A 144,179-nucleotide genomic window follows, 5' to 3' on the forward strand; every position below is an offset into this window, starting at 1 on the left:
TAGCTTGGAAGGGAGACTAGGCAAATACATCTTCCTACTACAACCATACAGGCCTGGTCTGAGGTAATCCCCTTCCCTAATACACAGATGCCGACTTTCCAATGTGTCGGGGGGACAGAGGGTGCTCAGCCCGCGGCTCTGGCCCAGGCACTGCCCCCATTCCACCCCTTACTCCAAGGCCCTATCTCTGCCCCGCCTCTTCCTGCCCCGCCCCGCCTCTTCCCTCCCCCTGGCGCGCCGCGTCCTCGCTCCTATCCCTCCCTCCCAAAGCTTCCTGCATGCCCCGAAATAGCTGTTTGCAGCGGGAGGGAGGGGGAGGCACTGATCAATGGGGCCCACCGGCAGATGGCAAACATTGGGGGGAAGGAGGGAGCTGATGGGGGTGGGGGAGACTGCACCCACCATTTTTCCCCCGTGGATGCTCCAGCCCCGGAGCACCCATGGAGTTGGCACCTATGTCCTGATACATATGTACACACCTCATTAAGACCAAACTGTTACCTTTTCTCATGTGACAAGTAAGAGGCAAGAAAGACTATAGGCTGGCTGTGCGCCAGCTCAGCCCATCCTGAGGACTGGTGGTCCAGGGATGGAGAGATTTGTACCTTCTCTGATTATCTACTCATCTATTTAGGTGAGGCTCATAAATAAATTTTTTTTTATATAATTTCTTTTTATCCAGCCATTGCTGGCTGTTTGTCAGAGGTCAGTTAAAAAGAACTGGTGTATATAAGGCTAGACCTGTATTATGTGTATGTAATTTTGGCAGCAGTGGGAAAGGGAGCAATAGGAAGGAAAGGATATGAGTTGAGCTCTAAAAATCCCTAAACAAACACTGAACCTAGTCAATATTCATAATAAAGGACTCAAAATTCAGTCACCAGCCTGTAAGAATATGATTATGGCACATTTAGATGAACTGGTAACTTGAAATATCTTATGGATTATGTGTTTATTGAGGAAATGTAATAAATAACATAGACAAAACACTTGTGTATGTCTAAGAATATTTATTTTATCATGGTCCCTAGTTTTCTTTTTTATGATGCTATAAGTGGACAGCTCAATATTTACTGTAAGTGGAAACAAACATTTATTTATGGTAGCACCCGGCGCCCCCATTTGTGATTGGGGACAGTTGTGTTCAATAATGTAAAAACCTAGGTAAAAGGTAGTTTCAGCCCTGAAGGTCTATGGTACAGGCTTAATATTTCAAAGTACAATAGAGCTGGTAAATACACAGGGGCAGAGAAAACAAACTCTAGGTACTTAAGAGTTAACTATGGGGAGGGATAGCTCAGTGGTTTGAGCATTGGCCTGCCAAACCCAGGGTTGCGAGTTCAATCATTGAGGGGGCCATTTAGGGATCTGGGGCAAAAATCTGTCTGGGGATTGGTACTGCTTTGAGCAGAGGGTTGGACTAGATGACCTCCTGAGGTCCCTTCCAACCTTGATATTCTATGAAGAATGAGGATGACATTAGATTTGGAGGGAAACTCTTTTTGACCAAAATAGTATAAGAAAGCTGCCTCTTCACTGCTGCCTAATTCACATCTCACTAAAATGTCAGATCTCCCATATGTTATATAATAAGGATTGCTGTCAAGAGGGAGAAAACAAAGTATAACTTTAATAAAACACCATCCCCCTCATAGTTAAATATAAAATTGGAAACCTACTGCCTGTGAATTGGCAAAATTCACTTATTTGATGGGGGATAAATCCCACTTCTTGTTCTGCTGAGGGCAAATCCTGCTTTCTCCCCTGCTCCCAGTCCTCTGACTGCTCTGACCCTATCCACACCCCTGCCCCTTGACAGGCCCCCTGGGACTCCACATCTAGCCAACCCCCCTGACTCCTATCCACACCCCTACCCCCTGACAGCCCCCCCCAGGACTCCCACGCTTATCCAACTCCTCCCCGTCCCCTGACCGCCCCCCAGAACCTCTGCCCCATCCAACCGCCCCCTGCTCCCTGTCTGCCCCCCCCCCCGGATCCCCTGCCTCTTCTCTAACCCCCCGGCCCCCTTACCGTGCCACTCAGAGCAGCATGTCTGGCAGCCGCGCCGCACAGCCAGAGTCCCGACACACTGCCGCGCTGCTCGGCAGGAGCGTGCAACCCCACCACCCAGAGTGCTGCCTGCGCAGTGGCATGGCTGCGGGGGAGAGGGGACAGCGGGGGAGGGGCCAGGGGCGAGCCTCCCTGGCCGGGAGCTCAGGAGCCAGGCAGGATGGTCCTGCGGGCCAGATGTGGCCCACGGGCCGTAATTTGCCCACCTCTGCCCAAGCATTTGCAGTCTCATGAGAGAATAATCTGTGTTTAACATGAATGTAAGAAACGTGTACAATTGTGGAAGTGTAGGACACACTGTCTTTACTCCTAATATTTTGTTTGCTCCTCATCACAGCTCTCTGTCCCTGTCACTCCAGTATGAAAGGTTTGAAAAATCACATGGTGATTGCAAGCATGAAGCTTTCTAGCATATGGGTCCCATGCAGAATTGAAGGTTTCACTGTGCAACTGTGGGGGGAAGCCTTACAGTGTTCTTCGTGGCAAAGAAAATCTTCCAACCCTGAACCGATGTAATGCTGTCTTCTGAAATCTACAGAGTGAGCTTCTGTACCTCTGCTGCTAATAGTTCAAGCTGCAGCCGACTGAAAGCTGATCAGAATTGTGTTCGTTTTCACTGTAGCTTTTCAAAACCCCGTGGGCAGCAGTAAAACTGAGAAGAATCACGTCTATTTACTCTGCTGTTTGAGAAGAGCTGAGCAGCAGCAGCAGCAAGGGCAGGCATTGGAGCTGTTCACTGAGACCTACTTTTGGGTTTAGGTTGGGGGGGGCAGGAGAGGTAGAGCAGTGAAGAACCACCCACATCTCCCAGCAGCCAGGAGTCTGGGGGTGGGAAGAAGCAAGGGGGGATGGAGAGCAGGAGCATATTGCTTCTCTTGCAGCAACTGAAAAGGGAAGGCGTTACCTTTAAATTTGTCTCGTACTAGCCCAAGGTTAGTACGTAAGACTGTCTCCAGGCAAGGTCCAGATACAGCACCCTGATAGGAACACAATCAAACTCTCACTGTTCCTCACAATTGCAAAGGTAAGAGTGGTTTCTCATTCGGACATTGGATGGTGGGGTCCCCATCCTTCGTATCTCTAGTTAGTTGGGACTTCAAAAATTTTACTAGACACCTATACGTCAGGGGATGGGTGGCTGTATGTAAGACAGTGCAGAGTTTTTCAACCCATGGGGCAAAATGGGGTTGCCAGAATGTGTCAAAGGTTTGCATGGGAAGTGGGGGGGGGAAGGGGTGAGCGTTGCAGAGCCTGCCCCAATCTCACCCGGTAGCAGTGGCTCCTACAGCTGTGGGGCTGGCTGGGCACAGCTCCCTGCTTTGGGCATTGAGACCTGGAGCATGGGTTTGCAGTGCTTCAGCACTGCTCAGGTTCATCCCAGCTGCCTCTCTGTTATGATGGGGGGGCTAGCTGGGCCAAATTTGTGTGACTGGACAGTGACCTCATGTACCAAGTTGCAATGCCACTCTTGGCCTCCCCTATTTTGGAGCTGGGCCACACCTCAGTGGCACTTTGACCTCGGAGGTCTCAAAGCCCAGAACAGGGAGCTAAGCCCTGAGGGACAGGAGCCATAGCAGCCCCACTATGGTACTTGTAGTGTATTTATTCAATAATTATGTTAATGTGTATTGTATATCATGTATAAGAAATATTTAGTAAGTCAGAAGTTTTTTGTGCTAATGCTATTTACTGGGTTGAGACATGCCATCAAGGTTTACAAATGGGTCCTGAATGCCGAGAGGTTGAGAACCACTAAGATAGTGAATAGAAGAGACTGATAAAAATAAGTTAAAGAATGGTAGTACGATGTAAGAAAAGAAAAAGTGGAGCGAAGGGTAAGGTCTAGCAAAAACAAGAGTGGTCTAGTAACTTTTTTTTTTTTTAGGGTGGGTTTTTAAGTTTTTATTTATACACACACATCCTGAAAAAGGAGGATTGTCTATATGTTGCAGTTAAATACAGTTCTGCATAAGCAGTATGTGTGGTTTTCTTTCTTTAAATTGTAGGGCGATGGCCTAAGATGTTGTGGGGGGAAAAGAGTGTAATAGCATAAGTAAATCTTTCAAACCCAGCTAATGTGGGTACTAGTGCTAGAACCATGGTGATGTGGGGAAGGTAATAGGTATTTGAGCATCATGATACCAGTGTTCAGTGGGGGTATTTGCACATAGACCATGAATCCAGCACTGTCACATTGTTTACAGCTGTAGGCAATGAATGACTCTTGGTAAATTGTTCCAAAGGCTAATTACCCTCACTTAAAATGTTACAATTTATTTCCAGTCTGAGTTTGTCTACTTCAGCTTTCAGCCATTGTACCGTGTTATGCCTTTGTCTGCTAGACTGAAGAGTTCATTATCAAATGTTTGTTCTCCTCTATAGAGAAACAAAGACGGTTAAAGGGTGATTTGATTACTTTCTCCTTAAGCTACATAGATTGAGCTCCTTGAGTCTGTCACTATAAGGAATGTTTTCTAATCTTTTAATCATTGTTGTGGCTCTTCTTTGAACCCTCTCCAATTTAATAACATTTTTCTTGAATTGTGGACACCAGAACTGGACACGGTATTCCATCAGCGGTCACACCAGTGCCAAAAAGTGAGGTAAATGACCTCTGTACTCCTACTCAAGCTCCTGTTTATGCATCCGAGGAATGCATTCATCCTTTTGGCCGCAGTGTCGTATTGAGAGTTATGATCTGCTGATTATCCAAACCTCTTTTGGAGTCACTGAATTACAGAATGGAGTCTCCCATCCTGTAAGTGTGACCTATGTTCTTGGAAGTAATAAGGCATCTTCGAGCCCTGGAATGCAGTCAGAACATTCAAAAAGTGAGCAACAACTTGCTACAGTCTTCTAAACTGGACTTTGCTGTAATGCAGCAAGGATGAGTGATACCTAGGGCTATGGGTGTTTTTTGTTTGTTTGTTCTTTTTCTTTTTCTTTTCGGTGAGTACATATAACTCCCATTACCATGATTCAAAGGGAGACTCAACCCCTTTGTTTCATGTTAAATCAGACAAACTTAAACTAACAATTAGATCAAACTCTGACATGTCTGTTTTTTTTAATATAACTTGGTTCTTATTACATCTTACAGTACATGGGGATCTGTCACTGCTGAGCCTTGTAAACATAAAAATCTATCTGCATGAGTCATAGAACAGCATGTGGGTGGGATTTGTTCAACGGCGCTCTGGAAAAAATCTAATATGGATATGTGGGAACACCTCCTTTTGCTTACATAAAAAATAGTGATCACATGTTCAACAGCAGAAATTTGTGCTGTTCCTTATTTGGTAAAGTATTAATAGCATTCACTTTGTTCAATGCAATATATATATATATATATAATATAAAAATTAAAACTATAGCATTTAAACTGTCATCCTAAACAGGTTTAGTTGTGGTTTAATTCTGGAAAATATCCTTTTTCTTAGCAAAGAAAACTGAAAAATAAACGTATTCCCTCTGAAATTTTGCTAATTTTAATTCTGCTGAGAGCAAATGCAGAAAGCATTGACTAGCACCAAATGGAATGTAGATGGGGAATGTGTAAGGATCTTCCCCCACTCCACATAGCACAATGTGTTGCTGATCAGAGTTATGGTGCTGTGTGCTTTTTTTTTTTTTTTTTTTTCCTCTCTCCAGACATTTTCTGTTTACGGATCTGTTTTTAATTAGGCCAAAAACAATTGCACAGATGCCTTACAAAAAGAAACTGTATTTGTGAGTGTGGTATTTAAGGTAAGAAAAATATGAAAAATAACCTCTAATAAAATGAAAAGACAGCTTGTATGCTGATCCTGTGGAATTGTGCTCTAATTTCACAGCTGTTTCACATCCTATTGGTCAATAACATTTCTCAAGTTCATGCTTTTTTAAAAAAAAAAATTGTATGAATTTAGTGTTTGTGAAGGCTTCCAGATTGAGAGCCAGTGGGAGTGAAGTCCTCTCTTTGTGCACAGAACCGATATGTGAGTAGCAGCAGTGCAAGCTTCCCAATGCTGCTTTGCCAATGTGCCTAAACCCTGATCTGCAAAGTCAATCTCTAGCCTCGAGATGCATCAAATTAATAGCCTGCCTCTTTGTTGAGACTTATTGATTTATTGGCATCTTTTCTAATAAAGGAAGAGGGTTAAAAGGTTTAAGAAATGCCCACCTTCATCGCTAGAGCCCTACCAAATTCATGGCCATGAAAAACACGTCTTAGACAATGAAATCTGGTCTCTGCCCGTGAAATCTAGTCTTTTGTGTGCTTTTACCCTATACTGTACAGATTTCTCAAATTGGGGGTCCTGACCCACAAGGGAGTTGCAGGGGGTCCCAAGGTTATTTTAGGGGGTCATAGTATTACCACCCTTCTGTGCTGACTTCAGATCTGGGCGGCATACCATACCATGCTATCCTTACTTCTGCAGCACTGCTGGCGGGGCGCTGCCTTCAGAGCTGGGATCCCAGCCAGCTGCTGAGCTCTGAAGGCAGCCACCAACAGCAGTGCAGAAGTAAGAGTAACAGTACCGCAATCCATCTCCCCCCCCCCCCGCAGTAACCTTGCAACTCCCCCATAACTGTGCCTCAGTGGGTCACAACTGAGAATACCGAATTCGGGGCAAACTACTGAGAAATAGGGCAGATATACCTCAAACCTGGAGGTTATTCTCCCATGAGATATACCAAACCAGCAACAAAAGTACACTTCTGTTTCACCATGCTGGGTAACAAGAAGTTATAAAAGCAGTTTACTTAGATATTCCAGTCCTTGTTTCACCACCAAAAACACTAGACTTAAAGATGAGTGGTTCTTTAAAACCAATCTAATCAAATAAAAGGTTCTTCTGATATCAAAGGACCAGCCATATGTCAATATGTAACTGGTCAATATGTAACTCATCTCTTACCCAAAAATCACGCTGTTGCCAGTCCTTTAGTATCTAAAATCTAAAGGTTTATTTATCAGAAAGAAAGAAAGGTGAGAGTTAAATTTGGTTAAAGGAATCAAATACATACAATAATTGCAAAGTTCTTGTTTCAGGCTTGTAGCAGTGACGGAATAAACTGCTGTCTTAAGTCAAGTCTCTGGTTACTTCCAAATCATTGGAAGGTCATCAGTCCATAGGTTAGACTGCTCCCCTTAGTATAAATTCATAGTCCAGAGGCTTGAGCAGGAAGAGGCTGGAGCAAGAAAGAGACAAAATGGAGGTGTTTTCAGGGCCTTTTATAACTTCTATCATGTGGAGGGAAACCCATTGTTTCAAACAAAGCTCTCAGCACAGTTAGTAGAAAATTACAGGTAAAAGATGGGAGTTTGGAGTCACATGGGCAAGTTACCTGTCCATGTCTGATTTCACTTAGTCATAGCAGGAAGCCATTACCTGTACTTCAGATGGAACATTCACAGGAACGTTCATTCAGTTTAGATGGGCATCTCCCATGGTCTGTTGTGAGTTAAGTGTCCTTTTGATGGGCCACTCAATTTGAATAGTTCCTCCAAGATGTGCAGGCAGAATACCTTGTGGCGTTACTCCAGGAGTAAACCTTTGAAATCCAGGTGTAGAGCCAATAGTCATAACTTCAAATACAAAAATGATACATGCATACAAATAGCATAATCAACCAGCAAATCATAATCTTTCTTACATACCTCATTTTGTACAAGATTGATTGCAAATAGATAACAGTGGTTGCAACAATGATCTATATGGTCATATTTTAATCAGATAATATCACACCCACCACAACTCCTTTTTGGGTCAGGACCCCTACAATTACAATACCGTGAAATTTCAGATTTAAATAGCTGAAAGCATGAATTTTACCATTTTAAAAATCCTATGATTGAAATTGACCAAAATGCACCATGAATTTGATAGGACCCTATTCATCACACTTACTACAGGACTTTTTGAAAAATCAGGAAACAAGGAATCATGGATTCACAGGGTCTGGTCTATGCTCCAGTCTTTAACTAGTCTAATGGAAGTACCTCTTTAGTATGCTGGATCCCTGCTATTCCACAGAGGTGGCCCATGGCCTCCACGACTCCAAAACTGGGCCTTCAGGTTTCAGCAATTCTTGTCTCTCTCCATGGCTCCCTGTTATCGCCTTCTTAACGTATGCACATTGTGCCTCAGGTGGCACGTGACCAGGATTCATCACCAAATTTGGTCTGCTGCTTGGATCATTAGCTTCCCTGGCCCAGGCTGAGTACTGATGGGGAGTGCGACATGAATGCTGATCTATGACCCCCACCTAGGGTGACCAGATGTCCCAGTTTTATAGGGACAGTCCCGATTTTGGGGTCTTTTTCTTATATAGGCTCCTCACCCACTGTCCCGATTTTTCACATTTGCTGTCTGGTCACCCTACCACCACCACACCCTGAAGTGAGTCCAACTGAGCCAGATTCCTGCAAAATCATTTTTCCACCCTTTCAGGGTGCAATGCTCTCAGTAAGTAGTTGCAGCGATACCAGACAGCCTTTTCAAAATAATGTAACAATTTTATTAGCTACCTGACATTAAGGTTGACACAGCCTTGTCGCTAAAAGTCAGCGTGTGTAAACACTCTGTCAGTATTTTGTCGGCACTTTTGCCGACAAAATACTTCCAGTCCTGCAAGCGATGTTAGCTTTGTCGGCAAGAGAGTGCTCCTGCCAAAAAAGCTGCATTCACACTGCCACTTGCGTCGGCAAAACTTTTGTCTTTTGCGGGGGGGCTTTTTTACGTACCCATGAAAGACAAAAGTTTTGTTGACAACGTTGCAATGTAGACAAGCCCACAGAATCTGAAAGCCACCACAATTATTAAATCACTTGTGTGTGTGCACACTTGGTTCCTTGTGTCGGTGATGCGTGTCCTCACCAGGAGCACTTGTATCAACTTGTATTTTTCGGTGTGGGGCATTGTGGGACGGCTCCTGGAGGCCAGTAACACTGGACGCAAAGCTCACAGCAATGTTCAAATTACTCCTTGTCCCAAAGGGTCGGTCACTTAATCCAGGACAATTGTATCTTAGATCTCACACCAAAGACAATGCTTTTGGCCAATCCTATAATAAACTATTTCAAGATTCCTTAACTAGGAAAAGGCCATAAGAGAGTTATTTACAAGGTTTAAAGTAAGTAAACCTATATACACATAAATGGATTCCAGTCTTAAGTTTCAAGAAGTAATAGAAGCTTCTGTAATAAGCGAACTCTATATGTCCTTTAGGGCTAACCCACGGCAAGCACTGGAGATCTTTTGCTTATGCTTAGTCATGGGTGGTGGGTATTGAAGGCCAGGGGAGGCTAAACCTCCCCTAACCCAGGCCGTGGCCCTGCCCACGTCCACCCCGAGGCCATGCCCTCTCGTCCCTTCTCTCCTGAAGCCGGCAGGTGGTCAACTCCAGCCCAGGGCCTGGGGCTTGGGCCAGCATTATCTTCCGGCAATCCTATCCCACCTCCAAAATACAACAGCACCCTTGCCCTAATAATTGAGCCTACAAATTTTTACTCTAAGTGTGACAATTGAGTGAAAGTCCATAAGATGTCATAATAATCTATAATAATAAATGTTTGTTCATGGGAAGAGATGCAAAAGGGAGACTGAAAAACTGAATTAGTCAAAATATAAAGGCCTATTGATATAAGGATTATGGTGAGATCACACATGGTAAACAAGAAGTGTGGGACCAGAAACTAATAGACCAAAATTGGTGTGTCAAAAATTAGGCCTAATTGATTAACAAAATAATGAAGGGAATGGGCTGTTCCACCCATCACTCCCTTTTGGAGTTCTTAAAGAAAAGACTTCTGGGGGGGGGAATTAAGAAATTTTCTGACAACTACTGGCACGGGAGAGGGGGGCAGGTGAAACAGAAGGAGCAAGCTTTACCACTGTGACTGCCACAACCACAGTCTCCCGGGACCCCACGCTGTACCATAGCATCATTGGGCTTTCATCATCCTGATCCTTAGGGAGAGAGAGGAACGCAAATGATATTTCCACCTCCACCAGCTTTGGCTAAATCCTGAATACCACCTGCGATGTGAGACTGTCGTTCCCCTTCGTATGTCCTATTTCTTCTCTTTACTCTCTCTCTCTTTCTCCTTTTGCCTTCTCTCTATCAAGAGTCTGGCTTAGCTATCCAAGACCATATTTTGCAACCTTGCTGTGAATATGTGACCAAACTGGCACCAAAAAGCAATGCCCTAGTCAGTTTGATGCTGGTACAAGTTTGCTAGGACTCAGAGTGTGCTATCCCTGTGCTTCTCCAGCAGTGTGGTAGCAAGTAAGAGTCAACACCAGACACAGAAACTGCATTTTTTCCCTTTGCTGTTCTTTTCCCTCTCCTTTTGGGTATGTTTGTCTTGTTTTGTCTTCTAGGAAATAGGATCAGACTTTAACAACTCCAGCCCATTTCAACTGATTTCATTTCTCCTAAATAGTTATTTATCATCTGAAAGAGTGACTAATGGGGTTTCCTTCTAAAGACTCCAGCTATCCTGGTATCCTGTTAAAACGAAGGCATTACTTGACATTTTACATTTCAAATGCTTTAATTGTTTCTCCTCCTTTTCTATATCTTTGGTAAAGATTAAGAAATTTTTTAGCGGTGTGTTTGCCACTGAGCAGGCAGAAGTCATTGTATTCCAAAAGCCTGAACCTTGTTTAAAACTTTTTAATGTTGAACAGTGACAGGGTCATGTTAACACCTTTGACTCTTTGGGTCCATTTATTCCATTGAAATTAATACAGTGCCCTTCAACACTATGACTACTTTGCTTTCTTCCTCCTCCTTTCCTGATTGCTCAAAAAAAGACACACAATTTTACTATTTATTGAGGAACAGTATGCTTATCCCTTATCGTTGTAAAGATTAATCCAACTTTGTCTTCAGTAATTGGAATCTGTTATCTTGGCTTAAGGCTATCTATATTTCTCCAGCTTCCCATTTAATTTTGCTAATGAACATATTCAATAATTGAGGAATATGGTGCTGTTGCATCTTAATGAGTTAGTCTAATTACATGTAAGGATGTTCTGACAGATGTACAATATTTTAGGGGGGGTATTAGCTTTGTCACAAATAATTTTTTGCTTTATGAAAATCTTAGGGTATTATTTGTATTAGAGATCCATTGAATGACCAGGGGCTCATGTATTTTTGACAGGATACGATCTTCCTTCTTAGCTGCTTCCAATATTGCATTTAGTTTCTAATTATACCAATAAAACCTTTCCCTCAATTGAAAAGTTATTGCATGCATGACAGAGGACAGATATTGAGTTATAAAATTAAGGGCTTGCACAAAGGATTTTGCTGGTTAAGCAAAGTACACTTGATGACCATGAAACTTTCCAAGTTTATGTCTAAATTAAGCTGCTTATTTAAGGCAATTGATTCTTTAGATCTCTGAAAGATGTAGTGTAGGTGCTGTACAGTCTAGATCAGGGGTCGGCAACGTTCGGCACGCGGCTCGCCAGAGTAAGCACCCTAGCGGGCCAGGCCAGTTTATTTACCTGCTGACGTGGCAGGTTCGGCCGATCGCGGCCCCCACTCGCCGCGGTTCGCCGTCCCGGGCCAATGGGGGCAGCGGGAAGCCGCGGCCAGCACATCCCTCGGCCTGCGCCGCTTTCCGCCGCCCCCATTGGCCCGGGACGGCGAACCGCGGCGAGTGGGGGCCGCGATCGGCCGAACCTGCCACGTCAGCAGGTAAATAAACTGGCCCGGCCCGCTAGGGTGTTTACCCTGGCGAGCCACGTGCCGAACGTTGCCGACCCCTGGTCTAGATATATAGATAGGAAAGCCAAAATACTTGCAACAGTTGCCAGATATATTTCTCTCCACTAGTCCAGACTCATTACTCTTGACCACGTTTTACTTGGCAGACAATACACCTATACAATATACATTGGAAGCCAACCATATGCGGCAGCCTGTGTGCCGTGCAGAGTACACTGCAGCCTCTGTTTCTATGCATACCCTTGCATCGTAGACTAGTAATGGTGTATAAAGGAATTGAAAATCCTAAAATAGACAGACGTACAGTCACTGGATAAAATGCTGGCTACTAACCATCTAATAGTCACATGATATATCAAAATCTGAGGACTGCAGTGAAGATATTGTGCCTATGTGATGAAGAAATGGGAAAGAATAGTGACTAATCAGTGGTGCTCTGTTGGATTATAATTATTGTGCATGCTGTCATTATTGGGTTATGTCTACACAGCAATGTAAGCCTGGGCTCCAAACCCTCCTTGTGTCCACATACCAATTGTGCTAACCTCGGGCTCAGACCCAGGATCCTAGGACCCTGCACGGCTGGAGTGTCCAAGCCTGTGTTAAGCTGTGTGCATGCAGTCCCAGCTTGACTCAACTTGACTTGGTCCCAGAAGTCCTCTGGATGTATCCCAGAGTTCCCAGTGGCAAAGGAGGAGCACAGCGACCAGAAGTGCCATTACTGTCTGGCCAAGCGTGCTCTGGTCCTCCTCGCTGCTGCACAGAACTTGCCCAGAGCAATAAGCAAAGCTGACAGGCAGGAGGCAGCTCCTGGCCTCCGGGGTGGTACAGGTCATCCCACCCCCAGCTGTGCTGAGCAGGGAGCTCTGCCACTCCCCCTCCCCGCAGGGCATCCTCTTGGTCTCACTCCACTCTCTGGCCCTTGCTCCCTGATCTCGCTGGGGCTGCGTGCACTGTGAGGGCAGTGATTGGGAACCAGCCCCAAAACTTCCCCACAGTCTCCAGGGGATCCTTTATCCCTGCTTTGCAGGGTGCAGCAGGGGCAGGGGTAAGAGATCTCAGTGGCTGCTGGAGCACACTGCACCCCAAGCCTTGGGGATGCATTTCACTGCTTTGTAGTCGGCAGCAGCAAGGCTGGGGATGTGACCTTCATTTTATGTCAAACTTCAAAACAAACAGACAAAAATAAATTAAAAAAAAAAAAACCCACACCAAAACACCTTCATTGAACATCCCATTTTAAAAATTAAGATTTGCCACGTTCCATTTTAATATGACTGCCCTGGTGACTGATGTCCTAATTATCCTGAGAACAGGTGCACATGGACATTTTCGTGCCAGTGGGACTCATCCTAGAGCTGGAGAGCCCAATTCTCAGATTAGGTGGTAGTTTCAGTATAAAGCCTTCTCAAACAGCAGTCATTCTGTTGAGACAGCCACCAAATGAGCTAATTATGTGGTTTATGTACTTGTGCTCCTTATGGACACCTGAGTTCTATCAATACTGCCACAGTGAGGGAACAGGGAGGGCAGTAGAGTTTTCCCACAGTGCACCACGTTCCTAGGGCTAGTGTGTCGACAGGGGGCGCTAGGCATTTTGGAATACGTTTACTTTCACTCTGGTCTGTGCACTGCAGTGTGGATGCCAGAGCCCTAGGTTCGAGCACAGGTCAGAAAATCCTTAACCTAGGGTTAAAATGCAGTGTACAGGCTCAAGCCCATGATTCCCTGACACAGATCAGCTGACTTGAGTCCCATTAACACTAGCCTTACATTGCTGTGTATATGTAGCCTTGGAGACACCTGCCTGCCTGGCATCTGGGCTACGGGAGCCATGTGGTGCTGCTATCAGCAAGCATTACTTCTATGTATCTGGAAAATACTGCTACTTGAAGCCAGAATCTTATGTAGGGGAACACATGGATACAGATTTTCAGTCTTTGGGTATGTATGTATGTATGTATATTCTCCAGGAATATGACCTCCCCTCTCTGCCCCAAGGGGCTTGACTAAGTTTCAGTGATGCTACTGACTGGTTGGTGTATTGCATGCAGGAGCTATTGAAGCCAGCTTCTCTGCTGCGTAATGGGAGGAAGATGTGACATATGTTTGCCTTTCCTTTCTGTGTAGTTACAACTGCAAAGAGTAAGTCACTAGCTCTCTATGTGCAGCACAAGTTTTAAACCTGTATGACATTGAGTTTGGCAAGTGGTGTTGCCCTCAACAAAATGTTGAGATTTTAATTCTATAGCGTGATATCTTTTCCTCTCTTCCCCCTTCCCCCCCCCCCCCCCAGTATGAGAGAGCTTAGGGGATTTAACAAATTTTTTTAAAAGGCTAGTATATAAAAGGTGTCTTGAACTTGCTCAGCATGAACTCCTTTTATACACACTTGATGTTGGACCGTGTAACCTATTTGGTACAATATTGCCAAAGGACGACTTCGTAGACTTTTTGTTTTTCTTTGTTGGGTTTAGAATGATCATATGCAGCCCATTCCTACCACCTCCATCAACCAGGATGTTCCGAAAAATGTAGACTGCTTAATTTTGGAGGGCTACTTTTCATTAGGCATGAGGCCTCAGATTGTTAGTTTATCCTGTAACTGTTGGTTTTTGCCCTGACAACGTGTGCCTTATATATGCCAATGCAGCAAAACCAAGCTTCATAGGTCTTATTGATAGCATTTGTTGTCATTTGTTCAATGTTTTCTAGACTAACTTTTGTTGCCGGTTTAGTTAGGAATTAGAATAGTGGAAAACAATCACCCTCTGAACCTAAATTATTGTAACATGTTCCTGGATGTAATTAAAACATTACCTAATGTACTGCCCGTGGAAACCTTAATGCAGAAAAAACAACTCTACCTTGCAGTATAGGAAAATTCTATTCTGAATTAATCTAATGATGAAAATTCAGCATTAAAGCTTATAGTTTGGCCTTTGTTGTGCCTACTCTTTACAGCACAGTGCTTTGTTATGAGACCCCCAGCACTACAAAAGTACAAATGTTTTAATTTAGGACCGTATATTCAGCTTAGCATCAATTTGTTTTTTTGTTTTTTTTGTTAGCTTGGAATCCTAGAACATTTCTAAAGATAACTTGACTAAATGGTGCGGGTGAGAGTATTTTTTTATTAATTTAAAACAAACAAAAACGAGTAAGCCATGCAGTGCATCAAATACATTATGTAAATACTGTAGGTAAAATATAATGAAATGTAACCCCTCTCACCCACTCAAGTATCCTGGAACTAGATAGGAATGATACTAATAAAAATGAGCTCTTGTTAAGGCCTGATAGTGTCTGCCAAGTCTCACTTGGAGAAGGACATGGTGGGGAAACAGTGATGGACCATAACTAGTTCTCTGTCTCTCTGTCTGATTGCAATTCCTTTTCTTACAGCCGAGAGGATGACTGATGCTGGCAGTAACTAGGGTGGATTGAGCTGAACATTGTGACTGCTCAATCTAGACTATTGCAGGTTCCAGTGATGCAAGCTAGTCCTGGGGGACAAAGAGGCAGGTGGTTCCCAGTATCCTCGGATGTTCTCAGAACCAGGATCATAAGCAGAGCTGGTCAAAACTTTTTTTTTATTTACCTTTTCCCCCCCCCCCCAAAAATGGAGTTTTGTCAAATGATTTTTATGTTAAAACCAGTTCTAATTTCTTTTACTTTTCCCCCCTCCACGAAAGTTGTTTCAATTCTAATTTTTTATTTCCCTCCCTTCCCCCCCCCCCCGCAAAAAGTCTGAGAATTTGCATGCTGCCTTAGGTTTTTCCTTTTTTTTCCTCGAGAAAAAGGGGGAGCAGACAAAACAAAATCAATGAGAAAGTAACACACAGTCTCACTTTGACTTTCCAAGTTTGAAAAACAGAATGTTGAAGAGTCTGTGTGAGGGTAATATTTTTCATCTTTTCTTTCTGTTTTCCACTGGTAAAAGTTGGAAAACTGTAAAGGTGAGGAAACGTAAAGTTTTCCATATTGTTAATTTTTTTTGTATGTTCCCACAGAAAAAATATTTCTCAACTGGAAACTTTGAATAAGAGCTTCCCCCCCCCCCCCCAAAATTTCCTTTTCTGGCCAACTCTAACCATAACTGATAGGTCTGACTCGTCTGAGAAGATCTGTGGAGGAGATGCAGGTTCTGACGTATACCATCTAAACCTCTGATGTATACCATCTCTAAGTTGAGCACTGGTGCGTGGAAGTTCCCCACAGGTATTGCTGAGGGCACTGTAAAACAGTCCAGTATTGACATTTATAGAATAAGGACATCTGAACATAATAAAGTAGAAAGGGGAACAATTAATAAACACAATACACCTCCTCCCCGATATAACGCAACCCGATATAACACGAATTTGGATATAATGCGGTAAAGCAGCGCTCCAGCGGATCAAAGCAAGTTCAATATAACACGGTTTCACCTATAACACGGTAAGATTTTTTGGCTCCCGAGGACAGCGTTATATTGGGGTAGAGGTGTATATGGAAAGCTATTTGTCCCTCGTGTAATTTTTAGCTATGACAAAACTGGCCTTTCCTTTCACTAGAACAAATATTAAAAAGAAATATTTTCCCTAAAATTATAGTAATCACTCTTAAATCTATAGCCTTTTTGACCAGATGGTTAGAACTTCTTGACCTAATACCCATCTAAGAGCCAAATGAGATCTTGAATATGCTGGCCTGTAGGCTGTAACTTGATACCCACCCTTCTGCAGGGTCTGAGAAAGAGTTGAAAGTTAAAACTTTACATCAGTGATAGTCAGACCTCAGTGGTTCAGGAGCCAAATTTAGTAACCAGCAATACCCAGTAGGTGAAATTGTTTCCTTTACCATAGTACTATACATTCATATTTAAGCAGTATGATGGGAAATATTTAGTTTATATAATTCTCACAGCAAAATGACTGACCAAATATCATCATTTTATCCACTACAATTGGTTAATAACATAGTAAAAGTATCCTGATTGGCTAATAACTCAGACTGGTTAATAATCACACAGTGTTTTAATATCGTGTGCTGCAAAGAGCTGCAGGAGACACCTTAAAGAGCCACTTGCGGATCCAGAGCCTCAGTCTGAGTATCCCTGCTTTACGTAAATCATCATATGAAGTGATTGGGTATCTATCCCAACTTTAACTTGTTTACTTATCAAAAATCAAATGGCTTTGTCTCAGAAGTCTCTATTAATTACTGTATTTAGGCGGGTATCAGCATCTTGTTGAAACCAGTTTCTACTGCTTATATTGTACAGTGTAACATATGGAAAGGAATGTGGCTAGTTTCTGCATGTGATGTTTTAAACTGGTAATGCATCAAGTTATATCATTGTTATACTTTGTTCTGCCTACTACCTAACTGGCAATAAAGTAGTACTCTATCAGATTGACTGGGTCTGGAATCCTGTATATTGGGGGGAAATCGATTAATTTGGGGTTGTAATGAAGTGAAATCAGGCTACTGAAAAGTTTCAGATTTTATTGTGAATTTGAAATGTCCTTTTAATCCCTACACAAAAGGTGCCAGTGTATTCTGGCAGTTTGTCACTTGAACAGCTGTGCATTCTTACATGGCATAAGAACCTACATAGATTAGAATGCACATCAGGAATTGAAATTCCCAACTCATTTTCCATAGGTAGTTTTATAACTGTCAGACAGCTAGGTTTTCAGTGCCTACTGACAAGGTCTGGATTCAGACTAATGACCTACAGCAGTGGTCACCAACCGGTTGCTCGCGATCGACTGGTTGATCCTAGAGGATCTCCCAGTCATAGGGTTACCATATTTCCACAATCAAAAAAGAGGACACGGGGGGGGGAGGAGCCCCGCTCTAGCCCCGCCCCTGCCCTGCCCTGCCCCGCCCCATCCACTCCCTCCCACTTCCCACCCCCTGACTGCCCCCCTCAGAACCTCCACCCCCCCCTGCTCCTTGTCCCCTGACTGCCCCCTCCTGGGACCCCTGCCACTAACTGCCCCTTAGGACTCCACCCCCTATCTAAGCGTCCCTGCTTCTTGTCCCCTGACTGCCCCCTCCTGAGAACCCCCCACCCTAACTGCCCCCCTAGAACCCTACCTGTCCCCTGACTGCCCCGACCCTTATACAGACCCCCCGGGACTCCCATGCCCTATCCAACTGCTCCCCGCTCCCTGACAGGACCCCCAGAACTCCCGACCCATCCAACCCCTCCCCCCCATCCCCTGACCAGGGCCAGCTTTAACAAGAGCCCAGGAATCGGGCTGCGCTCCGGCCGGAGTCGCGGGGCTTGGGGCTGGGCCGGAGGTGCTCGGCCGGAACCGGGGCTGCCGCCCTGGGGCTGGAGCCGCTGGGGCCGGGGCCGGCACGCTCGGCCGGAACCGGGGCCAGCGCCCCGGTGCCCGAGCCGAGCCAGGCCGGAGCCGCTGGGGCTGGGGCTGGAGCCACTGGGGCCAGGGCCAGGGGTGCTTGGCCGGCGCCGGGCTGGCGCGCTCGGCTGGAACTGGGGCCGGAGCTGCTGGGGCCCGAGCTGGGCCGGAGCTGCTGGGGCCGGCCAGGGCTGGAGCCGCTCGGCCGGGGCCAGAGGGAGCCGCTCGGCTGGGGCCGGACTGAGCCGTGCCGCGCCTCCCCGGAGCCCTCCTCCTCGCGTCCCCCCCCCCCCCCCGCCCCAGCTTACCTGCTGCTGCCGGCCTGCCCCTGCTTCTTTTCAGACTTCCCGCGAATATCTGATTTGCGGGAAGCAGGGGAGGGGGAGGAGCAGGGGGGCGGAGCGTTCAGGGGAGGGGAGGAGGGGGAAGACAGCTGCCGGGCCGGATGGTGTGCTAAGGCTGCAGGGGTTGCGGGGAGCTGGGAAAGGGCTTTGGCTGCCCAGCGGTGCTTGGCCGCCGCTTTTCCATCTATAAATAGCCGACCGGGGGGAAATCCCAGACATTTTTAGATTTTTAGAAATCCCCCCCGAATGGCTATTTATAGATCGAAAAGCCAGACATGTCCGGGGAAATCCGGACGTATGGTAGCCCTACTCAGTCAATCGTGATGTCCGGCGGCAGTGCAGTATGGCTGCCGCTAAGGCAGACTCCCTGCCTACCCCGGCCCCACACACGGCTCCTGGAAGTCGCCATTGCAGCCCGGGGGGTGGGGGTGGGGGTCTCCCTCCATGTGCTGCTCCTGCCTACAAGCACCGGCCCCGCAGCTCTCATTGGCTGGGAGAGCTGCGGGGGCGGTGCTTGCAGAGAGGGGCAGCGCCCGAAGCCATGTGCCCCCCACCTCAGGGGCCGTAGGGGCGCATTGGCCCCTTCCGGGAGCGATGTGGGGCCGGGGTAGGCAGGGAGCCTGCCTTAGCCTCGCTGCACCCACCGCCGACCAGGAGCCACCGGAGGTAAGTGCTGCCCAGCGGGAGGCCACACCCCCACCCCCAGCCCTGAGCCCCCTCCCAGAGTCAGCACCCTGAACCCCCTCCTACACCCCAACACTCTGCCCCATCCTGGAGCCCCCTCCTGCACCCAAACTCCCTCCTAGAGCTTGCACCCCTCACCCCCTCCTGCACCCCAACCCCCTGCCCTAGGCTCAGCCCAGAGCCCCTTCTCACACTGTGAACCCCTCGGCCCCAGCCCAGAGCCCGCACCCCCTCCCAAACCCCTGCCCCAGCCCAGTGAAAGTGAGTGAGGGTGGGGCAGAGTGAGCGATGGAGAGAAGGGGGAAGGAATGAGAGGGGCGGGGCCTTGGGAAAGGGGCGGTGTAGACCCTGGGTTGCCCTTGAATTCAAAAAGTGGTCTTGGATGTAAAAAGGTCAGAGACCACTGACCTACAGGTTCCGGGATCTGATAGTAAGATACAGAGCTTATTTATCACTCAAAAGAGAAAAATGGAAATTGAACAGTTAATTGGAAGGCAGAGGAAACAGCTGTGCAGAGAATGTTTTGGCTTTGAGCAGTCTGGGAAATGACGTTCTGTAGCATTTGCTGTTCTAGAAAGAGCGGAGACACGTAGTATAAATGGGAGGGCTCTGGAGAGGGCTGTCTCTCTACCAGTGTGTATATTTATCTATAAATGAGCAACAGGGGAGGGAATCAAATAAGGGTAAGCAGTCTACCCACTGCTCAGAGCACCAACTGCTTTGCTGATTTGTGGTATTTTTTCCCCTCCAGTATCACTGCATTACTCAGACACAGGACACTGGTTTCTTCATATCGAGGAAAACTAAAATTCATCTAACAACACTCAGAATGGGAAAAGATTATTATTCAATTTTGGGAATTGAAAAGGGGGCTTCTGAAGAAGATATCAAAAAGGCTTACAGAAAACAAGCCCTTAAATGGCATCCGGATAAGAACAATTCCCCCCACGCAGAGGAAAAATTCAAAGAGGTTGCAGAAGCCTATGAAGTGCTGAGTGATCCCAAAAAGAGAGACATTTATGATCAGTTTGGGGAGGAAGGTAAGTATTTCTCTTACTCAGTATCTATCTGTGCTATACTCTTAAAGTGGACACTTAGTTGTGTTGAATGCCACAAGACAAGAAGAAAGTTTGTGTTTATCCATGGCATATACTGATTTGGACAGTGATTGTTTTCTTATGGAGACTGATATACGGTAATTACAGAGATTTATTTGTTAACTAATATATATAATCATGTATAGTGTATCCTTCATAGTTTAGAACCATGCTTAATTCAATTTTCTTTATTTAAAAAAAAAAATTAAAAAGATCCCAAATCCATGTTATAGAACTTTTTTAATGAAATTAATATTTGTCTGTGACCCATAAATAGCTGGACGCATTTTATTTATTTTTGCCCCTGTGCTTTTTGAGATAGCCATCAAAATGTTACATAGAGACAGAGCGCCTCTTTGAATAATGTAAAAAAGCAACAAAGAGTCCTGTGGCACCTTATAAGGTGCCACAGGACTCTTTGTTGCTTTTTACAGTTCCAGACTAACATGGCTACCTCTCTGATACTCTTCGAATAATATATCTCTAAAACTTTTCATAAAGGATAGTTTGCTTGTACAAAACAAGACAGGACAGTCCCTCTACTGAGCAGGAGACCAGGTGTCCAGTCCTTAGTTGGCCTTGGCTTCTTGCCCGTAGAGGAAAGTATTTGCCTGATGTCATGAAATACCAGAACAATTTTTTAGTTTAACTGTAAACAGTAATAACGTGCCAAAGGGATGAGGCCTCAGAAATGTTATATATAGCCTAAAATGAAGAAAAGCTCTTTCTTTTTTTAATCATCAATTGCGATGGTTCCTCACCATTTCTAGGATTCAGCAGTTACCTTTTGCATCCTATTTGAGACTCCAAACTGGTTAAGCACTGCCCACAGAAACTAGGTAGGCTCATTTAATGGTTAACATTCATTTGGGGCCAGATTCTGATAATTTGACTCATGCTGAGTTGCACGCTACTCCATCAGTAGTAGGGTGACCAGATGTCCCGATTTTATAGGAACAATCCCGATATTCAGGGCTTTTTCTTATATAGGTGTCTATTACCTCCCCACATCTCCTGTCCTGAATTTTCACACTTGCTATCTGGTCACCCTAATCAGTAGTCTCATTGGCTAGTAGCACTAATTGTGAAGTAAAGTGCTATACAACAGTGGTTCTCAAACTAGGGCCGCCGCTTGTTCAGGAAAAGCCCCTGGTGGGCCAGGCCAGTTTATTTACCTGCCGCATCCTCAGGTTCAGCCGATCGCAGCTCCCCAGTGGCCGCGGTTCGCCGCTCCAGGCCAATGGGGGCTGTGGGAAGCGGCGGCCAGTACATCCCTCGGCCCGCGCCGCTTCCAACAGCTCCCATTGGCCTGGAGCAGCGAACCGCGGCCAGTGGGAGCCGTGATAGGCCGAACCTGCGGACACGGCAGGTAAACAAACCGGCCCGGCCCACCAGGGGCTTTTCCTGAACAAGCGGCGGCCCTAGTTTGAGAACCACTGCTATACAAGATATCTGGCCCTTTATCAACATGAAAACTTGATTTTTGTGGTGCTGTCATTGATCATTGCTTCTTTGTAAACTTCTGTAAATGAGGCAAATTCCATGGTCTCTTGTTCCAGTGTGAAGTGAGAGAATTCTGAAACTACAAGTCTTTGCTGATGTTTCTACGGGTTCTCATGTCATTCCTAAGACTCTGATACCTGACCTGATTCTATTATTTGGGAATACTAAGGGCTCATCCTGCTCCTTTGGTACTAGGCCCAGATTTTTAAAGGTATTCAGTCATTGCTGCACTCAGCATTGTAATGCCTAAGTCTCATTTTCAAAAGGGGTTTAAGCACTTGACTGTCAATAGGTTTTAGGCTCCTAAATTCCCAAACCCCTTTTGGAAATGAGCCTTGGGCTCCTAAATCAATTAGGCATTGCAATGCTAAGTGCAGCAATGCCTAAATAGCTGTAAAAATATTGCCTTTAATCTTTTGCCTTATTGCTTTTTTCCCTTTAGCTCTGTTTGTTGTTCTTTCCTATATGCAAGTACCTAATTAATCTACAGCTTAGGTAATATTCATTCTATTCCAGTGCTGTAGCACTTCCTAACCCCCTCCTAAAAATATTATTAGTCAGATTCTCCTAAGAGTGGAGGGCAAGGCATATAAAGCAGTGTAGCCTTTGGCAGTGTGGCATTGCATACCTGAAGCAGAGGCTCAAAGCATGTACTTCTGTTTATTTTAGGCATAATATTAACAAAAGTATTGACAAGTTCCTGAAGCTATGTGTCTGGAAATATCCCTTGACGCCTGAGTGGCTGCCTAAGCTCTGTCATTGTTGTCCAGAATGTACTCAGTTGTTGTAAAGCTCTGTGATTGTTTTACAACCATGGAACCTGATGTACTTTCAGCAAAAACTATTCAGAATCTATTCTAGGAAGTATCATTCCACTAATGACATGACACAGTTTGTCAAGCATTTGTTTGACAGTACCAGAACCAGTACTTCATTTAAAAACAAATAAACAAACAAAAATTGAAAAATGTTTAGTGTAGCATTTGCCATAGCAAAACTAGAGTTAAGATTGAGATGCCATTTCCATTCTAATTCCCCCTCTGCAGTTGTTCAGAACGTTATCAAAACATTCCTTTAGGACTCAAACTTTTTGTGCTTGGTTTAATCCAAATTTGTTTAACTTTTTTAATTTGAGTAAAATCAGTTTAGTCATCCTGGAATTAAACAAATATGAAAAATCCATTCCTCATATCTGGATTAAATGTATTTGTTAAAACTGGACACTTGTCTTGTTTTAGAGTCCTTTTTAGAGAAAGAAAAGCAATACGTTTTTGTAGAAGATCAGTTTGGGGTTTTTGAATTTGGAAATGGTAAATGCTAAGGCCTATGGGTTGCTGCTTTGTGCTGTGCCATTGGTGGAAAGTGGCCCTAAAGCCAGCATTACATGGGACGATCACCCCAGTATAGCTGTAGCGCCAACTGGGGAACTCCTACGCTGACTCTTTCCCTGATGCCAGTGTAGAGGGGGTGACTGAGCTCCCTTATACTTAACTGATACTTGGCTGCCATATTGACCTCTTGCCAACTGCCAATGGTCCACTAACATCCTTTCAGGCTGGTCTATGTTGTGCCAGGCAACTGACTGGGCCCTAGATCAAGAGGATGCAAAGGCCACTTTTGCCCTCTGCCACAATTTTAGGGTAACTCACCCTTCTTGGTCCTTAAAGGTTTCACTCTCAGCCGTCACCTCTCCTGGGCAGAGACCCATGCCTCAGTCAGAAGGGAGTGGGGGTTTTAAGGACATCTCCCTGATCTACACTGTGATATCCCCAGCAAGCCAGTCTGCCTAGAAGGCCATGGCCTGTGCTTTGCTTTTTCTCTGAGGGCTGTGGCCAGTATTTGGCCTGCAGTTACAAGTTACTACACAGCTTCTTCCAAGCAGGCACATTTATTCTTAAGGTAGAAGTATTACAGAGAAAGCATATAAAAACATAAAAGAACCTACCCATGTGCTAAAAATCTTACCAGAGGTCACCCACCCCCAACTCAGCATAGGGCTCTTCTAGATGTTAGTCCTTCAACCCCCAAAACTGTTTTTTTCCTCTTGTTACAAGGTCAGATCAGTCTTTAGAGCAAGAACAGGAACAATGGCCCTGCATCAATTTAAGATCAGGTTATTTATCCAAAAGTCCTTTCTTTGTCTCTTGATCACTGGAGAATCCAGTTTGAACCAGAATATGTGAGCCTCCACAGGAGGTGGTACTTCTCTGGAGGTGTTAGAACCTGAGTGATTTGCCTTAATTATCCCCTACTGTTTTCACTTCCTGGAGGAATTGTTTGTAATCCTCCCCACTGTGGAATGCATACAGTCCCTGGCCCACAAAGATACATAAACCAGTCATACGCTTTGGTCTCCCAAAGATATGTCAGGAAGTTGCCTTATCTGTCTCTCACTCCTCCATTTGAGCTGCACTATATGCTAATCAGCCTCAGCTGAAGACCTAGCATTAAAATTTATGCATGGTTTATGAATACTTTGAATTCAGCATTAAAATTTATGCATGGTTTATGAATACTTTGAATACTTTGAAAAAGTAGTCAATTAGTTGAGAAAGGAGACTGAACTATAAAGGACTCCTAGAGATGAGGATGGGTTTTTTTGTTTTGTGTTTTTGCAGGGGAGCATAATCTTGGATGGCCTGGGAAGAGGAGTGGAGAGTGGGAATTTTTACTAAGGAAGTGATAGCTTTTTTTTAAAAAAGATCTGTCTCTAATATGGATTAGAAAGTAGGATGCATGCTGAACTGCTTTAGCATAAAACTAAATTCATAACTACTTAAGGGCCTTAGAAGGAAAATGGTTGTGTATAGTGCTGAGCTACCTTAATCCTACGAGGCAGCTTAGTGGTTAAGTGTTGCTGAGATGCTTAAGTATTTAGAACCGAAGACCTCCTTAAGGTCTGAGGAGGCATTCTGGTGTCAGGGCGAGAATGGGGGAGGGAATTAGCCAGTAAGAAGAAGTAGATGGAGGTCATTAGTCAGGAAAGGGAGGTAGAAAATAATTGTTTGTTGAGTGAGGTATGGTCTGGAGCCAGAGTAGAGGTAGAAGGTAACTGAGTGGGTGCTGGGGATTGTGGTGAGTGTAAGCAGGGCATGAGAAAACTGTCACCTGAAGGAAGTGGAAGGAAGATCTCACACTGGGAAGAATAGGGCAGGGCTGGCTCCAGGCACCAGTGTAGGAAGCTGGTGCTTGGGGCGGCCAATTCAAAGGGGCAGCAGTCCGTCCGGTATCGGGGCGGCACATCCGGGTCTTCGGCGGGAATTTGGCGGCAGGTCCCTCATTCCCTCTCTTCCTCTTTGAGCTGCCGCCGAATTGCCGCCGAAGAGGAAGAGAGGGAGGACCCGCCGCCAAATTGTCACCGAAGAAGTGGCGCGATTGAGCTGCCGCCGAAGTGCCGCCGCTTGTCTTTTTATTATTATTATTTTTTTGCCGCTTGGGGTGGCAGAAAAGCTGAAGCCGGCCCTGGAATGGGAACAACAATATGAAGAAGAGAAAGAGAAAAAGTAGTCAATTAGTTGAGAACATAACATAAGAACATAAGAAAGGCCGTACCGGGTCAGACCAAAGGTCCATCTAGCCCAGTATCCTGTCTACCGACAGTGGCCAATGCCAGGTGCCCCAGAGGGAGTGAACCTAACAGGCAATGATCAAGTGATCTCTCTCCTGCCATCCATCTCCACCCTCTGACAGACAGAGGCTAGGGACACCATTCCTTACCCGTCCTGGCTAATAGCCATTAATGGACTTAACCACCATGAATTTATCCAGTTCTCTTTTAAACTCTGTTATAGTCCTAGCCTTCACAACCTCCTCAGGTAAGGAGTTCCACAAGTTGACTGTGCGCTGCGTGAAGAAGAACTTCCTTTTATTTGTTTTAAACCTGCTGCCTATTAATTTCATTTGATGATCCCTAGTTCTTGTATTATGGGAATAAGTAAATAACTTTTTCTTATCCTCTTTCTCCACATCACTCATGATTTTGTATACCTCTATCATATCCCCCCTTAGTCTCCTCTTTTCCAAGCTGAACTGTCCTAGCCTCTTTAATCTCTCCTCATATGGGACCCGTTCCAAACCCTTAATCATTTTAGTTGCCCTTTTCTGAACCTTTTCTAGTGCCAGTATATCTTTTTTGAGATGAGGAGACCACATCTGTACGCAGTATTTGAGATGAGGGCGTACCATCGATTTATATAAGGTCAATAATATATTCTCAGTCTTATTCTCTATCCCCTTTTTAATGATTCCTAACATCCTGTTTGCTTTTTTGACCGCCTCTGCACACTGCGTGGACATTTTCAGAGAACTATCCACGATGATTCCAAGATCTTTTTCCTGACTTGTTGTAGCTAAATTAGCCCCCATCATATTGTATGTATAGTTGGGGTTATTTTTTCCAATGTGCATTACTTTACATTTATCCACATTAAATTTCATTTGCCATTTTGTTGCCCAATCACTTAGTTTTGTGAGATCTTTTTGAAGTTCTTCACAGTCTGCTTTGGACTTAACTATCTTGAGCAGTTTAGTATCATCTGCAAACTTTGCCACCTCACTGTTTACCCCTTTCTCCAGATCATTTATGAATAAGTTGAATAGGATCGGTCCGAGGACTGACCCTTGGGGAACACCACTAGTTTCCCCTCTCCATTCTGAGAATTTACCATTAATTCCTACCCTTTGTTCCCTATCTTTTAACCAGTTCTCAATCCATGAAAGGACCTTCCCTTTTATCCCATGGCAGCTTAATTTACATAAGAGCCTTTGGTGAGGGACCTTGTCAAAGGCTTTCTGGAAATCTAAGTACACTATGTCCACTGGATCCCCCTTGAGAAAGGAGACTGAACTATAAAGGACTCCTAGAGATGAGGATGGGTTTTTTTGTTTTGTGTTTTTGCAGGGGAGCATAATCTTGGATGGCCTGGGAAGAGGAGTGGAGAGTGGGAATTTTTACTAAGGAAGTGATAGGATGAGATTGGTGGTTAGAGATAGCAAAGCTTCTTTACCTCTAAAGTCTCTTTTTAATTCTTATAATGTACCTAGAGCATGGGTTCTCAAACTGGGGATCACAGTCTCCTCCCCCCAAAAAGTTTCAGGGGGTCACAAACACCTCCCTTTCTTCATTGCTAGATGGGAGTGGGGCTGTCCCAAAGCTTTTTCTGTTTGTAACATGTGGATCCAGTCTGGAAAAGGTCAAGAACCACTAGCCTAGAGTATTTGATAAACACAACTTAAAATTTATAACTAATAAAGGAGTGTGCCTTTTAGCTATTTTCCTTTTACTATTGTTTGACTTTGAAAAATTCAAGGAAATTAAATACAAAAACTAGTTAATGCAGCATTAAAGTTGAGAAATCAAGCACCCAAAGAAGTCAGAAATTTTGAAAGTCAAGGTTTCTACACTAGGTTTCTCTGCCACATAGTACAAATGTAACATTTACTGTTTCTGGGAGGTTTTAATGCTGTGTTGATACTGATGGAAAATAGCTTTTAGTAAACAAAAATGTGGCCTCACTTTTCTGGTGTGCTGCACCCCTTTCAACTTTCTCTTTCCTCTCCACTCCCAGATTATGCCCCCCCGCACCCAAAGAAACAAAGCAAAACACAGTGTTTCCATTGTCTCAGACTTGGTGAAGTCCTGTTTCCAAAACAATAGAAGGGATTATACTTTCTGTTATACATTCGTACCAGTGTGCTTTATGGCTAGCTGTTGATTTATGGTAGTTTCCTAAAATAGCACAGAATTTGACCCACTCTGTCTGACTAACACCCTGTGCAATCCCATTGATCTCAAGAGCATGGAAATTGGCCTAGTCTGATTAGAAACGGAGCGTAGTCAAAGCTTTAAATATAATACAACTTTATATATTCCATACCTATAGTGGCCTTGAAGGGCTTAACCCTAGTCCCTTTGAGCAGATCCTTAGTGAAAAAAATTACATGGGAATATGTTCTTTAAGATCATGCAGACAGAGAATACTCATCATTTTCAACCCACTATTAAAACGTTAATTAAAATCCAATCATTCAGATGAGTGACAAATTATTCAATGGATTTGCTGCTGATAGGGCAGCTTTTTTTAGGAAACAATTCTAAATCTACAAAATTACTCCAGGTTGCACGATGATGAGTAGTTGCTACTCTGCACTCACTGGCAAGTAGGGTGAGGTCTCTTTAAAGAGGAGCCCTTCAATCTCTGCTTACTATATTTGTGCAGTTGTTAAACTACTACAAGTTCTTTCAGTATTTGTTTATGACTCAAGACAAAAATGTATTTTACTCTTTATGTTGTTAATAAGTACCAGGATTGAAAACTAGTATGGACTTTCCTAACCTTGTCCATATGTCCCAATTAGGGTTGAAAGGAGGAGCTGGAGGACCCGATGGACAGGGTGGCACCTTTCGATACTCTTTCCATGGTGACCCACATGCCACATTTGCAGCATTTTTTGGTGGCACAAATCCTTTTGAGATCTTCTTTGGGAGAAGAATGCCTGGTGGCAGAGACACTGAAGACATGGAAGTGGATGGAGATCCTTTTGGATCCTTCACTAGTTTTAGCATGAATGGATTTCCAAGAGAGAGGAATACAGTTGGTAGCCAGCCTCGTCGTAAACAAGATCCCCCGATTATCCATGAACTTAAAGTATCATTGGAAGAGATATATCATGGCTGCACAAAAAGGATGAGAATTTCCCGAAAAAGGCTGAACCCAGATGGCAGAAGTGTCCGAACAGAGGACAAAATCCTCACCATTGAGATCAAGAGAGGGTGGAAAGAAGGCACCAAAATCACTTTCCCAAAAGAAGGTGATGAAACACCCAACACTATCCCAGCCGATATTGTTTTTGTCATTAAAGACAAAAGTCACTCGCTCTTCAAGAGAGATGGTTCAAATATTATCTATCCTGTTAAAATCAGTTTGCGGGAGGTAAGTTTCTTGTTAGTTGATAGCGCAACTGAAATATAAAAACAAAGTGTCTTAGCATGGTATTGTGGCTACACTGCAGAAAACAAATCTATAGCAGTTATCATAGTTCCGCACTCCAGTTCTCTAGCTAATACAATTTAATCAAACTAAATATAGTACATGGTTATCTGTACCAGAATCATTGGCTTTTTTACTGGGGTCTGCATCATATATTGTTAAGTTTTGTCTATGGCAGCATACAGGATGATCTGTGGGAAAGGAAAGTAGAACATATTTGCCATTTTTCTAAGTTTTAGTACTAAATACAGTAGCTTTCTATATGTAAATGCAGATTGGGTTGGAGTAATAATGAATGCATCCAATGTAATGGACTCCTTTCTGCTATGATATATCGTCCTTATCATTTCTGGAGTAGAAAGCATCTAGAACTCATGTCTAGAATATTTTCACAGCTCACCAATGGAGCTTAATTTAGCAAACTTGCAAAATATCTTTCATGTCACACATTTCAGTGTACTTTTAGAATACATAGAGATGGATTTCATGAGGATAAATTGTGAGCAGGTGTTGTTATGGAAGTTATATGTGATGATAAAAATGAGTTAATAACATTTTTTTAGATGCACTCCAAAGACCAAGGTAGTTTTGCTTTCAGAAGCAAAAATAAGGGATTGCAGAGTGTTTTCTTTAGTGTTTGAAGACAATTAAAGGAATTGATTCTCTCCAAAATGAATCAAGTCTGTATTTTTAAAAATGTAGCATTAAGGAATGGTGAGAATAAACTAATCTCAAGTGATGTGCAGAGGATATGCAAAGAAAGTATGCCTGTATTCTGAACTTTCAAAAAAACAAACAAACAAAAAATAAACTTTTTAAATGCTTTTTCGTGAGATGAATCACATAATACAAGAGGAAAAGCAGTATGTAATGACAGGATGGGTAATGTGGTTTCTGCACAAATATCATAATTCTGCTACTGAGTCCAAATAACACCGAGTTTTGTCAGCACACATTAAGTACATAGAGTAGGTGGAAAACAAAAGCAATCCTTGCAGGCCAGAAGTCCAGTGATAAATGTATAAATATTTAGATAAAACAGGAGATTAGTGGGAATTATCTCTGTTAAAAAACAAAGTGCTTAGTTTGTTTTGTTTTTGCCAAGAAATTATATCTTGATGATATAGAGAAGGTAAATCCTTGGTTTGTATTTTAGTATTTGCTTTAATTTGAACATCACAAATGTGCATGTAAAAAGACACTTTGAAGATTGATAGCAGACTGAGCAAATAATGGATTTTTTTTTGGTTTGGCGATCAAACCAAAAAATCCAGGAGGGAAGAGAAAATCCCATTTAATTTAAAACCAAAACCTTTTTTTTTTTTTTTTTTCAAAATGTTCATTTTGAATTGACAAAAACGTTCTGATCAATTCAAAACAAAATGTTTTTGAGTCAGCCATTTCAGGTGGTTTTCCAACCCCACCTCCTCTGCTTTTTTTTTTTTAGTTGGCCAAATTTGAATTCAAAATACCATTTCAAAATGAAACATTTCAAATTGTTTGCGGGTTTTTTTCTTGGCCAAAACTATTCATTGAATTCAATCCAAATTTGCAAACTGTTTTGGGACACTGAAAAATGCATTTCTCCCTCCTCTCCACTCCCAAAATCTTAGCCAAATTTTTTTTGCCCAGCTCTATCAAAAAGGTTCAATTTAAATGTCAGATACTACCCCTAAAATAATTTTAAAAAGCAAATTATGAGCAAAACAAGTGTTGCAAGAATCTTTAAATAAATGTATACTCTTTGTAACGCTAAGCCAGGGCCGGCTCCAGGCACCAGCTTAACAAGCAGGTGCTTGGGGCGGCCAAGGGAGAGGGGCGGCACCTGCGGCAATTCGGGGGCGGCAGGTCCCTCGCTCCCTCTAGGAGCGAAGGACCTGCTGCTGAACTGCCGCCACCGATCGCGGCTTTTTTTTTTTTTTTTTTTTTTGCTTGGGGCGGCAGAAATGCTGGAGCCGGCCCTGCGCTAAGCACAGTAGAGCTAGGACTCTGAATTTCTAATGACAGCTGAGATGCTGCTTGTTTGGTACAAATTCGTGAGCAGAAGACAGTGAGAGTACTGAGCGCATTTGTTCTGTTTGTACCAATCACTGCGTTATCTGTTGAAGTTTAGGATGCGGCACCAGGGAGTAAACCCTTTCATGACTGCTTCAGATGTCATTCTAGGGCACTGATAACTGGTTTGATATTGGAGATACATTGGTAATAAAGCAAGCATCCCCTTTTAAAGGGAGCAACATAAGTTATTGTCTTTCGGTTTTGACAGTTCTCTTCAGTTATGCAAAATAATCCATGTATTCACAATATCAGCTTTTTCTAATTCTGTAATCTGAAAATTCAGATTTCAATACAAATAAGCTTTTGATGGTTGCCTCTTTCTCATGATATGAACTATTTGTTTTAGGCTTTATGTGGCAGCTCGGTCACCGTGCCAACAATAGAAGGAAGAACCATACCTATGACAATAAATGAGGTTGTAAAGCCTGGGATGAGGAGAAGAATTATAGGATATGGGTTGCCATTTCCCAAAAATCCCGACCAACGTGGCGACTTAATTATAGAATTTGAAGTAAATTTCCCAGACAATATACCGCCAGCATCAAAAGAAGTACTTAGGAGAAATCTTCCTGTTTCATAAAGGAATGGACTGTGTTGACACTGTTTCAGCAGGACACTGAAAATGCAGAAGACTGGCAAATTCATGCTGTAAAAGTGCAATCTATATCCATTTGTGGAATATTCATTTTCTTTTTGTGGGGTGGAGGGAGAGAATACTGTAATGCTGCATGAGAAGAGAATGGTTAAATACAAGTCACACGGGTGACTCTTGCAGTAAAACATACAGGGAAAACCACTCACTGTATCTTACTTTAGATCTTCCTAATCAGAGAGTTTATTCAGTATTTTGCTTACCTGTAAAATGTAATCATTTTGCAAAAACTCAATGCACATATTTCTAATAAAGTACTTGAGCATCCAAGTACTTTATTTCATGTATCTCTAGATTATCTATGTGATGCTACCCACTAATATCAGAAATCAGAATTCATAGTAGAAATACGCTCATGTAATATCCAGATATTTAAAGAGACTAAAGCATTAACTGACACCATTTAGATATGAAGGCCCACATGCTACCTTCCATTTCACAAAGCAAAGGCTAGCTAAATCTGTAGAGCTTCTGAACCCACAAAAGAGCGTGAGCCTGCTCCCAGCTGCCCCAGATTTTGTGAGGACTGCCCTGAAGCATTAGGGGAGAACACATGGCTCTGGGGAAAGGAGTACAGGTGTAGCCACTCTGTGACATGCTCCCTTCAGAAATCCACCTGGGGAATACTACTAATTGGTGGTAACACCCATTCCCTAGGGATGGATTTCAGGACAACATGGTATTTTGGCTCCAGAAGGAGCCATGCTGTCATGGCTACCCATGGTTGCCCATGGAACGGTGTAAATAAAGGCGCTTGGCTTACTCACACATTTCAAGATCATGCATATCTCAGGACATCTGTAGAGTTCAAGGGCTGAACCATCTACCACTTCCATAAGAGAGAAGGGACAAAGCCCAGCTCCCAGCTAAAGGATTCTGAGGAAACTTTTTGGGCCTGATCCGAAGCTCATTTAAGCCGGTGGAAGTCTTTCCGTCAATTCAGTGAGCTTGGATAAGTTCCTTTGTGAATAGAAACATGAGTTACCTAGCCCTTAAGGTGAAAAAACATATGTAGGGGAAGGGGAGAGCCCTCAGTAATTGAGTCTAGTATTATAACATGCTATAATGAGCTATAGGGCTGGTTCCCTTGGTTGCAGTATGGTTTTGGTCATATAATTGCCTTGCAGACTTACTTTCATAACTTAGGTTTTAAAAACATGCCACAGTGCTTTAATAATGACATTCTTAAGGGAAGATTTATTTTTCTTTATAAGAAGAAAATATTACTCTTATTTGCAGTCATTCTTTTACCTGTGGAAATCTACTAGTTACCTGCTCTGGGTAATTTAGGTTATAACAGGGTGTTTAGCAACGTCAGATAAATGATTTTCTGTAGAAGGGTGGGTTATGAGAATTGGGGTTAATTTAGTTAGCCTTTTTTTAATGAGCCCTAGCACAGAAGAATCCCACTTCAATTTTTCAAAGGAACGCATTCCTAGAAGATACTGTCAATTTTTTAACTACAGTTTCTCTTTCATACAGTTGACACGTATGATAGTGTAAATCATATTCATTTGCAGTCCTGAACAAACAGGGAACCTGAACAGTAGCTGGAGTGATACTACAAAGGGAAAAAAACGTTTTAAAATTAACTACTACCTACTGCTTATGCCTATTGTTATCCTTATATATTGTGTTTATGCATTTAAAAGATTTCCAGTTTCAGTATGTTCTGTATGGCATTTCTCATGTGTTTTTTAATAAACTTGTTTTTAACTTTTTTTATTTTTTGCCATAAACTCTGTGAAGAGCAAATGAGGCTGAGCATTTGAAACCAAGTCTTGGACACCCATAATCTTAGGCTAGGTCTACACTACGGGGGGGGGGGGGGGGGAGGTCGACCTAAGATACGCAACTTCAGCTACGTGAATAGCGTAGCTGAAGTTGCGTATTTTAGGTCGACTTACCTGGCTGTGAGGATGGCGGCGAGTCGACCGCTGCCGTGCCACCATCGACTCCGCTTCCGCCTCTTGCCGCGGTGGATTTCCGGAGTCGACGGCAGAGCCATCGGGGATCAATTTTATCGCGTCTTCACTAGACGCGATAAGTCGATCCCCAATAGATTGATTGCTACCCGCCGATCCGGCGGGTAGTGAAGACGTGTCCTAAGTAGCTACAATACTTAGAATAGCGGCAGATATTTTTCAATATCCAACTTCAGGTAAGAATAGCAGGCCTGAATTAGTAGAATTCCATAGTAGTTGCTAATAGTGTATGTTTACACATACAGAAAACTTAGTTCTTTTATTTCACCATTTCTGAATGTGGTGTAAAACTTAAAAGTACAGAAAAAGCTGCCACATCATTCTGAAACATTTTACAGTTTTCTCTATGGAGGGAATATTTTTTTCACAGAATGCAGTCAGCCTGTGGAACACATTGCCACTACTATTGGTGAGGAGATGAGTTTAGCAGGATTCAAAAAGGAATTAGACACTTTGTATAGATAACAGATAAAACTTTCAAAAGTGCCTAAGGACTAGATATGTTAAGGGATTTAGGTGCCTAAACCAGCAGCCAGGTGCCTAATGGGATTTTCAAAAGCATCTAGATGCCCCACTCCCATTGAAATCAATAGGAGTCAGGCACCTGGGCACTCGTGAAAATTCTTCTCGGAACCTTGCTGCTGGTTTAGGCGCCTAAATCCTTTTTTAAAAATCTGGCCCTGAGTTCCATTTTTTTTTCCAGAAGGGACTAAGGCCTAGTCTACACTAGAAAGTTAGATGGGTTTAACTGTGTCGGTCAGGGGTGTGAAAAGTTAAACCAACCTAAGTCCCTTTGTAGACAACACTAGGTTGACAGAAGAATTCTACCACCTCTTGGGAAGGTGGATTACCTACATAAACCAATGGGAGGATTCTCCCTTTGGCATAGGTAGCATCTATGCTGAAGTGCAATAGTGATGCAGCTATAAGTGTAAAGAAGCCCTTAGGTGCTTATATCTCATTGAAAGTCAATAGGACTTAGGGCCAGATTCCTAAAGGAATTTAGGCACTTAAAGAGACAGATAGGTGCCTAATTCGACCATGTAGGTACCACTGAAGTTTTCAAAGCCAAAGTTCAGGTGACTCCTCAAACACCCTCACCCAACTGCTCAAGTCCTTTAGGTGCCTACATTTCTGCATAAGTGCTGCTGTGACCCTAAAGCTAACATGTTGCTTGGAGCCCTATCTCAAGCCAAAGCTCTGGAGACCCTAAAGCCGATTTTTAAAACTAGGTACAGAAACATCTATCTCGGCAGCAGGGCCTGATCCCATAAGTGCACTTTGAGCACATCTAAGACCTAGTACCAGTCAGACCCTGCAGAAGGAGGGCCAGATGTAGGCTACCAATAGGTGGAGTGACAGCACCTGCACAAAGACAGCCAGGAGTTCAGGGTAATGTAGGGTGAGCGTGAGGGAGATACAGAGCTTGAGCTGGAGGTAGGTAGGTAGCCCATGCCTTAGAAGCTGAAAAAATCTCTAGTAGCTGAGCTGGCTTAGGTACTGAACTCTGGGAGAAGGTTCATGGCTGAAGATCCCTATCTCTAGCCTGTCAGCCACATGTACCAGGTGAGTGACTTAGATGCCTAATCCCCTCTCCTAAGCTAGCCAGGAGTGAAATGGTTAGGTGGCTCCCCACTCCCAGCTGCCTAGCTTCTGACAATCCCTTTCATGGGGCTTGTCTACATGGGGGTTTTAAGCCAGATCAAATCAAGTTAATCCAATTTGACCACATGTCCACACGATACAACCCATTACTTGCACTAACTCCACATTTATTGGGAACTCTGGAATCCTCTTGCAAAGTGGACTAGGTTTGCTTATCAGAGGGTAAGCAGGAGGCTTCCAGAGAAGAGTTGCCCCTGAGCTAGGATCTTTTTGTGACTCAGGAGCCTGATGACAGCCAACTGGAAAGCCAGCCCCAGTTCTGCCCTGATACAACAAACCCTGATTTCTGTTCTGCTTCAGCTGAGCCCGACTCCTAGCAAAAACCTGGGCCAAGGCCAAAGAGTCAAATCTCCTGTAGGGAACTATGGCATGTAAGTATCTATTTTTACAATTTATTATTGTTGCAGATGTGAGCTAGGAGGCCCCGTCTCTCCGGCGCGCCATGTTACTTCAATATGGCGCAGTTGCAGTCTGTACCATTGTTCCTCTTCACCCTGTCCTATGGTAGATTTGAAAACCAAAAGCATTCATTTGTGCAAAATTCAACAGTTTATTGAAACAATGCTTACAGGAAAATAAATTTGGTTAGTTTTCATGAGATATAACTGCCCGTTGCATGCCCAGTCAAGGCACAAACAATACTGCTCCATGCTGAGGTACAAATGGCTGTAACTTTCATAGTATCTGACAATCACTGTAAGTTCCTATCTATTTTTCTTTTCACTTTCCCTGTGTCTGCAGGGGAGATAAAGCAGAACTTAACACTGAAAAACAGCTTGATTTTGTTTCTCATGTTATAGGGATGCTCAGGCGGGCCACCCATCCCCCGTATAGCTTGTAAGTCCCGTCCACTCCTGCAGCGCTTCTCGGGGGACCATCCTGGTGAATAGAATAGCTTCATAACGTATCTCCCTGATCTGCCCTTTGCCTTTTTGAATGAGACCATTTTCTGTCTCCTAGTGACCAGCCTCAGCGAAAGATTATTGAGAGTGAGGACAGTCTAAAGGGAATGTAGAGGGAATTGCTATCCAGCTTGCCCCTTATTATCTCTGCCTTACACCTCTGACACCACAGTAGCACCTCCACCTCACAAACAAAGATGAAAAAAGAAACTGAAACATATAGCTCCAACCACCCCCCATCCCTGACAGCATGAATGCAGATCCTGAAATCAAGGCCAGCTCCAGGGTTTTTGCCGCCCCAAGCGGCGCAAAAAAAAAAAAAAAAAAAAAAAAGCCGCGATTACGATTGCGATCTGTGGCGGCAATTCGGCGGGAGGTCCTTCGTTCCGAGCGGGAGTGAGGGACCGTCCGCCGAATTGCCGCCGAATAGCTGGACCTGTCGCCCCTCTCCGGAGTGGCCGCCCCAAGCACCTGCTTAGCAAGCTGGTGCCTGGAGCCGGCCCTGACTGAAATCCAAATGCACCCAGCACCTTCTATACACACAGACCCCTGACTGTCTCTGAAGTTCCTGCAAGAATGGGAAGAGTTTCAGGGAGGTAAGGTCACATATACATAATACTAAAAGCTATCATGACTGGTCTGGGATGTGAACAATAAACACTTTCTTTTTTTCCCTTAGTCTCACCGCAGCACCAGTAACAGCCAGACCATCAAGGACAGGGCCTCTATCTACTGCTGACAGGCTGGGCAACCTGAGGGGGAGATCAAGGAAGATTTAGGATAAACTGTTTTCAGAACCTATGGCATTCACAGCGAAAAACCTGGCTGGCTCAGAGGAAGACCCAAAGGGAGAAAGAAATGCAGCTCTCCCAGGAGATGGTGGCAGTGACCAAGGACAGCATGGCTGTGGCCAAAGATAGCATCACCATAGTGAAGGAGAGCATGGGAAAAGGCAGATGTAGTGAGAGGGAACTCATGGGGATGGAGAAATGAATGAGGTGCAAGAGATCAGGTTCTGGAGACTGGGAAAAATCTGTAATAAGTGTGTGTGTGTGTGTGTGTGTGTGTGTGTGTGTGTAGAGGGAAGTAGGAAAAGGACAAGGAAAAGCAGAAAAGCACTTAGTTTTCTAAGTTTTTATTGCATGATATATTTTATCCAGGTATAATTCCTCACCCGTACCTCTTGCTAAAGTCTTGCAAGGCAGAGCCCTACTTTCATAGGTCTCACAAGATTTGTCAGAGCAGGGCTCCTCTTTTGTTGACCTATGATTTAAACCAGCGGTCTCAAACTCAGTTTAACTTAGGGCCAGTGCCAGTCCTCGAATCCTCCCAGAGTTCCAATAATGTCACTGAAGATGGTGTTCAGAAAAGAAAATGTTCATATTGTATTTTTTATTTCGAATTTCTTATAAATAATAAAACTGTCATACAACATTATGCAATTCTTCGCCTGCCAGAGAGCTTTTAACAGTTAATTTCCAGACATTGTGATGTTTGGGTTTTTTAATGGGGTGGAATTTTTGTAAAGTAATATTTTATAAGGAATTAGCTGGACTCCATTGGAACTCACTTTTATCCTTACCTCTTACTGACTGAGGTGAGGGGGGAAGTTGTTTGCCAGAACCTGGCAACGCTTCAGTTCTGTCAGTTTGTTGATGTTTGGCCTCAGTGACTGAGCAGTTGAAACCTTCAGGATTGCAGCAAGGTGTGCATCAGTTGTGTTTGGTATTTTGACTTGTTTATATTCATTGTCAGGGCCGCCGCAACCCATTAGGTGACCTAGGCGGTCGCCTAGGGCACTACAATTTGGGGGGCGGCAACCGCGGCGGTATTTCGGCAGCGGGACCTTCCGCCGCCTCTGTGGGGGGCGGCATTTCGGGGTGGGACCTTCCGCCGCCTCGGGCGTCAGAAAAGCTGGCGGCGCTCCTGTTCATTGTGGAAAAAAGTGTTGCTGCCTCCATGGCTGACTCTGCCCAGCAACTAATGATGCTTCCTCCATGGCTGACTCTGCCCGGCCACTAGTGATGGTATCTCTGTCCCTCTCCCCCAGCCAATGGGAGCTGCGGGGGGCGGCGCCTGCACCAGACATTGCCAGCAGCGTGTCTGCCTGTGTCTTTTCTCAGTAGGCCGCAGTCAGGGCCATCCTTACCCATATGCAAAGTACGCAGCTGCGTAGGGCACCAGAAAACTTAGGGTACCAAATTTCCTGGTGCCCTGCGCAACTGCATGCTGCTCCAGCCTCTGCTCCGGCTCTTCCCTATGGCCCCCGCCCCTGCTCCGCCCCAGTCCTGCCTCCTCCTGCCCTTGGTCCACCCCAGCCCCGCCCCCACTCCACCCCTTCCCCAAAGCCCTGCCCCTTCCCTGCCCCAGCCCCACCTCTTCCCACTCCTGTTCCGCCCCAGCCCCGCCGCCGCTCCCCTGAGAAGTGCAGCAGGACCGGACCTGCACTCACCAGTGATGGGAATTGCAGGGACCCGGCCCCAGCCGCGCTGCCGGTAAGTGCTGGGGGGTGTTTCCCCTCTGCCCCCCAAGCCAGCCGCCCCCCTTCAGAGGCCTGGGGGCAGCCCCCCCCAGCCCTGCGGAGGCCTGGGGCCCCACACCCCCATGGGGGGGGGGCTGTGTAGGGCCCCAGAATAGCTAGGGACGGACCTGACCACAGTGGGGAGGTTCTCTGGCCGCAGATGGCCCGCAGGCCGGAACTTTGAGACCCCTGATTTAAACTTTTGGTGCTCATAAAGTACAAACAACTTCCCCCCTCACCTCAGTCAGTAAGAGGTAAGGATAAAAGTGAGTTCCAATGGAGTCCAGCTAATTCCTTATAAAATATTACTTTACAAAAATTCCACCCCATTAAAAAACCCAAACATCACAATGTCTGGAAATTAACTGTTAAAAGATCTAGATTATTCTCCACAGCCATTTAATCCTTCTCCACTTCATCCCACCTGATTTACATCATACCTCACACTTTATAACTTTGCCAATTTAACATTTGCAACAGTGTATGCAAAGATGAAAATAAATCTCCAGGGGCCAGTTTCTGCTAGCTTTTCACATGTATTGAGCAGCACTTTATTTTTCAAGTACAGTAACTCCTCACTTAACGTTGTAGTTATGTTCCTGAAAAATACAACTTTAAGCAAAACGATGTTAAGCAAATCCAATTTCCCCATAAGAATTAAAGTAAATAGGGGGGATTAGGTTCCAGGGAATTTTTTTTTTTTGCCAGATAAAAGACATTATATAAATTTTAAACAATTTTAAACAAGCAATTTAATACAGGTATTAAACAGGCTGGCAGCCCCCCTATCAGCTCCCCTACCCCCCCCCCCCGCGCCTCCCACTCGCCGGCGGACCCCCCCGATCAGCGCCTTCCCCCTGCTCCCCCCGCCTCCTGCCTGCGGCAATCAGCTGTCTTGTGGCGTTCAGGAGGCTGGGGGGAGGAGCGAGGACCTGGCGCGCAGCCTCCCCCCTTCTGCCCCTGCCTCCTGAACGCGGCAAACCAGCTGATTGCCGTGTAGAAGTTCCAGCTCAGACTTCAGCCCAAGCTCTGGGACCCTCCCACCTCGCAGAGTCCTTGAGCCCGGGTACCAGGTCTACACCACAATTAAAGAGCTTTGCAGGCTGGCATGGCCAAGCCGTGTGGTTTTAATTGCAGTGTAGACATACCCTTAGTGTTAGCCAGTTGCATCTATGTTCCAGAGCAGCAACCTGACATCCTTTTGCATGTGTAGAGCACCGTTCCTTTGATACTAGGTGCACTCATTCCCCTCCTATTGGCATTCCTCCTTCTGCCTGTGACAAAGCTCTGATACAAGCACCTCTAGGTCATTGCTTTCTTGCTCCCCCAGAATTTTCAAGGTTTCCCAATAATTGCCTCTCTCTCACCTTTACCACCATATCTCTTTGTGCACACTCATCATGACTGTGATTCATTTACTTTTGTCTTCAGTGCATGTCCTGGTTGCATATTCAAGGCTGCTCCTTTGAAGCCCAGGGCCTCCAAGTTGTAGTATTCCTGAATGGAGCTTGAAGGGTTATAGGGATGGACAGGTGCAAGGGAAAACCTGAAGAAGAGTGGGGGGAAGGCTGGAGTGAGAATGTTTGAATAAGGAGGGAACTCTAGAGAGGAACTGCCAGACACATCTAAGACCACACATGCAAAATTTATCAAATAGCATTGCCAAATCATGAGCAGTGCATGCACATCGCCCAAGTGATTTGGGAATGGTGTAGAGAAGGGCAGAAGGTTCCTATCAATTACAACATTAGAACAGCTAATTATCAGGCTATAACTGGACTCAACTGAATTTTTCCAATTATTTCTCTTTCCAAACTCTTAAATTATAATTTGTTATAGAAAGCATATTTTTATACAGAACAAGGAGGAGAATGTGAAATTATGGAAAGGGAAGGAGGATTAGTGTAATGGAAGGAGGAGAGCAGTGAAAGAGAATTTAGTTAATGTGCTAAATTCTGTGGTAATACAGTGCTTAGACATTCCTTGTATAGGATCTCAAGTATTAAAAAATGGACTAAAGAAAGGAATGTTTAATAATCAATGTAATTTCAAGGTTCCCTAGCTTCAGACTGTCATAGTGGGTCAGATAAAAAAAAAAATCAAAAGGAATCCAAACTATTTTTGTTTTTAAAAATCAGCTTTAATTAGAAAGAAGAAAGGAAAAGAAGTGTCTGCCTCTGCACTTTCTGGTTTCAGTCAGGACTGGAAAGAGAAGTATCAAAATAGGGCTCTTGATTTATCTTATGGTATTTTTGATTACTGGGAAGCACTTGAAAATTAATGAGAGCACTCAGTTTTGAAATCAAAAGTTTCAAGAATATATAGTGTACAGCTTGCTGAATGCTTATTTGAACAGAATCTCCAATGAAATGTATTACATACTAGTCAGGTAGGATCCAAATTGTTTCACTTTTAAAAAATCTGTTAGAGTTGAATCTTTTCATTTTATAGTGTGTCAAAAAATGTAAATTGCTCAGGGACAAATTGGCCCCTACATGGGTTATTCCCCTGCAAGGGAGTGGAAACGCCATGAGGTATGAGTTGTAAAGTGTGATGTTGGCATACCAGGTGCCATCTAATTCTAAAGTACCCATGTCTCATTTGAATACTGACAAATACATAGCTGAAATAAGTCTGGCTCACCTGTGTGTTAGTATTGTTAAAATTGGTACTAGAATTATGTGTTTTAACTTTATGGAATGGTTGTAAGTTGCTACATGCATTAATCTCACAACATCTGTATGCCATATTATAAAGTAATATTTGAGTGTTTTCACTGTAAGCTTCTGTAACTGGATATCATTAGACAGGAGAGAGACATTAACTAGTGTAAAGTGCTGATCTCCAGCATAAGGTGTTGACAGGGAAGGCCCATCGACACCAGACAGACTAGAGTGGAACATTAAAGAGGACAAAAGACTTTGTTGTTTACTCATCTCCGCCCATGAAGATGAGTCTTGCAAGTGATTTTCTCCCATCAGCTGAGTTTGTAGCTCAAAGCAGAATGGGAGAAGGGAATAAAAAACCCCAACAAGGAGGGTTTGTATGTTGCTTCGACTCTGGGGGACAAGGATTACTTGATATAAGAAAAAGATCTCCAGTGCTTAGCCCTAAAGGACATATAGAGCTTGCTTATTATAGAAGCTTCTATTACTTTTTGAAACTTCAAACTGGAACTCATTTATGTGTATATATGTTTACCTGCTTTAAACCTTGTAAATAACTCTTATTTCCTTTTCCTAGTTAATAAATCTTTAGTTAGTTTATTATAGAATTGGTTACAAGTGTTAGATCTCACACAAAAGACAAGTTACAACTGACCTGTGGTAAGTGACCAGTCCTTTGGGACTGGGAGTAACCTGAACATTGCTGTGATCTTTGGTGTAAGGGACCATCTATCACAAATGTAGGCTCACCTGGGTGGCAAGAAAGATCAGGATATTCAAGGGGACTGTTTGTGACTCCATGTTAAGGCTGTTAGTGCTTGAGGAGTTTACACTTAATTGGTTGGTGAAATCTAAGTATATAGAATTCTCAACCAACTTGGGGTTTGTGCCCTGCTTCTTAACAGTCTGCCCTAAGGTTGGTATTCCTGTTCTTGAGCCATTGCAAGACAGCCCAGCACGGAGTTTCTGACTGAGCATGCCATCGGGGATTGTTGTTTGTCCCCATGGAATTGGCAAAGGATTTAGCACCAACAATATGTATCTCTTCTAAGGGTATGTCTACACTGCCGCGCTAGTTCGGCGGCTGGGGATCAAAGTTCCGGGTTCGATTTATCGCGTCTGGTGTGGACGTGATAAATGGAACCAGGAAGTGCTCGCCATCGACTGCGGTACTCCAGGTAGACGAGAGGAGTACCGCGGAGTCGACGGGGGAGCCTGCCTGCCGCGTGTGGACCGCGTCTGAACTGCGGTAAGTTCGAAGTAAGGTATGTCGAATTCAGCTACGTTATTCACGTAGCTGAATTTGCGTACCTTACTTCGACTTGGGGGGTAAGTGTAGACCAAGCCTTAGATCTGCTACATCTGGATGTCATCTGTATAGAGATCCTGTGTAACCACTTCCTTATGTGCACCTGGCTATGGGTGCTGCCACTTCCCAGATATCCTGTTTTCCTTCAGGGGTGGGGAGGCAGGTGGTTACTGAGTGCTGGGGGAACTGGTGTAAGTTAATGCTGCCTCTCCACGTTATCTTACACTGAGAATTCCCATGGAGTGTGGGATGCTGCTGCATGTGTTCCACTGTTGTGCATCCTTGGGACGAGAGTCCCTTACACCAGTGTAAATCAGGAGTAACTCCATTGAAGTTGGAGTTATTCTGGTGTAAATGAAAGAAAAAACACTTTTTATACTGGAGGAATGTATAAAATCAATACTTTCTAGCACATTTATTGCACTCAACAAACCCATTGTATAAATAATGGTTAACTTTTTGTCTTGGTAAAAATATTGGATAATATATTCTTAAATTATGTATAAATTTAAGGTTATAATTTCATTGTTGGTGAGGAACAGGTGCCATTAAGAAGCCTCTAAAGCTTTGCTTAAGAAGTTAGGGTTAGTGACCTTTGAAAGAATTATAGCCACATTACATACAGTTGCGGTTGAATTACTTTATATAAATGAGGGTTGGTAAGAATCCTTTTCTGCGCTATTTTTTGTCTTATGGTATCCTGGATACAGATCTATTTTGATCAATATTTAGTATCTTGCTTTTGAAATGGGAACCACAAGCACTTGGCTAACTGGCTTGATACACTGTACAGTTTGATCGTGGCTTCAGAATGTAGGGATGGAAAAAACCTTCATTATTACAAGCTATGGTCCATCCTTCAGCCACTGCAGAATTGTGATTATATTTTTTTGTACATTGACTATGTTTTAATGATGCAGTCTTGTTTTAAATATCCCAAGCAAAGAAGCTTTACATTGCTTCCTTTTGGAAACTTTAATACTATAACAGATCTTTGACCGGAAGTCTTATTTATGAATGATATCTAGCATTCATGTTCTCTTTCCTGATTTCATCCCCTTATTCTGAGTTCTCCTCATGTCAGCCACCCTCCATTCTTCCTATTTGTATCTGTGCTTTTCCTGCACATCTGTGTCCTCTACTGCAAATGACCTGTTGTAACTTACTCCTCGGTGAAGGGGATACAGCGAGGGAGGGGACAGGTATTCTGGCTCTGTCAGTGACAGATTACCATTGTCCCAAAGGTGGGGCAGATCACTGCGCTGGCCCTTGCTGCACCGACCCCAATGGTTCTTGTACTAGTGCCCGCAAGGCAGCGCATGGCTGGGAGCGGGAGCTGGAGCAGGGCCCTACAGCCCAGCCCTAACAACTTCATTCCCGCACCTGCAACGTCCTTAAAGGCGGGATTCCTTTAAACAGGTGCGGCTGCCCTAGGCAGGAGCAAGGCCCTGGCTGTGTAGCCCGCACTCAGGGGCGCGGTGCGGCGCGGCGCCGGGCACTGGGCCAGGCTGCTCCCGCTGGGCTGGCCCTGTGCCTGAGCAGGGGAGGGGCCGAGGGCGCTGCCCGGGGCAGGGAGCGCGGCTGCCATTGGCCGGCGGCTGCCATCACCTGGCGGCCGGGGATGGGTGTGCCAGCCGGCAGTCTCAGTGCGCGCCCGAGGCAGGGGCAGAGTCCAGCCCGGGGGGAGCAGCAGGTTCCTCAGCCCGGGCAGGCGGCGGCTGCGGGGAGGCGGCTGGGGCGCGCACCATGCCTCTGCGGCTGCGGGGCAAGAAGAAAGGCAAGTCCAAGGAGACCTCCAAGCTGGTGGAGAGCGAGGAGGCGGCTGCGGCCCGCGGGGGAGGCGATGCTGCGGCCGCGCCGCCCCCTCCTGCCCAGCCCGGGGCCCGGCTGCTCTTCCACACGCAGCTAGCGCACGGCAGCCCCACCGGCCGCGTCGGGGGCTTCGCCAGCGTGCGGGAGCTGTACGAGCAGATCGGCCAGGAGTTCCGCATCCCCGCCGCCGAGGTAAGCGCAGGGCGCTGCCCCCCTCCATCCATCCCCTCAGCGCCTGGCTCCGGCACCCAGCTAGTCAGCCACAGCGGGGAAGATCAGGGGGAACCGATACTGTTCCCCGCACGGTCTGGTGAGCGCACCGGCTCCGGGCCGGGGGAAGCTGTCCTGGCAAGGCGACTCCTGTTGGCGGCAGGCGGAAAAGGGCAGCTCCCCGGGGGTGGGGGAGTTATGGGAGTTGGCTTTACAGCTGACTCTTGCTATGCCCTGAGGTAAGGAGCCACTTTCACCGCATCGCCGCGTGCGCTGGGGATAGGCACAGGAAGGCAGGTTGTTCTGATCCCGGCTCCAGGGAGCCCTGGCTTTCACCATGGCAGTGCCGCTTGCAACAAAAGTTTCTGCTGCTCTCCCACGGGAACAACAGGCGCTCTGCGGGACGCTCAGTGCCACACGGAAGCGGAGAGTGCAAACGGCTTGACACATGATATTGTCACAATGGGACACACAAAGCAGCCTTTGCACAATGTCAAGGATCAGAGGGGTAGCCCTGTTAGTCTGGATCTGTAAAAAGCGACAAAGAGTCCTGTGGCACCTTATAGACATGCGTCTGACGAAGTGGGTATTCACCCATGAAAGCTTATGCTCCAATACATCTGTTAGCCTTTGCACAATGGAACCAATGACCACCTTGTTTTACATTGGCTGTTGTCTCTTGTTTAAATATATTTGAATGAAAGGAACATCAGGGACTAGATATCCAGTCAGTTTAAAAATGAGTTCAGAGTAGCTTCAGGTAATACAGCTGCCCCTCCCCTCTCCCCAGCTCCCTGTAAATTGTTGTGGTTTTACAGTCATTTTTCTGTTTTTCAAAACATTTTTCCTTCTCCTGTTGCTGTTTCAAAAGACCCACAGAAACAGAGGAGACAGTGGACTGATTACAGTGCTGTCAAGTACAAATACAATTTGTTCTCTAATCACTTTGGCTGTATCTGCATTGGGGGAAAATGTACCATAGAATCATAGAACTGGAAGGGACCTCGAGAGGTCATCTAGTCCAGTTCCCTGCTCTTATGGCAGGACTAAGTATTATCTAGACCAGGAGTGGGCAAACTTTTTGGCCCGAGGGCCACATCGGGGTTGCAAAACTGTATGGAGGGCTGGGTAGGGAAGTCTGTGCCTCCCCAAACAGCCTGGCCCTCACCCCTATCTGCCCCCTCCCATGTCCTGCCCCCTAACTGCCCCCCTCAGAACACCTGACCCATCCAACCCCCCATGCTCCTTGTCTCCTGACTGCCCCCACCTGGGACCCCCCGCCCCTAACCGCCCCCCAGGGACCCCACCCTCTAGCCAACCCCCCCTTCTCCCTGACTACCCCGACCCCTATCCACACCTCTGCCCCCTGACAAGCCCCCTGGGACTCCCACGCCTCTCCAACCCCTGTCCCCATTCCCCGTCCCCTGACCGACCCCCCCCCCAAGAACCTCTGCCCCATCCAACTGCCCCCTGCTTCCTGTCCCCTGACTGCCCCCCGGGACCCTCCGCTTCCCGCCCCCTTACCATGCCGGAGGCAGCCACCCTGCCGTGCTGCCCGGCAGGAGCGGCAGGCCAGAGCACGGGAGGCATGGCATGCTGAGGCTGCAGGGGAGGGGGATAGTAGGGGAGGGGCTGGGGGCTAGCCTCCCCGGACGGGACTCAGGGGCCAGACAGGACTGTCCCGTGGGCCGAATGTGGCCCGCGGGCCGTAGTTTGCCCACCTCTGATCTAGACCATCCCTAGACCATCCCCTGTTTGTCCAACCTGCTCTTAAAAATCCCCAATGATGGAGATTCCACAACCTCCCTAGGCAATTTATTCCAGCGCTTAACCACTCTGACAGTTAGGAAGTTTTTCCTAATGTCCAATCTAAACCTCCCTTGCTGCAATTGCTTCTTGTCCTATCCTCAGAGGTTAAGAACAACAATTTTTCTCCCTCCTCCTTGTAACAACCTTTTATGTACTTGAACTAACAGAACTAACACATTTTAACTAGCATGGTGTTCAACACAATTTAGCACTTGCAAACCAAGGAAAACGCATTTATTGGTCTCAGTTTTGTTAACTTGTATAGTAGGGAAGAATAATTCCCTTCAGAGCAGGAATTACTGGGCTACATGATCATAGTGGTTCCTTCTGGCTTAAAAATCAATGGATGTAAGTGACTACAAGATGCAAGGCTATGAAAAATTAGACCCACGATTTTTAACCTTAGCATTCCTTTAACTTCAAAATTATGCGATAGTGAGGGAAAATTAAGGGAGCAGTGTAGGATGCTCCCTTCCCAGCCAAATAAATAAATAATTAAAAAGGCCAACTATTAAGGCACGTGAATAAAAGCCGTGGTAGGAAGGTCCACCCTTTCCTTAATAGAAACCCTCTTTGATCCCTTTTTGAGTCAAGTTTTAAAACTGATTTGTTTGGATTATGGTTTACTTGTGTTTGTAAATGCATTGTTTTCATCTTAGCATGACAGTGACCCTATGCAACTGTTCCTTGATGTAGCTGCGTACACTTTACAGTTTTAAATGTCAAACTAAAACAAAGTGCAAATATTTTGAAATACTTAAGTTTAATTTTTACATTTAAAAGTTTGGGTTTTTTGTTTTGTTTTATAAAGTATGATTGTGTCTTGTCACTATTGTCTGGTTCCTTTACTTCTAGTATAGTGGAAAAAAGAGTAGATTTTGATCTAGGAGACAGACCTAGCAGTGTTTCCTTTACTAACATTGTAGTAAATTATCACAAAGAGTGGCCATATTGTTGAAAACATACTCTACCCAGTCATTCAGTTTCATTCGGTAATTAAGAACTAACTACATTTTTCATTTTCCCCATGCACCAGTCCTTGTCCTTCCCCATTTCTCTCTGATCCTCTGTTCCCCTTCCCCATTGATTCTCTATTCCCTTCAGTCTCCTACAAAATCATTAGAGATGCAGGGCTGGAAGGGAGCTCTAGAGGTCATCTTGTCCATTCCCTTGCACTGAGGCAGGACCAAATATACCTAGCTAGACCTCTCCTGACAGGTGTTTGTTTAACCTGTTCTCTAATCCAATGATGGGGATTCCACAGCCTCCCTTGGAAATCTATTCCAGGATTTAACTATCCTTATAGTTAGGTATTAGGAAACACTTTCTAACCTAAATCTCCCTTAATGCAGATTACGCCCATTACTTCTTATCTTACCTGCAGTGGACATGGAGAACAATTGATAACCATCCTCTTTATAACAACCCTTAACATAAGACTGTTATTAGGTCCCCGCCTTGGCCATCTTTTCTCAAGACTAACCATGCCCAGTGGTTTTTTAACTTTTTCTCATAGGTCAGGTTTTCAAAACCTTTTATCATTTTTGTTGCTGTCCTCTGGACTGTCTCCAATTTATCCACATCTTTGTCAAAGTCTGGTGCCCAGAAATGGACACAGTAGTCCAGCTGAGGCCTCAACAGTGCCAACTGCAATGGATCAATTTACCTCCTGTCTCTTACATACAACACTCCTGTAAATACACTCTAGAACGATTTTAACCTTTTTCACAGCTGCATCGTGTTGCTGGCTCATTTTCAGTTTGTGATTTACTGTAGCCCCACATCCTTTTCAGCTGTACTACTCCCTATCTAGTTATTCCCCATATTGTATCTGTGCATTTGATTTTTTCCTTTCTAAGTGTAGTACAGTAGAACCTCAGAGTTATGAACTGACCAGTTCTATACAGCGGTGGGTGACCAAAATTGGACTCCAGCAGAGGCCTAACCAGTGCTGAGTAGAGTGGTACTATCACCTCCTGTGACTTGCATGCTATGCCTCTGTTAATGCAACCCAAATTTATATTTGCTTTTTCTGCAACAGCATTGCAATGTTGACTTGTGTTGAGGTTGTGATCCACCACAACTCCCAGATCCTTCTCAGCTGTGCTGCTGCCAAGCCAATTATCCCCCATTCTGTATTTGTGCATCTGATTTTTCTTCCCTAAGTGTAGCACCTTACCTTTATCTTTGTTGAATTTCATTTTGTTGTCTATAGCCCAGTTCTCCAATTTAGCAAGATCCCTTTTAATTTTAGCTCTATCCCAAAGTGTTTGCAATTCCCTCCCTCAACCCTCCAGCTTTGTGTCTTTGCAAATTTAATTAGTATGCTCTCTATTCCTACATCCAGGTCATTAAAAAAGATATTAAATAATACTGGACCCAGAACACATCCTTGTGTAACCCCACTTGAGACCTCCTTCCAGTCTGACATAATTCCATTAGTAGTTTGTTTGCGGTTGTTTAACCAATTATGTATCCACTTAATGGTAGTTCTACCGAGCCTGCATTTCTCCAGCTTACTTATGAGAATGTCATGTGGGACTGTGTCAAAAGTCTTGCTAAAGTCCAGGTATATTATGTCCACCATATTCCCCCATCCACCAAACCAGTTACCTTGTCAAAGAAGGAAATCAAGCTCGTTTGGCATGATTTGTTCTTAGTAAATCCATGCTGGCTGCTAGTGATCACCCTTGCATCCTCCAGTATTTGCAAATTGAATGTTTTAAGTTTATACATTGCTCTAGTAGCTTCCTAGGTATCAAGGTCAGGCTGACTGGTCAATCGTTCCCTGGCTCCTCCTTTTACCCTTTTAAAAGATGTGTTAGCCCTTCTCCAGGTTTCTGGGACCTCTCCTGTCATCCATGAGTTTGCAAATATTATTGCCAGTGGCTCTGAGATTTCTTCAGATAATTCCTTCATCACCCTTACATGAATAGCATCAGGCCCTGCTACCTTGAATTCATTCAAATTAATTAGAAGATCTCTGATGTGTTCTTTACTTATCTTGTTCTGCATTACTTCCCCTTTATTGTCTATGATAACTTCGCTAGACATCCAGTCACACGTTATTTTTTGTTTGAAGACTGAAGCAAAGTAGGCATTGAGCAGCTCCACCTTCTTATCATCTTCTGTTATCAGCTTACTTTCTCCATTGAGCAGCAGACCACAAATCCCTGATCTTTCTTTTTTGTCTGACATATTTGTCAAATCCTTCTTGTTGTTTCTTGCCAGTTGTAACTCATTCTTTGCCTTGGCTTTCCTGATTTTGTTCCTACACACTTGTGTTATTTCCATGTATATTTCCTTGGTCATGTGCCCCATTTCCTCTATGTATTCCTTTTAGTTTTTAGATAGCTAAAAAGCTCCTTGTGCCACCACATTGGTCTCCTGTGGCTCTTCTTATCTTTCCTCTGCATCAGAATAGCTTGATGTTGAGCCTCTAGTATTACATCTTTTAGGAACTGCCAGCCCCCTTGAACGCCTTTTCTTCCTAATTGGTCTCTTCATGGGTCCATGCCTACTATTTTTCTGAGATGGTTGAAATCTGCCTTTTTGAAGTCCAGTGTTTTGCTGTTCTCATGTCTTTCTTAGGATCTTGAATTCTATCAGATTATGATCACTTCCTCCCAAGTTCCTGACCCACCTTTGCATTTGTAACTAATTCATCCCTGTTGATCAAAATGAGATCCAAAATGGACGATCCCCTAGTTGGTTCCTCAACTTTCTGAATCAGAATGTCCCCTACACAAGCTAGAAACTTGCACAACATATTATGTGTTAGTCTTCCAACAAATATCAGGGAAGTTTAAAATCTCCCATTAATACTAGCTCATGTGTGCTAGCTAATCTTGTTACATGCTTGACGAATGTCACCTACTTCCTCTTCTTGATCTATAGTAGACTCCCACCATAATATCACTACTATTCCTTTCCCTTTTTATCCTCACCCAGATATTCTCAGTAGGTCTGCCGCTCACTTCCTCTAGGACAGGGGTGGGCAAACTTTTTGGCCTGAGGGCTGCATCGGGTTTTGTAAATTGTATGGAGGGCCAGTTAGGGGAGGGGGTCATGGCCCGGCCCCCATCACCTATCTCCCCCCCCCCCCCGGGACCACTGCCCCATTCACACACTGCCACTCCCTGCCCCCTGACCGCCCCCGGACCCCCGCCGCCCCATCCAACCCCTCCTCTCATTCTTGACGGCCCCCCTGGGACCCCTGCCCCATCCAACCACCCCTTCTCCCTGTCCCTTGACTGCCCCTGGGACCCCTGCCCCCATTCAACCTCCTGTTCCCCCCATCCACACCCCCGCCCCCTGGCCACCACCCCAAACTCCCCTGTCCTCTATCCAACCCCCCCTGCTCCGTGCCCCCTTACCGCGCTGCCTGGAGACGGGCCATGCCGCCGCCACGCAGCACAGAGACCGGGTCAGGCCGGGCTCTGCAGCTGCGCTGCACCAGGAGCTCAGAGCCCCACTGCCCAGAGCATTGCGCCAGCGGTGGAGTGAGCGAGCTGAGGCTGCGGGGGAGAGGGAACAGCGGGAGAGGGGCCGGGGCTAGCCTCCCGGGCCAGGAGCTCGGGGGCCGGGCAGGACGGTCCCACGGGCCGGCTGTGGCCTGCAGGCCCTAGTTTGCCCACCTCTGCTCTAGGACCTTAGAGCAAGTGTATACATTCTTGACATACAGCGCAATGCCTTCTCCTTTATTTCCATACCTATCCTTTTGGAGCAAGCCATATCCCTCAATGTTGGTCCTCCAATAATGGAAATTGTCCCACCAAGTCTCTGGAACACCAGTTAAGTCATAATTTTTTTCATATATCATGACTTCCACTTCATCCTGCTTGTTCCTCATACTCCTTGCATAGGTATACAGGCATCAAAGATATTTTGCAGACTTCCTCTGTTGTTTTTCTTCGTGCGTCTTTACTGCAGTTGTGGTTTCTAGTCCCTTCTCCAGAATTTAGCCCTTTCTCCTTGTCTTAATTATTTGAGCCTAGATGCTCATGGGCCAGATTTTTGTCACCATCCCTCATAAGACCTTGTTTAAAACTCTCCTTATTGGGTTAGCCAGACAATGTCCACAGTTGCTCTTACCAGTATTCAATAGGTGGAGTCCATCCCAGCACAGTAATTCTCTTTCTTGGGAAACAATAATTGATAAATGATAGGTTATTGTATTGTAAACAATGAGTCAGTCCCATATCTTGCTAAGTAACCAAAGTTTGCAGGTCTTAGCAAAAGGTTAAACTCTGAAACAAGCTGTATAAAAATATATTGAGTTATAGTTGCTTGTGCTAGTGACAAAAAATAAGGGCTTGTCCATATAAGAAATTTGCACCAATTTAATGTAAATTGGTTTAAAACAGGCGTGGGTAAACTGCTCTAAAACTCTGTATAGAATCTCTTATTTCAGTTTGAAAGTTGCTTATTTCAGTTTAGCTTAAGTTGATCAGGAATTCACCCATGTATTTGTCCAGTTGCTTCAAGGAGATGTTCCCAACCAATGAATAGGATTTCAGTCTATGTTCAACATAAGAAAGTTTTGTACATCCTTTGTGATGGGTGGGTGGAAATACTATTAGAATATAAATAATTGTTTCATGAACACGATTAAACGCTAATAACATTGTTTTTATTTCCTCTGCTTTGAATTTTTGGAAAAGCAAGAATTGTTTACTTTCCTGCATTTCCTGCAGGGCTTTGAAAGTAGTTTTCAGAACTTGAAATTGTCACTTACATGCATATGATTGACTAATGCTGTATTAACTTAAAACAGTGTCTATGTGTAAATAAAAATTCTAGCCAGTAAACTGGAAGAGATCCATGAGTTGGAAAAACAGAAAGAAGCAGCTCCAAGGATTCAGGGATACAGAGCTGAGGGACCCAGCAGTGAAAGGACTGACAAAGTAACTTAGTGTCTGAGAAAGCAGTGGAAATATTAATCTGGGAAGTCAGACAATTTCAGATGGAAAGACAGCAGGTGACTCCATATTAGCAGAAGGTACCAACATTGAGATGTGTTTGGGTTTTTGTTGGAGGAACAAACCAGCACCTGATTGGAGGGCAAAGGGGCACTGGAGTAAATGAGGGAACATTGTGGAGGATTGAGCCTTCTGGAAATGTGGGAAGTTTGGACATTTAAAATGGGATTGTCCATTGATTAAAACTGATATTCACCAGACTGGGTGCAGAGAATAGCGCCACAAGGTGCCCATCTGTAAACTTGAAGCTACAGAGGTATTTGAATCCTCCCATGGAGAGTGTTATCTATCTTCCCCAGAAAGATGGGGGAGTATAATATGAGACCATATTTGATTCTGAGGCACAAATTTCCTTGTCTCTTTAGGCAGGTTTCACCTGTCCCAGTCATCCCTTCTCAGTTTGAGGGGCTCTGCTGGCATCTCTGACCCTCTTTCTGTCAATGTGTGTCTCGGAGTTCACAGGCAGTCTTTTATCCACTTGAAAAGTTCCTTTGTCTAACCTTGCATCCTGAACCTGGTCCAGACTGCTTTTTGATCCCCTCTGGAAAAATCATAGGTAGTCTTTAACAGTGGATTCCTTGTATTGTCCATTTGAGCACCAGGCAAGTAGGGTTGTTTACAGTCATTAACTTGTTTCCTGCAACCCCAAACTATCCAAGACTGACTTAATCCTTAATAAGCAACACAATCCATCAGGGCCGGCTCTGGCTTTTTTGCCGCCCTTGGCAAAAAAGCCCCCCCCCTCCCCCCCGTGCGGCAGGAGAGGGCGCCGAGCCCGGCCGCGGGCCCGCAATCCCTGACCGGCCGGAGCGCCGGGGGGAGGGCGGCGAGCCCGGCCGGGGCTCTCCGCTCTCCCTGGCGGCCAGAGCGCTGGGAGGAGGGCGGCGAGCCCGGTCGGGGCTCTCCGCTCTCCCCGGCGGCCAGAGCGCCGGGAGGAGGGCGGCGAGCCCGGTCGGGGCTCTCCGCTCTCCCCGGCGGCCAGAGCGCCGGGAGGAGGGCGGAGAGCCCCCGGCGGCCAGAGCGCGGGGAGGAGGGCGGAGAGCCCGGCCGGGGCCCTCCGCTCTCCCCGACCGGCCGGAGCGCCGGGGGGAGGGCGGCGAGCCCGCTGCGGCTCCGCTCTCCCCGGCAGCCGGAGCGCCGCGGGGAGGGCGGTGAGTCCAGTCGCGGCCCCGCTCTCGGGCCGGAGCGCTCCGCCACGCCGCCCCCCTCCAGGCGCCGCCCCAAGCACATGCTTGGTGGGCTGGTGCCTGGAGCCGGCCCTGCAATCCATCAACACTGTCCCTATATAGATATATGCAATAATTATCTTTTATATCTCCCACATTCTTTGCATGGGAAATAAAATGTACACTGTAATTGGAAAATGTATTCCTGTATTTTGTTGAATTTATGCCACCAATGTGTGTAGGGGAACTATGGCAGAGGATGTAACAATCCCCTCAAGAGTGGAAGTGTTAATTTGGCACCAGAAACTCAGATATTAAAACTTGGCACTAAACTGGGGACGTTACTTCCTTGTTCTGGATATGAAGGAATAGTAAATGTCAAAAGTGATATTTCCTTTTGTAGGGCAGTGGTCAATATATTGGGCTCCCAGTTTGGCATAAAGATTGTGTTTACATAGTTTTGTTCTTTTGATTATGTTGTTTGCTTTGTAGATGTAAAGGTGTGGAGGGGCACTGCAACAGCTGTACCATCAGGGCCGGCTCTAAGCACCAGCAAAGCAAGCAGTTGCTTGGGGCGGCAAATTTGCAGGGGCGCAAGAATCCAGCATGGGAGCTGAGAACCAACGGGGGGCCCTGGGAGCTGTAGTTCCTTGGTTAGCTCCCTGCCTATAGAGCCAGCCCTGCAGCAGGGAAAGAACTACATTTCCCAGCATTCCCTTGGCCGCAATTAACAGGAAAGGGAGGGGGAAGGAGTGTGGAACTGAAACCTTGCTGTGAATGGTAGGGACAGAGCCAGCTCTAGGTTTTTTGCCGCCCCCACCCCAGCCCTGGGCTCCGCCCACACCCCCTGTTGCCCCAGCTCTGGCCCCCACCTGCACCCCCCTGCTGCCCCAGCCCTGGGCTGTCCCCCCACCCGCATCTCCTGCCACCCCAACTCTGGGCTCTTCTCCCCCCACCACACCCGCACCTCCTGCCGCCCCAGCCCTGGACTCCCCCCCCCCCCCCGCCCCCCGCAACTCCTGCCGCCCCAGCCCTGGGCTCTCCCCCAAAGAAAGAATTGGGTGGACTAAATGGACAGTGCACCTCTCTATCTGAAGCCTAGCAAGGGAGGTACGTGGATCCCACTAGAATTTAAAATGAAAAGTAAGGGAGGGGAGGCTCTACTAGGACCTGGGCAGCTTTAGATACAGTACCAGGCACATAGGAGGATTTACACTTCTGAGCCATGGAAGCAGAAATTGACTTTTCTTTTCCAGATTTAGCTAATATTCAGAAAGGGAATCTAGCACCTGCCTTCCAGATTTGAACACCCTCAAAATTCAGGAGTGCTCAAGCTCAATTTGGGCAGCTGTTACTTCATTTCTCCCAAATCAAATATACTGATCCACTGTAACTTGCTGTAGAAAAAGTAGAATAAATTGAGCAAGAAATGCTTCCCAGGGGTTATTAGGACTGGAATTGCTATTTTCAACAGCCATTGCTTTTTTTTTTTTTTTAGTTTTAGTTTTATTTGTTTAAAAGGAAGACAGTGATATTGCATTGGCAAATTCCCCATAGAAACAAAGAATGGAACAAAAGAATAATAAAGGCACCTCAACTTTTCCTCATTTATGTAGGACAGTCTTATAATATGCATCCAGATATCCTTCAATCACACAAGCTGAAAATTGTTCCACTTTACTGCAGTTCTGTAACCATATGGGAACCAATCCTGTCTGTGTTCTGTGCACATCCAAAATTCCTGCTGAATGACCTGCCCTGGGAGCGAGTTACCAGTGACCCAGGGCTGGGGCGGCAGGAGGGTGCAGTTGGGGGGGCGGAGGGGGAGGGAGAGAGAGAGCCCAGGGGGGGCAGCCAAAAAATTTTTTGCTTGGGGCAGCAAAAAACCTAGAGCCGACCCTGTGTACCATGCTGGCTGGGTGACTGACACACCCACAGTTTCTAAAGGGTGTGGCTCCTCTCACATGTGAAGGACCCTGTTTCTCCATCTCAGGAAGTAACTGTGAGAGGAAATTCCGAGGTGTGAGTGCTTCCTGCCATGGGGAAAAAGGGGAACTACTAGTAACACCATCTGCAGGAGGCAAGCTGCCTCTTTTCTCTCTCTCAGTAATAAATAAATGGGTTTCTGTTGTTTATTGAGTTTGTGCCTGTGTCATTATTCCAGGGCTTCTGCCTGCTTGTGCTAACCCACCAATAAGCAGACTTAGGGCTTGTCTATACTTACCGCGCTGGTTCGGCGGCAGGCAATCGAACTTCTGGGTTCGATTTATCGCGTCTTGTCTGGACGCGATAAATCGAACCCAGAAGTGCTCACCGTCGACTCCGGTAATCCTGCTCAGCGCGAGGAGTACGCGGAGTCGACGGGGGAGCCTGCCTGCCGCGTCTGGACCGCGGTAAGTTCGAACTAAGGTACGTCGACTTCAGCTACGTTCTTCACGTAGCTGAAGTTGCGTACCTTAGTTCGAATTGGGGGGTTAGTGTAGACCAGGCCTGAGTTTGCATAGCAGTAGACTGTACTTCCATCATTAGGCTGTTTGATGTAAAGCTTGTTTGGTATCTGGGCTCTATTCCTGTCTCCATCAATGGCTTGATGGGTGCTCTAAGATCTACTGATGGAAAGTACTTTATGAGAGCTAGGTGTCCATTATTATTATTTAAAATATAAATTTTATATGATTGTGTGATACTTATATGATTATACTTGTATATGATTGTGTCACTTAAGGGCAAATTTTGAAAAGCGTTGACTGATTTTGGTTGCATGTTGATGCATTTGCCTCATTTGGGATGGCCTGAACTTGTGATTAATGCTACACTACACCACCCTTTGCTCCCTATATATAACATAATAGCCTTTTCTTTTTCTTTTTCCCTTAGCAAACACCACCTCTATAGCCTTGGAATTACTGGGGCAGGGGATATTCCACAATAGGAAGACTGTCTATTTAATCTATATTTTATGTGCATCAGCCCACAGAGTTTTCTGGCCAAATAAGATTTCCTTCTGTTACGGGAGCTGTTCAAGATAACACTCTTGGCAAAATAAGGATCCTGGATATCTGCTAATTTCTGTGGCAGTGTTGATTTAAAGTTGGCATGAAAGGCACAGCATAGGTATGCTGGCTTGAAGATCAAATACTTTTTTTGTGAGCAGGAGAGGGGAAGAGCAGAAGTACGATGGGAAGGAGAGATCAGGAGAATAGATTATACATGGAAATACACATTATTATTTTTTTTCATGTACAATATAGGAAAAAACATTTTTGATCTTAAATTAATTTTATGAGGAGTGTATGAAAAGTATACTCTGGTGGCTATTGTTTAAGTACTCATACATTATTTTGATTAGACTTTTATATTAAAAGTATGAAAAACGGTAATGAAGCCTTTAACTTCTGCATTAGCAGTCCTCCAGAATGTAACAAATATAAGTATATTTTTAACTTGTAGATGCTGTAATAGTATAATATGTTGTGTAGATGTATCTTTAATATGTTACTTTGTGTATTTAGTTGCCCTGAATAGAAGCCGTTGTTCTCTAAGAAAGGAGAGAGAATACAGGGTGATTCAGTTTTTATTTTTGACTGGCTGACACTCTTTCAGGCTAGTATAGAACTGACGCATTTGTAGAAAGTTCTGCAGTCTTGTAGGCTGCAGTGAGAATGCCACCCAGCTGAAGGCTAAATAAAGAAACTCTGGATCATGTTTCTAAATATCACATTTCTGCTCTGTTGCCAATTTTATCTGTTCAGAGGTGTGAAACAAGTTACTAGATGAGTGTCCATGTTTGACAAGGTCAAAGCAAGGGCACTATATTTTTCTTAGAAGCAAAAAATTGATGAAATAACATTTATTCTGTTTCATAACGGAAGAGCATTAAATCACAATTAAACTGATTGAGTCATTATCTAAATCGTGATACAAAACTGGGAACTTATCATAAATCTTTGTAAGGGCATTTTGAATTGGGCTCCCTCAGGAGATAACATATTTGATGCTGATGGCTTAAAAAGAATGATTATGTGAAAGTAAAATGTAGGTGATGATGGTGGAGTGATAATTAACCAAAGAACATTTAAGTTACCTAATAGAATAAAACTGAAGTGTGTTGGATGAATTTGTAATACTCAGTGGCCAGCTAATGTGAGACTTTCTGACTGGCTGCTAAAATAAGACATTAGAATGTAATGGTTGTTTGGCTTATGTGAAATGAGTTGGTGGCTGTAAACCAGTTCCTAATGATTGAAAAGTTTCTAGAGCTGTGGAGAGGTGCTTAGGTTATAAATAAAAAAATCAATGAATGATGTGCATACAATGGAATAGACTGCAGTTTGTTCATTCTAAACTGTGAGAGTTCTGCAGCCCTTCTGGGGTAAAAGCAGGAACCCCTCACCCCCTTTTTTTGTCATTAAACCAAGCAGATCGGACTCTAGTACACAAAGACAACGTGTCTGCTGGGTAGGATGGTGCCATTTTTATAAAGGCAGTTTTCAGAGTAAAACAGCATGTTAAGATCCAGTTCATTTTTGTTCAAACTAAGGGCTGGTCTAGACTCAGAACTTACATCGGCATAGCCACATCTCTTAGGGGTATGAAAAATCCACACCTCTGAGAGAGACAGCTAAGACAAGCAGTAGCACTGTGGATTTCTGGATGCTTTCTTAATTTATAAATACATTAAAAATGCCTTCCTATGGGTATGTTTTCGAGAATGCTTTCAAGGCTATTCTTGCTACTATTGCCAGCAAGGCAATTCCAAGATCATTTTTTGTTTCTCCCACTCATCACCTTAACACTATAATAAAATGCCTATTCAATGGTTGATGAGCCTTATCTCTACCTCCTAAACTAATTTAAAATTAGGAAATATGTTCTTAAAATGTGAAGACTGAGGACTCATTCCAGATGTTGCATAGGCTTTTTTAAAGTCTGGGACTCCCAGTAATTAAATTCTTTATGCAGCCTGGCAGTATGTGCCTTTCATTTTTTGAGTTGATCTGAACTCATGCACAACCTCAGTGCTGAGTAACAGGTTAGGCACCTGCTTCTGTTCTCACAAATTAATTTGGCTTATTTCACTGGAGTTATTCCTGATTTACAGTGGTATAAGTGAAATAAAAACCAGACTGACCCAAAGGGCTGCTACCAGAATTTTTCCAGGAACTTCAAAGTTGATGGGAGTGTAACAAGGGTGCTGAGTCAGGAGCTGACTCAATATCCTACTGTTACTCAAATTCCCCACCACTATAGATTAATTAGGGCCTAATTAGAGGATCAGATAACCAGTGGTGCTATAATGAAGGGCTAATTAGAGGGGGGAGGCAACCCCAGCAGCAGGGAGCAAATAAATGGAGCGGAAGGAAGCCCTGGAGGAGGAGGGAGCTGAGAGATTGAAGGAAGGCAGAGCTGGCTGCTGCTAGCATTGTTCCCTTCCTCCAGAATGGGGGGTAAGCCTGCTGGAACAGTATAAGGACACATGGTGGGGGTGAAGGAGAACTAGAGTGGTCTACACTTAAGGTGAGAGAGGACTCCAGGGGACCAGCCTGTGACAGGGAGATCAAAGGTTTTTCTTGAACAGGCTTAGCAGTTTCTTTGAACCACATTCTCTCATGCAAAGGCTGCTGTTCTCTGTAAACTGTGGCATATTTCAATGACTGACTCTAGTTAATCAATGCATGCTATGAATAAATGTGCATTCTTCTTTCCATGAAGAAACAAAGATAATTTTTCTGACTTTGCTACATTATGTATACTATTTTGCAGGCTGCTTGTTGTTAACACTCTGCTGTTATGGATGTTTTGAAAATGTCTTGATATTGTAATAGTACAAAACGAAAACTAATTCAAGGCCCTTAATGTTGCTTCTCACAGCAAAAAGATTGCCTCAGAAATGTTTTGTTTTTTGTTTGAGAAGAAAGCTAAAGGTCAACTTTATATGGTGGACAAGTTTCTGGAGAAACAACCCTCCACGCTGCCCCCAAAATACCCACCATAATTCTGACAAAGACTTGTTTACGATTTAATGTAGTAGTATTGCAGAAAAAGCTTTCCTAGTTACTTAGCGCTGTTCAGCTCATTCTCCCACTGAGGTGTGCAACCTCTGTTTGCCTCAGTGGGAGTGGCTCTGCAAATTCCCGCATGCTTATATCACTATGCAAACAAAAATATGTATTAATATTAGCAAAAGACAATGGATCATGATTTTCTATCCACTTTTCTACTTTGAAGTATGCTATTGGAAGCTGATGTTCAGATTGCTCTAGGGAACAAGAGGTAATGATTTTAGCCATTGGTTCTCTCCAGAGTTACTCTGATTGGACACTGAGTTTCTTCTGTCTACAGTTTCATTGTGGAGCACCATAAATACTCCCACCATTTGCACCACCCCCACAGACCACCGGGATATACAAAAAGACCAGTGGGAGGTGAAGTAGACAGGGAAGTATTGAGAGTTCTGCTGGCAAAAGCTGTATTCTGAAATTGTCTGATTGGGGCATAACAATTTTTTTTTTGAAATTTTGTGCTGTAGTTGTGTAGAAGGATGTAAAAAAAAATAGGGCATGGAGGGAATTCATTACCACCAACCCAGCAGCTACAATGTTCTAAACAGAAAACCTCTTCCAGGAGGCGAACAGTTTGGGAATCTTACTGCTCTGGCCTGCAATTTGGACTCTTTTCCCCTCTCGTGGTTGGTATAAGCTTTGACAGGGGAGCTGAGTTGATTATTGGTGGAAACAGAATGCGAAATGAGCAAGACATATGCTCAGGAAACCACTTCAAGATGCTGATGATGTCCCCAGATTCATTCACCTTGGTCATGCCTCTGGACCACATGAAGGATAGCTTCTTAACAGAGATTAGGGAGAGGAAAGGTACACCTCTACCTCGATATAACGCTGTCCTCGGGAGCCAAAAAATCTTACTGTGTTATAGGTGAAACCGCATTATATCGAACTTGGTTTGATCCGCTGGAGTGTGCAGCCCCGCCCCCCCGGAGCGCTGCTTTACTGCGTTATATCCAAATTCGTGTTATATCGGGTCGCGTTATATCGGGGTAAAGGTGTAGTTTGTGATGTTTCCCAGCAGTACCTGGGCTTGTGAGGTACCTTGCTATCACTTGCCCTTAGCCTTGTCTGTACCTGCCAGGGGTCAGCTGTCCAACTCCCCTGGCTATCGGCAACACAAGCATTCCTCTCTAGGTCTTGCAGGCCCTGCTGCCTCTCACAGGTTAGAGATAGGCACACTCCAACCGTCGAGCCATCCAAGCATTAACCTGGAATGTCCAGCCCTTGATCCATGAGATACCTGTAGTATTCACAGATTTGCTGCTTTCAAAGAAACAGCACAGCCCAGTTTACCAGTCAGACCTTAGGTCACCTCTCTGCTCAACACACAGCACTTAGATATATTTGATTTCAATATAAACATAAGTTTATGTAACCGAGAGTAGAGATTCAAGTAACAGCAAGTTAGAAGTATTGCAAACACATGGTTATATATAAAATAAAATCATAACACACATTCAAGAACCTAGTCTTAATTAATTAGATACTCTTATGCCTTGTAGAGTATGGCTCAACCAAAGTCCTCATAGTATTTCACAGTCCGGCTTTGCTGGGATTCCCCCTTTCATGAAACAGACATTCTGTCAGCTTGTCTCCTAGGTGAAGGACCCAATGTGTTCTTTTGCCTCCCAAGATATACAAATCCTATCCTTTTGTCTTCATTCGTAAATAGGATCCCCCTCGCCTGCTTTGTTTCTTCCTTTAGATTTTCTGTTGTAGATTTTGCAGCCTTTCAACTGGCACCTGTTTTAGGCCTTGGCTACACTTGCGAGTTGCAGCGCTGTAAAGCCGCCCCCAGCGCTGTAACTCACTCCCCGTCCACACGGGCAAGGCATTTGCAGCGCTGTATCTCCGTGGTTGCAGCGCTGCATGTACTCCACCTCTCCGAGAGGAATAGTGAGTATTGCGCTGCCGCTGCAGCGCTGCGGTGCCAGTGTGGCCGACCAATGCGCTGTGACTGGTCTCCAGAAGTATTCGGCAGTATCCCACAATGCCTGTTCTAGCCACTCTGGTCATCAGTTCAAACTCTACTGCCCTGGCCTCAGGTAACCAACCATGTGACCCACCCTTTACATTCCCCGGGAATTTTAAAAATCCCCTTCCTGTTTGCTCAGCCCGGCGTGGCGTGGAGTGCTATCAGCGAATCTTTCCAGGTGACCATGCCTCCAAGCGAGCCCCAGCATGGAGCAATGGCGAGTTGCTGGACCTCATCAGTGTTTGGGGGGGAGGAAGCTGTACAGTCCCAGCTGCGCTCCAGCCGTAGGAATTACGATACCTTCGGGAAGGTATCAAAGGACATGATGGAAAGGGGCCATGACTGGGACGCCCTGCAGTGCAGGATTAAAGTGAAGGAGTTGCGGAGTGCCTACCGCAAAGCCCGCGATGCAAACAGCTGCTCGGGTGCTCCCCCCGCAACCTGCCGATTCTACAAAGAGCTGGATGCGATACTTGGGGTTAACCCCACCTCCACTCCGAGCACCACCATGGACACTTCAGAGCCGGTGGGGGGGAGGGGGAGGAGGAGGAGGAGGAGGAAAATGGGAGTGTGGGTGGTGGGCCGGATGGAGACACCCCGGAATCCCTGGAGCCATGCAGCCAGGAGCTCTTCTCGAGCCAGGAGGAAGGTAGCCAGTCGCAGCAGTCGGTACTTGGTGGAGGACAAACAGAAGAGCAGGTTTTTTTTTTTTTTCAGGAAGGAATTTTTTTGGTGCGGGCTCTTTGGGAGAGGAGGGTTAGGCATGCATGCCTAGATGCAGAATAGTGCATTGATGTGGTTTATCACATTGCGGTAATCGGTCTCGGTAATCTCCTCGAATGTCTCCTCCAAAACGTGTGCAATGCGCTTGCGCAGGTTTATCGGGAGAGCCACCGTGGTCCTTGTCCCAGCCAGGCTAACGTGTCCGTGCCACTGTGCCGCGAGGGGCGGGGGGACCATTGCTGCACACAGGCAAGCTGCATATGGGCCAGGGCGGAAGCCGCATTGCAGTAGAAGACCCTTGCTTCCCAGGTCACCCTCAGCAGCGAGATATCGTCCAGGATGAACTCCTGTGGAAAATGTTGGGACAGTGTTCAGTGTAGGTGCCCCTTGCAGCTGTTGGCTCTCCCCAAGGCACAGAAACCCAGAGGACAGTGCAGCCCTGAAACAATCAGTCCCCCTTACTCACCATTTTGAGGCTCCCGTGGGATATGTGTGCTCTGTTTCGGACGGGAAAATTATGCAATTGTGTAGACCCTGTGTGTTTTCTACTCCTTAAGTGCGGTGGGGAATCATTACTCTGTCTGGTATAAACAATGCTGCCTCTGTTAAATGTTGCATTTTGCCTATACAGCAGCATCAACCTTGAGACCTCAGCCGTCCCTCTTATCGCCTGCTCAGAGACTGCAAAGACTCAGGAAGAGACCATGAAAAAGCAAAGAAGACATGCCGCAAGAAGTGATGCGGCAATCTATTAAAGAGAATGAGAAAGCACAGAACTGGAGGGAGAGAGAAAGCAGGATCCGCCAGGAAAACGCAGCGCACCGGTGGCAAAGCACCGCGCACCGGCAGCAAAGCACGGATTGGCTCATAAGCATCCTGGAGCGCCAAGCAGATGCTATCCAGGAGCTCCTAGCCATGCAGAAAGAGGAGCAGTACCGCAAATACAAACGCCACCCCCCCACAGCCCTTGTCCCAAAACTTTCCGTTGTGCCCCACTGTCACCTCCAACCCACTTTCCCCAACTTCCGTGTTCTTCACGCCACTTGCTGCCTCCAACACCAGTATCTTCACCACCCAGCCCTGAAAACCACGACCCTTACCCTCTGCACTCAACCCCCATCACCATGCAGTATAGCTATCCTGAAGTGCAGCACTCACTGCACAGCACACCAGACAGGACATACGTGAATCTGTGATTGTACCGTTCCCCACTCCACCCCCTGGTTTCTTTTCAATAAATAATTTTTTTTTCTTTTCAATAAATGGATTTTTTGGCTTTGAAAACATTCTTTATTATTGCATAAAGTAAAAGACTCCTTAGCCCAGGAAATAAATAGGCACTGCAAGTCTGCTTCTCTGCTTAGCAAATACTGATTCCCAAAGATTGGAACTACTGCACTTCACTCCCGTGCAGGGCACCAGATATCACTGCTGGTTTTCAGCCTCAAATTGCTCCCTCAAGGCATCCCTAATCCTTACAGCCCCGTGCTGGGCCCCTGTAATAGCCCTGCTCTCTGGCTGTGCAAATTCAGCCTCCAGGTGTTGAACCTCGGAGGTCCATGCCTGAGTGAAGCTTTCACCCTTCCCTTCACAAATATTATGGAGGGCACAGCACGCGGATATAACCACAGGGATGCTGTTTTCAGCCAAGTCCATCTTCCCATACAGAGATCGCCAGCAGCCCTTTAAACAGCCAAAGGCACACTCCACAGGCATTCGGCACCGGCTCAGCCTGTAGTTGAACTGTTCCTTGCTGCTGTCAAGGCTCCCTGTGTAGGGTTTCATGAGCCACGGCATTAATGGGTAAGCGGGATCTCCAAGGATCACAATGGGCATTTCAACTTCCCCTACCGTGATCTTCCGCTCTGGGAAAAAAGTCCCGGCCTGCACCTTCCTGAACAGCCAAGTGTTCCGAAAGATGCGTGCGTCATGCACCTTTCCGGGCCAGCCTGTGTTAATGTCAATGAAACGCCCACGGTGATCCACAAGCACCTGGAGAACCATAGAGAAATACCCCTTCCAATTAACGTACTCGGATCCTAGGTGGGGTGGTGCCAGAATAGGAATGTGCATCCCATCTATCGCCCCTCCACAGTTAGGGAACCCCATTTGTGCAAAGCCATCCACTATGTCCTGCACGTTACCCAGAGTCACGGTTCTTCTGAGTAGGATGTGATTAATGGCCCTGCAAACTTGCATCAACACGATTCCAACGGTCGACTTTCCGACTCCAAACTGGTTTGCGACCGACTGGTAGCTGTCTGGAGTTGCCAGCTTCCAGATTGCAATGGCCACCCGCTTCTCCACTGGCAGGGCAGCTCTCAATCTTGTGTCCTTGCGCCGCAGGGTGGGGGCGAGCTCCTCAGACAGTCCCATGAAAGTGGCTTTTCTCATCCAAAAGTTCTGCAGCCACTGCTCGTAATTCCAGACTTCCATGACGATGTGATCCTACCACTCGGTGCTTGTTTCCCGAGCCCAAAAGTGGTGTTCCACGGTGCTGAGCATGTCCGTGAATGCCACAAGCAATTTCGTGTCGTACGCGTTACGTGGCTCGATAGCATCGTCAGACTCCTCACTCTCACTGTCACTTTGGATCTTAAGGAATAGTTCGACAGCCAAACGTGACGTGCTGGCGAGATAAGTCAGCATACGCCTCAGCAGTTCAGGCTCCATTTCCCGCAGACAGATCGCGCTGCACAGAAACCGTTGAAAGATGGCGCCAAAGGTGGACAGAAACAAAGGGATGCGAAGCGATGCATCATGGGGCGTTGGGACAGGACCCAGAATGCCCCGCACCCACGCCCCCTTCCCACAACCTACGGCTCCAGAATTGGAAGAGGTGCTCTGTGGGATAGCTGCCCATAATGCACCGCTCCCAATAGCGCTGCAGTTGCCACAAATGTGGCCACGACAGTGCGCTGGGCAGCTGTCAGTGTGGACAGACTGCAGCGCTTTCCCTACTCAGCTGCACGAAGTCAGGTTTAACTCACAGCGCTGTACATCTGCAAGTGTAGCCAAGGCCTTAGTATGCAACTAGGCCTCTATTGTGAGGCAGACAATACACAAATGGCCAGATAGGGAGATAAGTGTCTGTTACCTGCTCCCTGAAAGGGTCCTGTCAGAGGCATGTCACCTCCTGGTGACCTGCCTTAACTCCAAGACCTTAAGAATGTAATTTTCAGTATAGATACATAACTTAAATATTCTCTGTACATAAATTTTTTCAATGATTATGATGAAAAGGGGGCTACTGTGTCTTGGTAGAGACCTTACATGTCACTCTTTGATGAACTATTCTGCATATATCTGACCCAGGAAATCCCTATAAGACCCTGTGCAAACCCTGTACCCTCTACCAGTTGGTGGGGGTCACACAGCTGTGAGCTAAGGTACTGGATAACATGTACCCTCTCCCCTGCACCCTACTATCTCTTCTCTGCAGAATTTGGGCTATATAGTACCTTTCTTGTCATATGAGTGGATGGGAATAGGGTCTTTAGTACTGACGGTTGGACAGAAAATGGGGGTCACCACTTAAGACCACAAAGGATTTTTTGCTCCAAACTTATGGGTAATTCAAATTCTTTCCACCATTTATTTTCCTATCCTAATGGAGCTTGCCATGACTGATGTAATATTTTAAAACTCAAATGTAATTGATTTGTTTATCCTTCTGTGTAGATCATATTTTGCACTTTGAATACTCACAAAATTGATATGGACAACCTCTTAGGAGGGCAGATTGGTCTTGAAGATTTCATATTTGCCCACATAAAGGGACCAAAAAAAGAAGTGGATGTTCTTAAATCTGAGGATTCTCTTGGGCTTACCATTACAGACAATGGAACGGGCTATGCCTTCATAAAGGTAAATTTTTAACAGAATCTTTTATGTTTTGTTGTTTTAAGTAATCCTCTAGAACTGGAGCCCTTTTGACAACTGAACATTCACCACAATTAAAGAAAAGCAGCAGTCAATCCTGTGTTGAGAGAGCCCTTAGTTTTTTGGTTATTGCTCTTTTTCACTACTTTAAGTTCTTGAGAAGTTGATGATAGAGCAACTGCTCACTCATGTGACAATGAAGTTATACTAAATTTCTGTCACTCTTAAAGCCTGTCCACAGCACACATAATGTCCTTCCACTGCATGAAACTAGGCTTCATTGCACTGTCCCTCTTTTTCCTGCCTCTGCAGTTATTCTACATGCATTAGCAAAGTTAATTGGAGTGCGGCTGTGAAGGGTGAAGAGTGGAAGATTGTCTAGAGAGAGGTTTTTTTTTTTTTTTTTTGGGTCACTAGCTGTTCGGTTCAGAGCCTACGATGAATTTTGTAAAATGCCCTGAATTTAGGAATATGAACACTGATTTCTCAACAAAACTTTGAATTTCCTAATATCAACACTTTGACGCTTAAAATTCCTAGCACCTCCACTTCGCTCTTTTGGATGTACGCTGACAGATTTTTTTTTTTTTTTCTCCAAAATGTCTTAAGAAGGATGTTTTAAAGTTCCTCTCTTCCAGCACTCCTGGGAATGATACTCCCCTCTCTGCTTGGCTGGTAGCGTGTGGAGAGAGAAGTGCCAATCACAGGGATTACTGCAGGCTGGGAGCAGATTGGGAAAAAAAAAAAAAGTGATAGTATTCTCCCTTGCTCCACCAACTCTCTAAATCCTGCTTGTTCAAGTCATAAAAATGAGCTGCCATTCACAGTAGATTGTGTAGATCTTCATAATACACCAACACCTTGTCTACACGCAAAAGCTGTACCACTTTAACTGTACCAGTATAGTTAAAGCAGCACAACCCCCTTAGTTGGGTGCAGTTATACTGGTATGACTGTGCTTATATCAGGGTGCGTCTATACTTAAAACACTGCATCGGCGCAGCTGCACTGCTGTAGTGCTTTAATGAACATGCTCTACACCAGGGGTCGGCAACGTTTGGCACGCGGCTCGCCAGGGTAAGCACCCTGGCGGGCCGGGCCAGTTTTATTTACCTGCTGACGCGGCAGGTTCGGCCGATCGCGGCCCCCACTGGCCGCAGGTCGCCGTCCCGGGCCAATGGGGGTGGCGAGAAGCCGCGGCCAGCACATCGCTCGCCCGCGCCGCTTCCCGCCGCCCCCATTGGCCCGGGACGGCAAACCACGTCAGCAGGTAAATAAAACTGGCCCGGCCCGCCAGGGTGCTTACCCTGGCGAGCCGCGTGCCAAACGTTGCCGACCCCTGCTCTACACCGACAGGAGAGAGCTCTCCTGTCAGTGTAGTTAATCCACATCCCTGAGAAGTGGTAGCTATGTCAGTGGGAGAAGCTCTCCTGTTGACATTGCGCTGTCTACATGGGGGGGGGATGGAATGGTGGTGTTAAATGGGTAGAACTATGTTGCTCAGTGGTGCGAATTTTTCACAGCCCTGAGTGATGTAGTTGTATCAATATAGGTCTGGAATGTAGACCAGACCTCAGTATAGCTTATTTCTGTATGCTAGGGATTGTACAGGTATAAATATATCAGTCAAAATCACATCCCTGACTGACATAGTTATACTGGAACAAAAACTGCATGTAGACTACACCTTATACCTCAGCTTTCTCTTGTTCTTTGAAAAGCACCAAAATGGCTAACAATGCTGACATTTAAAATGTCAAAAGCTGATTATACTTCAGAGTTTAACACCCTATTGAGCTGAATGGTAGCAATTTTCACTGGACACAGCTATTGTTTCAGGCTGTCTGCAGACTCAGGCAGACACTACTGCATCATTTTCCTTTATCTCACATTTGGAAGGTTTTCTTTGCAGCCTTGACAGCTAGATACTTATTTAAACAAAATTACAGTTTATATTCTGGAACTGAAGATAGCAGTCACCATAGAAAAGTGCAGTCTCACCAAACTGTTGCATATTGGCCTACTCTGGGACCTGGTTTTAGGAGGAGAGGATCCTCTGGTATTGGAAGAATATGAACAGTGCTTGCAACACTATATTAAACCCAAGGAAACTCTGTCCTGGGTTCAATACACTTCTGAAAAGTTATTTTTAGGGCTGTCAAGTGATTAAAAAAATTCATCGCAATTAATTTCAATTACAACACAGAATACAAAGTGTACAGTGCTCACTTTATATTTATTTTTGATTACAAGTATTTGCACTGTAAAAAAACAAAAGAAATAGTATTTTTCAATTCACCTAATACAAGTGCTGTAGTGTAATCTCTTTATCATGAAAGTTGAATTTACAAATGTAGAATTATTAACATAAGAACAGCCATACTGGGACAGACCAAAGGTCCATCTAGCCCAATATCCTGTCTTCCAACAGTGGCCAATGCCAGGTGCCCCAGAGGGAATGAACAGAACAGGTAATCATCAAGTGATCCATTCCCTGTCTTCTATTCCCAGCTTTTGCCAAACAGAGGCTAGGGACACCATCCCTGTCCATCCTGGCTAATAGCCATTGATGGACCTATCCTCCATGAATTTATCTAGTTCTTTTTTGAACCTTGTTATAGTCTTGGCCTTCACAACTGCCTCTAGCAAAGAGTTCCACAGGTTGACTGTACGTTGTGTGAAGAAATACTTCCTTTTGTTTGTTTTTTAAATCTGCTGCCTATTAATTTCATTTGGTGACCCCTAGCTCTTGTGTTATTAGAAGGAGTAAATAACACTTCCTTATTTACTTTCTCCATACCAGTCATGATTTTATAGACCTCTATCATATTCCCCCCTTAGTCATCTCTTTTCCAAGCTGAAAAGTCCTAGTTTTATTATTCTCTCCTCATATGGAAGCCGTTCCATACCCCTAATCATTTTTGTAAAATTTCAGAGCCTGGAAGTCCACTCAGTCCTACTTCTTGTTCAGCCAATTGCTCAGACAAACAAATTTGTTTACAATTGCAGGAGATAATGCTTGCCCGCTTCTTGTTTACAATGTCATCTGAAAGTGAGAACAAGCGTTCTCATGGCACTATTGTAGCCGGCTAAAGATTCGTATGTCCCTTCATGATTCACCCACCATTCCAGGGGACAGGCGTCCATGCTGATGATGTGCTCTGCTCAATAACAATCCAAAGCAGTGCAGACCGACGTGTGTTCATTTTCATTATCTGAGTCAGATGCCACCAGCAAAAGCTTGATTTTCTTTTTTGGTGGTTCGGGTTCTGTAGTTTTTGCATCGGAGTGTTGCTCTTTTAAGACTTCTGAAAGCAAGCTCCACACCTCATCCCTCTCAGATTTTGGAAGGCACTTCAGATTCTTAAACCTGGGGTCGAGTGTTGTATCTATCCTTAGAAATCTCACATTGGTACTTTCTTTGTGTTTTGTGAAATCTGCAGTGAAAATGTTCTTAAAATGAACATGTGCTGGGTCATCATCCGAGACTGCAATAACTTGAAATAAAACAGAACAGGGGACATACAATTCTCCCCCAAGTTGTTCAGTCACAAATTTAATTAATACATTATTTTTTAACGAGCATCAGCATGGACGCATGTCCTCTGGAATGGTGGCCAAAGCATGAAGGGGCATACAAATGTTTAGCATATCTGGCACGTAAATATCTTGCAATGCCAACTACAAAAGTGCCATGCAAATTCCTGTTCTCACTTTCTGGTGACGTAAATAAGAAGAGGGCAGCATTATCTGCTGTAAATGTAAATAAGCTTGTTTGTCTTGACAATTGGCTGAACAAGAAGTACGACTGAGTGGACTTGTAGGCTCTGAAGTTTTACATTTGTTTTGTTTTGGAGTGCAGTTATGTAACAAAAACAAATCTACATCTGTAAGTTGCACTTTCACGACAAAGAGATTGCACTACAGTACTTGTATGAGGTGAATTGAAAAATACTATTTGTTTATCATTTTTACAGTGCAAATATTTGTAATAAAAATATACACTTTGATTTCAGTTACAACACAGAATACAGTATATATGAAAATGTAGAAGAACATCCAAAATATTTAATAAATTTCAATTGGTATTCTATTGTTTAACAGTGCAATTAAAACTTCGATTAATGGCGATTAATTTTTTTGAGTTAATCGCGTGAGTTAACTGCGATTAATCAACAGCCCTAGTTATTTTTATTTATTAAGATTGGTTGGAGAAAGTGGATAGGTGGAGAGACAAATCTCCAAAAGGCAAAAGCTATATCTCAGTACACTTTGTTCCCAGTCAGATAGAAAGCTTTAGTGACAGTTTCATTACAAAGTGGAGACATAGTTGAATAAAGAGCTGTATTTAGGGGAATAACTTTTGTCATTAGAGCTTTTCCTTTCATTTGAACTGATTTAATATTCCATTAGAAATTAATGAGCTCTGTTGTACTAGGTAATCTGTTGATAGTTATAATCACTTCCTGCTTGTAACTACTGACTGCTCTGTGTCTAAAAGGGTAAGTTTCTAAAGTAGTTGATAGCATGGTCAGATTTTATGTGTGAAGTTGAAAACAGTGGTTCTTTTGTTTTAAGATCGAATGTTCTGCTTTATAAGAAAAGCATTCATTTAAATTCAGTATTATCATGTCACTTTTGCAAAGCTGTATTCAGCAATCTGTCACCAATTCTATTATAAAGTCCTATTTTTAAGGGATTTATAGCTAAATGGGAAGATATATTCTGGAGTGAAACTAATCATCCATGAATTATCACTTGGGGAAGAGGACTTTTTGTAGATGCTAAGGAGCACGTTGTTATAGTATGATGTATGAAGTTATAGGTGTGCAAAACTGATTATCATAAACTAGAACAGTGTAATTAATTCCCTGTGTACTGCATTGAAAATGCATGACTTACCCTTTAAAATGGACAGTAAACCATTTGAAAATTAAGCATTGGATCTCAGTGGCAGTGTCTAGCATAGCCCTGCTTTCTTTTGACAGTCCACCAGAAAGTTGTTATAATTAGCCTGGAATACAAAAGTTAGTTTGAAGTACCACATACATGTTTCCAGTCAACACCACTTAATTTGGACCCTGATAATAAGAACACCTGCTTAAGTAAAGAAACTAAGTGGGGATTGAATTTAATGAGATTTCACTGCTGTTTGCTAGATACACCTTGCACTTTATAACAGGCATGTGTGTTGCAGCATTTTGGGCCCGATTCCTTATGTGTAAAACACACCATCCTCTATTCCCCCCAACCAAGTCTTCTATTTGGCTTTAATCTAGATTTAAAAATGATTTGTGCTATAAGAGTTAAACTCTGTAGGAAGTTTAAAATTGCCACATGTCTTACAGAACACCATATACTACCAGGCTTCCCACTGTCTTGCTCAGACACAGGCACACACAAACTGGAAGCAGGCTTTTGAGACAGTTATGCTCCTAGCAGTTGCTCCAGTTCAGATATTTTTGTGGGGGGGAAATTTCAGTCCCTGTCCTCCCTGGCAGGAACCCCATTCCTGTTTATCCCCCTTCCTTCCCACCCTAGCAGGGACCCTGAGTCCACCTCGGCTGAGGAGTCTCCCCTCTCCACCCACACAATGCATGAGTTGAGTTCTTGGCAGATCCTCCTGTACTGGGGCAGACTCCACATGCACCAGGTCTCAACACCCTTTGGCCCAGTCGCCCTTTTGTCTGGATGGAGGGGCAGCTGGGCCAAATTTGAGTCATGTTGCAACCCCGTGCGCCAGGTCACAATGCCACTTGTTGAAATTTGTCCCAACTGACACTCCATCTGTATGGTCAAGCGTCTGGGTCAAATTTCAGTGGCATTTCAAACACATAGCCCAACTGATTAGAATATCAGGGTTGGAAGGGACGTCAGGAGGTCATCTAGTCCAATCCCCAGACAGATTTTTGCCCCAGATCGCTAAATGGCCCCCTCAAGGATTGAGCTCACAACCGTAGGTTTAGCAGGCCAATGCTCGAACCACTGACCTCTGGACTGCTCCGACAGCAGCCACACTGATTTAGTATGGGACCACTGCTTATAAGTGGCTCCCGGTTCCATGAAAACCTTGGGGGAGGAAAATTGCCCCCCATTGGCACCACTGGCTGCTAGGGTAGGTGTTAAAATAGTAGACAATGATATTTTATTTCCTATGTCGTCTTGTAAGCTAGATGAATGGATTTATTGAAAATAAACTCAGTTCTCACTGAAATACACCTCTACCCCGATATTACGCTGTCCTCGGGAGCCAAAAAATCTTACTGCGTTATAGGTGAAACCGCGTTATATCGAACGTGCTTTGATCCGCCCAAGTGCGCAGCCCCGCCCGCCCCGGAGAGCTGCTTTACCGCGTTATATCCGAATTCATGTTATATTGTGTCGCGTTATATCAGGGTAGAGGTGTAGTATGTATTTCAGGAGAGGATTGGAATAAAATTCCTATCTCACCCGAACTACTCAGGATAATAAATTGTATTATTATGTTATAGTTTCTCCACCAAAATAAGGGAATGAAAGATGGGATTCATGCATAGAAAAACTAATACTACAACATATTTTTAATTCATATAAAAATTGAAATTTGAATTATAAGTCCTAAATTTATAAATTCTGCCCCCGAAATGCTCTGATAATGCAAATGCTAGATATCTTTACATGCTTTGGGATTTTGAATCTTCTATAATTCATTCACCATAAGATTAAAAAAAATACTAACTTCTGTTATAAAAGACATTTTATAAATTTTAGATTTGTTTTCCGTGAGATGTCCCATTAAGAACATTGATTTCATAACTTCATTGTTATCTCAGTGGAAATACTGTAACGTGTGTCTGAGGTGCACGGGAAGTGTGGGAACATACGGTGTTCTGAGATGTGTGGCAATTTTAAACATATTGTTTATAGTACAAAACCTTTTAATAATCCAACATCTACTTAAAGTTCAGCTTCATTTCTAAAGCAGATTTCAAAATGCATTTTGTGCCACATCTAAATGCGATTTTTATATTAAATGCATATTAAATATTTTTGAATGCTTGTCAAGGCATGGTACATGAGAACCTCTTGTTCTGAATTCACTGTTGGAATAATAGGTGCAAGTACGTTAATATCATTAGAGTTTCACTCATCTGTAGCGGCAGTGAATTAGGTGCCACCTGTTTATTTTTTCACAATTTTGTTTCTAACTAATATAAATGCTTTTTTATCTGACAGCGTATTAAAGAAGACAGCCTTGTCGACCAAATCAAAGCGATATGCGTGGGTGATCATATAGAATCTATAAATGGAAAAAATTTGGTGGGTTATCGTCATTATGAAGTTGCCAACCTTTTAAAAGGACTGGAGAAGGGTCAGACATTTAAACTAACATTGATCGAGCCTATGAAAGCATTTGGTGAGTGACATGCATACTGTCCACCCCTTGTAACTGGAAATTGAAATACCATGCCTGCATTGTTTTGTTTGTTTTTCAATCACAGTGAAATTTATCCTAGGTAACCTAGTTGCCTAGAGGAATTGAGGTGTTTTGTTTTTAAACTATAGGAAAACAAAGTTGAACTGGAAACCTTGAGAGTACTTTAAGATGTTAAGACGCTACCTATGGTCTTTTGCTCAAGTTTCACTATAACTGTAGTTCAGTTTCATTTGACTTGTGAGCTATATTCATTTTCAGTTTTTATTTTCTTGCAAATTTCCTTGGAATTTATCAGTGTTTATTACAATCAGTGCATAAAATTGACTTGACAGTTTTCTAGGTAAATATCAGGGTTACTACTGGGGGAAAGGAGAACAGAAAAATATGTAACAAATAAAGAAAAGTAAGAGTATTGAAAGTAAAGGCAGTTTAATGCTGTGGTTTATTTAATGAACTGTACCTTAACACATGCACACACGTATGCGTGTGCATATCTTCCTCTGCATTGCCTAACTTGAATTGACAGCCTCGTATTTACACTTATGCCAATTTATTATTAACATAAACACATCTACCTAATGTATTGCATTTTCTTAACATAACCAGTATTTTCACATATTTGGGTGGTCTAAAATTCAGGTGAAAATTGTTTTTGTAAAATAATAGTTTTTGTAAAATCCAGGATTTTTGGGGTAAAAATGAATAAAAAACTAAATCTTTTCTATGTTTCATGTACAGTAATGGGTTTGAACAAGACGCAGCTGTAGTCTAGTGCTCTGTGTACATGTAGCGAGTGACTTTCTCTTGTGCCCCAGAGTGACCCTAAACTTAATCAAGTCAATGTGTGGGTCTTTGAGGCTATTTTTATTAAATGTAGATTGCTTCCTTGATCTTTCTGAAAATGGAAGTCATAGAATCATAGGACTGGAAGGGACCTTGAGAGGTCATCTAGTCCAGTCCCCTGCACTCATGGCAGGAGTAAGTATTATCTAGACCAGGGGTCAGCAACCTTTCAGAAGTGGTGTGCCGAGTCTTCATTTATTCACTCCAATTTAAGGTTTCGCGTGCCAGTAATACATTTTAATGTTTTTTTAGAAGGTCTCTTTCTATAAGTTTATAATATATAACTAAACTATTGTTGTATGTAAAGTAAATAAGGTTTTTAAAATGTTTAAGAAACTTCATTTAAAATTAAATTAAAATGCAGAGCCCCCCGGACCAGTGGCCAGGACCCGGGCAGTGTGAGTGCCACTGAAAATCAGCTCGCGTGCTGCCTTCGGCACGCGTGCCATAGGTTGCCTACCCCTGATATACATATACATATATATCTAACCTGCTCTTAAAAATCTCCAATGATGGAGATTCCACAGCCTCCCTAGTAGGGTTGCCAACTTTCTAATCACACAAAACCAAATATCCCTGTCCCCAAGATCACGCCCCTGCTCACTCCATCCCCCCCTTCCCGTTGCTCACTCTCCCTCACCCTCACTCACTTTCACCAGGCAGGAGGTTGAGGTGCGGGGTGTGTGTGAAGACCCCAGCTTGGGCTGCGGGCTTTGTGGTGGGGCCAGGGATGAGGGGCTTGGGGTGCAGGAGAGGAATCAGGTTGGGGCAGAGGGTTGGTGTGCGGGGAGGGGGGGGGGGGGCGGAATATGGGCTGGGGGTACGGGCTCCAGAAATGAGAGGTTCAGGGTGCAGGAAAGGGCTCCGGGCTGGGGCAGGGGGTTGGGGTACTGAGGGGGTGAGGACTCCGGCTGAGGATGTAGGCTCTGGGGTGGGGCTGGGGATGAAGGGTTTGAGGTGCAGGAGGGGGCTCTGGCCTGGGGCCAAGGCTTTCAGAGTGCAGGACTCCGGCTGGGGGTGTGGGCTCTGGGGTGGGGCCTTGGATGAGGGGTTTGGAGTGCTGGGGGGGGCTCAGGGCTGGGGCAGGGTGTTGGGGTGTTGGAGAGGTGCAGGGTGCAGGATCTGGGAGGGAGTTTGAGTGTGGGAGGGGACTCTGGACTGGGGCAGGGGGTTGGGGTCTGGAAGGGGGTTTGGAGTGCGGGGTCCAATCACCACCCAGGTCCAATCACCACCAACCTTCTTGGTGAAAACTGAAACAAAGAAGTCATTAAACACCTCTGCCATTTCCACATATTCTGTTATTGTTTTTTCCCCTCATTGAGTAATGGGCCTACCCTGTCCTTGGTCTTCCTTTTGCTTTTAATGTATTTGTAGAATGTTTTCTTGTTATCCTTTATGTCTCTAGTTAGTTTGATCTCGTTTTGTGCCTTCGCCTTTCTAATTTTTCCCCTACGTACTTGTGGTGTTTATATTCATCCTTTGTAATTTGACCTAGTTTCCACTTTTGTAGGACTTTTTTTTTAATTTTTAGATCATTGAAGATCTCCTGGTTAAGCCGGGGTGGTCTCTTCCCATACTTCATCTCTTTCCTACGCAGTGGGATAGTTTGCTCTTTGCCCTTAATAATGTCTCTTTGAAAAACTGCCAACTGTCTTCAATTGTTTTTCCTCTTAGACTTGCTTCCCAGGGGATCTTACCTACCAACTCCGTGAGTGTGCTAAAGTCTACCTTCTTGAAATTCATTCTTTATTTTGCTGTTCTCCCTCCTACCATTCCTTAGAATCATGAACTCTACCATTTCATGATCAGTTTCACTCAAGCTGCCTTCCACTTTCAGATTCTTAACCAGTTCCTCCCTATTGTCAGAATCAAATCTAGAACAGCATCTCCCCTAGTAGCTTTCTCCACCTTCTGAAATAAAAAATTGTCTCCAATAAATTCCAAGAACTTGTTGGATAATCTGTGCCCTGCTGTGTTGTTTTCCCAACAGATGTCTGAATAGTTGAAGTCCCCCAACACCACCAAGTCCTGTGCTTTGGATGATTTTGTTAGTTGTTTTAAAAAAAGCCTCATCCACTTCTTCTTCCTGGTTTGGTGGTCTGTAATAGACCCCTACCATGACATCACCCTTGTTTTTTACTCCTTTTATCCTTACGCAGAGACTTTCAACAAGTCTGTCTCCTATTTCCATCTCAACCTCAGTCCAAGTATATACTTTTTTTTTTTTAATAATATATAAGGCAACACCTCCTCCATTTTTTCCCCGTGTGTCCTTCCTGAGCAAGCTGTACCCTTCTATACCATAATGAATGAATGCTTCTTGCATTCAGCTCCTCTGAGCATTGTACCTGGAAGGGTGAGTGCTTTCTGAAGTTGGTCAGCAGTGCATACCACTGTAGGCTGGATCACGTCGGTCTCATGAGGTGCTTGCCCCCAAACTCATCATCCTGCGCCTCCGCCCACACACACTTACATGCAGAATGGGTAGCAGGGTTGTTTTACAGAACACACTGATGGTATCTACACAGAGACTTTGTGACTCTTGCACTGGGTCAGGACTCCCCCCCCCTCCTCCCCCCATTACCCTTCCAGGTCCTTGGCAATGCAATATGGTTGAGCTGTGCTGTCATGGTTTCCATACTGACAACCGCCTTTGAGCCTATTTAAAAGGGGTAGGGTTCTGCAATGTATATATTTTCTACAGAAAAGATAGAGGCAGAGACTGAGATTCTGTAGTGTACCTGTTTACCTTGCTCTGCCTGTGCCCTGCTACCTCTCTGTGTGCATCCTTCACCCCATGGCAAGCATCTGTGGGATGTGAGGAAAGCATGTGACAATGCATCAGAGGCTATTAACCCAAGTGGCTCTTTATGAGATAATTATTTATATCACTAATCATCTGTGTATTTTTTTTAACAAGCCATTGAAAATTAAACAGTATACATGTAACTGAACATTTCAAAAGAGAAAAAAATATTTTCTAGTTTTATTTCCATCATTTTATTCAAGATTTTCCCATAACCTTTTCTATACAAAATTTTTCCATAATCGTAAATCATTCAAAATAAAATGTTGACAAATCATTGATAACCATTGGCATATGCAAACTCTGGGTTCTCCACCACTACCTCCGATTTCAGCAGCAAGTTGAAATATTTGTTTTCCAAGTCATTTGTAATCTGTGACCAATCTAGGAAGACTGTAATGCACCAGTGTGGACACTTGGTGTCAGAATAACTGCAGTAATTAGACAGAATGAAAGAAATTGGAAGTGTGTTTTTTTATGCTTGGTGCTACAGCATGGTAAGAGAGGTGTGGGTGTTACCTGTTGCCTCTAAAAATAGGTGTGTATATATATTTAACAAATATATATTTGTTTATATTGCACATATGTACTTAATAGTGATGCTAAGAATATAGAACGTTGCAAACGGCAACATGGAAACAATTGATTTTGATATCATTTGATATTCAAAATAATTAGTGCAATAGGGATGAGAAAAATCTTCTAGGATACTTCTTCATGCTCTAGACATGGGGATACTAGCAGATGTTGTTACTTGGAGAGGGCACACTTTCCCCTCCTCCTCTCAATACGTAAAAAAGTTGTGTGTCCTATATAGATAACGTGTTTCTTTGAATGATTGTATTAGGAAATTGGTTTATGGATGATTTTGAGGAGATATAAACCACAAATGGAATTATATTCACCACAGCCCATTTGTTACTGTTTTAAAAGAAAAAACAAAAAACATATAGGTCCATATGTAGAAGAAATTGTGTCAACATAGCCTGAGTTCTTACCACGTGGGGTTAGCCTGGAACTTTAGGCATATCCCTGAGCAAGGAGCAGTGTTTAAGCTGCATCACTCCAAGAATAGCTGCAGAAGGCATGGTGACTGGGAGTCATACCTCTGTGTCTTGCCTGCTTACTCCTTACTCCCCGGGGATGAGGGAAGAATAATAATTTACCAGCTGCACCTCCTCTTCCCCTGCAAACACACACACCCTGGCTCAGTTATTCTGGCTAGTGAGTAGGGATATGATGCACCCAAAAGGTTTACTCATTTTCCCACCACTGTGCCCCCATTCCCCATCCAGGAGTGCTGCTCAGGAGAAGCAGTAAGCTAGGCAAACGGGTAGCCTGAGTAAGAAAGGGGTTCTTGCTCTCCCTTGGGTAGGCATGTGATCTGAGTGACAAGCTAGCCTCTATGAAATGTTTTGGCATCAACAGAAGCTAATTGGAGTAAGTACAGCAAAATTTTTAAAATTTGAATAGTGATAGAATTAATAAAAAGGTCCTGTTCTGGCCAGTATAACTTAACAGGCAGTTTGGCCAAAATGTTGGGTGCCTGTCGCAAATCTACAATAGCATATATGTCAAATCATGAGTAAAGATACTACTGGTGGTAGAGCTAATGTAAGTGTATCCTTCATCAGGAATGAGAATTTGAAATGTTTCTTGTTAAAGAGAATTTAAGTTCCCCCTTGTTACTGCACCCTGAGTACAAAAACTATACAGAGGGTTAAACAAATGTGAGTAATAGAGACTGTACAGCATCAGTTTATTAAAATGAGCTAAAGTAAAATTAGTGTTTTGAAAAGTGAATTTTAAATTTGAAAAGTAGAAATTCTCCTCACATAATCTGACTCTATAGACTAATAAAGCAACCAGCTGGAACCCATCTGAATAAAATGAATGTAAAATACTAAAGATTCATCTTTTTAAAAGCAAGATTATTAAGAAAATGTCATGGACAGGGAATTCTTTTGAGGGGTAATTCTGGAAGGATAATGATCAATTTTAAAGGCTTTAGACTACTAAATTCCTGGGTACTATGACTCTACTTTTGCATTTGGAATTATATTTTAATTATATTACAGAATTGGGGGGGGGGGGGGAAGGGGGTTGTAAGAAGTTGTATTTTTCCACTCTAATTCCTCATATAATACAGTACATGAGTAATAGTGCTAAAGTGAATAATGCATCTCTTTAGGAACACTGGTCACTAATTTTATGAAGCAGTTTTCAAGAGAATATGCAAATAGGCTGTTTTTCTTAAAATTGATAACCAAGTTGTTGTTGTTTCCCTATGCATGGGCATATAATAGCATGGATGAAAAGTCAGGCATAAAGTGACAGTGTAAAGCTCCCCATGGAAAGAATTAAAGTAATGCAGCTTATTAAAGTAATACAAGACTTTTTAAAACAAATTCTGTTAAGGGTAAAATACATTTTGGATTACTTTCTAGAGAGAGACCAATGCTTTTTTTACTATATCTTATTATATTTTATTAGCTCAGTCATATGCTGAAATAAATTATCTTGAAACAGAGAGACAGATTTTTAATAACTGAAGAAAGGATTTCTTAGTAATAAGTGTGTGACCGGGGTCCTAGTGGGGGCCAGCGATGGTCACTCAACTAGGGTGAACTGCAAAGAATGGGGCAGACAATCCCCATAAAGCTGGTGGATATTCCAGTATCTAGATTTACCCAGCCAGCATACAACAGCTTCTTTATTACCTTACTGGTTACTCAGAAGTCCAAACAACACAGTTCCCTTAAAGTTATCCAGCCTCACGCCTCCATCCAGGTACCCACATCAAATATGATGAAAACTTTTGTAAACCTTATTTCATCATATAAAAGAAAGGTTCTACCAATCCCAAAGGATCGGACACATTACCTCCCAGGTTAACGAATGTTTCAGATCTTACCCAAATACATGCTACAGCCAATTCTTATTAACTAAAATCTAAACAGTTATAAAAAGAAAGAAAGGTGAGAGTTAAAATTGGTTAAAGGAATCAATTACATACAGTAATGGCAAAGTTCTTGGCTCAAGCCAGCAGTTTATTCCATCACTGCTGTAAGCCTAAGTCAAGTCTCTGGAGTACATCCACAGCTTGGATGGGTCATTCAGTCCATTGTTCAGAGCTTCAGTTTGTAGCAAAGTTCCTCCAGAGGTAAGAAGCAGGATTGAAGACCAAATGGAGAAGATGCAGCTGCTTTTTATAGTCTTTTGCCATGCAGCCTGTGCTTCCTTTGTTTCAAACACAAGCTGCCCAGCACATGGGTTGGAAGCCTTAGAGTTCTGTCCATGGGCATGTCCCTGCATGCCTTGCTGAGTCATAAGATGTATCTGCCTTCTCTCAATGGGTCAGTTGTATAGCTGATGGTCCTTAATGGGACATCAAGCAGGCTAGGCAGTGCTAATGCCAAACTGTCTGGGGGTGTAACCCAGAAGCATAGCACAAGTTTGAAATACAGACATACATACATATCTATAACTCATAATACAAAGGTGATACAAACATTTAAACAAGATTATCACATCTGGCAAATTATAACTTTTTGCAGATATCTTACATGGCATATCTGGCTGATTACTTTGTGGGTGTTACCCCAGGAACAAACATTTGAAATCCAGGCATAGAGCCAATACTTACAACTGTAAATACAAAAATGATACATGCATACAGATAGCATAATCATAACGAGCAAATCATAACCTTTTCATAGACATCTTACTCTACAACCTTTGTACAATATTTGCTGCAAATATATAACAGTGGTTGCAATAATTATCGATATGGTCATATTTTAATCAGGTAATGTCACAAAGTGTTATCTGGAAATTGTGTAGTCTGATACATCAACATTTATTCAGAATGTTTGTAAAATTATTTCTACAGTAATTAAAAAAATTAAAATTCACTGTTTGTTCTGGATAGTTCAATTTCATTTGAAACAGTCATTTAATATTTTACAATGTGTAATATAAAGTTAGTGAATGGATTTGTTGTTCATGAAAGGTTCAGTGTGACAATTCTATATGCAGTTCAGACCTGTAAAACCCCTGCTATTCATTTCTGAGACTTTCTTAAATAGATTATGAGTTGTGGAAAAGTTTGTAGTATGCATAGATGAGGACTAAGGGTCAGAGTACCATTTTTACTTGTGACCTGAATGCTGTACTTAGGTTTCCAGAAGCTAAAGGCTAGTGTAAGCCTACACTGCCACCTACTCTCAATATACAGTATTTATTTTGAGATTAGATAGCTACTGTATCGTCTTCTAACTTGGATTTCTAGCTAGTCCATAAACAGTGGTTTTTCTGTTTTATTTTGTCATAAATATAGTATATGTGCAGCATTGAACTAAGTACTGTACCTGTAACGAACTAATTTAACACATACAGAACTAATGCTGTGTATATATACACTGTATCATATTTTATATGTGTGTGTGTGTGTGTATATGTCTGTGTGTATGTATAGATATTTCCAAACAAAGAACCTTCATTAATTCTGAGTTAAGATTTGTCAAGTACATTTTCTTATAATGTAAACATTAAAAAGCAAAGCTAAGGTAACACCTGAAACAGTATCAGTCTGTAAAGCATTAGTCTGCTACAATCATGGCACAGCTGCTCCAGTCTTGCAGCTGATAGCACATGGACAGACTGCAAGTGACTCTTAATTAACAGCTTAAAACAGACTCCACATGAATCAGGAATAAAACAGAAGAAGAACAAGACAGTGATAATGGGCCACAGTTTGGCAGTTCTGAATTTTAAGCTTTTGGGATACTTTTTCAGCATATTCCCCTAGCTTCCACCAAACAAAGGAAAGAACTGGTGGAGAGAGTATTTCCAGATTAAGAAGATAGGGAGTCCATTTTTGTACAATCAGTTCTGCAACACCCACATCAGTCAACAGATTAAGGCCAGTTCAGCTGCTTATGGGTTGACAGATCAGAACAATGCTGCCAACCTTACAGATAAAATTCTATCCTAAGTGGCACTGCCCCTGTGAGGCTGAGACATGCCACGTCTAACAGGTCTCAGGCTTTCTTCTATAACTACCAGAATGCAGTTCAAGTCTTACCCAAAATTAAACCAGGAGGCCCAGGGATAGATGAGCACTAGGTATGAAATCCTGGACCCATTGAAGTAAATGGCAAAACTCCTGTTGATTTCAGTGGGACCAGAATTTCACCCTAAGAATCTCATCCTACATGGTTGAAACTGATCCAGGTGCTTGGCACAGAAGAACCAGACAGAATCTTCATCTAGTTCCAGACCTAGTTAAATTGACACTATGACCCAAGTAGCAATGGTGCTCACAGCACAGCCTTAGTGAAAGGATGTTGTTATAAGCTCAGTGCAGCCTTATGAAGGGTTGAGTTAAAACATCACTGAGATTGATAGTAATGAACTCACCCTTCAGTTAACATAACCGTAAGGATATGACCCCACCTAAGACAAAAGGAGCATGTGAACCCATCCAGGGTTTTTTTGCTAAATATTGTTTTGGGTAGATGTGTGGGGGTGAGGGAAGGCAGAGCACAGGGAAACTGACCAGAATAGAGAAGGAGTTAGAGGCAAAACATCAAGAAAGCCAAGCAGTACCTGGGGAGCACAATGTGACCCTGTAAAAAGTTAGAGAGAGCGCTTTGGGGTCTGTTCATTGAAGAGGCTTGGAGCTGTAAGCTAAGGTCTGATCTACACTTAAAATGTAGTCTGATACAGCTGTGGCACTTGGGATATGAAAAATCCACACCTTTGTGTGCGGTAGCTATGCCAACCTAACCCCCAGCAAAGACTTAAGGAGCTGAACATTCAGCTCTGGAAGGAAATAAAGAGTCACCGATCACAGTGGAAGACAACCCCCTGGATGATGAATTGCGCCAGCCAGAGGACTTGAGTAAGACCAGTCATTTACAATCATTTTCTGCTCCATTTGTAACCTACAGAGGCTCAGATGGGAGAGGTCTGGCTGTCCCAGCTCAAAAATTATGCAAAAGCCCACTATCTTTGAGGGACAAACTCCGTGGTAGGCTTATCTGAATTCAGCATTATAGCTCAAATGAATGGCTGGGAAGAGGGACAGAAAAGGGTGTTTCTAGCAGCCAACTGGGGTGGCCCAGCTCTGACGGTGCTACAGAACCTACCCCCAAAAAAGAGAGAGCGTTATCCAGGCCTGGTACACAGGGCCGGCTCTGGCTTTTTTGCCGCCCCAGGCAAAAAAGCCTCCGGCCGCCCCCCCCCCCCACGGGGGGGGGGCGGCGAGCCCCGGCGGGGGCTCCGCTCTCCCGCCGGGGGGAGGGCGGCTGGAGCCCCGGGGCTTGGGTGGCGAGCCCCGGCGGGGGCTCCGCTCTCTCCCCGGCGGCCAGGGGCAGGGCGCGGGGGGGGGGGGAGGGCGGCGAGCCCCGGCGGGGGCTCCGCTCTCCCCCCGGCGGCCGGGGGCAGGGCGCCGGGGGGAGGGCGCCGGAGGGGAGGGCGGCCGGAGCCCTGGGAGGAGGGCGGCGAGCCCCGGCGGGGGCTCGGCTCTCCCCCGGCGGCCAGAGCGCCGGGGGCAGGGCGGCGAGCCCCGGCGGGGGCAGGGCGGCGAGCCCCGGCGGGGGCTCGGCTCTCCCCCCGGCGGCCAGAGCGGCGAGAGGGCGGCGAGCCCCGGCTGGGGCTCGGCTCTCCCCCCGGCGGCCAGAGCGGCGAGAGGGCGGCGAGCCCCGGCTGGGGCTCGGCTCTCCCCCCGGCGGCCAGAGCACAGGGCGGCGAGCCCCGGCGGGGGCAGGGCGGCGAGCCCCGGCGGGGGCTCGGCTCTCCCCCCGGCGGCCAGAGCGGCGAGAGGGCGGCGAGCCCCGGCGGGGGCTCGGCTCTCCCCCCGGCGGCCAGAGCGGCGAGAGGGCGGCGAGCCCCGGCTGGGGCTCGGCTCTCCCCCCGGCGGCCAGAGCGCAGGGCGGCGAGCCCCGGCGGGGGCAGGGTGGCGAGCCCCGGCGGGGGCTCGGCTCTCCCCCCGGCGGCCAGAGCGGCGAGAGGGCGGCGAGCCCCGGCGGGGGCTCGGCTCTCCCCCCGGCGGCCAGAGCGGCGAGAGGGCGGCGAGCCCCGGCTGGGGCTCGGCTCTCCCCCCGGCGGCCAGAGCGCAGGGCGGCGAGCCCCGGCGGGGGCAGGGCGGCGAGCCCCGGCGGGGGCTCGGCTCTCCCCCCGGCGGCCAGAGCGGCGAGAGGGCGGCGAGCCCCGGCGGGGGCTCGGCTCTCCCCCCGGCGGCCAGAGCGGCGAGAGGGCGGCGAGCCCCGGCTGGGGCTCGGCTCTCCCCCCGGCGGCCAGAGCGCAGGGCGGCGAGCCCCGGCGGGGGCTGGGTGGCGAGCCCCGGCGGGGGCTCGGCTCTCCCCCCGGCGGCCAGAGCGGCGAGAGGGCGGCGAGCCCCGGCGGGGGCTCGGCTCTCCCCCCGGCGGCCAGAGCGGCGAGAGGGCGGCGAGCCCCGGCGGGGGCTCGGTTCTCCCCCCGGCGGCCAGAGCGGCGAGAGGGCGGCGAGCCCCGGCTGGGGCTCGGCTCTCCCCCCGGCGGCCAGAGCGCAGGGCGGCGAGCCCCGGCGGGGGCAGGGTGGCGAGCCCCGGCGGGGGCTCGGCTCTCCCCCCGGCGGCCAGAGCGGCGAGAGGGCGGTGAGCCCCGGCTGGGGCTCGGCTCTCCCCCCCAGCGGCCCGAGCGCCGCGCCGCCCCCCTCCAGGTGCCGCCCCAAGCACCAGCTTGGTTGCCTGGTGCCTGGAGCCGGCCCTGCTGGTACAAACCCTCGACATGCGGTTTGGAGCTAGCCATCAACTGAAGCTGGTGCAAGCATAGCCAAGAGGGAGAAGGAAAGAAGAAACGCCATCTGAACTGGCAATATGACTTGTGTTCCTGGCGTACCCAGGTACCACCAAGGCCTTCCAGGATAGATTTGGCAATAGACCAGTTTATAGATCAGGGTTCGGCAACCTTTTGCACACAGCCTGTCAGGGAAATCTGCTGGCGGCCGGGACAGTTTGTTTACCTGCAGCGTCCGCAGGTTCGGCCAATCGCAGCTCCCACTGGTTGCGGTTTGCCGTTCCAGACCAATGGGGGTTGTGGGAAGCGGCCTGGGCTGAGGGATGTGCTGGTCGCTGCTTCCCGCCGCCTCCATTGGCCTGGAACAGCGAACCGCAGCCAGTGGGAGCTGCGATTGGCCGAACCTGCGGACGCTGCAGGTAAACAAACTGTCCCAGCCCGCCAGCAGATTTCTCTGATGGGCCGCACGCCAAAGGTTGCCGATCCCTGTTATAGATGGTCAGCTGGACTTGCACTTGCAGATCAAGATCAGTGAAAGGAGGCCAAAGACACTCCAAGAGGCTGTGGAGTTTGCCACAGAACTTGCCTCTTTTCTTGCAATTATGCACCCAAAGAGGAAGCAGCTGCTAGTGAGGAAGATGGAAGCTGGTCACCATGAGTAGGGCCCTACCAAATTCACGGTCCATTTTGGTCAATTTCACAGTCAGAGGATTTTAAAAATTGTAAATTTTATGATTTCAGATATTTAAATCTGGAATTTCACAGTGTTGTAATTGTAGGGGTCCTGACCCAAAAAGGAGTTGGGGGAGGGGGGTTTACAAGGTTATTGTAAGGGTGCCCGGCCAACAGCCACTCCCCAGCCGCCTAGCTCTGAAGGCAGTGCCGAAGTAAGGGTGGCAATGCTGTGACATCCCCCCTAAAATAACCTTGTTACCCCCCCCCCCGCAACTCCCTTTTGGATCAGGACCCCCAATTTGAGAAACGCTGGTCTCCCCTGTGAAATCTGTATAGTATAGGGTAAAAGTACACAAAAGACCAGATTTCACAGTCCATGATGTGTTTTTCATGGCCATGAATTTCGTAGGGCCCTAACCATGAGTCCTGTAAGTACAGCTCTGTGTCTAATATGTATGATAAAAGAGGGGATTCTAATCTCGCTCAAGACTGTATTGAATGATTAGAACAGATGATAAATCTGGTCGGTAAAACAAGGGAAATTGGCAATAATGAAAAAATTAAAGGAAGCAGTTCAGTTAAATGCTGGTACTATGACAAATCTGGCCACAAAAAGGAGGACTTCTATACATTTAAGGCTGGCCAGGACAGACTGTTGAAGATGTCTAGTGAAAGCTTCTCTCAGTTTGGGAGATGGGGGAGCGCTAAACTGAAGGTGGCCAATTTGAAACTGAACTCCAAGAAATGTGAATTATTTCAAAAAGAGGCAATGTACCTTGGGCACACAATTAGTGAGGAGGGAATTTCCACTGTCCCTCCTTCACCCCACCCACCAAAAGAGGCTGTACAGAGCTTACCAACTTCCCAGACACTCTCAGATGTGTAAAGTTTTACAGGGCTCTGCTTCTATCACAGAAGGATCATTTATGGGTTTGCCAATATTGCAAAACCACTGCATAGGATGGGTGAGAAAGGGAAGCCACTTCAGTGGCCAGCAGAGCGTGATGTAGCATTTTCAGAGTTGAAACAGGCTCTTAGCCTGTACATGTTTCAAAACCTCTTTCATATTGGACACAGATGCTAGTGCTTTGGGTTGGGGGCAGTATTGACACAAGAACTCCAGAGACTCGAGAGGGTGGTACCTTCTTGCTGCAGGAGTCTGAGTTTTGAGAGAAATTATTGCAACACCTAATAGGAACTCCTAGGAACTCCAACCTCATTCTGTACATGTTGTAAGTTTGGAGATGCTTCTTTCTCACTATCCGCGTCAGTCAGTGCTTAATTTGTAATGAAGGAGGTGCCGGGGCTCAAGCAATTTGTTTACATTCATAACTGATGCAGCGATCCCAGAGGTGCTGGTGCTCTGAACTGCCAAGCCTAGAGGTGCCACGGCTCAGCCCTGGCACAAATTAAGCACTGGCCTCAGTTGTATAAAATTTTTCAGTTGTATACTTTGTATACTCAGTTGTTTGCTTGCTTGGATGTAGCCTATAAGCAGCAGAATTGCATCAGAGAGTAGGATTAAGGAAGAAAAGAATACTGACGACATGCTAAGCCTTTAACAGCTGGACGTGCCGCCCTTCTCCAAAGTGGCCGCCCCAAGCACCTGATTGGTAAGCTGGTGCCTGGAGCCGGCCCTGCCAGAAATGGGGCTTGTTTTTGGCTTAATTGGCTTGCGAGTTGCTTTTTGGCTTGTTGCTTATTATAGCTTGTTGCTTTTTTTTGATCGGCTCCCAGCAAGCAAGGGCAAAGGGCAAGCAGGGTCCAGGGGTGGGAGAGAGTCAGGGGTGCACAGCAGGCCCATCACAGTCCCAGACTGCACGCCGGGGGGATCTAGTCACATAGAGTGTTGGGGTTCTTAGGGATTGGCTTGTTTTGAAATAGGATTAGCTTGATTTTTGTCTTATTGTGAAAGTCGGGGTGCTTATTTACCACGTGAAAATTGGCATCTGTGGTGTCAACTCATAATACCACAGTAAAAGCTTTCTGGACACAGTAGGAAAGCTTGGAATTTAAAGATCATAGAATATTAGGGTTGGAAGGGACTTCAGGAGGTCATCTAGTCCAACCCCCTGCTCAAAGCAGGACCAATCCCCAGACAGATTTTTACCCCAGTTCCCTAAATGGCCCCCTCAAGGATTGAGCTCACAACCCTGGGTTTCGCAGGCCAATGCTCAAACCGCTGAGCTATCCCTATCCTATTGTATAGGAGCTGGCATAGGTGATGGAACTAGGGATGCTGGGGTGCTGCCGCACCCTCTGGCTTGAAGTGGTTTCCATCATATACAGAGTTAACAGTTTGGTTCTATGGCTCTCATTACCCCTGGGAGATGAGATAAACCATTGGGTGATGGATATAGGTACTAGCTATTTGTCCCAGATACATTAGAAAAGGTGGTTCTGAGGTTGTCATGATTTTAAAACTGCTGGACATTTGGGGTTGCAGAAACCCTACCTAAGGTAAGGGAGAATTTCTGTTGGGTAGAATGCAGGCTGGATTTATAAAATTGGTGCAGGAAATACAATGCTTGCATTATAAAGAAGAGCCCCCTAAAACTGGGAGAGCTGCTTTGCAGCAGTATCTTGTGGGGTATCTGGTAATCAATAGTGGCTGGTAGCTATGGACCGCTTCACAGAATGGCCTGAGGCTTATCCAATAAGAAATCAAGAAGTTGTTACAGTATTAGGGGACCTAGTGCCCCGAGTGAGTTTCATACAGATCAAGGGAGAAACTTTGAATCCAGCGTTTAAACAGATTTGTATAAGATTCTAAGGATCCACAAAATTCTCACCACCACAGCACACCCAGAATCTAATGGGATGGTGGAAGGATGCCATAGGACTCTGGGGGGTTCAGCTGGCTACTTTGGTAGAACAGTACCAAACAGAGTGGAACTAGCAAAAATCCCATTCCTTTTGATAGTTTATAGGATAGCAGTCATTGAGAGTACGCAGTGTACCCTAAGATTTCTCGCGTTTGGGCATAAGCTAAGGACGGCAGAAAAATTCTTGTCTGGAGTTCCTGAAGAGGAACAAATGGATTGGAACCATTTGGACTATGTAAAAACCCTACAATCCAAAATTGAAAAAGTTCAAACCTTTGCTAGGGAAAAGTTGATAGCCTCTGATAAGATAAAAAGTTTGTATTATGTAAGTTCATATGGGGAAACTTTTAAAAAGAGGGGACCTGGTCTGGTTACACAATCCTAGAATAAAGTAGTGTAGGAGCCCTAAATTGGATAAACCTTGCGAGGCACCCTATACAATACTGGCCCAGATAAATAAAGTGGTGTACAGGAACCAGTTGGGTCCCAGGACTAAACACAGTTACCTATAAGGACCATTTGAGAAGATATCAGGGGAACAAAATTTCAGCTTGTCTGCTTCCTGAATCTGAGGTTGTAGCTGTGGAAAGTAAGGCTAGAAAAGTTGTTACAGAGGTGAATGCCCCATTAAAACAAAATGTGCAGGGTCTGTCTCAGCTTACAAATTCCACAAAAACAATAGATGTTCTTCAGGGGCTGATTGAAAGGAAACCCGGGAAGAGAAAAGCCCCAAAGAGTTTTGGGTGGGAATAAAATTCTTTTGGGCATGATGATGTGAAAACATCTTGATAGAAAACACTGTACATATGTAAATAGTCAACCTTGTATAATTTTTAATTTATTTCTTTTATTTCTGTTTGGGATGGGTTATTGGATATTGCCGTTTTAGGCTTCATTGGGACGATAACCAAAGCTGAGTTGGGGGTGGGGGTGTTCCAAGCTGGGGAAGTCTTGTTATGGGTTGAGTTAAAACCTCCTGGAGATTGATAGGTGTGAACTCGCCCTCCAATTAACATAATTGTAAACACAAGCCCCCACCTGAGAAAAAGAAGCGTGTGAACCCACCCCAGTGCTTTTTTCCCCCTGGCAAGTGTGGGGGAGGAGGAGGGAAGGCAGAGCACAGAGAAATCAGAACAGAGAGTGAGGTACTAGAACCTGGTGACCACAGTCAGGGCCGGCTCCAGGCACCAGCCGAGCAAGCTGGTGCTTGGGGCGGCAGCTTGTAGGAGGCAGCATTCTGCCCAATCCTAGGGTGGCACGGCCGCTTTTTTTTTTTTTTTTTTTTTTTTTTTTTTTTTTTTTTTTGGTGGTGTTCCGCTCCGGCCGCCCTGTAGGGGGCGGCGGTGCGGAGGACGGGAGCGCCCTACAGCAAGCCCGGCAGGGCAGCCCGCGTCCTTCCCTCCCAGCCGATTGGAGCAGCACAGAGCCCTCCCGGCAGGCGGCGGGGCCACGGGGCCGCCCCCCTTCTCTCTCTCTCCCCCCGCTCCCTCCCCCTCCCCCTGCTAGCCAGGGCACATCTGCAGCGCAGGGAGTCCCCCTGCACCCTGGTTTTTTTTTTTTTTTTTTTTTTTTGCTTAGGGCGGCCAAAAAGCCAGAGCTGGCCCTGACCACAGTGTGGCCCTGGAAAAAACTTAGTTAGAGATCCCTTGGGTCTGTTGGCTACAGAGGCTTGGAGCTATAAACTAAGAAACTGCTCCTTTTGGTCTTGATTCTGAGTTTGGAGAATTAGGACTTTGTACATTCTTTGTAAATACACAAGATTGCATCAAAGAAAATACCAGACTCCATCAATTTCTACTTCCAAATGGAACATCCCCAGGCCCTGAACTTTGACTAGCTTCTCAGGTCAAAAAGGGCAACAATGTAATCCTGGAAGGAAGCTAAACCTATTGAGCAGGGATCTACCTCTTAGGGCAGGTCTACACTTACTTCCTGGTCCGGCCGTAAGCAATCGATCTTCTGGGATCGATTTATCGCGTCTTGTCTAGACGCGATAAATCGATCCTGGATCGACGCCGGTACTCCAGCTCGGCGAGAGGAGTACGCGGCATCGACGGGGGAGCCTGCCTGCCGCGTCTGGACCCGCGGTAAGTTCGAACTAAGGTACCTTAGTTCGAAGTGAGGGGTTAGTGTGGACCAGGCCTTAGTGTGGACCACAATGCAGGACTGAAGTCAGTGAGAATTCTGCCTGAGTAAAAACTGCATGATTTTTACCAATTCCCAATACTATTATATCTAAAATACTGTAAATTATAAATTCAAGTTGCTCTAGATTTTAAGTAGACCTAAAAGCTGAAGCTACTGAGTCAGCTAAAGCATATTTATTTAATTCTAATTAAATGGTACATTTAACGGTTGTACTTTTGTTTTTAGAAATGATTGAACCAAGGTTAAAAAGTGGAACTCTATCAGAAGCTAAAATCTCCAAGGGAAGAGAAACGCTTCGACTGAGATCCAAAGGTCCTGCCATTGTGGAGGAAGTGGTATGTTTATTCTGGGGTAATAATTAGAGCATTTGAAACTTTTAGCATCTGTTAAATTTATGCAAAACATCAGATTTATCCTTCAGCAAAGTTTATGTGGCAAAATGGGATTTTCTTGAAAAATTCCAGCACAGCAAAATCTCAGTGTTTCTTAATTTGTTAAATGTCTCTAAAAGTTTGTTTAAAGCTACATTCAGTATTGATGTAAGAAATAAAAATACTGGGTAATGGAACAAGGTGGCTCATTAGGAAATGTATAATATTTATAGAAATAAATTTAAAGCCAGGTTACTTGTGGCATACATATCAATGCTGTGAACTCTCATGATTTTATTACAGGTCTCACAATATTTATTTCCCCTTCTCCCCCACCGCCCTTTTAAAGACCCAGTTCTTGGAGCCATACGATTATGTGAGAATTTCAATTTGCATTTTAACAAAACAGTTTCTAAATCTGGTGGCTCTGGAGAAAATCTAGAAAATATGAACCCCAACAGCTCAAAGTCCATAAGGCAAATAAAAAGTTTCCAAAATGTATTACTTAATAAACATTATTTTTTAAGATAATTGTGGGGGTTTTTTTTGTTTTTTTTTTTAAGAGTCTGACTCATGATTTTAGAATGCTTGGAGTCTGCAATACAGATACTTATGTATACTGTGCACTTGAATACACTTGAAATCATTCAGAGATTAGATTGTTCTGTGTTTGTACAGCACCTACCACAACGAATAGGTCCATGAATAGGACTCCTCGGTGCTACAGGTGGTGGTAATAATAATAATAAGTTTCAGTAATAAATTTATCAGCATCCTTTATCTGGAGTTTATAGGAATATGAAATTATCTTTGACCAAGGAAACATCTTTCTGCATTAACCTTCTTCACTTTCAGTTATTATAGCTTATTACTGATAACTCAAAACGTGAAAGATGGCTGCATCTTTTGGCATTTGTCAGGGAAGTGAAAGGCGTGTCGCATCTGTTTTCCTGCCATATAATAAGCTAGCAATGGCACATCTTAGCCAAAAAGTTAGGTAAGTGTCACAGGGCTGTCCCTTTAAGAGGAGTCAGATGCCCTGCCTACCTGCAACAGGCTCTGCTGAAGGGAAGGAGCCAGCCCAGCTTTGCCTGGGGCTAGCTAACTGCCTAAGTAGCTGACTCCCCTTAAAGGGCCAGCTCTGTGACAGTGAATGACATGCTTCTCACTTCATTGATGTGCATGCCCAAAATGCTGAATCCCCCTGTCAGGTGGAAGGAACGAAAATGTCTATTTTCTGTTCTACTTGTGCAGTGTCATTGGGAAGTCAGATGTTTCCCACTAACTGTATTGTACTACTATTTCAACCCTAGACTTTTTTGGCGTGGGGTGGGGGTGGAGGATAAATCTTAACCAAAACCCAAAACATTAAGATAGAAGATTTGCTTGCAATTTATTTATAATAAAATGGGAATAAATCAGATCCTAAATGCAAAATCTGGATTAATTTGGGTGTCTTGTAATTTTTGAAATTTGTAACCAAGATGTAGCATTTTATGTTTAGGATTTAAACTCTTAAGTGTTTTGTTTCAATAAAGCCCTCTGAAATTGAAGAAAAAGCAATAAAAAAAGTAGATGACCTTCTTGAAACATACATGGGAATAAGAGATATTGAACTAGGTGAGTATTTAATTAACGTATTTAGCACTGCTATTTGATTAAATTATATTTCTCTGCTTTGTTGTTGTAATTAATCCTTATCTAATCCTCCCTCTTCTATGCAAGATGTATATGTAGTTGTGTGCATTATTGGATAGTGTGCATTGTTGCTCTGGTTTACATCCTTCAGTGGTCAAACATAAGTGTCAAGGGCCAGTGGTAAAAACGAGGCAGCAAAAACAGAGTTTTATCTTTGTTACACTATTACACAGCTCTAAGCACCTAAGATTCCTTAGCAGTGGAAAGATTATCAGCTGCCACAAATCTCTTCAATCAATATGTAATTTCGTTTTCATACACTGACTATAAATGTGATAAGTTGCCCATGGAAATGAAATATGAGGAAAGGATTCATTCAGAGAATGCCAGTAACTGTTCAACTAGGAATTTCACTCATTACTTATCCCAGATTAGCTGAAAATACAAATCACCACAAGCGTGATAGTTATTTAACAGGCAAATGATTAAAAGCTTTATCATTGACCCCTGCCTGCATTCTGTTCTGTTCTCCAGGGGCTTTTGATGTCAGATAATATTGCTATTCAATCTCCATTAAACTGACATCTTCCATAGTGTGATTGTGTTTAGAATGCAATGCTCCTAATTTTAATTCAGAGGTTTAAAAAAGAAATGATAAAGTAGCATCCATTATAAAAAAATAATGGAGTAAAATAAGATCAAGCCATAATATTTGTCCAGTTAAGGATCTTGTACAGCGTAAAGTTTCAGGAATGACTAAGTGCACAGAAATACCTAAATAGGTACAATGCTTTAAACTCAGTGGCAATGCAATTTGGCTGGTAGGTGTTAGGGGAACATTTTCAAAGACACAAAGGGCCATTAGACTCCCAATGGCAATTATGCATGTAGCTCATTTGTGCCTTTGCAAATCTGTCCCGTATACCATTTTACTAGAGTTCCACTCGGGTCTGTGCAGAACGTGTCCCAGAGTTTGGAAACGCATTGCCCTTAACAACTTTAAGGGCACAATGGAAACTGAGCCAATAGACTCTGCTTCTTATTTAAAAACGAATGAGCCAGTGAAGGCCTCCACAAATGATTCTAACACTGGTGTGTGGTGTCTGGTAAGTGAACAGAAACTGCTCTTTGATTGGTGGAGCAAGAGAGACTTCTCCCTGAATAATGACAATGAAGGCCACTTACAGGATCGCTCCTCTAAACCTGAGGTCTAGGACACATGGGGCTAACTGGGACTCTTTCTTCTATCCTGGTGATGGTTGGATCATGGAAGACTGCTCCTGCTACCAAAGAGGACAGAAGAGGATGGGAAGCATATGTCAATAGAACCCAGTCCCAGAAGAGCTTTTCTGCTACTGATGGAAAGTTCATGACAAAAATGACTTCCTTTCCAACTTTCGATCTTTTCTTCAGTGCTTACGGGAAATCACCCTGTCCTTCAGAGTTGCGTATCTATTAGTATGTCTCAGGATGCTGTACTTGGTCCCTTCTTCTTCTCCTCCTTTAATACCCTCTCCAGCACTTCAGGCAACCTCATCTGTCCTCTCTGCCTCTATTCAGATTATTCCTAAATCTACTTTTCAATCCTTTACCTCCACCCCCTTCTCCAGTCTCATATCTCTAAACATCTCTGACAAGTCTGTTGGGATGTCTCACCACTATCTCAGCTCTGCCCAAAACGTCCATCCAGTTCTTCCTATCCTTCCACCACCTTTCTTCTTCATCGCAATTGACAGTTCTACTCTTCTTACTTTCTCCGAGGCTTGCAACCCTGTGGTCCTAGAATTATAGAAATGTTGGGCTGGAAGGAACCTCAAGAAGTCATCTAGTCCATCCCAGCCATGCTGAGGCAGAATTAAGTACAACCTAGGCTGTTCCTGATAAGTATTTTTCTAACCTGTTCTTAAAAACCTCCAATGGGATTTCACAACTTCCCTAGGTAACCTGTATAAGTGCTTAACTATCCTTATTGATAGAAAGTTTTTCCTATATCTAACCTATATCTTCCTTGATGCAAACTAAACTGATTACTTCTTGTCCTACCTTCAGTGGACATGGAGAACAATTTTGATCTTTATAACAACCTTTTACATATTTTAAGACTGTTATCATGTTCTCCCTCAGCCTTCTCTTCTCTAGACTGAACTTCCCCATTTCTCTCAACATGTCCTCATAGGACGTGTTTTCTAAATCTCATATAATTTTTGTTGCTGTCCCCTGGACTCTGTACAGTTTGGTCAGATCTTTTTTAATATGTGGGGCCCAAAACTGGACACAGTACTCCAGCTGAGGCTTCAGCAGTGCCGAGCAGAGTGTAACAATTACCTCCTATGTGTTACATATGCTACTCCTGTTAATACATTGCAGGGTGACATTTGCCTTTTTTACAATGGTATCACGCTGTTGACTCATTTCATTTGTGATCCACTATAACCCAAGATTTTTTTCTGCAGTATTATTGCCTTGCCAATTATTCCCCATTTTGTTATTTGTGCATATGATTTTTCCCCTCGTAAGTGTAGTACTTTGTGCTTCTATCTCCTCACATAATAGTATCTCATTAACATCTTATCAGCAAAATCTCTACCCTCTTCAGTATCCCTGCTGCTAAAACCCTTCTCTGTACCTGGTCATCTCTCTCCTTGACTTTTGTATCTTTCTTTGCAGCCTCCCTGATTCTCACCTGCCCTCCCACCAATCTATCCAACATGACTGCGAAAGCCCTTTTCCTTTCCAACTGCTCTGAGTATCATCACTCTCCTTTATTGACTTCGCTTGCTTCCTGTTTCTCCCCCCATTAAACTGTCTTTTCCCAGGAATCTTTGTTGTCCTCTTGTGTTCTTGTGTTTTTTGTCTTGTATATTCTATGCTGTATTTATTTGGAGTAGGGGATGTCTTTTCTGAGTACTGCAAACCCAGTGTATGTTTATGATGCAATATGACTGTTAGTTAATTATGAGGGAGAATAACAGGCATTTTGTGGGAAAGAAAAGAGCAAGTGTGTCTAAAAACAGAATCTATGTGGTTTCTGTTCCTCTCTTTGGTAGGTTGTGGCCCAGTTAAAATTGGCACCTGATTAAAATGAAACAATAAAGAAACGGGTTTCTAGGGATTCTTTTAAATATTTTGGATGGTGGTGTTAGACATGTAGCCAAAACCAAAGGATTCTAACCACCTGCAAAAGGCAGGGATGCACTTGAAATGTATTGTCTGGAATGTCTCACTGGTGTTAGAAAAGGGAATTATTTTTCTCTCTTTTTTTTTTTTTTAATTAAAGGCACAGGCCAGAACCACATATTGCTTGGATATTTTTGATGTGGGCAAATCACAGTGCATTATTCCCTGCTAAATAAAACTAGTTTATTCTGTTCAGACTCTTAAAGTGCTTTTATTAAGCTGGACTTAGGCTGGTTTACAGGGTAGGACTTAGGTGGCAATAAAGCCTCCAAACAGTTAAGTGTGCAGTAAGTGCTAGCCAGGTGCTGTCTAGGAGTGAAAGTACATAAAAGGTTAAATGAGAATGGCAGGCAGATCGGAAGACTCATAGCACATCAGAAGTATTATATGGTGTCAAAAGTGAAACTCAAAGGAAACTTCACCTCAGATATTAAGTGTGAATGGGACTATATCAAAAAATAGGGAAAAGTGGGTAAAACATCAGAGTAGCTATGTGTCTATATATTCTAGCAGAGGTCACTATAGTTGACTTTTCAATAGACTTCCATTCTAACAGCCCGTTTTCAATCACTTATTATAACTTATTGAAACTCATGGTTTGGGCTGATATTTCCCAGGCTTGGCTTTTCCCTCAAGGTGAATTGTTTAGCAAAGTTTGAGGAAAAATGTCTCAGCCTTTTGAGTGTGAGGAGAATGGGGAATAAGTACACTTTCCCCCTTAGAATAAAATCCTTCCAATCTTGTACTGTGCAGCTATTATAAGAAGCAGTTGGGGTAAAAAGAGGAAACTGACACTGTCTGTGAACCAATAAGTTTTACTTAAATAATTGACATGGAAATAGCTCTCCCTGACAAGTGCCTTTTTAATGTTTTGACAAACACTGGCTTGATTTGCTGTTGCAATTATCCATGGAAAATTGCACTCTGTAAACATCAGTACATGGAGTTTTCTCACTAGGCCATAAAGGACCTATCTAAAGGAAACTATATACTGTGAGTGCACACATGGCTAAATTAGTCTCACAGTGAAAATGTAATGAAAGTACTAGTATTTGAGGAGCCCTTGTTTTATTTACTGCTAAGGTGTGCAGGGAATGAGGCAGGACTCAGCCTCACACATGCAAGAACCTTAGTGGGACTTGAGAAAATCAAGAAGGATTTGGTCCCACATCTTGCACTACCATTTAACATAATATAGCAAGGTAATTCAGCTCTACTGACACTAGAGGTCAGCCCCAAGCTATTGTGAAAGTAACACACCTACTACTAAAGTTATGATAATTCCTCTCAGAAATTTCAGATTTCATAATATCAAATGTATCTGAGCAGAAGAAGTTGCTTTAATGAGAATAATACATGTAATGTACCACGGGGGGGCACTGAAATTATGATTACCATCAGGGCCGGCTCTAGGTTTTTTGCTGCCCCAAGCAAAAAAAATTTTGGCTGCCCCCCCCCGCCAGCCCTGGGCGCTCTCTCCCTCCCCCTCCGCCCCCCCAACTGCACCCTCCTGCCGCCCCAGCCCTGGGTCACTGGTAACTCGCTCCCAGGGCGGGTCATTCAGCAGGAATTTTGGATGTGCACAGAACACAGACAGGATTGGTTCCCATATGGTTACAGAACTGCAGTAAAGTGGAACAATTTTCAGCTTGTGCGATTGAAGGATATCTGGATGCATATTATAAGACTGTCCTACATAAATGAGGAAAAGTTGAGGTGCCTTTATTATTCTTTTGTTCCATTCTTTGTTTCTATGGGGAATTTGCCAATGCAATATCACGGTCTTCCTTTTAAACAAATAAAACTAAAAAAAAAAAAAGCAGTGGCTGTTTAAAATAGCAATTCCAGTCCGAATAACCACTGGGAAGCATTTCTTGCTCAATTTATCCTACTTTTTCTACAGCAAGTTACAGTGGATCAGTATATTTGATTTGGGAGAAATGAAGTAACAGCTGCCCAAATTGAGCTTGAGCACTCCTGAATTTTGAGGGTGTTCAAATCTGGAAGGCAGGTGCTAGATTCCCTTTCTGAATATTAGCTAAATCTGGAAAAGAAAAGTCAATTTCTGCTTCCATGGCTCAGAAGTGTAAATCCTCCTACGTGCCTGGTACTGTATCTAAAGCTGCCGAGGTCCTAGTAGAGCCTCCCCTCCCTTACTTTTCATTTTAAATTCTAGTGGGATCCACGTACCTCCCTTGCTAGGCTTCAGATAGAGAGGTGCACTGTCCATTTAGTCCACCCAATTCTTTCTTTGGGGGAGAGCCCAGGGCTGGGGCAGCAGGAGGTGCAGGTGGGGGCCAGAGCTGGGGCAGCAGGGGGTGCAGGTGTGTGGGGGGGAGAAGAGCCCATGGTTGGGGTGGCAGGAGATGTGGGTGGGGGGACAGCCCAGGGCTGGGGCAGCAGGGGGGTGCAGGTGGGGGCCAGAGCTGGGGCAACAGGGGGTGTGGGCGGGGGAGAGTCCAGGGCTGGGGCAACACGGGAGTGCGGGGGGAGCCCAGGGCTGGGGTGGGAGGCGGCAAAAAACCTAGAGCTGGCTCTGTCCCTACTATTCACAGCAAGGTTTCAGTTCCACACTCCTTCCCCCTCCCTTTCCTGTTAATTGCGGCCAAGGGAATGCTGGGAAATGTAGTTCTTTCCCTGCTGCAGGGCTGGCTCTATAGACAGGGAGCTAACCAAGGAACTACAGCTCCCAGGGCCCCCTGTTGGTTCTCAGCTCCCATGCTGGATTCTTGCGCCCCTGCAAATTTGCCACCCCAAGCAACTGCTTGCTTTGCTGGTGCCTAGAGCCGGCCCTGATTACCATTAAGGAAGCACTTTTATTACAAGCTCCTGTTCTGAAAAATCTCACTGACTGGGCTGAAATTTCTCATGGGTGTTTCAGCTCTATGGTCATTTAAAAAAAAAAAGTTTAGTTAAACCTCTAATTAGATATTTTTGAGATGCTATTTCAGCTGTTTGAATGTTGTGGTTTATTCCCTCCTCCCCATGGAACCGTGCATTTTAAACAGGGTTAATAACCCCTGGGAGTCAGGGGGGAATCTCAACTAGCGCTGTGAAAATCTCAGCAATTTCAGTTCTCCAGGACTTATGCAAGGTTCCTTGGCTTTGATTTCCAGATTCTGTGTTTGAGTTTCATGTTTGAATGAATGCACATTCAAACTCAAAGTAAAATTCAATCAAAACTACTGATTCAATGATTTTCACCCAGAGTGACCCAAGTTTACTCATAACTTGTCACATCTTCACATAAGTCAGCTCTGGTTTGCCAAAAGTTCATAAACATCAGTGAACTTGGGAGGAGTTTTATGTTAAGAAAACTTGAAACCAGGAGAAGCTCACATGGTTTTGATCAGACAGATTTACAGGCTCCAGGTTGATTCAAGGGTAGAGATCCTCTGCTAGTGGTTTTATGCTTCTGTTACCTTGATCAGGCACTGTTGCATAAGTTGTTTTACATCCCTCTAAGTGGAAAATTTATAGGGGTTTTCAAATCCTTCCAAATGTGACAATAGCATTTTCTCTGTGGTGCTTGGGAAAACAGTGAGTTGAGTAGGGTTACCATTCCCCCGGACATGTCCGGCTTTTTGAGCTAAAAATAGCGTCGGGGGGAATTTGTAAAGGACCGGACTTCCCCCACCCCATGCAGAGCGCGCGCGGCTAACAGGGCAGCCGGCCGGATGGTGCCACTTACATGGGGCTCCGACAGCCAGAGAGAGCCCCTCCTCCGCTTCCCCTGCAGCAGAGATCACTCCCTCCCTGCATTTGCAGATCGCCTCGGGCAGTCTGGAGCTCCTCCCTCGCTCCTCCTCCACTGCTGCCCAGCGTGCCGGGACGAACGGCTCAGGCCGTTCCTGAGCAAGTTCACAGAGACATTAGGCGAAGGCCAACAACAAGGGGGCCAGGGGGTCGGAGAAGGGGCAGGGAGGTTTTGGAGGGGGCAGTCAAGAGACTGGGGGTCGGGAGTTCGGGGGGGGCTTTCTCGGGGTGTGTGGATAAGGTTTTGGGCAGTCAGGGTACAGGTAGGGGGTAGGGTCTTGGGGGGCAGCTAGGGTCGGGGGGGTCTTAGGAGGGGGCAGTTAGGGGACAAGGAACAGGGAGGCTTAGGTAGGGGGTGGGGTTCTGGAGGGCAGTTAGGAGCAGGGGTCCCAGGAGGGGGCAGTCAGGGGACAAGGAGCGGGGGGGGGTTGGGAGTTCTGGGGGCGGGGCTGTCAGGGGGCAGGAGTGGGGAGAGGGATCGGAGCAGTCAGGGGACAGGGAGCAGAGGGGTTTAGATGGGTCGGGAGTTCTGGGGGGGGGGCTGTCAGGGGGTGGGGAGTGGTTGGATGGGGCGTGGGAGTCCCAGGGGTCTGTCTGGGGGTGGGGATGTGGATAAGGGTTGGGGTAGTCAGGGGACAGGTAGGGGGTAGGGTCCTAGGGGGCCAGTTAGGATGGGGGGAGGGTCTCAGGAGGGGGCAGTCAGGGGACAAGAGGCAGGGAGGCTTAGGTAGGGGGTGGAGTCCTGGGGGGCAGTTAGGGGCAGGGGTCCCAGGAGGGGGCAGTCAGGGGACAAGGAGCGGGGGGAGGGCTGGGGGTTCTGAGGGGGGCGGGAAGTGGGAGGGGCAGGGGCGGGGCTAGGGCAGGACAGGGGCGGGGCTAGGGCGGGGCTCCTCCCGTCCTCTTTTTTGCTTGCTGAAATATGGTAACCCTAGACTTGAGTATTGGATGGATCACAAAGTTTCAGTTAATATCAGCTGGCAATTTAAGAAAAAGACATGAGCCAGTAAAAGCAGAAGTGTTTTTGAATTGATTTGATTCTAGGCTGTAATATTCTCCATTGTTGTGAATATGCCGTGAGGCGGTGGCATCTACACAAATATCTCAGTGAGCAAGCTGCATTCAAAGGCCAAGTCCTTGGCTGTGCTGAGACTGCTTTGCATAGCTTTGCAAGCACCCAGCATCCCTAAAATTATCTCAGCCATCCACTGAAGGATTCTCCCTGACTAAGGGGTCCTTGGCTGCATAGAGCTGCTCTTGTGGCTCCTGTGCTGACACCCCTTCATCATCCTTGCAGCTGGTGCAGGCAGCATGGCCAAGGCATCCCTGGGCCTTGCCAATCTCCAACTGCTGTAACAGGTCCCTGAGGATATCGGTAGCAGGCATAAAGTTAGAGCAGCCTTCTCTAATTGATCCTGGGTTTTAGACCAGTGCCCAGATGGTCCAGGATTGGGAGAGTGTCCCTCCCTCCTGAACTCTACCGATTATTCTTTGGCAGAAGCTGAGGATTGGGTCCAAAATAATTACCATAAATGTATCCATTTCCAATCTGAAATCTGTAACTCAGTCACAATTTCTCATACTCTGCTGTTTTGTGGAAGTAAATGCTGGCCCACATACACATACAGGGTTAATGCTGCTCTATTAGCAGAGCTTCAGCAGTCTGCTCGGTGCCCTAGCAACCTTGTGTACTAGATGTGCTAGTTGTCTTAGATTACAATACAGTGGCTTTAAAGGGATGCATCATTCTATCCTTCTTCCAAGGCTTTACAAATACACTAGGGCCTAATGCACATTTTTCTATAGTTTTGTTCTCATATCTGCCTTAATAGCACTGTAGCTGTTTCAGTACAGCAGATCTTCCTAACTGATCTTGCCACAGCGTAATTCCAAAGGCTGTTTGTCTTCCTTTACTCTAAAATGATGTTAGAGACCTGCTTTTCAAAATTTCTAATGACAAATCAGATTTTTTTTTTCCCCCACTGGATCTTCATTTGCACCTGAAATCTCTCCATGTTTAATATCTTTTTACTATTCCCTTTTGTAAATTGATTAAGTTTATCCTATACATTCTTGAGGGTTTTTTTCCAAGCACTTTTGAAAGTCTTTATTCTGCTTTGTGTGGCAGAAGCCCTCTGGTATCTTCTCTTTGGCTTGCAATTTTCTTATAATCAATTTTTGTGTATTTGTCTTTCAAATGAGAATATTTCAGATAATGTAGAGAGCTCTTTCTTTTTATCTGTAGAGCTCAAAGCACTTTACAAACAAGGTAAGTATCATTATCCCCATTTTATGTATGGGGAAACTGAGGCACGGAGAGGTGACATGACTTTATCCAAGGTCACCCAGAAGGCTGTTGGCTCAGTAGGGAAAGAACGCAGGTTTCTTGAGCCCTAGTCTAAGACCCTATCCACTGGGCCACCCTACATCTCTGGCTTTGTCTTCACTACCCGCCGATCCGGCGGGTAGCAATCGGTTTTTCGGGGATCGACTTACCGCGTCTAGTGAAGACGCGGTAAAATTGATCCCTGATCGCTCTGCCGTCGACTCCGGAAATCCACCTCGGCAGGAGGCGGCAGCGGAGTCGGCGGCAGCGCGGCAGCGGTCGACTTTCCCGCGTCCTCACCGCTAGGTAAGCCGACCTAAAATACGCAACTTCAGCTACGGTATTCACGTAGCTGAAGTTGCGTATCTTAGGTCGGAGCCCCGCTGCAGTGTAGACCTAGCCTCTGTCTCCTTCTGTATTCATTGCTTGGCCAACCTGGAGTGCTCTGCCCTCTGTTTTCTGCTTTTTACATAGCAGAGAGATTTACTTTTTCCTGTCCAGGGTTTGAATTTTTTCATCCTAGAAAAGATATGGTGTTTTCAGTGTTTTTTTTTCTTGTCATATTTACAATGTTCCTTTTCAAATGCTGGGCAAGCTGAGTATGCTCCTGATTGGAGTCTGATTCACCCTGACTTCTGCAAGTGTTTGGAAACCAGTCTGTCTTCAGTTGCATACCTTTTGTGTACAGGTTGTACGCTGCTCTCCAGGCTCAGGTCCTGTGAATTCTCCACTTCCACAGATCATCCAGCGTCCAAAAGGGTGGCCATTTTAAGCTCTGGCTTGCTAAGAGCTGTTCTATGAAGCCCAGTTGATTAAATATGTTGCACATTTGCATCTTGATCTCACAATTAAAATTACTGAATTTATGATAAGTAGTTGGTGTCACAATCTGGCATAAAAATTCTGACATCCTGGAATAGACATTGTGTTATGAAGTGTTGTGCCACATCTTATCTGGTTCTTTAGCTCCAGACCTGGATTTACTTTCACAAGACACTACAGTTAGTAGTAAGGATACTGAGTCTGTGCTGAGCAAGGAGAAATGAACCAGAACTAAACAGAACAAGATCAGGAAGAATTTGTCCCTAGGAACCCAACCATGCTTTTCCACATAGAAGAGCACTAGTGATTAAGGGGGAGATTTAGGAGCATGAATCCTGTTGACTCTCTTTTGGGACTTGTGCTCCTAAATCTTGTTAGATGCATTTTAAAATCTCCCCTAAGCAGACCTTTCTCAGTGTTTAAAATATATTATTTTGAAATGTTACAATGAGCATGTAATTTAACTGTAATTTTCTTTATAATCTTTCTATATGTGTGTTTGTGGGCTGGTCATTTTTGTTTTTGTTTTTGTTTTTAAGCTGCAACAATGGTAGAAGCAGGAAGAGACAAGAACAATCCAGATGAATTTGCTGTTGCACTTGATGAAGCTCTTGGAGACTTCGCATTTCCAGATGAGTTTGTTTTTGATGTATGGGGAGCCATAGGTGATGCTAAACAAGGACGATTTTAATGAGAAATGTACAATTTATTAATCGCTGTTTGAAGATACAATTGCTTTTAAACAATTATGGGATCAGAATTTCAATTTATTAATATGAACGATGGGCTGATGCTGTATATATTTGAAATATTCCCCTTTAAAACCTTTTGCAAAGTAGTCTTTTCTGGGTACGTGTTTTGAAAAACCTTGTATAGCATCCAGATATGCTGAAAACTACACATTTAAAAACAAATATTTAATCTACTTTTATAAATTAATATATGGAACAGTTCCACGGTATCTGTTTAGTATTCCATTGATCCAGTATTTTTTTTCTCACATGTGCAGTATATTAAAAGTATTTTGCAGTTCTCTGAAGAGATATTAGACATATATAATAAAGAGCTAGGGGTATTTTATCTTTTTTAAAGAAAAGCTTTATAAAACTTGATAATATGAAAAAGTACTCAGATGTGCTATAACTCAATAATCCTCTGTTCCCTCATGTACACTTTGCTATATATCTAACCCCTTCTTACTGTTGTGTATGAAGGAGTGCTCTTCCTTACAGAAAGTTGGGAAGAGGCTACTCTTTGTATAGGGGTGAGGTTCAGAAAAAGCTTCCCCTCAACAACCCCCAAGGCTTCATTTGAGATCTGACACCCTTTGGATGGAAATGATTTATATAAAATAGGTATATCACCATATATTATCTCATAAAATTGGAAGGGACCCTGAAAGGCCCCCTGCCTTCACTAGCAAGATCAAGTACTGATTTTTGTCCCAGATCCCTAAGTGGCCCCTCAAGGATTGAACTCATAACCCTAGGTTTAGCAGATCAATGCTCAAACCACTGAGCTATTCCTCCCCCCGTCTGTAATATAAGATGCCTAACTACTACTGTGGTGGGTCTATTAGAAATGTATACGACAGATTATATATCAGTCTCTGTCTGCCATGTTGCTACATTAAAGTCTTCTGGACAACAAAAGAACACACAAAAGCCAGCTGCACCTATTTATTCACACACATACGTAATGGCAGGGATCTGGCATTGAATGCTGTGGCATATGACAACTCATGTGCTTATTAGAGTTAAGCATGTGCTTGAGTGCTTTGCTGAATCAAGATCTTAGTTACTCCTGTTGTTTGTGTGGCTTTCTCATGAAACATGGGAGAGAGAGAAAAATTTAAAAACAAGAAAATGTGATTTGTAAAACCACAAAAAAGTGGCAGCATGGACGCAAAGGCCAGGCTTAGAACCTCAAACTACTTTTAACTCATTTTTTGAAATTGATTAGATTTCAAGTTGTCAGTGTCCTTTTAGAAAATCATGTTGTACGTAAACACATTTTCTTTATCTCTTTTCTAAATCAGTAATAAAACCTATGATAATTAAAGGGGAAAGAACTTTTAAAAAAAACCCAATTTATCTATATTTACTCCTGTTTACTGTTTATAAAGAAAACTGAAATGGATTGAACACAATCAGTTTCATATTCAGGTTTTCAGTGTTGCAATGTTTGGATTTTAAACAAGGCAAAAGGATACTTTCAACTGTTTTTTCATTAGGTTTTGTTTTGTTTTCTGTTTGTTTTAAATTGTGGAAATATATTGATCTTGGAATTTATAAAAGCTTGTTTTACATAATTTAAACATGGGCCAATTGATAAGATCTCTTTACAACAAAACTGAAGAAAAAAGTGGGACCTTATCTAGACTGCAAATACTGTAGCTTTTCACTGTTCTTTTATATTTGAACAAGCATATAAAATAAATACTATTCCAAAAATAAAATTTTCTAAATTTCTGTCTAGTTGTTGTTTTTTCCCCTGTGAACGGTCAGCAGAAAAAGTTTTTCATGATCTTCCTGTGGCTGATTGAAATGGATGTAACAAGTGCTCACACATTTCATGCTAATTAAATGTTTCTAAAAATATGACACTTACAAAATGGCACAGCCTGTACTAGAACCAGAAAGGTGCCGTTTTGGGAACTGACTCATAGCTCTTGGTTGCTAAAGAGGTTGCTGAAGTAATGAAAATGGTATACTTGGTGTCCACGGAAATGGACACAGCTGCTTAGACAGATAAGAAGACACACTTATTGGCTACAATTTTTCATCCTGCATTTTATAAAAATGGTATCTTGTGTTCAGTATCTCAATAACGTATACGATATAGGTAGCACAGATATCTGACTTAGTAGTTTGTTTCCATTTTTCATCTATACATCAATGTGACATCAAATGAAAATTGAGATGCCTTATTATCTTGCAAAAACATCTAAAAAAGGGGGTAGGTAATTATTTTTCATGACTCTGTAATGATTGAGTTAATAAAATAATGTGCCCTGACCAATGAGATACACTTGCTGTGCTGTCCTAAATGATGAGAGGATTTGTTTAATTTCCTTTGAGAATAAGTGCATGAGAGCAATGAGTCTCAGTTCTTTTCAGAGGATGGACAATGTAAGAATCTTCAAAGTTCATTTATAAATATCCTTTTAGTTTAATACAGATACTGACTTGAGCAGAACTGTGGGCATCTACTCAGGGGCTTAGGGGCCTGAAGTGTCTTTGCATGCACGTGTGTTGAGGTGGCACTTGCTGGTGATCTGCAGAGAGTTGCCAGGTCACATGTTGCAGGCTCCTCCTCCTTGCTTTCCAGCTTTTTATTGCATCAAAAATGGTGTAAAATGCATACTTCTTCATATAAACAATTGTTTGAGTTGCTATGATTGGACGTTAAATGGAACGTGAGTTGTCCATAATATCTCTCCTTTAAGATGTGGTTCACATTATGGAAACAAAGTTAGAACCCGTGATTTAACTGAGCGAGTCAAAGAGTAATTCAAAAAATGAAAAGCTAGAATTGCTCAAGATAGTTAAGTCCCAGGCAGGCTGCGAAGAGCTACAAAAGGATCCCTCAAAACTGGGTGACTGGGCAACAAAATGGCAGATGAAATTCAATGTTGATAAATGGAAAGTAATACACATTGGAAAACATAATCCAAACTATACATACAAAATGATGGAGTCTAAATTGGCTGTTACCTCTCAAGAAAGAGATTTTTGAGTCATTGTGGATAGTTCTCTGAAAACATCCACTCAATGTGCAGCGGCAGTCAAAAAAGTGAACAGAATATTGGGGATCATTAAGAAAGGGATAGATAAGACTGAAAATATCGTGTTGCCTCTATATAAATCCATGGCAAGCCCACATCTTGAATACTGCATGCAGATGTAGACGCTCCATCTAAAAAAAGATATATTGGAATTGGAAAAGGTTCAGAAAAGGGCAACAAAAATGATTAGGGATATGGAATGGCTGCCACATGAGAAGAGATTAATAAGACTGGGACTTTTCAGTTTAGAAAAGAGACGACTAAGGCAGGATGTGATAGAGGTCTATAAAATCATGACTGGTGTGGAGAAAGTAAATAAGGAAGTGTTATTTACTCCTTCCCATAACACAAGAATTGGGGGTCACCAAATGAAATTAATAGGCAGCAGGTTTAAAACAAATATAAGGAAGTATTTTTTCACACAATGCACAGTCAATCTGTGGAACTCCTTGCCAAAGGATGTTGTGAAGGCCAAATCTATAACAGCGTTCAAAAAAGAACTAAAGTTCCTGGAGGATAGGTCCATCAATGGATATTAGCCAGGATGGACAGGGATCATGTCCCTAACCTCTGTTTGCCAGAAGCTGGGAATGGGTGACAGGGGGTGGATCACTTGATGATTACCTGTTCTGTTCATTCTCTCTGGGGAACCTGGCATTGGGCATTGTTGGAAGACAAGATACTGGGCTAGATGGACCTTTGGTCTGACCCAGTATGCCTGTTCTTATGTTCTCTTACAGGTGTAATTCTAATAGAAGAATTCCGAAACAACTCATTAACTGCTATGGGGTTCCAACCTGCTCCCACTGAAGTTGATGGACTGAGCTTACAGTGTGCAAAACGCAGCAGACAAGGAATATGTTACACTTTTAAGGGAATGACTATTGTGATTTACAGCTGGACTTACTGAGGTACCTTTAGTACTCCAGATGTCATTTCAAAGACAGAGCTGGTGATTTTATAGGATTCATTATAGTGTAATTATGCAGGAGTTGAAGGATTTATAATTAGAGTCGTGGACAAAATCTTGAGAGAGTAGGCTATGCCTTCTGAAAAATATGAAATAAGATACACAGCTGTCTTAGGAACTGAAAGTAAATAAAAAGAATAATGAATAATCCCACCCACCACTACTTAAAATCTACACACGTAAGAGCCATCCTCCCTGAATCAAACCATCAAGGATGAATGAATTGTGACAGAAAACTAGGAATTTGGTTACATCTATGATCCCACATTCAGCATCACATAGCACCGGCAAGTTGGTGGACTGATGTGTCCTTTATACTATAGCACAAAAAAAAAAAAAAAAAAAAATCATTATCAGGTGGTGCTCAAGTAGCTATCTGTATAGTCAGTACTTCTAAGGGCAGATTTAACATGAACAAATAAAATCCGAAAGTTGCACCTAGATTTGCTTCCTGGTCTGAATATTGCATACACATCTAATTCTATGCATCACCTTCTACATCATATTGCATGCTCACTTGTTTTAGATATGCATATATCACAAAGGCTTTCAAAAACTAGTCCCTCATGCCTTAAATTGAAATATTGATCTTAAAGCCAACTCATGAGAGTAATTTCATAAAGGTGAAGCTGATAGACAAGACTCTAAAACAAAGGGGAAAAATAACAGCAGTGAAAGTAAACATAAACAAATTAAAATCCTAGAACATTTAATTATTTCAAATATGCCTATGATAAATATACTTTTTTTCATTGTAAAATGCTTGCTCTAATTATTTTAGGCTTTTGCTTGATTTCAAATTACATGCAATTTTAAATGGTAACAGCTCTAAATTTGAATTTTTATTCCAAGAAGCTCTGAATAATGTAGCAAAGAGTTTGGCCTTTGATGCCAATGGCACCAGAATGTCACTCCAAATATCAGCAATAATGATAAATATTTTTGTCCTAAATCTTCGATCAGTTAGCATTCATCCTGCAATACTAAACTGTCCTTGGAGTAGAATGAGAGAGACAAGGTGGGTGAGATAATATCTTTTATTGGACCAAAGGCAGTTGATGAAAGAGACAAGCTTTCAAGCTCCACGGAGAAAAGCTCTGTGGAACTTGAAAGCTTGTCTCTTGTCCAACAGAAGTTTGTCCAGTAAACAATATTTCCTCACCCATTTTGGAACTAGGATATGAGAGATACAACATGGCTACACCACCATCACAAACAAGTTGGAGTGGGATGGTGAACAGCTGGATTCCACTGTTTGTCCATCCAATGTGCGGTAAACTCAGTTAAAGGGAAGAATAGATTAAGACAACACAACTGTAGAAAAGGTAGCTCAATTTAATAGATGCACTCTCAACTTGGGTTTAAACTAAACAACCCAGAAATGGACCCATGTATAGGGTTACCATTCGTCCGGATTCCCCCGGACATGTCCGGCTTTTTGAGCTAAAAATAGCGTCGGGGGGGGGGGGAATTTGTAAATGACCGGACCTTCCCCCCTCCCCCCCCCCCATGCAGAGCGCGCGCGGCTAACAGGGCAGCCGGCCGGATGGTGCCACTTACATGGGGCTCCGACAGCCAGAGAGAGCCCCTCCTCCGCTTCCCCTGCAGCAGAGATCACTCCCTCCCTCCCTCCTTCCCTGCATTCGCAGATCGCCTCCGGCAGTCTGGAGCTCCTCCCCCGCTCCTCCTCCCCTGCTGCCCAGCGTGCCGGGACGAACGGCTCAGGCCGTTCCTGAGCAAGTTCACAGAGACGTTAGGCGAAGGCCAACAACAAGGGGGCCAGGAGGTCGGAGAAGGGGCAGGGAGGTTTTGGAGGGGGCAGTCAAGAGACGGGGGGGTCGGGAGTTCGGGGGGGGCTTTCTGGGGGTGTGTGGATAAGGTTTTGGGCAGTCAGGGTACAGGTAGGGGGTAGGGTCCTGGGGGGCAGTTAGGGTCGGGGGGTCTTAGGAGGGGGCAGTTAGGGGACAAGGAACAGGGAGGCTTAGGTAGGGGGTGGGGTTCTGGAGGGCAGTTAGGAGCAGGGGTCCCAGGAGGGGGCAGTCAGGGGACAAGGAGCGGGGGGGGGGTTGGGAGTTCTGGGGGCAGGGCTGTCAGGGGGCAGCAGTGGGGAGAGGGATCGGAGCAGTCAGGGGACAGGGAGCAGAGGGGTTTAGATGGGTCGGGAGTTCTGGGGGGGGCTGTCAGGGGGTGGGGAGTGGTTGGATGGGGTGTGGGAGTCCCAGGGGTCTGTCTGGGGGTGGGGGTGTGGATAAGGGTTGGGGCAGTCAGGGTACAGGTAGGGTCCTAGGGGGCCAGTTAGGATGGGGGGAGGGTCTCAGGAGGGGGCAGTCAGGGGACAAGAGGCAGGGAGGCTTAGGTAGGGGGTGGAGTCCTGGGGGGCAGTTAGGGGCAGGGGTCCCAGGAGGGGGCAGTCAGGGGACAAGGAGCGGGGGGAGGGTTGGGAGTTCTGAGGGGGGCGGGAAGTGGGAGGGGCGGGGCTAGGGCAGGACAGGGGCGGGGCTAGGGCGGGGCTCCTCCCGTCCTCTTTTTTGCTTGCTGAAATATGGTAACCCTACCCATGTAATGAACTGGAGAAACCTCCTCAAGTGCTTTTAAGCTGCTTTCTGTCCTACTTTTGTTGTGCATGCTCAGAAGTGGGTTTTGAAACATTGCCTTAAGGTTAGATTACCTGCTTAACTTGAATCCTTAACTATGCTAGTAATACTGGGCTAGTATTTTTCCAAGAAGAATCCACCAGCAATTTTTATAGCTGATGCATAAATTTGGCTTTTCAAATGATTTTTTCCAATAACTAATTCAGATTTGGAGTCATTGTAAACTTAACGTTACTGCCTATTATTATTAGGAGGAAGAAAAGCAGAAAGAAGAGGATAAAATAGCTTCTAAGTTTTTCTATTTGGCGTATCTTTGTTCACTGAAAGAAAAGTACAGCTATGCTGTATGTGCTGTTTCTGGCACACTATTAATTAATTCAGCATTAGTTGACATACAAATAGCAGTATAAAATCTAGACATGTCAGGCTTGTAGGCAGAAGAGGAGGTTACTCACCCTGTGCAGTAACTGACGTTCTTCGAGATGATTGTCCCTGTGGGTGCTCCACTCCAGGTGTTGGTGCGTCCCTGCGCCTTTGCTCGGAGATTTTTTGCAGCAGTACTCATAGCGGCCACGCATGCTCAGAGACTGCCCCCCTGCTGTGAGTCTAGGTTGATAGTACGCATGCGTGGCCGGTCTCCTCAGTTCCTTCTCTACAACGGAGGCCCCCCAACTCCGAAGTAGAGGGGAGGAGGGTGGGTAGTGGAGCACCCACAGGGACACTCATCTCGAAGAACGTCAGTTACTGCACAGGGTGAGTAACCTCCTCTTCTTCTTCGAGAGATGTCCCTGTGGGTGCTCCACTCCAGGTGACTTAAAAGCCGTATATCTTAAGGAGGTAGGGACTTCGGATCTGATAGGAACGCCGTTGATAGTACAGCCCTGCCCAAACGTATGTCAGCTAGAGGGCCTTGAGTAAGGGCATAGTGTTTAACAAATGTGTGCTCAGAGGACCAGGTGGCTGCTTTACAGATATCAGCCAGGCGAACTTTGCGTAAGAATGCTACAGAGGCAGCCAGAGATCTAGTGGAGTGTGTTCTGATGCCGTCTGGAGGTGTAACTTTCTTCATCTGATAGCACAACCGGATGCACTGAGAAATCCAGTTCGAAAGTCTCTGGGTAGAAATAGGCGTACCTTTGGAGCACTCCGCAATGGAGACAAAAAGTCTGGAAGAATTTCTAAAAGGTTTGGTTCTATCCAAATAGAAGGACAAGGCCCTGCGTACATCTAGTGTATGCATTGAGGCTTCTAACGAGTTCGCGTGTGGTTTCGGAAAAAAGGTCGGTAGGTGTATTGGCTCATTAATGTGGAATGACGAGTGCACCTTTGGAAGAAATTTGGGGTGTAATCTGAGGGTAACCTTGTCTTTAAAAAATAGCGTATATGGTGGGTCTGCCATAAGAACTGCTATTTCTCCTGCCCGCCTGGCAGAGGTAATTGCCACTAGAAATGCTGTTTTCATCGAGAGGTGTAAAAGGGAGCACGTGGCTAGGGGTTCAAATGGTTGTTGAGTTAGGCAAGACAGTACTAGATGAAGGTCCCACGGGGTGGTAGGTGGTTTAATGTCTGGGTATAGGGTTTGGAGTCCCTTGAGGAAACGCTTGGTGATAGGATGAGCAAAGACAGACGTGTCATCAATTCTGTCATGAAAAGTTGTAATAGCAGCTAAATGGACCCTGATGGAGCTGAAAGAAAGGCCGGATTGCTTAAGGCCCAATAGATAGTCAAGTATGAGCGAAAGCGATACCGACGTGGGACAAAGTTGTTTAGCGGAACACCAATGTGTGAATCGTTTCCACTTTCGTAGATAGGTGGTGCGAGTAGATTGTGTTCTGCTATGTAGGAGCACCCTTTGAACTTGTTCAGAGCAATCTAGTTCGCTTTGGGAAAACCATGTAGGAACCAGGCTTTGAGGTGAAGCATGGACAGGTTGGGGTGGAGAAAGCGGCCGTGTTGTTGTGATAGGAGGTTCGGAATGAGAGGCAAGGAGATTGGTGGTTGAATCGACATTCTGGTGAGGAACGGAAACCACGGTTGTCTGGGCCACGACGGGGCAATTAGGATCACCTTGGCCCGGTCTGTTCGTATTTTTATCGGGACCCTGTTGAGAACCGGTATCAGGGGAAACGCATAGAGTAGGTTTCGGTGCCATGGGATCATGAATGCGTCTCCCAGGGAATGTTTGCCCAGTCCTGCTCTGGAGCAAAAATTGGGACATTTCTTGTTTTTTGTAGTTGCAAAAAGGTCTATGGTTGGGTAACCCCAAGTGCTGAATACGTTGTGAATGGTTTTCTCGTCTATCTCCCACTCGTGGTCCCATGGGAAGCGTCTGCTTAGTTCGTCCGCTGTGGTGTTCATTACTCCGGGAAGATAGGCAGCCGATACCCGGATGTTGTTCGCAATGCACCAATTCCAGAGCTTCATAGCCTCTGTGCACAGCGAATGGGATCGAGCTCCTCCCTGCCTGTTTACATAAAACATGTATGCAATGTTGTCTGTCATTATGCGTACGTGATGATTCTTGATTAGTGGCAGGAAGTGACGGCACGCGTTGCGAATAGCTCGAAGTTCTAGGACATTTATGTGCAGGGAGGTCTCGGTTGACGACCATAGCCCCTGTACTGTGTGGTGAGACATGTGTGCACCCCAGCCTGTCAGAGATGCATCGGTGGTCAGGATGAGTGATGGAGCCTGCTGAAGAAAAGGGACTCCAGAGCAGAGGTTGGAGTGAACTGTCCACCAGTGTAGAGAATCTTTGACTCGGACAGGTAGGGAGAGAATCTTGTTTAGAGGGTGCACATTCGGTCTGTAAACAGTGGCCAACCACGCTTGGAAGCACCTCATGTAGAGGCGTGCATTCTGGACGACAAAAGTGCACGAGGTCATGTGACCTAGTATTTGTAGGCAGTCTCGGGCAGTCACCTGGGGACTGTTGCGAATTTTTGTGGCCAGTTGGCTTATGGAGTTGAAGCGGTCGGGTGGGAGAGATGCCAACCCCGTCCGGGAGTCGAGGTCTGCTCCTATGAACTCCAGGTGCTGGGTGGGGCGTAATGTGGATTTGTTTTTGTTTATTTGTAGGCCGAGAGATAGGAAACAATTGACGGTGAGCTGCGTGAACCGGAGAGCTTCGTCGAACGTCGAGGCTTTGAGGAGGCAGTCGTCGAGGTAAGGGAATATTATGACCCCTTGTTTCCTTAGGTAGGCAGTGACTACGGCTAGGAGCTTGGAAAAGACACGGGGGGCTGTGGACAGTCCGAAGGGGAGAACCCTGTATTGAAAATGTGTCGAGCCGAGGGTAAATCGAAGGAAGCGTCTGTGGGCCGGGTGTATAATGACATGGAAATAGGCGTCTTGTAGGTCGAGGGCAGAAAACCAATCACCCTGCTCCAGCGCTGGGATTATGGTGGTGAGGGTAACCATCTTGAACTTTTGCTTTTTGACAAATTTGTTGAGCCGCCTGAGGTTGAGGATTGGTCGCCATCCCCCATTTTTTTTTTCTGTTAAGAAATAATGGGAGTAAAAACCCTTCCCTTTGTGTCATTCTGGCACGATTTCTACTGCTCCCAGATGAAGGAGATGTTGCACTTCTTGGAGGAGTAGCTGCTCGTGAGAGGGGTCCCTGAAGAGGGACGGGGAGGGTGGGTGGGTGGGAGGCAAGGAGAGGAAGGGGATGGCGTATCCAATTGTAACTACCTCTATGACCCACTTGTCGGAGGTAATGTTCTTCCATTGGTGGGAGAATGGTCGTAGGCGGTGTCCAAAGATAGGTGTGTTGGCTGAAGTGGGAACGCTGTTTTCTAAACCCTCGACCAAGGCTTCAAATCTGCCTATTAGTTGGAGGGGGTTGAGGCGCCCCTGCAGAATTGGGACGACGACGCTGGAATCTTGGTCTTTGACGTTGTTGTTTTTGTTGTTGTTGCTCCTGTGGTCTATGGGGATGTTGTGTAAATGTGGGATAGCGTGGACGTTGGTACGGTTGGTATCTATATTGCCGTCTTCTGGTCATAGGTGTCTGGAGACCTAAAGACCGGAGGGTTGCCCTTGAGTCCTTCATTGAATGAAGCACGTCGTTCGTGGTAGAAGCAAAAAGTTTGTCACCGTCAAAGGGAAGATCTTTAATGGTGCTCTGAACTTCTCGAGGAAAGAAAGAGGAGGAGAGCCATGAACCCCGTTGCATGACTACTGCTGTGGCGGTCGATCTTGCTGCAGTGTTGGCTACATCGAGGGCCGCTTGAAGAGTGGTGCGTGATATGCTTTGTCCCTCGGAAACCAAAGCTGTGAATTGTTGTTTTTTCTGTTCTGGAATGTCGTCAATAAAATCCATGAATTTATTATAGTTTTTGTGGTCATATTTTGCAAGGACTGCCGTATAATTAGCTATACGAAATTGTAGGGTCGAGGATGCGTATACTTTACGACCAAAGAGGTCCAAGCGTTTGCTGTCCTTGTTGGCTGGGGTGGAACGGGAATACTGTTTGGCCCTTTGGTTCGCGGCGTCTACTACCAATGAGTTTGGTGCCGGGTGGGTAAAAAGGAATTCAGAACCCTTTGGAGGGATAAAGTACTTCCTGTCCGCTTGTTTACAGGTAGGTAGGCTTGTAGCTGGAGTCTGCCAGATGGACTTAGCGGGTTCTAAAAGGGCTATGTTGATTGGTAATGCCACCCTAGAGGAAGAAGAGGGCTGTAGGATGTCCGTTAGCTCATGCTGTTGTTCAGTGACTACCTCCAAGTTAATTCTCAAGTCACTGGCAACTCTTTTAAAGAGGTCTTGGAATTTTGCGTAGTCATCCGACGGTGTTGGAGGAAGGGGAAGTAAGCCTTCTTCAGGCGTTAGCTCCGGCTCTGCTGGAATAGGAGCAGGGCTAGGTTTATCCTGGAAGTGTGACTGTGCTGCCAGGTGTCTCGTGTCACTGGCAGATTCGTCAGGTGGTGGTGCTAGACCGGTGTTGCGCCTGGTCGAATTGCCATAGCGCACGTATTCTCGAGGGTACGATGCCTATGGTGTCCAATATTGCCATGGTGGTGGGTAGGGCATAGGTGGTGCCATCCAGGGGTTCACCCCCCAGGAGGCAGGATCCTGAGAGTAGGATGAGGTAGTTTTATTATAACCTCTATTGACTGGGGTCTGGGAGTGGGAGTCTTGATATGGAGAAAAAACTCCCTGTGGATCAGTTTCCTCCTCACTGGAGGAAGGCTGCTCAGATCCTGACTCAGGCATTGGAGAAGAACAGGCATTCATCAGGGGAGACTGCAGGATAGGTGTTACCAATAGATCTGCTGTCTGAGTAAATTGAAATGGTGAGGCTCCTGCGTGAGGTGAAAGCTGTGCAGGGGGAGGTTGCCGTGCGGGAACATTCCTCTGAGCAGGGGTTTTGCCTGTGATCTCCCTGTCAGTCTGCTCCACGGTTGTCGGTGCCGCGGTCGGTGCCGGGCGGGCAACATCAGCCTGCAGGGGATCAGGCATGTTGTAAAATATCGGCACCGCGTCCGTCGCGGTGCCGAACGGTGCCATAATAGAGGCAGGCAACTGAAAGCCTGATGCCTCGGCACCGGAGCCTCGCGCCGCCACCGCAGCCTCAGGCGGCTTTCGCGTGGTTCCTGAGGAGCCCGGCTCATCAAAGTTGCTGAGGTGAGGAAACACAGGCAGGGAGACCGTTGATCTGCCTGAAGAAACCTTGTGCCTCATAACCTTCTTTGGTGAAGAGGGCTGTCCCTTCTTTGTAGATTTTTTCAGTTTTTTTGAGGCGGGGGGGCTGTGGCGGGTAGCGGAGCCGGATTCAGCGCCTGGCTCTGAAACTGACCCGATAGACTTTTGCAGGAAGAGCAGTTTAAGTCTAAGCTCCCTGTCCTTCCGTGCCCTGGAACTGAGTTTACAGCAGTGCGCACATTTTTGGGGAATGTGGGCTTCCCCCAAACATTTTATACACTTTGAGTGGCCATCTGATAGCGGGATAGCCTCCTTACATGTAGAACAGTGCTTGAAGCCTGTGGAGCCCGGCATGGCCGAAGCGGCTGCGGCTGACAGAAAAAAGTTTTTTTTTTTTTTTTGGTAACAGATAAACGAGGTTATTAACTACACTAACAAAGAACTGACAACAAACTAGTTACTAGAAGGGTAATTGTAGCAAGAGTGAGGGATTTCCTAACGAGTCTGCTGAGCTCCGTCTCAGGCTGGGGACGGTAGAGAAGGAACTGGGGAGACCGGCCACGCATGCATACTATCAACCTAGACTCACAGCGGGGGGGCAGCCTTTGAGCATGCGTGGCCGCTGTGAGTACTGCTGCAAAAAATCTCCAAGCAAAGGCGCAGGGACGCACCAACACCTGGAGTGGAGCACCCACAGGGACATCTCTCGAAGAAGAATGCAGACCCTCATCAAGTGCATAGATTTAATTTTTTAAATTGTGCTCTGAGAGAGATTGCCATCTGCTATAGCCATGGATTTGCACAATATTTTGGATTGATGCTAGCTATGCTTTGCTATACACATTTGCATACCAATACTACAAATGTTTTTCCAGCTCACACAGATGCATTATGGCTAATTAATATTGAATTTGAGGGACTGCAATAAATATGGGAATAAAGATTTTTAGTGCACAAATCTGTGCATTAAAACTGTAATCAGTAAGCCAACCAAGGGAAAACTTTCCCCTTTGTTTTAAGTCAGCACATCTAATTTGCCAGTTAAAACAATATGGCCAGGATTTTAAAAACTGAATACCTAAAGTTAGGCAGCTAAAGTCATATTTAGGTGCGTAAAAATAAAATGGTCTAATTTGCAGTCAGTGCTGACCCTAGAAACTACCAATGATGTCTGACTTTACAGATACAGTTTTGAAAAAAATTGTCTTAAGATTTCAGAACTTTATGTCAACAATGTAATTAAATAGTACGGCTGGTGGAGGACAGAAATTCTGTTTCACGAAGGATTTTGAAATCTGGCTTAATTCCAAGTCAGAACAAACCCTAAAATTTTCAATATTCTCTAAAAATGAAAATTAAAAAAAAAAAGCATTTTGGATCAATCAGAATGTTTTGTTTCAACAAAACCAAAATGTTTCACCACATTCAGGGCTTTTCCCAGACCAAGGAGATACTTTGGTGATGATTGCAAGGGGATACAAGAAATAGGGCTGGAAGACAGAAGAGAGCCTGGGGATGGGGAGAAGCAGGTGTAGGAACCCTAGGTGAGTTATCTGCCAGAAACCCCAGAGAGAAGAAATGTGTGGTTCGGAGGAGTCTGGGAGTGGAAGAGCACTGAGCATATGGGGGGTGGGTGGGAGAGTGCACATGTGGGAGAGGTGTGGGGGGGAGAAGGGAGAGAGAAGAGGAAGGAGCACAAGGGTTGTGGAGAGATTCCATTGAACTCAACTGGACTTAGGCATGTGCTTAAAGTAAAAAACATTACTTAAGTGCTGTCCTGAGCAAGATTGGACTTATGCACGTGCTTAACAGTTTTCCTGATCGAGGCCTGAGTTTGTCACGCAGCATGCAGAATGCAGGAGCTGACAGCAGGGGGAACCAGAGTAGATCAAATGAGGAAAGTCAGCTGCTTCTTCTGGAGATTTGTTCCTGTATCACTGCACTAATAAGAGAGAAACAACTGCTACTGGTCCACCTGACATGCCTACTTTCCTCTCCCCTCGCCTTCTCTACTGCGAACACACCTACCATATTATACATGGGTGCTGCCGCACCTCCTGCTTGAAGTGATTTCCATATACAGCACCCCCACTATACAAATTGTTCCAACACCCCTGACCATATAGATTGGCTGGGGTATAAGTGAATGACTAGAAATGGCAGGAAGTGTGAGATTGGCTGGATTCCTTCACTGCTAATCTCTAAACTTTCAGTAATTTAGGTTTTTTGAAAGTATGACTTTTCTTTTTTAAAAGGTGCTTCTTTATTTGCAATTATTTTTTTGGCTCCATGGGTTGAGAGAGGCAGGGTTTTTTTTAAACTTTAACATTAAGCAAACCACAACCTCTTCAATTTATCTAGTGCAGGGGTTGGCAACGTTCGGCACGCGGCTCGCCAGGGTAAGCAGCTTGGCGGGCCGGGCCAGTTTTATTTACCTGCTGACGTGGCAGGTTCGGCCAATCGCGGCCCCCACTGGCCGCGGTTCGCCGTCCCGGGCCAATGGGGGCGGCGAGAAGCGGTGCGGGCGAGCGATGTGCCCATTTGTATATCAGGGTGAAATTTTCATGGAGTCAGAGAGGGAGTGAACAGGAGAGTTTTATATACAGTAACTCCTCACTTAACATTGTAGTTATGTTCCTGAAAAATGTGACTTTAAGTGAAACGATGTTAAGCGAATCCAATTTCCCCATAAGAATGAATGTAAATGGGGGGGAGGGGGGTTAGGTTCCAGGGAAATTTTTTTTTGCCCTATAGTACAGTAAAGTACTATAGTTGGGAGGTGCCCCCGCCTTACCCCACACAGGCACAGCCCACTGGCACTGGAGACAATGAGGCAGGCAAGGAGGTTGAAGGTGCTGAAGGCTAGGAGAAGCATGTGGCACAGCAGCAGCGGCAGCTTCCCCTACTCTGCAAGCACCAGGGGCAGGGGGCTCAACCCTCGGCCCACCCACGCCCCCCCTTCCCCCAAGCCCCCACCCTTAACCCGCTTCTTCTCCCACCCCTCTTTACTCCGCACGCCGCGTCCTCGTTCCTCCCCCCTCCCTCCCCTGCCTCCTGCCCGTGGCAATCAGCTGGCTTGCGATGTTCAGGGGGCAGGAGGGAGCGGGGAGGAGCGAGGACTCAGCGTGCAGGCTCCCCCCTCCCTCCCCTGCCTCCTGCCCACGGCAATCAGCTGGCTTGCGGCATTCAGAAGGCAGGAGAGGGAGGGGGAGCCTGCGCGCCAAGTCCTCCCTCCTCCCTCCTCCCACCTGAATGCCACAAGCCAGCTGATTGCCACGGGCAGGAGGCAGGGGGAGGAGGAGGAAGGTGCTGATCCGTGGGGTCTGCCGGTGGGCGGGAGGTACTGTGTGTGTGGGGGGGGGGCGTAGGGAAGCTATAGGGGGGCTGCCAGCTGTGGACAAAGCAGGCAACCAAACGACATTATAGCGAAGCATTGCACAACTTTAAATGGAGCATGTTCTGCAATTGAGCAGGGACGTAAGAGCGAAACAACGTTAAGTGAGAGGACGTTAAGTGGGGAGTTACTGTATTTTGGCTCATTATGACATTTGTGTCTGAAATAAATAGTTTTGCTCTTGATTATTAATTATGCTTTATATTGATCTTTTTTCTTCTTCCCTACCAATAGGAATGGGTTATTAAATGTCTTATTCTAAATATTTCTTTGTTGAATGTGAGATATCTCAATGTACCTTCTTACTTTTAAATTGTTCTTTAATTTCAGAAACAACAAGGAGTCTGGTGGCACCTTAAAGACTAACAGATTTATTTGGGCATAAGCTTTTGTGGGTAAAAACTTCACTTCTTCAGATGCATAGAGTGAAAGTTACAGATGCAGGCATTATATACTGACACATGGAGAGCAGGGAGTTACTTCGCAAGTGGAGAACCAGTGTTGACAGGGCCAATTCAATCAGGGTGGATGTAGTCCACTCCCAATAATAGATGAGGAGGTGTCAATCCCAGGAGAGGAAAAGCTGCTTCTGTAATGAGCCAGCCACTCCCAGTCCCTATTCAAGCCCAGATTAATGGTGTTAAATTTGCAAATGAATTTTAGTTCAGCTGTTTCTCTTTGAAGTCTGTTTCTGAAGTTTTTTTGTTCAATGATAGTGACTTTTAAATCTGTAATAGAATGACCAGGGAGATTGAAGTGTTCACTTACTGGCTTTTGTATGTTACCATTCCTGATGTCCGATTTGTGTCCATTTATTCTTTTGCGGAGGGACTGTCCGGTTTGGCCAATGTACATGGCAGAGGGGCATTGCTGGCACATGATGGCATATATAAACACCAACCCAGGAACCAATCCCTGTAGCAAACCTCGTTGCCTACTCTGTCCCCATATCTACTCTGGCAACACCATCAGAGGACCCAACCACATCAGCTACACCATCAAGGGCTCATTCACCTGCACATCTACTAATGTTATATATGCCAGTGAACACTTCAATCTCCCTGGTCATTCTATTACAGACTGAGAATATATTATTGCCCTTATATAAATCGATGGTACGCCCTCATCCCGAATACTGCGTACAGATGTGGTCTCCTCATCTCAAAAAAGATATACTGGCACTAGAAAAGGTTCAGAAAAGGGCAACTAAAATGATTAAGGGTTTGGAACGGGTCCCATATGAGGAGAGATTAAAGAGGCTAGGACTCTTCAACTTGGAAAAGAGGAGACTAAGGGGGGATATGATAGAGGTATATAAAATCATGAGTGATGTGGAGAAAGTGGATAAGGAAAAGTTATTTACTTATTCCCATAATACAAGAACTAGGGGTCATCAAATGAAATTAATAGGCAGCAGGTTTAAAACAAATAAAAGGAAGTTCTTCTTCACGCAGCGCACAGTCAACTTGTGGAACTCCTTACCTGAGGACGTTGTGAAGGCTAGGACTATAACAGAGTTTAAAAGAGAACTGGATAAATTCATGGTGGTTAAGTCCATTAATGGCTATTAGCCAGGACGGGTAAGGAATGGTGTCCCTAGCCTCTGTCTGTCAGAGGGTGGAGATGGATGGCAGGAGAGAGATCACTTGATCATTGCCTGTTAGGTTCACTCCCTCTGGGGCACCTGGCATTGGCCACTGTCGGTAGACAGGATACTGGGCTAGATGGACCTTTGGTCTGACCCGGTATGGCCTTTCTTATGTTCTAACACGGCTAACCCCTGATACTTTAATTTCAGAGAAACTTTAATTGCAGAAATATATTGCTGCAGAAGGTTTATGCAGAGGCTAAGAATTTCACCTGCCTGCCAAGAGGGTGGCTGATTAGGTTAATTATTCCTTATTAAGTTCTATTATTTTTTAAATAAAGAAGTGAAATTGTGACTGGTCAGGGAGAGAATGTTTGTTTTGATGGAATGTACCTTTAATGCTAAACAGATGATTACGGATAGTGTTTACACCCTAACAGATCTAGCAATGATTTGTTAAATGCCGTTAAACAGATGATTATCCAGTTGTAGAAGGAGAGTGGTTGGAATAGTATCTTGATGAAGCTTTAAACAGGTTAAATAAGGGTGTCTTGTATCACTTTAGATGGAATATATGGGCCCAAAGAGTCAACGGTGTTGACATAACCCAGTCTCTGTTCAATGTTATACAGTTTTAAACTAGGTTTGGGGTGGTAATATATATTAAAGATACAGAAAAGAAGAAAAAACAATTAAAGCATGTGAAATGTAAAGTATTAAATAAGGCTTTCATTTGAACAACCTCTCTTGTTCCCTTTCCCTTTAGCAGGAAGAGAGCCTTTAGAAGGGGGGAAAAAAACCTTGCTTAATATAGGGTTGCCAGGTGTCTGGTTTTTGACTGGAACACCGGCTCGAAAAGGGACCCTGGCAGCTCCAGTCAGCACCAGTGACCGGGCCGTTAAAAGTCCAGTTGGCAGTGCAGGCAGGTTCCCTACCTGGCTCGGTGTGGCTCCCAGAAGTGGTGACATGTCCCTCCAGCTCCTAGGCATATGGGGGCTTTGCACGCTGCCCCCACCCTAAGCACTGGCTCTGCAGCTCCCTGCATCTGTGTTCTCATTTGAAAGATGAATACACAAAAATTGAATTGCGGGGGCGATTCCTGCGGGCAGGGGCAGCACGCGGGGCCAGAGGGATATGCCGGCCTTCCTGGGAGCCGTCTGAGTTAAGTGCCACCCGCACCAGCCACCCCCTCCTGCACTCCACCCCCCTGCCCCAGTCCTGAGCCCCCTTCTGCACTCTGAACCCCTCGGCCCCAGCCCGGAATCCCCTCCTGCATCCTAAATCCCTCATTCCTGGCCCTACCCCGGAGCCTGCACCCCCAGCTGAAGTCCTCAACCCTAGGGTTACCATATTTTGAGTGTCCAAAAAGAGGACACTCCATGGGGCCCCGGCCCCACCCCCAGCCCCGCCCCGCCCCGCCCCAACTCCACCCCTTCCCCAAAGTCCCCGCCCCAACTCCGCCCCCTCCCCTGCTTCCCGCGAACATTTGATTCGCGGGAAGCCTGAAGCAGGCAGCAGGTAAGCTGGGGTGGGGGTGGGGGGAGGAGGCGCGGCCCAGTCTGGCCCCCGCAACCGAGCGGCTCCCTCCGGCGGCCGGCCCCGGCCCCAGCGTCTCCAGCCTGGCTCAGCTCGGGCCCTGGGGTGCCGGCCCCGGGCCAGCCCCCGGCCGAGCACCCCCAGGCCAGCACCGCCGGCCCCCGGCCTGGCCCAGCACTGCCGGCCCCTGGCCCGGCCCCAGCCCCCGGCCCAGCACCACCGGCCCCCCCAACCCCTGGCCCAGCAACCCCGGCCCCGGCCCCCGGCCCAGCACCGCCGGCCCCGGCCCGGCCCCCGGCCCAGCACCCCCGGCCCCGGCCCCCGGCTCAGCACCCCCGGCCCCCGGCCCAGCGCTGCTGGCCCCGGCCCGGCCCCCGGCCCAGCACCCCCGGCCCCGGCCCCTGGCCCAGCACTGCCGGCCCCCGGCCTGGCCTCAGCCCCCAGCCCAGCACCCCTGGCCCAGCACTGCTGGCCCCCAGCCCGGCCCAGCACCCCCGGCCCAGCACTGCCGGCCCCCGGCCCCCGGCCCAGCACCGCCGGCCCCGGCCCCCGGCCCCTGGCCCAGCACCCCCGGCCCCCGGCCCGGCCCCGCACCGCCGGCCCCGGGCCAGCCCCCGGCCGAGCACCCCCAGCCCAGCACCCAGCGGCGCCGGCCCCTCCCTATTTTCCCGGACATGTTCGGCTTTTTGGGATTTCCCCCCGGACGGGGATTTGAGGCCCAAAAAGCCGGACATGTCCGGGAAAATCCGGACGTATGGTAACCCTACTCAACCCCCCACCCCAACCCCCTGCCCCAGCCCAGAGCCCCCTCCTTCACTACAACCCCTCAGCCCCAGCCCAGGGCCCACTCCCACACCCTGAACCCCTCATTTCTGGCCCCATTCCAGAACCTTCACCCCCCAGCCAGAGCCCTCACCCCCTTCTGCACCCCAACCCCGTGCTCCAGCCTGGTGAAAATGAGCAAGTGAGCGAGGGTGGGGTAGAGTGAGCAACAGGGGGAAGGGGGATGGAGTGAGCAGGGGAAGGGCCTCAGGGAAGGGGCGGGGCCTCGAGGAAGGGATGGTGCAGGGGGTGGGCAAGGGTGTTTAGTTTTCTGTGATTAGAAAGTTGGCAATCCTAGTTTGGCAGCTAGATAGTATTAAAGATGGTAATAACTGTCCTGTTTGGAGAAAAGAGAAATTAATTGAGACAGGCTGAAGCTGCTGCTGTTGCTGTTGTTAAAATCTGACCCTCCTTCCTTTAACGCAAAGCAAGAAAAACACACACAAAAGGGCAAGAGAAAAGAACAGCAAAGATAGAAAATGCAGTTTCTTTCTCTGATGTTGACTCTCACTTGCTACCTCACTGCTGGAGAAACACAGGCACAGCATGTGGTCTTATCAGCCACTCTGAGACCTGGAAATCTTGTGCAAGCATCAGGCTTTTTAGGGCATTGCTTTTAGCTGCTTCCTTCTGGTCACAGGCTTACAGAAATGTTGCAAAATATATAGTCTTGGCCAGTTAAGCCAGACTCTTATTAGACAAGAGGGTGGTTGGTATTCAGCTGGAGCCTGGAACTAGTAGAGGTGGTGATGTCATGTGGGTCCCTCTCTCTGGCCCAGTCTGGCCACAACATCTCTCAGGATCAGGATAACAAAGGCCCAGGGTTGCAGGAGATTGTGGGGGTGGCTGATATGATGGTGAAGCTCACTCCTTCCCCTTCTTTCAGTCAGCCGGCGTCACTGGTAGCCTCCGTCTGTTTGTCCATTTTTCCTGCCCAAAGTCTATTTTTTAAGAGCCCCAAAAGGGAGTGATAGGCAGAATCCCTTCATTATTTTGTCCACCAATTATGCCTAACTTCCAACTGTAGGTGCCGACTCCGTGGGTGCTCTGGGGCTGGAGCAACCATGGGAAAAAAAAGGGTGCTCAGCACCCACCGGCATCCCCGCCAATCAGCTCTTCCCCCTCCTCCCCAGCACCTTCCACCCGTGGGTCCTGCCAATCAGCTCCTTCCCCCCCCACCCAGTGCCTCCCGCCCGCCGGTGATCAACTGTTCAGCAGCAGGCAGGAGGCGCTGGGCGGGAGGAGCTGGGCAGGAATCAGGGCTGGCTCCAGGTACCAGCGGAGGAAGCATGTGCCTGGGGCGGCACATGCTAAGGAGCGGCATTCACTCATATTTTTGTACTAGCTGCTGTTACTTAGCTTTTTCTATAGTCCCTACCCTATTTGATAGACTGGTTGGAGATATATTGGTCTCAGATCACATGCCCGTTTCTATCCTTCTAAACAGTGCTTAATTTGTAAAGAAAGAGATTCAGGGGCTCAAGCAATTAGATGCTGAGGCTCAAGCAATTTATTTTCATAACTGATGCGGCAAGCCCAGAGGTGCCGGGGCTATGAACTGCCAAGTGTAGGGATTATGGGGCTAAGCCCTGGCAAGCCGTGGCACAAATTAAGCACTGCCTCTAAAGATGAACTATCAGGCCTTGAGGGCCTCTCCTTGGTGATGAAATACGGTACTTACTCCATTACAGAACTGATAAGGGGCCATATTGTTCTCTCCTGTGATAAATCATGGGAGGGGACATTGTGTGAGGATCTTCACAAGGATTTCTTTGTGGAGATTCACCTTAGTCATTCTGTCAGGAGTGACTTTCCGCTATGGAAAAGTAAACTTAGCAGATCCGCCTGTGAGGTCACGCCTATTCATGTGGATGTTTTAGCATGCCAAAGCGGCTGCCACCAGAGGTCCCAGCTCCTCCCTACTTTAGCTCTGTACAGCCATGTTGGGAGCAGGGCCAGCTCCAGGCACCAGCGAAGGAAGCAAGTGCCTGGGGCGGCCAATAGAAAGGGGCGGCAGTTCGTCTGTTGCTGGGGCGGCACGTCCAGGTCGTCGTCGTTGGCACTTCAGCGGCAGCTCAATCGGTCTGTTTCAGTCTTCGGCAGCAATTCGGCGGCGGGTCCTTCACTCCCTGTCTTCCTCTTCGGCGGCACTTCGGCGGCAGCTTAATCGGGTTTTTCTTTCTTTTTCTTTTTTTTTGCTGCTTGGGGCGGCAAAAAAGCTGGAGCCGGCCGTGGTTGGGAGGACTCCCCTAACTGCAGCAGTGCCCAGGGACCCTACAAGGGTACACAGGAGAGGGAATACATTTTGGAACCGCGGTATTCATTTTTCAGCTAACACGATCCCTCTTCTCCCCACACATGTTTTGCATGAGATAGGAGTTAAAGTTCAGGGTGTATCCCAAAGAATTATCTTGCTAACCCCTCCCCCAAATCCTCTGGCTGGCCTTGCCTATAGTGATGAGGTGATGGCTTTCAGTTATGCTTGGGGACACCGGGCCGCAAATATTGCTTCGTGCTCCTTTGTGAACATTTTCACTGGCCCTGCTAGGTAAAGTGTTTAGCTCTTTCTGAGGCTTGGGACTGAGCTGGCAGGTGCTCACTGTGGCAGCCGCTGAAGCACACAGAGCAACCCCTCACCATTGCTGTGCAGCTGGTGCAAAGGTGAACTTGCATCCTCCTCCATCTCCCTACCCGTCCTTTAGGTGTGCATGAGGGACACACCAGATAGTTCCCCTGCCCCACACACCCCGCTGGCCCGTCCAGCAGTGCACTGAGAGGAGAGAGGGAGCAGAACTCACCATTTCTGTAGTCAATTGATGGTGCCTGCTTTAAGGTGGGCAAGGTAGTCCACAGCCCTGCTGTTCACCAGGATACTTCACTGCTTCTGGAGACCCAAATTGTCATGAGGGTGAAAAATTCCAGTTGTGCCTGTAAGAAAATTGGGTTCCCTGTTATCAGACACAGCCTTCACCATATCACCTATGCACTTGTAACCTCCAGGCTTGGGCATCTAAATTCTCTGTACGTGGATAGGAAACTAACAACTTTTTTTTTAAGTTACACTAGGTTTAGACACCACAGCCTATCTGTGGGGAAGATCATTTCACCAAGGGATTGCCAGATATATCAGTGACTTACAGAGGTGAAATATTTTAGAGGGAGACCCAGGTTAAATTTTGGCAGCATATTTATGTGCATATTTTATTTGGCAGGATATTTATATACATTTAATGTTTAACATTTCCTAAAACTGAATGCTTGACTTTAGTCTAAGGCTTGATCCTGCAAATGCTTATACATGTGAGTAACTTTAATCACATAAGTAAACCTATTGAACTCCACATAAGAGACTGATAGATGGATTGAGGCTTAATCTTTTATTAAGGTTGATTTATATATTTAAATAAAAAATTCTAACATATATGCAGGAAGTTTAAACATTCATAACTTTAAAAATACTTAAGTTTCTTTAAATGTCACTTGTTTTTCTTTCTTCAATTTCTATGTGCAACAGTGTAAGTTCCCCCTCATTTTTTTTTTTACAGAACAGTTTTCCTTTGGAAAATGCTGTTTAGTTGAAACTGAAATGTCTTGTGGGAATGAATCGATTTTGACATTTTTATGGAAAAGTATCAGTGAATCAATTTGATGTTCTAATTTTGTATCAATAATGTTGAAACATTAACATTTTGTTAATTCCATTTACATATTTATATCTTTATATTATATATTTAATATTTTAACATATTTTATATTGCTTTGTTATAATTAAAATAAAAAAGTTTTTACTTATTGAAACAAAATGTTTAAATGTGATTTAAATGAAATGTTTTAAAATTGAAATTTTTCAGAATTTCTATTCCAAGAAAACTTTCAAAATTTTACTATTTGAAATAAAAACAAATGTTGAATGTCAGAACTTTCCATTTTCCAACCATCTCTTTTACATGTAATCCTAAATCTGCTGCTACTTTGGAAATAAATAAATTGTGAACCTTGGGAAATAATGTGTGTGCTTTTGGCCAGATGGCTTAGCAATTAACTAGTAAACATTATTTCGAGGTCTTTCTAGACAATCCAAAACGGTAGATTTAAAACTTATTAAAGCTAACGTTAAAAAAAATTATATAATACACAGGTTGAGAAAAGAGTGTCTGTACATCTGGGTATAGTGTTAGATTATCCACAAATACAAAGTTTGTTTTTAAAAGTCATATGATACATAGAGTACATAATCAGCAATAACCCAAATTTAGGTGAATAGATTTAACAATACAGTTTAGATATTAGAATCCGAATAGTAAACAAGGAAATAGACCAAGAAAGTCATGTCAGTGTTAGTTCCAATGGCAAGAGGAAACATCCCAAACCCCCAATGAATGTTTTCCAGCTGGCAAGAACAAAATCAGTAAGGAACAAATTCTAATTGTAAAGTTATGACAGTGAATTATGATGCAAATTAAAAGGCTGACCATACCCTTTCAATATTAACAAAGTCAAGATAGTGCTTCATTACAGAGTTGGCATCTTCTTCTTCTGTCCATAAAGTAAACCATGGGAGAAATGAGGTGACCATTTAAAAACTCAGATAAAACAAAACATAGAGACAGCAAATGTGAGTAAGTTCGGGAATCAAGGTAGGGTTAAGTGAGCTCTAGATAATATGACGCCACTGGGGATGGTTTCTCAGTTCTTTCTTTTGGTAGATAGCCTATCCCTACAGTGCTAGCTTTCTCTCTTGGCAGATTTAACAGGTTAAATGTTTTGATCACACATTTCCTTTTTGTTTGAAAAAGTATGGGTGGCAATGTATTCATCTATGTCACACTGAAAGGAAAACAGATTAACAGCAGAATTGTAATGAGATCGTAACATAATGCAAATATTCAACTTGAGTAAATGGACATTCAATAAATTCAGTATAGCTATGTTCATTTACACCAGCTAAGAATTTGGATTAGTATATCCCAAACAGCTATCTCAGTCTATGATCCTGCATAGGCTTAATGACCTGGTTCTAGTCATATACTTAAAATTAAATCTGTGCATATGTCTTTACAGGATCAGGACATTAGCTACTAGCTTATGCTGAGTTCTGGGCCCACAAGATGAGACAATTTCAAATTAACCACCAAAGGTTGCCCACATATGTCAGTGAATGTGAACACTTGGAAAGAAATGTGAATTACAAACTGTGGACCAAAATTTTAAAGAGCTGTCTTGTACAATTTCATTTGTCCATATTTTTGGGGGTGCAATCTTTGATGCTTATTTTTTTTTCCAACTTAAAAAAATTCTTTCTCTGGAGAAGGATTGATTGAATCATGATTGAATCAGACTATTTGGGATATGACTGAAGAACTGGGCAGCAGATTGGTTTTACTAGTAATATAAATTTATGCTATACTCTCAGGGAACTGTTATAGCTAAAGCCGTGAAAGACTGCAGGCTCTGAGTGAGTGGTAAACCCAATATTTTATTGGGAAGAGGTTGCAAATGTACTCTGCTGGGAAAATGATATTAAGGAGTTTATTTTCCCCCCATCTTAACTTATGGAATGAATCTGATGAGAAGAAAAGACATCAGGAATTTGGAACCTGCTGTATTTAGAAGGAATTTTTTCAATTATGCTTAGTTACCGGTGTTAATGTTTAGAGCTTGTGTCTTCCCTACATCCAACATAGTATAATACAATGACTGCCATCCAAGCACCCCCTTGCAGCCGGGGAACCTCTGCCATGCCCCATCCCTGTTTTCCCCTTCAGGGCTCCTTAAACAACCCCCCCCCCCCCACACACACACAGACCCTCTCATTAAGTCACAGCCCTTCAGGGGTCTAGTTTCTTTATTTACAAAGCTCCAAAAAGAAGCAAACACAAAATAAATCTTCCAGCCAGCTTTAAACTAGGCACAGCTTCTCCTCCCAGAGGTTCTGTCTCAGCTGGGTCTTCTCCCCAAGCCTCAACACCCTTCTTTAGGGGCTACTATAGAAGACCATCTTGTCATATGGCTTCACTCTACAGCAGGGGTCAGCAACCTCTGGCATACGACTTGCCAGGGTAAGCACCCTGACGCGCCGGGCCAGCTGTTTACTTGCCGCGTCCGCAGGTTCGGCCGATCGCGGCTCCCACTGGCCGCGGTTCACCGTCCCAGGCCAATGGGGGGTGCAGGAAGCAGCGCGGGCCTAGGAATGTGCTGTCCGCCGCTTCCCGCCGCCCCCATTGGCCTGGAGTGGTGAACCGCGGCCAGTGGGAGCCGCGATCGGCCGAACCTGCAGATGCAGCAGGTAAGCCAGCCCGGCCCGCCAGGGTGTTTACCCTGGCGAGCCACGTGCCAGAGGTTGCCGACCCCTGCTCTGCAGTTCCCCTTCTAGCTCTACCCTCACTGAGGGTCCTCTGACCCTCTATAGCCCAGGTGCAGCCCCTTTATCTGTCTCAGCTGGGAGCACCTGCTCTGGCACAGAGGCGCTGGCTGCACCTATTATTAACCACAGAGTCCAGCCACCCTGTGACATGTAGATACCAAAACTTCAGGTGGGATTACTATGTTTCCCTTCGATTGGCTCATTTATATCACTTAAGCACGGTCTTCTACATGTGGTGGTGCAGGCAGTATTGAAGCTTTGAGGTATAGAAAGCTGGTTGCCTACTATTGCATCCCTGTGTAGAATGTAACTGTATCCCTATGCACAGCTGGGAGCAATTCTGTCCTTCCCAGAATTCAGGGGCTGGAATCCAGTCTGCCCTGGGCTATGCAGAAGGGAGGCTATAAGAGCTGGCAGCATGTGGCCTTTTTGTTTTGTGTATGTATCAAGTATATAAGATAAGGGGCCTAAAAATGCACAGAATGCAGTGTCCATCTGTTAAGCAACAGACACTGCTGTGAACACATTGCATATTTTCTCCACTCTCTGCATGTTGCTGGGTCTTTACTGAATACAGAGTCCAGCTGAAGATCTCTATCCTGTTGTGGAAAGCTCTTCGTGGGATTGGCTTTACCTGAGAGATCCTCTATTCCTGTATTTTAATTCTTGAAGGTATGTGTCTAATCACCACAGTGATATAGGTACAAGAGAAATTGGTAAATAAATGAATTGGGTAGAATCAGTACAGGCCAAGTCTACATTTTTTATATTACCACAAAAAGATGAATATCAGTATAATAGCTATGCTGGAATCTCATTAGAATGCATAAATACAATGCATAGCAAAACGATCTGGCTTAATAATATAAAAGGATAATTTTGATAGAGTTGTTGCAAATTATCAATTTTTATTTTTTTAATTATATAGTAGGTCTGAAATGTGATAGAACAATCTGCAGGCTTCCCATTTTATGACTGCCAGGTGGCATGTGTGGTAGTCAGCCTGACAGCTATGCCTTATGGCTAGATGATTGCATTTTTATTTTGTAAAATATTTGCTTGATGAATGAAATTGTGAAAAGTGCTGTTTTTGCTAAGAGACAAGCTAATGTGTCTAGAAAGGTTCTTATTGTTGCTCCTTTGGCCTGGGTGGTTTGCCAGTATTTGGGGCCTTCCAGGTTTGTTTCCATTAGGAGGAGAAATTGATGTGATGTCAGGTATATTGGTGCAATCCTGTTTATTTACAAAGAATGTAAACAAAGGCTTGTACCCCTGAATGCTGCAGGAACAAACAGCTGGCAGTGTCCTGCTCACAGCTTTCAAGCCTGCCTGTCCAGGGAGTGCTGTGCCCCAAGAAGCCCTGTCTCTCTGCTCCCTCTCAGGATATGTCTATACTGCAATTAAAACCCCGGGGCTGGTCCATGATACCTGACTTGGGCTCTCAGGGCTCAGGCAAAGGGGCTGTTTAATTGGTCTGTAGACATTTGGGCTCTGGGTGGAGCCCAGGATCTAGTACCCTGTGAGATGGGAGGGTCCCAGAGCTCGGACTGCAGCTCAATCCCAAATATCTACACAGCAATTTGTCAGCCCTGGAGTCTCAGCCCAAGTCATCTGTGTACATGTACCCTATGGGTATGTCTATGCTGCAATAAAAGACCTGCAGCATGGCCGTAGCTCGTCCAACTCAATTGACATGGGCTCTAAGACGCCGCACTGCAGGTTTTTTATTGCAGTGTGGATATACCCCATGTTTGCAATCAGGGAACCCCTCAGCCTACACAGGTTAGCATCTGATCAGGCTAACTCACTGCATGAAGTTCTTTCCATTCAGCCTGAAAGAAGGGTGCTTAGCACACCCATCAGCTTTAACCAGGTCTGTGACTCACTTGGTGGCAGCCATTAACATCTTCCATCACAACACCATCAGCTGCAAACATCACAGTCACCTCAGCATATGAAAGCATTCTTGAGCCAAATGGAATCCTCTCAGGTAAGCAGGGTGCCTGGAAAGGGTCGCATTGAATCTTCCCTCTCATGGTCACTTCAGATAAACAACACTGAGGCCATGTGTTCACTACTATAGCAGCACAGCTATAGTGCCATAGCTATGCCAGCATAACCCTGTAGTGTAGAGGCAGCCTACAGTAACGGAAGGGATTTTCCATTGCAATAGGAAAACCACCTCCCCGAGGAATGGTAACTAGGTTGTCGGAAGCATTCAAGCTCTGGGGGATAGGTTGGCATAGCGATGGCATTCATGTACTTTTCACACTCCTGAGTGTTGTAACTATGTTGACCTAAATTTTAAGTAGTAGCGTGCACAAACCGGCTAGGGCCTAGGGAGGAACCAAGGTGCATTTTATGGGAAAGTGAGACTAGTATGGGAAGGACTGTCTTAAATTTGGAACTTGACTCATTTAAATGAGAGCAACACCAGCTAAGGGTCAACAACAAACTCTCTTTGTGCTGAATTGCTTTACTGCAGAAAGACTTGAAGTGGCTGATATTTGGAGTCTATTGTGTAAATAGAGCAATGTGGAACATTTAGATTAAAGGAGCTGATTACACCATCTCAATTTTCTCCATTTCTCCACTGGGTCCTAGTGCTGCCCCATCCCTCTAGACCTCGGACCTGGATCCTCTGCTTTAACAATTTAAGAAAGATAGTCTAGGGTCCATATGGAATTTGGTTAGGAGATCAGCTAGTCTGGGAGTGGAGATGGAATAATAAAATTTGCTTTTACTGGAATGATTTCAGACACAATTCCTACAACTTTTCAAATTATTCAGTTATAAACTCCCCAAATCCTATCATGGAAAAAACCTGTAGTAGAGCCAAAAAATGGAGCTGAATCAGAGCGAGTGTTGTTCCAGTAAGGACTCTATGGTAAATGGACCAGCAAAAAAACAAAACAAAAAAACCCCAAATAACTCAAACAAAAACCACAGCCTTCTTTACAGTTCAAAATAATTAACTCTCAGAATACCAGAAACATCTATTTTTAAAATCAACCGGAACTCTTGGTGCCCCTCTGTAGAGAAATGGGCAGTAATACATACAGAATACAGCTTTTACAACACCCTCAAGTGGGAGCAAAATGGACAATTCTCTAGTGCATTAAGTGAGTCAATTAAAACAATATTTTGCTTTTATTATGGCCATTCATCATGATTTAGTTAAGGGAAACAAAAGCAAAACAAAAAGCAATTGATGGCGTTAAGTGAGCATAAAAGTGCAATAAGAAGTGATTTCCCCCTCTCTCATAGCACTTCACTTTATTCTTTTTTATTTTATGTAAAGCATTAATATCTACAAACCCCAACTGATATGGGACCCCATTGTGCAAGGCACTGGGATAAACCTACATTGAATGTCTGTCCTGAAGAATTTACAATCTAAATAGACAAGATAGGCACAGTGTGGACAAAGGGGATGCAACATAAAAGCAGAAGATTGAGAACTGAGGCACAGAGATTAAGGATGGAGTTTAATACATGCTTAAGGGAGTTGCCCATTCACTTGCTCAGGGTCACACAGGTAATCTGGAATAGAATTGGGTATTGAGAGTCCAAGGAATCCAAGTCTGGTGCCTTAACCACAAGGCTATCTTCCTTCCCAGTCTGTATGTTCATGTCCTGTTAGTCTCTGTAAATTATTAGAAACATAATATTACATTTGCTTACAAATATATGAGTACTAGGAAATGAGCTCTGTTCTGTCAGAGATTACAGAGATACAAGTAAAATAATTTCCCTTTGAGAACCTGAAACTATATATCTCTCTTTGTTAAATTTTTCTCAGTTCTATTTTACAGAAAATTACTTCCAGCCAGTTTCACTGAGTAATTATCTCTCCATTATAGTTATGTGGTATGAGATTTGAAAAGAAGACCTTGCTCAGTCACATACTGTAATATGTATGGCTATTGAGTAGTTAACACGGTAACAGGTAATTCCTGTTTGTGTCTTAATTTGCAACTTAAAATATTCCTCTGAATCACATGGAAACTCAAACCTGTCGGCATTAATGTCATCTCATTAGAACCGATCCTGCAGCTCTTGCTCAGAGAGAACTCAGACATCATTTGACCTCATTTGTTCTTAACCCACCTCTCAGCTTCATTCTCTAACTCCTCACCCCGTTTTTTGGTTTCCTTTTTCCATAGGAGAAATGCTCAGCAGCCACTCGGATTTGTTCAAAAAGAAGGAGACAAATAACATTACTAAAAGTTACTGAAAACTAAAACTTTAGGAGTTCGGTAGATTGAGGCTGTTGAAGAAACAAAGTCCAAAATGGCCTTTGTAAACAGTACCAGTGTATCTGCTTCCTCTCTTGTACATGTAAAGTGAGCAGTGTCCGGTCCAGGGCTTAATGGTCCTCCCTATAGCCCGTTATTCTTCTTGTTGTTTGTGCTCTTCCTTGATGAGTCCTATATCATCTGTTAGTGTCCATGCTCATGGAAGTGGAATTTGTGCACCTCCTGGTGTGATACTTCAGGGTCTATTTCAAATGTAGCTAATGAAAATGTAAATGTCTAATACTTCATTTTTAAAAAAAATCACCTTGGGCCTTCTACACCAGTCAGGCCTGCATGTCTGAGTCCTGGTTGATTGTTTTGGCTCCCCCCCCCCCCCCCTTCTGCTGCATTTGGAAATTCCAAAATGGATATGGCTCCAGACCTCATGTGAGCAAGTAACAATTTCAACAGCAAACAGCAAGAAGATTGCATGACCTCTATACTTACACTGACCAGAGCACTGGGGAGCAGGGGGAAAGTGGGTCTGAGGGAGGTGGGGATAAGGTGTTAGATATTCATGAATCAAAATGATGTGTACAGTGGCCACATTTAGGATTTTCAGTTACTCCCGGATCCAGCCAGGAGTACTGTCTACTCAAGTGTGCTTAAGAGCTACATTTAATTGGGACTGAGAGCAGGGGCAGCCATGAGGACCAGTCACTGATGGAAATGGTTCCGTAGTTTTGAAGAAAGCCCTATCTCTCACAGCCAGTTTTTAAAGCCTTATAATCTCTGCTGGTCACATTGATCTGGCAAACAGTGCCTGCTCCCTTCATCTGATTGTGTTCAGAGTAACAAAACACTGTACCCATTCTACAGGAGTTTCAGTGCTCTCTTCTCATAAGTCACACCCGTGCCCTTGCAGGATCAAAGATTTACTGAGCTCTGTAAGCCAACAGGAGAGTGGAAAGCGGACAGTAGTGACCTCTGTAACAACCATTTGGTGTTTTTCTTTTTAAATTAAAATCTTTATTGGCCCAGTACCTGTACATAAACGAAAGTGGAACAAATCTGGCAAAATTGTCATATAGTAGAGAAGTGCAGATTTATGCTGTTTGGAAAATAAGCAATATTCTTCATTTGTCCTTTAAAGCAAGATTTTGAAAGATTAGTGAATATGCAAAAGGGCAGTCGCTGCTGACATTATCCTAAACACTTCTGTGCATAAATTGGTTACATTTTTAAATGTTTTGCTAATTCATTGAAAGGATGCATTATTGTAGGAGCCCAGAGGGGTTGGGTAGTCGGGCTTGTAATAAATCAATGATAATGCACAAGATAGGGTAATTTGAGATAAACATGATTTCTCCATAATTACCAGTTAGGAATGTGTCTTAAACGGAACAAAGCTTGGTGAAGTGTAAATGCTTGCTGACAATGAAGCACTCTTTTTTGTTTAAAAGTAAATGAAATCCTTACCCACTATGCTGGTCAGTTTTCCTACCTTATCTTTGCATACTAAAGAAAACTCTAAATAACTGCAATCTTTTAAAAAAACATTTATAGGCTACATAGGAAGGGATCTTAAAAAGTATAATAAACATGGTGCAATTCATCTTAACATTAATCATTCCCTAAAGGAGTTCATCAATTTAAGATCAGCATGGAAAATGTAAATTCAACACTCATAACTAAGCAATAGAAATATAACTGTAATGATACTCTCCATAACAGTTTGGAATAGGGGTCCTTATGCCCTGAATGGGGCTTGAGAATGCTAATGGATGAAATACAACAGAAAAAGGTTGAAGCAGTAAGGCCGTGTTGTCCCGTTTACACTTTGATGTTAATAAATTTCTGGAAATGTTAATGCTTTGAACACTGGCAGTGCTGACTACTGGTATGCTGACAGCATATGTTATTTGTAGTATGAAACAGAAGACTCAGGGCCCAGACTACTATAATTTGGGCTATAAAGGAATATACTTTCCTATTTTATGATTTTTCATCCTTATGGTGAGTTGACTTTGTATGAATTTGTTATTATGGCCAAATAAAATAAAATAAAAAATATCTAGGAAACCCATGGTATTCTTTACCAGGTATGTAGTGTGTTCTTCTTTTTTAGGGTCTCTAAAACCTTTGGTGTCAAATCTGAGCATAAAGGATTGACATCTCTTTCTAGTACGTAGGCTAGGCACCAGGAAAGTAGAATAGTGCTAGTGGTTTCAAATTCATTTGATTCCTTGCACAGAAGTGGAGTAGGGACAGTAGGACAACAAAGGAAAAGTGGGGGGAAAGGAAGGCTGGGAAGAACGGCTGAATGACTGTTGCTCCATAGAATTTTCCTCAGTGACTGTATCTTCTAAGCAAGCAATAACTGATAAGCAGCCCTTCCTATTGGCTTCACCTGCCTGTTGTCCTTGCCTCAGTTAGTCACCTCCTCACCTTCAGCTGCAGATCATCTGGTAAAATGAGCACATGGATTAAAAAAAAGCAAAATTTTGCCCAGGGATTATGCTCTGAGAGGAAGCACCCTCTATCCCAGCCACGGCAGACAGATGATAGGTTTCTTACCCTGGCTCTCATAAGGTGAGTTCTCTGTTATACTGTTCTTTAGCTGGTAAATTTGGTCCTCTGGTAAGCAAATAAATGTCTGGTAAATTTTTCAAGCGCTTTTTGCACCCACTAGGGTAATTTTTACTGGTAAGCAGATGGTTAGTTTGACTTGGAGCTGACTTTGGATCCTAGACTAACTAGAATCACTGTATGTTCTCCCCTACCCCTTCTACCCCATAGGATAATTTCTTGGTATGTTTTTTCCATCTATCTTTCCTTCATGAAAAATAACCTGAAAGTCCAAGAGCTTTATTATTATTGAAACGCTGTAGAATAATGAGCTCATGGCTGTGGAATTTTAAATCACCAGGATTCTAAATTTCTTTAGTTAATGATGGATTCATGTAATATGGGCCCCTGCACAGTTACCTGATTCTACTGTGGTAGTTTCCCTGCAGGTTTCACTGGAGAATGGCTATTAAAGAGGTTGGCTTCTCACAGCCAGTCTAGGTTATGCTATGGGGGTTTGGGGTGTGGAGTCACACCTTGGGGGTGCCAGGGTTGCCCTCCTTTGTGAATCATTCATGGCAATGACTGATTCCCAGCTATAGGGTCCCTGGATTAATTTATAGATCTTTTTGGCAGTTCTTGTTTAGAAAATGCTCTGGACAGGTACTTTGAGAACATCCGTATGAGCGGAGATTAAAAAAGACTGGGGACTGTTGATCTTAGAAAAGAGACAACTAAGAGGGTATATGATAGAAGTCTATAAAATCATGAAAGGTGTGGAGAAAGTGAATAAAGAAGTGTTATTTACCCCTTCACATAACACAAAAACGGGTCACCCAATGAAATTAATAGGCAGCAGGTTTGAAACAAATTAAAGGAAGTACTTCTTCAACAATGCACAGTCAGCCTGTGGAACTCATTGCCAAGGGATGTTGTGAAGGCCAAAAGTATAACTGGGTTAAAAAAAGAATTAGATAAGTTCATGGAGGATAGGTCCATCCATGACTATTAGCTAAGATGGTCTGGGACACAGCCCCTTGCTCTAGGTGTCCCTAAGCCTCTGACTGCCAGAAGTTGGGACTGGATGACAGGGGATGGATCACTCGATACTTGCCCTGTTCTGTTCATTCCCTCTGAAGCATCTGGCACCAGCCACTGTCTTAAGACAGGATACTGGGCTAGATGGACCATTGGTCTGACCCAGTATGGTGGTTATGTTCTGAAGAACTATGCTGTAGAGAGGTAGGAAGAAAATTCAGATTAATTGCTATGATTTTGGGTAATTTGGATTTACCATTTAGTAAATTCCTGGCAATCTGTCTCTTATGTCGTCCAGTGAATCTATATTTTGATATAAATTACATTAAATTACATTATTTGATTAAAAAATTAAATGAATTAACATTCATCATTTTACCTGATTTATTTTTAAATGTATGGATTGTTCTGAACCATCTTCCTAGCAAGTTCGGAGATTTTGAATCTAATAACTATTGCATTAGAAGAAGTCACTGCAGTCACTTAATATGATCTGAATGTTGATCCATCCCAGATTATTTTAACTGTCCATTGTTATCTCCAGAAGCTTTTTGTCTGAATTTAGTTTTAGTTGCCAAGTTTTCAAAGATTACAAAATTAGACAATCCCTAAACAAGTCTGAGATTTTTAACCTTCCCTTTTATAACTATGTGGGCTGATAAAGTAATTCTATTCAATTTTCAATGAAGTGTTCCAAATGTTTATTCTTTTGTGTCCATGTTTTTGATTTGGACATGCAGTACAGAAGGCTAAATTCCATTATTTTCTCCAGTGTTATATAAATGAATGAATACTTTTCAGATGTTTGGGTGAATATAATATTTCTACCATATGTAGGAGAATCTATATTTGTAATCTGCTGCTCCATTTTTTACCTGGGAAAAACTGTCTCCTTTGGAGAGCCATAATTTCATGGGTTAATTCTCTGAAATGGCTTCAGTTCTTTTTCAGAAGGAGCCCAGAAGGTTACCTATGGACTTCCATCCTTCTTGCCCAGCCTTATTTCATATCTCTGGGCATCCACAAGGGCAGGCTGTAAAACAGCATGAATTCCAATATGAGCAATATACAGATAACACCCAGGCCTACACCTTCTTGCCAACACATGCACACAACATAATTTCCCAGCTAGGAGACATCCTAGCTGTCTTCCTAGGAGACATCAGCACCTGGATTAAAAGCAGTTGGATGAAACTAAATTTGGGCAAGGGATCAGTGATACTGGTGGGGAGAAAGAAGCTCGTCAAAGAATTTGTCCTCACAGTTAACACAACCTTTTTATACTGAGGTCGTTCTTCTGCAGTCTTTGGGCCCCCTCTTCTCACTGATAATAGTCACAGAAATAGCTATGGCTATAAAAAAATGTTCTTTTCATCTGGAGATTCTGTGACTGTCTTCTTGTGTCAGACACAGGCTTCAGAATTTCAGCAATATTTAGCAATGCAGACCACCAAAAGCTTATCATTTCATTACTCTGGTCTCTTCAGGGCCTATCCATAGCTTCATCTGTGATCCTTACAAACCTTCATGGGAGTGCCTGGTGCTAGCTGTTGGACTGCCTCAGTCTCCAATATTATGTGTCTACTCAAGGCAGCTATGTTCCACTGGAACAAGGAATTGTCCACCAAAAAAGTGAAGCTAGCATGTGCCGGAGACGGAGCTTTCTCAGAATCTAGCTCATAGTTGTGAAAATCATTCCTGGACCACACTAGAAGGACAGTGGCTCTAACCTCCTTCCAAATAAAATATAAATGCACCTTATTGTTCCTGTAATAACTTTACACGCAAAAGGAAACAAAGATACAGAGTATCTGAGGGAATAGGTACAGTTTGGGACTCTGGAGACTTTGCTTCTCTTCCTGGTAGTGCCATTGAGCTGCTGTGTGACCTTGGGCAAGTCACTTCACCTTTCTGTGTCTGTTTGCCCTTCCCACTTTGTTCAGTTAAAATGTAAGATCTCTGTGATAGGGAGTGTCATGGTGTATGTATAGTGCCTAGAACAATGAGGCACTGATCTCAGCTGGGAACCCTACATGCTACTGTAATAGAAATAGGAAAAAGTCCCTGAACCTGGGGATGAAGAGAGAAATCTTAGATCCTCCATGTGTTTCTGCTAAAATTTGCTCAGGTATTATGGTGATGTGCATGTATAAGAACATAAGCAGATAGATAATGAGATAAATGTGTAAGCAACAGTGTAATTTGATACGTTTTCAAGTTTTCTACGTGGTTGGCCTTGCAATTTGGTGTATTACCATTTTAAAAATTTACTATGCAAAGTACAATTGTGGGGTACTTAGTGGAAGCATCTGTACACAATAGTTAAATTGCAATGTTGACATCATTTTAACTGCCCTTATTCTTCCCCAGAGGATAAGATGCTGACCTTTTCCTAGGTCTTTCTTAATCTGCCTTTCAGGTTCCAATTATCCCTTACTGTTTTGTCTACTTCTTTGCTGAATTTAATTCCCAAGTAGACTGTGTGTTTTTTTGACACCTGTTTCCATTCTGTAAATAAGGCAGAGGAGTGTGAGCTGGAAAATGCAATTACACTCATTTCTGATACCATTATTGTAGCTGGTAAATGCCCAAATCCTGAGATGTGCCAAAGAAGAATTATTGATCCCTTCACTCCCAAGTGCAGCTGCTTTAGTTTGTGTGCCAAACCAAATGTGGGAGAGGTATGCCTCTGAATGTCAGTCTTGGCCCAAGCATGAATCTGTGTACCCTCTCTAGCAAGTATATGCAGCAGCATTCAGCTAGCTAGTATTATCAGTGACTGAATACCATGTAAATGGATCCTTTACATTGCAGATTAGGAAATGCAGCATTTTTTGAGGGAAGACTTTAATTTTGATGGATGATGTTAATTTATAATCCTTACAATTGACTGCATAAAGTACTTTTTCTTTAGTAGATCTCAAAGTACTTTATGAAGGTAGATAAGCGGTATTATTCCCCATTCTACAGGTGGTGTAACTGAGGCACAACAGAGAGGTTAAATGACCTGTCTGAGCATGCACAGGAAATCAGAGGCACAGTTAGGAGTGGAACTCAGGTCTTCTATCTCCCAGCTTTATTGTCAATTTAGTAGACCACAACAGTGATTTCACTCCAAATTCCTATATATGTTGCCACAAACAGAAACCAAGGCAAGAGGCGTAATATATATATATATATAATGACAACAGCGTGGATGTTGCTAGGTCAATAGGGATACAAATGACCAATTTGTTGTCTTTGAGGACACCTATGTATATAGGATAGTTTGGTGACATCAATTTAGAAAGGTAACTAACATGCAAGACATGGTTATGTAATATAATTTATCTGACATTCAAAGATGGAGCTGCTGATAGAGTAGTAAGGATTTGCAGTATGAGGCTCTGTGGACCATATTCAACTAAGAACTATATCAGAAGTTCTCTTGCAGTAAGCAGTTGTGAGAACGTGCTGCAGCCAGAGACTGAGATCAAAAATCACTGACAGATGCCCCCCCAAAGGTAGCATTATAAAGATATTAAAAAATCAAATACACAAAGGACAATATGGTGTGGAAAAAGAACAATTCTGCCATGTGTGTGTGGGGAAAAAACACCTACAATTAGTAGCAGAACTGGATAAGATGAACAAAGGAAACTGCTGGACAGGACTGAGCTATTTTAGCATAGTAGAGCGAAATATTCAGGAGAAAGTGGTGTGTGTGTGGTGGTTTTTCTTATTTAAGATATGCATTGAAAGAGCTAAACTTCTAAAGAAGCAAAATTTAAGATACAACAACTAGAAGAAAGGTAGATTCTTCAGTTAATGGATGAACTAGAATAATACAAGAATACTATCGAGGAGCCAGTAAGTGGAAGAAATTGCATTTAATAGATTTTATGATCAGAAAATTCTGGCCTCTTGCATACACATACGATAGCTTCTAACCCAATAATTCCTGCACCTATCCCATAGCTTGAGCTATTCCATATCTTTTAGAAAAATACCCGTTTTGATTTAAAGACTTCAGGTGATGGAGAATCCACCACGTCCTCAGGTAAGTTGTTCCAATAGTTAATTCCCTTCACGTTGAAAATGCATACCTTATTGCTAGTCTGACTCTGTATACATTCAGGTTCCAACCACTGGATCTTGTTATCCTTTTTTTCCCTGCAAGATTGAAGAGCCATTGACTATCAGAAATCTCTTCCCCATCTAGTTACTTATAAGCAGCAGGTGAAAACGAAGAGGCATAAGCCAAATCATATTTTACGTAAGAAGAAAAAAAGATTAAAGAACAGGCTATTGAGTGAAAAGAAAAAGGAGAGATGATTAAGAAGCAAAAATTGAAACGCTAACAATATGCCATGCAGAGAGAGAGAGAGAGAGAGTTATCAAACAAACCTTGTGACAAAGGTTTGGAAAAGGTGACTGCAGCCATCAATGTATTTTGTAGAATATGGAGCTAACTTAAAGGCAGAAATCTGGAAACAGAGCATTTAATTGCAGCATTCTGAACAGAGCTAGTACTTAGAGCAGCAGAAAAAACTAGAAGATTCTTCACCTGAAAGAACTTGAGGGTGCTGAGAAACTGCAGCAAATGCTAAACAGAATAAACTGGAAGGAGAGAGGCTTCTTAGAAGAGAAATGGAGCACACAGACAATTCTCTGTAGCTTTTATAGATATGTTGGGAAAGTCTTCTACTGGCTCAAATGTAAGTATCTAGTTGTTCTTAAATATTTATGGACAAGCTTGTGAATATGTAAATGAGTGAAATCCATTATTCAAGATTTAAAGCTTTGACTTTTAATACAGCATAGAAAAATGTTAATAGTTAAGAATTGTACATTAAAAGGGTCTCAGTTGAAGAATATTTAGTGTGCTAGTCATGCCAGGAGCATTGTGGAATCATTACCTTTTTAGAGTGGTGCTTAATAAATAGAGGAAGTAAGGCATAATAGTTCCTAAAGCAGGATGAAGGCCACTCCTGGGGCAAAGTGTGAATGAATCACATCAGCAGTGTCTTAAAAGGCTTGGAGAGTTCTTTGGAGAGCAGGCTGCTTGGGAGACAGCTCCCTGCACCTTCCCTTTCAGGAGCCCAGGGAATACCTCAGGATTTCTTAAGTGGGGAAAAATAGAAAGGTCCAATAATTGTGGGATAGTTTATGTGTTCAATAAAGGATTCTTTACATTATTTGCGGTGTTGCTATAGCTGGATTTGTCACAGGATATGAGAGAGACAAGGTAGGAAAGGCCTGTAGAAGAGCTCTGTGGAGCTCAGAAGCTTGTTTATTTCACCAACAGAAAATGGTCAATAAAAGATATTATCACACCCATCTTGTCTCTTTAAATTGTTACCGAGCTGCTTGTGTGATTCCAGCATGGGCAGAATAAAGCATCATAAAAAAAAACAATGGTAGTTAGCAAGGTCTTCTGGAAAAGTAAAAGAAAAGAAGTTAACAAATGGGGAAATCCTGGCCTGCTGCTTACATAAGACAGAAGAAGAAGACAAACTTTAAAAATAAGTATATACATTCATAATGTATAAAGAGATACATTTTCTTATAGCTTGGCATGGAAGAGCAGGAAGTGGTATATAACTATATAGGTGTTTCAGGGAAATATTACCTGTTTGTCATTTCAGATGTGATTCAATATTAATATAACTATGGGCAGCGGGTATTGTAGGCAAGGAAGGCAATGCTTCCACAAACAGCCTAGGGTGGCCCCGCCCACGCTTCACCAGGCCCCCTCCTGCCTGCTGCTCCCTTCTGTGGCTGAGTGGTTGGGGCAGGCAGGCTGGGGCCCCTGGTGTGCAAGACCACGCCACAGGCCACCCATCCTCCCAGCACTGAGACCACGCTGGGGCCGGGGGTGCTCCGGCCGCCTGCTCGCCCGCCCAACACTGGGGTGCTCCTGCCACACCGCCGCCCAGCGTTGGGGCTGGGGGCGAGGGTGGGGGCAGTGGCCATGATGATGGTGGTGGTGGTGGTGGTGGGGGGGCGGTGTGCTCCGGGCTCCAGTGAGGGAGCAGAAGGGACGGGTACTCGGGCAGAGGGGGAGGGGCCAAGGGCTAGCCTCCCCCAAGGGCACGTTCACCTGCCACCCTTGAGTATAACATGTCTACATATTTCCCAGTCAACAAGTTAAAACTGAGTACCATAACATGTAATTTCCATTTCCAGAATAATTTAGTTATTCACCCCCACTATCCCTAGCACTAATATTATCTTGGTTAAACAAGTATTACTAAACCACATTGGGCAAAATTTGTTGCTGGCATTACACAAGGAATCACATTGATTCGCCCGCCCACTTCCTGGATCCAATAGGATGAGTATAACAGTCCATCTATGTATTCATCACTTAGTTTGGACTGCATCTCTCAAGGTGCTTAAGGTATGATGAAAACCCAAGATAATTATATTTACAATGGGTGGAAGTCATAGATTGAAGGGATGACGTGGAAAGAGCTCTTTCTGTGACCAGATTTAACTTGTATGGACTATCTGCATTCTTTATATTTGACAGAGGTGTATCAATGTGATTCCTTGTGTAATGCCAGCAACAAATTTTGCCCAATGTGGTTTAGTAATACTTGTTTAACCAAGATAATATTAGTGCTAGGGATAGTGGGGGTGAATAACTAAATTATTCTGGAAATGGAAATTACATGTTATGGTACTCAGTTTTAACTTGTTGACTGGGAAGTATGTAGACAAATATCTCACATGTGCTATGTAAATGATAATTATAATAATTTAAGAACAGTTTACTAGATGCCCAAAAAGCCACAGTCCCACAATTGAGGAAAAAGGCTATGATGGTTAAAAAACCAACATGGTTTAGAGGTAAAGTGAAGGCATGTATAAAAAATAAACAAATGGAAGAAAGGAGAAGTTGATAGTAATGAA

General features: G+C 44.7%; 2 protein-coding genes across 3 annotated transcripts; both read left to right on the top strand.

The window, feature by feature from the left end:
* Positions 1 to 19,836: 19,836 nt before the first annotated feature.
* On the top strand, positions 19,837 to 31,410 carry DNAJB4 (DnaJ heat shock protein family (Hsp40) member B4). Of its 2 annotated transcripts, XM_065409704.1 has the most exons (4): positions 20,013 to 20,227; positions 24,993 to 25,009; positions 28,150 to 28,715; positions 31,177 to 31,410. In XM_065409704.1, exons 1-4 carry the CDS (start codon positions 20,013 to 20,015, stop codon positions 31,408 to 31,410), a joined length of 1,032 nt encoding a protein of 343 aa, XP_065265776.1. The 2 variants fall into 2 exon arrangements, with proteins under 2 accessions (XP_065265775.1, XP_065265776.1); XM_065409703.1 differs by lacking the exon at positions 24,993 to 25,009 and having other exon boundaries at positions 19,837 to 20,223; positions 28,141 to 28,715.
* Positions 31,411 to 44,276: 12,866 nt separating this feature from the next.
* Positions 44,277 to 103,427, top strand: GIPC2 (GIPC PDZ domain containing family member 2). The gene is made up of 6 exons (XM_065409782.1): positions 44,277 to 44,534; positions 65,953 to 66,138; positions 73,369 to 73,549; positions 90,875 to 90,984; positions 92,559 to 92,640; positions 103,276 to 103,427. Exons 1-6 carry the CDS (start codon positions 44,277 to 44,279, stop codon positions 103,425 to 103,427), a joined length of 969 nt encoding a protein of 322 aa, XP_065265854.1.
* Positions 103,428 to 144,179: the final 40,752 nt, after the last annotated feature.

The sequence above is a fragment of the Emys orbicularis genome, chromosome 8 (assembly GCF_028017835.1).
Source record: "Emys orbicularis isolate rEmyOrb1 chromosome 8, rEmyOrb1.hap1, whole genome shotgun sequence".
Taxonomy (NCBI): Eukaryota; Metazoa; Chordata; order Testudines; family Emydidae; genus Emys; species Emys orbicularis.

Coding starts and splice junctions, on each gene's coding strand:
- DNAJB4 (XM_065409704.1), top strand. CDS start 20,013: ATGGGAAAAGATTATTATTCAATTTTGGGAATTGAAAAGGGGGCTTCT. Junction 28,716..31,176: donor TTAAAATCAGTTTGCGGGAG/GTAAGTTTCTTG, acceptor TATTTGTTTTAG/GCTTTATGTGGCAGCTCGGT.
- GIPC2 (XM_065409782.1), top strand. CDS start 44,277: ATGCCTCTGCGGCTGCGGGGCAAGAAGAAAGGCAAGTCCAAGGAGACC. Junction 44,535..65,952: donor TCCGCATCCCCGCCGCCGAG/GTAAGCGCAGGG, acceptor CCTTCTGTGTAG/ATCATATTTTGCACTTTGAA. Junction 92,641..103,275: donor AATAAGAGATATTGAACTAG/GTGAGTATTTAA, acceptor TTTGTTTTTAAG/CTGCAACAATGGTAGAAGCA.